The following is a 144179-nucleotide window of genomic DNA, read 5'->3' on the forward strand; positions in this document are numbered from 1 at the left end:
GGGTTAGCGTTAATTGCATTCAATTTGTAACCGGGTGTGAGCCAGGTGCCCCGTTCTGGCTGACGGTAAAGTCGGCTCAAAACAAAAGAGACGTAGGTTAGTCAGTTGGAGTAATGAGTAGGATTATGTGTTTTGTGTGTGTGTGTCAGTCACCAGATCTCAAACTAATTGAACACTTATGAGAGATTATGGAGCAGTGCCTGATAGAGCATTTCCCATCCCCATCAACAAAACACCAAATGATCGAATTTCTCATGGAAGAATGGTGTCGCTCCAATAGAATTCCAGACACTTGTAGAATCTATGTCAAGGTGCATTGAAGCTGTTCTGGCTCGTGTTGGCCGAAAGCCCTATTAAGACACTTCATGTTGGCGGTGTTTCCTTTATTTTGGCAGTTACCTGCATGTACACAACAAAAGGGCGAGGTTTAATGGAATTTACATTTACTGATGTGTGTGCAGTGCCAATATTGACAGTTCCCCTGTGTCTTCTCAGATGTGGCTCCATCAAAGCCCCCATACCTGCATCACTACAGAACTATTTATATTCTCCTCACTACTGTCAGTCTGAGCTCCATCACTGCCCCTACACCAGAGAGACAGAGATAGAAAAGGAGAAGCTCAGTGGAGAAACATCATCATCGCTCACCTGGTAGTGGAGAAACAAGGAATAACTTAGTTGAGAGGGTGGAAGGCTGAACATTTGGCTAGTGTGTAACTATGTACACTATATGAATCGTATGTATTAATGTACATATGGATTCTAAATGTATCCATATGCAAAGCTTTATATGAGGGTTGCCAGAATATACCAACCCTACCGTTATGTTTGTTTACACTGAGCTGCACTGAAGTCGGAACACAATCATGGTTGCATTAAGACACCGTGGAGCTGGCGCGAGATATGGGTCGTAAAACATACCTCAATGCAGGGATAGAATATGCCAATGTACTCCAAATTTGACCTTTATCCACACTGCTCCATCGAGAAGATTAAAATACTGCTTTAGTTTTCCCAGAAAAGTAGTAGCCACCTCAGCCATTTTGGAATAGCACTTCATGTTGAACAACAAAGGAGCTGATTGGCTGACACTGCCATTCCAAAATGTCTGCGGTGGCTACTGATAGCTAGCATGAGGACGAAAGGGCAGTTTTCCAGGAAAACTAGCAATATTTAAATCTTCAATGGAACAGTGTTTTAATGTAACCATGATTGTGTTCCGACCTCAGTGCAGCTCAGTGTAAACAAGCGTAACGATAGGGTTGGTATCTTCTGGCAATATATGAGGGGTGCATCTCAAAGTGGGGTTGCATGCACAGTGTAGTGTATATTGTGTGTAGTGTATGTGTACACTCTTAGAAAAAGGAAAACCTTTTTGGTTCCATGTAGAATCCTTTTGTGTTTCATGTAGAGCCCTCTGTGGAAAGGGTTCTACATGGAACCGAAAAGGTTCTCCCTGGAACCAAAATGGGTTCTCCTATGTAGATAGCTGAAGAACACTTTTAGGTTCTAGATAATGTATTTTTTTCTAAGTGCTTATGTGGGCATGCTTGCATGTGTGCATGCTTGGGACAGTGCATGTCTGGCTATTCTCTAAAACCCCAAGCTTCCTCTTCTCAGAATAGGGAACCAGCCTCTGTTTATCGGAAGCATACAGAGCAGACACAAACACAGCTCTGGACTGGCTTTACTACAGGTTGCAAGGGCACTTGTACATCTATTTATGATGTTGAAAACAGTGACCCCAACACATACACAGACTGTCCAGTGCAGCAGATAGCCTAGTAGTTAAGAGCGTTGGACCAGTAACTAAAAGATTGCTGGTTCAAATCCCCGAGCCGGCAAGGTGGAAAAATCTGCTCCCGGGTGACATGGATGTTGATTGAGGCACCACCTCTTTGATTCAGTGGTTGGGTTAAATGCAGAAGACACATTTCAGTTTAATGTGTGCAGTTGTGCAACTGACTAGGTATCCCCTTTCCCAGTCTCGACACATGCCAACATTCCTCTGGTTCTATGCAGTAAACATTCTCTTCCATATAGAGAACCAGCCACACTATTCTGAGAAGAGAAAGCTTGGGGTTTTAGAGAATAGCCAGACATGCACTGACCCAGGCATGCATACATAAGCCTAACAGTTGGCTGTAATCAATGCAATGTAAGTCACAGAGAAGGTTTATTTTCAGGGGCCAAGAGAAAAGTATAGGCACACTGTCACCCTCTCTTGACAACTTCATGTCATGCTTGATTCTTGAAACTTAATCCTCCATGATTGTTTTGGATTGATTTTGAATTGTGCGTGTCTAATTTGGACTACAGTTGTCTGCCTATTAAATAATCAGCCCTCTGTGGCTCCTCAAAAACCCAGGTAAGGCCCATGACTTAACCTCAAGTCTACAGTGCCTGATTTTGGGCACAAAATGACTGACAATATGTTTACATTACTTATGTTATTAATTTCACACCGTTTTATAAGTCAGAACACAAAAAACGGGACGTTCTCGGACACTCAGGATTCTCTGTCGAATGAATGTGTCTCTGGCTTCATCTAGTGGTCGGCTAAATCTTTACAATGTATTTTGTCAGCTATTTTTCACGTCACGTCAAAGGGGCGGTCCTGAGAAAAGCTGCTCTCCTGGTCGACACGCTAGCAAACTCGTGGCAGATCATCATTCGCGTACATAGTACATGAATGTGTATGAGCCGCATCGTGTTTGTCCTCCAGATCTGCTGACCACAGCAGTTCATTTACCCGCTGCTTCCTTCCTCTACTTAACACCCCATAGTATAAAGTAGAGCGCTGAGGCCCACCACTGCACTGTGACGATTTAACAAATTAATCTACCCAATATCACTCTGCTGAGTTTGGGAGAGGACTCGATAACCATGGATTTTCCTTTTTTGTTTCCCTCAAGATAAATCCTTCACTAAACAGTAATCCTTCACTAGACAAGTCACCTGACAAAGTTCACCAACTACATGCATACAGTATCAATGGAGTGTGTGTGTGTGTGCCAATGAGGGGATTATATTAATGCCCCAGGAAAACCCCGGGTGAACAGGATTAGCATTGATTGCATTCGATTTGGAACCGGGCTGCCTCCCGGGTTTGAGCTGAATCAAATCAAATGTTATTTGTCACATGCTCCGAATACAACTGGTGTAGACTTTACCGTGAAATGCATGCGCACGAGCCCTTCCCAACGATACAGAGTTTAAAAAATCATAATAAAAAGAAAAATAGTAACACAAGAGGAATAAAATACACAAGAATGGAGCTATATACAGGGAGTCCCAGTACCAGATCAATGTGCAGGGGTACAGGGTATTTGATGCAGATATGTAAGTCAAGGGTAAAGTGACTAGACATAGATAATAATATAAGAGTAAAATAAAGAACTGAGTAGCCTCGCTCTGTCGGCTCAAAACAGAAGTGATGTAGGTTCAGCACGTGGAGTAATGAGTAGGATTCTGTGTTTTCACATGCAAAAAATGATTGTTTTTTATAGAAACGCTTTATCTGCATTCCCAATGAAAACTGGTTTTAAAAATTCAAACATATATTTTATAGAAATTGTTGCATTGTTTACAATATGACTGAGTGGCGCAGATTCCCATTTGATTTGAGCAGGGCTCGCCTCCCTCACCGGCTTTGCCCGGTCACATGATGGGCCATAGCCCAGTTCAATCTAGGGCACCTTAATGGAATCCCCTCATTGACATGGCGAGTACTCACACATCCTATACAACAGAGAATGAGTCTCAGCACTCAGTGGCATCCTACTGCTTCCATGTAGTATATGGTTGTAAATGCACTTTTCCATTTGAATCAACAAGCTCCGGAACATGCAATGAAGCACAAACGTGTCTATTGCCATCTACTGGCCCCATTTAGCAATGGTATGCCTATGCATGAACAAATAGAAAGAATCAAATCTAGATTCACCATGGCTCAAACTACATGTTCAAAGGACTAATAAACACTTTTCTATCTTGTCAGGTTGTATTGTTTTTTTCTAAAATAATAGAGTATTTATTATCCCCCGGGGCATTCATTAATGATAGGCCACCATCTCTCATACTAAAACTAACTGAAGTGAAGAGACAGAATTCAACAACTCTTGGAGGACAGTGGAAGTTGATAAAGTGATGATTTATTGTTAACAGTAAAACCAATGGGTTTATGCCCTTCGTCGGGGTTTACAGAAAGATACTGTAAATGGTAAAGGTAGGGTTTTATATATACTGCTCAAAAAAATAAAGGGAACACTAAAATAACACATCCTAGATCTGAATGAATGAAATAATCTTATTAAATACTTTTTTCTTTACATAGTTGAATGTGCTGACAACAAAATCACACAAAAATAATCAATGGAAATCCAATTTATCAACCCATGGAGGTCTGGATTTGGAGTCACACTCAAAATTCAAGTGGAAAACCACACTACAGGCTGATCCAACTTTGATGTAATGTCCTTAAAACAAGTCAAAATGAGGCTCAGTAGTGTGTGTGACCTCCACGTGACTGTATGATCTCCCTACCATGCCTGGGCATGCTCCTGATGAGGTGGCAGATGGTCTCCTGAGGGATCTCCTCCCAGACCTGGACTAAAGCATCTGCCAACTCCTGGACAGTCTGTGGTGCAACGTGGCATTGGTGGATGGAGTGAGACATGATGTCCCAGATGTGCTCAATTGGATTCAGGTCTGGGGAACGGGCGGGCCAGTCCATAGCATCAATGCCTTCCTCTTGCAGGAACTGCTGACACACTCCAGCCACATGAGGTCTAGCATTGTCTTGCATTAGGAGGAACCCAGGGCCAACCTCACCAGCATATGGTCTCACAAGGGGTCTGAGGATCTCATCTCGGTACCTAATGGCAGTCAGGCTACCTCTGGCGAGCACATGAAGGGTTGTGCGGCCCCCAAAATAAATGCCACCCCACACCATGACTGACCCACCGCCAAACCGGTCATGCTGGAGGATGTTGCAGGCAGCAGAACGTTCTCCACGGCATCTCCAGACTCTATCACGTCTGTCACGTGCTCAGTGTGAACCTGCTTTCATCTGTGAAGAGCACAGGGCGCCAGTGGCGAATTTGCCAATCTTGGTGTTCTCTGGCAAATGCCAAACGTCCTGCACGGTGTTGGGCTGTAAGCACAACCCCCACCTGTGGACGTCGGGCCCTCATACCACCCTCATGGAGTCTGTTTCTGACCGTTTGAGCAGACACATGCACATTTGTGGCCTGCTGGAGGTCATTTTGCAGGGCTCTGGCAGTGCTCCTCCTGCTCCTCCTTGCACAAAGGCGGAGGTAGCGGTCCTGCTGCTGGGTTGTTGCCCTCCTACGGCCTCCTCCACGTCTCCTGATGTACTGGCCTGTCTCCTGGTAGCGCCTCCATGCTCTGGACACTACGCTGACAGACACAGCAAACCTTCTTGCCACAGCTCGCATTGATGTGCCATCCTGGATGAGCTGCACTACCTGAGCCACTTGTGTGGGTTGTAGACTCCGTCTCATGCTACCACTAGAGTGAAAGCACCGCCAGCATTCAAAAGTGACCAAAACATCAGCCAGGAAGCATAGGAACTGAGAAGTGGTCTGTGGTCACCACCTGCAGAACCACTCCTTTATTGGGGGTGTCTTGCTAATTGCCTATAATTTCCACCTGTTGTCTATTCCATTTGCACAACAGCATGTGAAATGTATTGTCAATCAGTGTTGCTTCCTAAGTGGACAGTTTGATTTCACAGAAGTATGATTGACTTGGAGTTACATTGTGTTGTTTAAGTGTTCCCTTTATTTTTTTGAGCAGTGTGTTTCATACTGACCCCTATGGGTTCAGTGACCAACCACAATGGGATTATAAAACAAACATGATGTGATTGGTAAATGAGTTGCAGAAAGCTGACATATTGTATTTAGGCATAGACTAACCAACAGATTGCGCAATCATTTTTTGTAATTGGACCAACGTGATTATAATGAGGATGACTAATGATCTAAAGCCGGGAATTTGATACAGTGTAGCCAGGATAAAATTAAAGACTGAACATAGTACTCTACGACAATAGACTTATTTAAAGTTCTACAAACAAACGTTTGAACCAGTCAATACTGTAGCCTGCTCCTTTTTACAGAGAATAGTTTGCTCTTTTGTCAGTAGGGTTCAGTCCATTTGCACATGTACTGTAGTCCTACATACCTCACCCATAGAGCTCAAATAAACTTCATGCTTTAATCTACTGAATTGAAGTAGGCTTGTGGAGGGGAGGGGTCTGAAAATAAAAGTATTCCTGCTTTGTGGCATACATTTTTATGCTGTCGATATGGTTGTCCTTGTTCGATAGAGCCATTGGCTGTCTTTCAGCCATGTTCCTATCAGCGGATTAATTGCTAAATATACAAGCTGACACATTTTTTCCAGTCTCTGAAAGACGACAACTCATTTGGGGCGGTGGTTCGTGCTCTGGCCCCGTCCCTCCACCAAGGCAGATTTATTTGAAAGGGAGGCGGACACTAACAAACAAAAATATTCTTCAATATGTAGCAATTTGTTTGCTACATGGTGACATTCAACCACACGTTTCATACTAAAAGTAGAAGAGGTTTTACAATCAGAGATCTATTGTATCTCGATTGTTAAACCTCTTCTCTTTAAAGTATTTGCCCAAGCATGCTGTTAGACATGGCTGTAGCTAGATACTGTCAGCCTAACTACCTATGTACATTTGTACAGTCTGGTCACTCTGCAAATGTTGAGGGTTATGCCATATTTATTTCTCTTATGTTAGATATTGTTCTAAATGTAATCTCTGTGCCTATGCACATGTACGCATGTTCAGCTAGTCTGTCCTAATGGCGTTATGCTGGCACAGTTCAACTGTCGTTCAAACTGTGGAGTATAATCTTTTATCTTTTTTTTGTCTTACAGATAATACTGTGTGGTGCCTGGGCTTCTTTCTGGATTGGATTCTTGGAGAGAAACAGAATTCCTTTGCCTGCGTGTGTCATTGTAGCAGAACTGTATCCCGTGAACTGTTTCCCTCTCGATAGATTGAACATTGTACTGGATTTCAAGCAGAAGATGACTCAAGAGGAGATGAATAGCAGTTTGATCATGACAACACTCCCACAGCTTTACAAGTGTTCCCTGAACTTAGTGTGTTTCTTTGGAATGACAATTTCATCATGACCACCTCTCCCATCATCTGCTGATCACCAGTTCTCTTAGCTACAGATTGTTACACCAAATAATGTGATTTATCCAAAGATCTTTGGTATCCATTACTGGGAGTTACAGGAAAGGTACTGTTTGGTGTAGCACCGAATCTTCCACCAACCTTAGCGATGCTGTCATCCTCAATTTGTGGAAAAAGGAGTCTCATAAAATGTCTGTGTCCAGTTGCAAGGGGGTCTGTTTGAATTTAGAAAACGCACAGTTAAGTAATCCAACAATTTGTACGCTGCCATCTTGTCTATTTCAAGTCTTCTCTCATTGATCAAGACAGGTGTCTGTCATCATGACATGCGGCATGGACACCTTTCAATGGTCTGACAAACACAGCTGTAGCTCGGCCACCTTCCACCACAGATGCAGAAGGCAGACATAGGCGAATGCGGTGGATTGAGACGCAGCCCATGCAAAAATAAACATATCTCTAGCTTAAATGTATTAATTCTGATGTTTAAAAAAAATATATATATTACTTTGATGCACGAGTCAAGACTCTTAAAGTATTAAAAACAAAGTAGTCACACACAGGTTCATTTAGAATGTGCTCCAAAAAAGTTACTAACTTGTGTTAACACAATACAGCTCTGATCATGTACTGTCAGTCCAAACCTTCAAAAGCCAACATTACATGGAACCCAATTACATCGTGAATACATGGCATTCAATTACATCAGGTTCAGCAGCGGGATGATTTTTGTTGTTGAGTGGATGGTCAGGGGGCTGGAACATAATTACAAATAATTTGTAGTCTGCAAATTGACAGTAAACAGATACTATTTCACATAAACAATCATTTCAAACCTTGCTTACATTTGTATATGATCATAAACACTGAGTGTAGCCTACAAAACATTAGGAACACCTTCCTAATATTAAGTTGCACCCCCCTTTGCTGTCAGAACAGCCTCAATTCGTTGGGGCATGGACTATACAAGATGTCGAAAGCCTTCCACAGGGATGATGGCCTATGTTGACTCCATTGCGTCCCACAGTTGTGTCAAGTTGGCTGGATGTCTTTTGGGTGGTGGACCATTGTTGATACACACGGGAAACTGTTGAGCATGAAAAACTAGTGATGTTACGTTTAATGCCAGAGCTTCCGAGGCATGCATCGAAATTGCTAAGCAGTGTACTTCGAAGTAGTGTGCCGATGCCTGTTTCGCTTTGTCCGAATTGCGTGATCAATGACGTCCAAAGCTTTGTTTTCATTTAACAACCAGTGTACAAAAGGGAGGGGGGGTCAATGTAAATTGTCCGGTTCCAATTATATTAATTGTTCAGCAGTCTTATGGCTTGGGGGTAGAAGCTGTTGAGGAGCCTTTTGGTTCTTGTCACGCCCTGACCTGAGAGAGCCTTTTTATGTCTCTATTTAGGTTTGGTCAGGGTGTAATTTGGGTGTCTGTATTTCTATGTCTGTATTTCTATGTTGGGGATTGCATTGTTTCGGCCGGGTATGGCTCCCAATCAGGAACAGCTGTACATCGTTGTTGCTGATTTGGAGTCATACTTAGGCAGCATGTTTTTCCTTTGGGTTTTGTGGGTAGATGTTTTCTGTTTAGTGTGTTAGGATACCTGACAGGACTGTTTCGCTGTCGTCTGTTTTTTCTTTGTGAAGTGCCTTTTTTCATCTAAAATAAAAGATGAACAAATTCCACGCTGCACCTTGGTCCCCTCTTTCAGATGATCGTTACAGTCCTAGACTTGGCGCTCCGGTACCGCTTGCCTTGCGGTAGCAGAGAAAACAGTCTATAACTTGGGTGACTGGAGTCTCTGACAATTTTATGGGCTTTCCTCGGACAAGGCCTATTACAGTTGAAGTCGGAAGTTTACATACACCTTAGCCAAATACATTTAAAGTCAGTTTTTCACAATTCCTGACATTTAATCCTAGTAAAAATTCCGTGTCTTAGGACAGTTAGGATCACCACTTAATTTTAAGAATGTGAAATGTCAGAATAATAGTAGAGAGAATGATTTATTTAATCTTTTATTTATTATCACATTCCCAGTGAGTCAGAAGTTTACATACACACAATTAGTATTTGGCAGCATTGCCTTTCAATTGTTTAACTTGGATCAAACATTTCGGGTAGCCTTCCACAAGCTTCCCACAATAAGTTGGGTGAATTTAGGCCCATTCCTCCTGACAGAGCTGGAGTAACTGAGTCAGGTTTGTAGGCCTCCTTGCTCGCACACTCTTTTTCATTTCTGCCCACAAATTTTCTATAGGATTGAGGTCAGGGCTTTGTGATGGCCACTCCAATACCTTGACTTTGTTGTCCTTAAGCCATTTTGCCACAACTTTGGAAATATGCTTGGGGTCATTGTCCATTTGGAAGACCCATTTGCGACCAAGCTTTACATTTCTGACTGACGTCTTGAGATGTTGCTTCATTATATCCAAATTAATTTCCTCCTCATGATGCTATCTATTTTGTGAAGTGCACCAGTCCCTCCTGCAGCAAAGCACACCCACAACATGATGCTGCTACCCCCGTGCTTCACGCTTGGGATGGTGTTCTTCGGCTTACAAGCCTCCCCCTTTTTCCTCCAAACATAACGATGGTCATTATGGCCAAACAGTTCTGTTTTTGTTTCATCAGACCAGAGGACATTTGTCCAGAAAGTACGATCTTTGTCCCCATGTGCAGTTGCAAACCGTAGTCTGGCTTTTTTATGACGGTTTTGGAGCAGGGGCTTCTTCCTTGCTGAGCGGCCTTTCAGGTTATGTCAATATAGGACTCGTTTTACTGTGGATATAGATACTTTTGTACCTGTTTCCTCCAGCATCTTCACAAGGTCCTTTGCTGTTGTTCTGGGATTGATTTGCACTTTTCGCACCAAAGTACGTTCATCTCTAAGAGACAGAACGCGTCTCCTTCCTGAGCGGTATGACGGCTGCTTGGTCCCATGGTGTTTATACTTGTGTACTATTGTTTGTACAGCTGAATGTGGTACCTTCAGGCATTTGGAAATTGCTCCCAAGAATGGGCCAGCCTTGCGGAGGTCTAGAATTTCTTTTTTTTAGGTTTTGGCTGATTTCTTTTGATTTTCCCATGATGTCAAGCAAAGAGGCACTGAGTTTTCAGGTAGGCCTTGAAATACATCCACAGGTACACCTCCAATTGACTGAAATGATGTCAATTAGCCTATCAGAAGCTTTTAACCTGTTGGGGCTAGGGGGCAGTATTGAGAATTTTGGAAAAAATATGTGCCCATTTTTAACTGCCTCCTACACCAACTCAGAAGCTAGAATATGCATATTATTGTTCAGGTTTGGATAGAAAACACCCTAAAGTTTCTAAAACTGTTTGAATGGTGTCTGTGAGTATAACAGAACTCCTATGGCAGGCAAAAACCTGACAAGGTTTCATGCAGGAAGTGGCCTGTCTGACAAGGAGTCGTTCTTTTTGCCTCTGTTTATTGAAGAGTAAGGATCTTAGCTGTAACGTGACAATTCCTAGGGCTCCAATAGGCTCTCAGAACCCGGGAAAAACCTGAACGATGACGAGGCAGCCTCAGGCTGAAACACATTATTGCCTCTTCCAAGTGTCCCATTAGGTGACAATAGAACTAGGCGCGTGCGCGATTCGCCCCCGTGGAGTATTTTCATTCGGCTGTTTAGCTTATTGCAGATTCCCGGTCGGAATATTATCGCTTTTCTACGAGATAAATTGCATAAAAATTGATTTTAAACAGCGGTTGACATGCTTCGAAGTACGGTAATGGAATATTTAGAATTTTTTTGTCACGTTCTGCGCCATGCTCGTGACCGTGATTTACCATTGGGATAGTGTCTAGAACGCACGAACAAAACGTCGCTGATGGAACATAACGATGGATTATTTGGGACCAAACCTACATTTGTTATTGAAGTAGAAGTCCTGGGAGTGCATTCTGACGAAGAACAGGAAAGGTAAGACCATTTTTCTTATAGGAAATATGATTTTGGTGAAGGCTAATTTTGCCGGGTGTCTAAATAGCTAGCCCGTGATGGCTGGGCTATGTACTTAGAATATTGCAAAATGTGCTTCATCCGAAAAGCTATTTTAAAATCAGACATATCGAGTGCATAGAGGAGTAATGTATCTATAATTCTTAAAATAATTGTTATGCTTTTTGTGAACGTTTATCGTGAGGAATTTAGCAAACTGTTAGTAAATTCCCCGGAAGTTTGCGGGGGGTATGCTTTTTCTGAACGTCACATGCTAATGTAAAAAGCTGGTTTTTGATATAAATATGAACTTGATTGAACAGACATGCATGTATTGTATAACATAATGTCCTAGGTGTGTCATCTGATGAAGATCATAAAAGGTTAGTGCTGCATTTAGCTGTGGTTTGGGTTTTTGTGACATTATATGCTAGCTTGAAAAATGGGTGTCTGATTATTTCTGGCTGGGCACTCTCCTGACATAATCTATTGTTTTGCTTTCGTTGTAAAGCCTTTTTGAAATCGGACAGTGTGGTTAGATTAACGAGAGTCTTGTCTTTAAATAGCTGTAAAATAGTCATATGTTTGAGAAATTGAAGTAATAGTATTTCAAACCTTTCAAATATCGCGCCACTGGATTCAAGTGGCTGTTACGTAGGTGGGACGAATTCGTCCCACCTGCGCCAGAGAGGTTAAAGTCATGACATAATTTTCTGGAATTTTCCAAGCTGTTTAAAGGCACAGTCAACTTAGTGTATGAAACCTCTGACCCACTGGAATTGTGATATATTGAATTATAAGTGAAATAATCTGTCTCTAAACAATTGTTGGAAAAATGACTTGTGTCATGCACAAAGCAGATGTCCTAACCGACTTGCCAAAACTATAGTTTGTTAACAAGAAATTTGTGGAGTGGTTGAAAAACGAGTTTTAATGACTCCAACCTAAGTGTATGTAAACTTCCGAAGGAAGCTTGGCCGTGATGTACTGGGCCGTTCGCATTACCCTTTGTAGCGCCTTACAGTCAGATGCCGAGCAGTTGCCATACCAGGCGGTGATGCAACCGGTCCGGATGCTCTTGATGGTGCAGCTGTAGAAACTTTTGAGGATCTGGGGACCTATGCCAAATCTTTTCAGTCTCCTGAGGGGTAAAGGTTTTGTCGTGCCCTCTTCACGACTGTCTTGACATGTTTGGACAATTAACACTGTCAATGTTAATAGGGGCCTGTTCGGCCCACCTTTCCTGTAGTCCACGATCAGCTCCTTATTCTTGCTCACATTGAGGGAGAGGTTTTTCTCCTGTCACCACACTGCCAGTTCTCTGACCTTCTCCCTATAGGCCGTCTCATCGTTGTTGGTGATCAGGCCTACCACTGTTGTGTCGTCAGCAAACTTAATGATGGTGTTGGAGTCGTGTTTGGAGGATGCTGTTGATGTGAGCCATTACCAGCCTTTCAAAGCACTTCATGGCTACCGACGTGAGTGCCACGGGGTGGTAATCATTTAGGCAGGTTACCTTCGCTTTCTTGAGTACAGGGATGATGGTGGTCTGCTTGAAACATGTAGGTATTACAGACTTGGTCAGGGACAGGTTGAAAATGTCAGACACTTTACAGTTGGTCCGCGCATGCTTTGAGTACATGTCCTGGAAATCCGTCTGGCCCAGCAGCTTTGTGAATGTTGACCTGTTTAAAGGTTTTGTTCACATCAGCTACCGAGAGCGTTATCACAGTCATCCAGAACAGTTGGTGCTCTCGTGCATGCTTCAGTGTTGCTTGCCTCGAAGCGAGCATAAAAGGCATTTAACTCGTCTGGTAGGCTCGCGTCACTGAGCAGCTCGTGTTTGGGCTTCCCTTTGTAGTCCGTAATAGTTTTCAAGCCCTGCCACATCCGACGAGCATCAAAGCCGGTGTAGTAGGATTCAATCTTAAACCCTTTCTCACATACGATCACACCCGTGTGATTTTAACGCTCATTTTGAAGCTTATTTAGAACGGCCAGTTTCGAATGACGCAACAATCTGCATTTGAGCTGGCCACACTTTTTTTAGAAAGTATTTACACAAACACAGTCCTTACAAAGTTATGTCCAGAATGTGAGCAGTTAATTTTTGGATGCTATGTTCAGATATTCACAGAAGTATCTATAGCATAACACAATCATCCTAACCGGGAAAATGTAGGCTACATTTATCCTAGCGCTAACTGAGGTAAGATTGACACAACACAAGCGGTCATATTTTCTAACTCTCGGCTGACATAAACTACAATATGAGTTAGCTAATAGCAATTACTATGTATAATTAATCACATCACAGGTGAGCTCACCGTTGATCAAAATAATTGAGTAAAACACTTCCCAGAAATCGAAAGTAATCCGACAATTAGCTTCAGCGCGCAGCCATGCTTTTTTTCCTCACAGAAACAAGATAATAAGAGAAGACAAGATGAGTTTGGTCTGTTTATAGTATGCATGTTGAAGCGGTGTGTCGTCTACCATCGTTCACATCCCACCATTCACTTCCTGAAGTACTCAAAACATTTGTGAACCCTTACTCACCTCATTTAGTTATAGCATCTTTGGTCTGACAGACGATCACGTGAAACCCAGAATGCATCGTATGTCAACAAACATGGTTCTACAAACATAGCTGGAATTAGCTTAGCTCATCATAATCAGTACAATCTTCAAAAAGTATTTTACACACATACTATTTGCCCATTACAATCTATGCAAAAATCGGAATGCATGATTTATTACCGGTAATTGAAAAACGTGAATAAAATAGTAAATATTTCAATAATACCACAAAAACATTTTCTGATAGTGATTTATTGACACAAATGACGCGTTCAGCCTGTCAATCAAGTAACATCTCACTCCCACTCTGAGCCATTCAGTGTTGTTGTTTATGTATGTAGCTAATGAGCTAAGCTGTAGCATTAGCAATGTCTTTCAAAAGGAGACAACTCACAAATGCGGAAATTCTGGACATTTAAAAAAATTCTGACAATGAGTCTGAAAGTCTGGAATCAGATTCTGACAGTTACAGTGAGGAGCTGCCCCCCAGCCATTGAGAACCTTGAATCTGAGGACCCCTTGTCCACTGACAAAGTCCGAGTTCCATTTGAAGATGCTGGTGGTGATGGAGGCAGACCGATAGTGGATGAAGTGCAGGAGTTATGTGGTAGCTGGAAGGCTGCCAGCCATTTCACCCTTCCTGGCCCTGCTGTTTGCGTTGATGAGTCCCAGTCTGGAGTGCAACGGCCCTTGCCATTTCCATCTGAGGCAGTGCTTCAAGTTGTTTTTGACAGAGGAGCTGGTGGGAGACATAGCAGAGACCAATCGCTATGCCTTGGAGCTACAGGAGAAGAGAGAGCCAGGAGTGGGGGGGGGACAACCACAATTAGTGAAATGTACAGTCGTGGCCAAAAGTTTTGAGAATGACACAAATATTAATTTCCAGAAAGTTTGCTGCTTCAGTGTCTTTAGATATTTTTGTCAGATGTTACTATGGAATACTGAAGTATAAGTGTCAAACAATGGCTTTTATTGACAATTACATGAAGTTGATGCAAAGAGTCAATATTTGCAGTGTTGACCCTTCTTTTTCAAGACCTCTGCAATCCGCCCTGGCATGCTGTCAATTAACTTCTGGGCCACATCCTGACTGATGGCAGCCCATTCTTGCATAATCAATGCTTGGAGTATGTCATAATTTGTGGGTTTTTGTTTGTCCACCCGCCTCTTGAGGACTGAACACAACTTCACAATGGGATTAAGGTCTGGGGAGTTTCCTGGCCATGGACCCAAAATATCAATGTTTTGTTCCCCGAGTCACTTAGTTATCACTTTTGCCTTATGGCAAGGTGCTCCATCATGCTGGAAAAGGCATTGTTCGTCACCAAACAGTTCCTGGATGGTTGGGAGAAGTTGCTCTCAGAGGATGTGTTGGTACCATTCTTTATTCATGGCTGTGTTCTTAGGCAGAATGTGAGTGAGCCCTCCCTTGGCTGAGAAGCAACCCCACACATGAATGGTCTCAGGATGCTTTACTGTTGGCATGACACAGGACTGATGGTAGCGCTCACCTTGTCTTCTCCGGACAAGCTTTTTTCCAGATGCCCCAAACGATCGGAAAGGGGATTCATCAGAGAAAATGACTTTACCCCAGTCCTCAGCAGTCCAATCCCTGTACCTTTTGCAGAATATCAGTCTGTCCCTGATGTTTTTCCTGGAGAGAAGTGGCTTCTTTGCTGCCCTTGACACCAGGCCATCCTCTAAAAGTCTTCGCCTCACTGTGCATGCAGGTGCACTCACACCTGCCTGCTGCCATTCCTGAGCAAGCTCTGTACTGGTGGTTCCCCGATCCCACAGTTGAATCAACTTTAGGAGACGGTCCTGGCGCTTGCTGGACTTTCTTGGGCACCCTGAAGCCTTCTTCACAACAATTGAACCGCTCTCCTTGAAGTTCTTGATGATCCGATAAATGGTTGATTAAGGTGCAATCTTACTGGCAGCAATATCCTTGCCTGTGAAGCCCTTTTTGTGCAAAGCAATGATGACGGCACGTGTTTGACAGAGGAAGAACAATGATTCCAAGCACCACCCTCCTTTTGAAGATTCCAGTCTGTTATTCAAGCTCAATCAGCATGACAGAGTGATCTCCAGCCTTGTCCTCGTCAACACTTACACCTGTGTTAACGAGAGAATCACTGACATGATGTCAGCTGGTCCTTTTGTGGCAGGGCTGAAATGCAGTGGAAATGTTTTTTGGGGGATTCAGTTCATTTGCATGGCAAAGAGGGACTTTGCAATTAATTGCAATTCATCTGATCACTCTTCATAACATTCTGGAGTATATGCAAATTGCCATCATACAAACTGAGGCAGCAGACTTTGTGAAAATTAATATTTGTGTCATTCTCAAAGCTTTTGCCCACGGCTGTATACCTTCCTGGTGACAGTCCTTCTCATGGGGATAGTAAAGAAGAACTCCCTAAGAGAATACTGGAGCAGAGATCCTATGTTTGCAACTCCCTTCTTTGCCACCCTCTTTTCCCAAGACTGCTTCCTAGTTCTGCTGCTATGACTGCATTTCATCAACAACGATACTGCCATCCAAAACGACCCGTTATACAAAATAAGAAATGTCAAAAGCTGACAGTAAAGTGTCATGACAAACGAGATGTCCATGTCCTCACCACTGTCCATACAACAACCATGTTGGCCACAGGGAAGGTGGAACACCTGACGGGAGAGAGAAACATCAAACCAGACAAAGAGAAACATCAAACCAGACTGCGTGCTTGACTATAACCTCAAAATGGGGGCAGTGGATAAGGCGGACACGATAAACAGCTTTGTGGAATGCACTCAGAAAACGACCAAGTGGTATAAGATATTTTTCAATTTTTCCAGGGTAGCTTCAAAATACAATAAGCCAATACTTCTGACGCAACTAGCATTGTTTTGCAGAGCTAATAGAAGAATGTAACTAGCTATATAAGCACGATTGAATATAACACCATAAAGGTTATGACATGAGTAATGTTACCTCGCGTGTCCGCGGTTATAAGGAATATACACAAATATATAATGCTCCATACACACAGTGAGCTACAGTAGAAACAGTATAACATGACACACAGAAACTATTATAACGTAATAAGGCACTTACTTTGATAGAAACGCAGTCTAGATTTGAACATGGGTGTCTGTAGTGACGCCTCTAGCACTGAGATGCTGTGCCACTTGGGAGTCATAAGGCCAGGGTAGCTTCAAAATACAACACATGCTAATACTTCTCTGACACAATTAGCATTGTTTTCCAGAGCTAATAGAAGAATGTAACTAGCTACCTAAGCATTGAGTATAACACCATAAATGTTATGAAATGAGTAACGTTACATCACGTGTCCACGGTTATAAGGAATATACACACAAACATTATGCTACAGTAGAAACGACATAACACGACATGCAGAAACTATTATAACATAATAAGGCACTTGAAACTGATTTAAGTTTGCCTGTATTAAAGTCCCCGGCCACTAGGAGCGCCGCTTCTGGGTGAGCATTTTCTTCTTTGCTTATGGCCTTATAGAGTTGGTTGAGAGCGGTCATCGTGCCAGCTTCGCTTTTTGGTGGTAAATAGACGGCTACGAATGATACAGATGAGAACTCTCTTGGTAGATGGTGTGGTCTACAGCTTTTCCGGTTCACTTCGCTCCACAGGTAATATTACACTTCATTACATTACAACGGTTTGATTTGTTTGATCTGAGCAATTTTTCTTAGCTAGCTACATAGCCGTCTTTGTATCAAAGATAATTGTGTAGTTTAGAGTAATTAGAGTATTATCGAGGTTAGCTATTTTCGTCCTAACGTAGTCAACACTGCTAGCTAGCTAGTCAACACTGCTAGCTAGCCAACTAGCTAACTTCTACCGACTAGCAGCACTGTAGAAACTATTACATTACAACGGAACGACTTGATTAGTTTAGTGTTAGTGTTATTGTTAGTTAGCTAGCTACATAGTTGTCTTTGCTGTCTTTGTATCTAAGATAATTGTGTAGTTTAGAGTAATTATCGAGGTTAGCTAGCCAGCCGCGACGCGACGCCGTTGTCCAGACTCCAGACTTAGTCATCATCAAACCCACTGCTAGCTAGCCAACCGCTACCGACTAGCAGCGCTGTAGATACTAATACATTACAACGGAACGATTTGACTAGTGCAGTGTTAGCCAGCTAGCTACATAGTTCTCTTTGTCATAGCTTGATAATTGTGTAGTTTAGTAATTATCGAGGTCAGCTAGCCAGCTATTTCCGTCCCCCGCGACGCCATTTTTTCCAAACCTAGCCAACTATTACCGACGAGCAGCATTGTAGAAACTAAATACATTACAAAGGAACGTCTTGATTAGTGTTATGTTAGCTAGCTACAAAGTTGCTTTTGTATCATGACAAGGTGTAGTACTGAAACTATCGAGGTTACCTTGCCAGCTACACGTTCAAACAGAGTCAACAACGCAGCCACTGCTAGCTAGCCTACTCCACCAGCCAGCAGTACTGTATCATTTTCGTCATTTTAGTCAATAAGATTTTTGCAACGTAAGCTAGGTCCCTTCCGTCTTCAAGAGAGCGAGAGTTGCACCCCTTCTGAAAAAACCTACACTCGATCCCTCCGATGTCAACAACTACAGACCAGTATCCCTTCTTTCTTTTCTCTCCAAAACTCTTGAACGTGCCGTCCTTGGCCAGCTCTCCTGCTATCTCTCTCAGAATGACCTTCTTGATCCTAATCAGTCAGGTTTCAAGACTGGGCATGCAACTGAGACTGCTCTTCTCTGTGTCACGGAGGCTCTCCGTACTGCTAAAGCTAACTCTCTCTCCTCTGCTCTCATCCTTCTAGACCTATCTGCTGTCTTTGATACTGTGAACCATCAGATCCTCCTCTCCACCCTCTCCGAGTTGGGCATCTCCGGCGCGGCCCAAGCTTTGATTGCGTCCTACCTGACAGGTCGCTCCTACCAGGTGGCGTGGCGAGAATCTGTCTCCGCACCACGTGCTCTCACCACTGGTGTCCCCCAGGGCTCTGTTCTAGGCCCTCTCCTATTCTCGCTATACACCAAGTCACTTGGCTCTGTCATATCCTCACATGGTCTCTCCTATCATTGCTATGCAGACGACACACAATTAATCTTCTCCTTTCCCCTTTCTGATAACCAGGTGGCGAATCGCATCTCTGCATGTCTGGCAGACATATCAGTGTGGATGACGGATCACCACCTCAAGCTGAACCTCGGCAAGACGGAGCTGCTCTTCCTCCCGGGGAAGGACTGCCCGTTCCATGATCTCGCCATCACGGTTGACAACTCCCTTGTGTCCTCCTCCCAGAGTGCTAAGAACCTTGGCGTGATCCTGGACAACACCCTGTCCTTCTCCACTAACATCAAGGCGGTGACCCGATCCTGTAGGTTCATGCTCTACAACATTCGCAGAGTACGACCCTGCCTCACACAGGAAGCGGCGCAGGTCCTAATCCAGGCACTTGTCATCTCCCGTCTGGATTACTGCAACTCGCTGTTGGCTGGGCTCCCTGCCTGTGCCATTAAACCCCTACAACTCATCCAGAACGCCGCAGCCCGTCTGGTGTTCAAACTTCCCAAGTTCTCTCACGTCACCCCGCTCCTCCGCTCTCTCCACTGGCTTCCAGTTGAAGCTCGCATCCGCTACAAGACCATGGTGCTTGCCTACGGAGCTGTGAGGGGAACGGCACCTCCGTACCTTCAGGCTCTGATCAGGCCCTACACCCAAACAAGGGCACTGCGTTCATCCACCTCTGGCCTGCTCGCCTCCCTACCTCTGAGGAAGCACAGTTCCCGCTCAGCCCAGTCAAAACTGTTCGCTGCTCTGGCACCCCAATGGTGGAACAAGCTCCCTCACGACGCCAGGACAGCGGAGTCAATCACCACCTTCCGGAGACACCTGAAACCCCACCTCTTTAAGGAATACATGGGATAGGATAAAGTAATCCTTCTAACCCCCCCCCTAAAAGATTTAGATGCACTATTGTAAAGTGGTTGTTCCACTGGATATCAGGTGAATGCACCAATTTGTAAGTCGCTCTGGATAAGAGCGTCTGCTAAATGACTTAAATGTAAATGTAAATGTAATAAGGTACTCTACCTCAAGCGAGCAATACCTTGAGACTTCTTTAATATTAGACATCGTGCACCAGCTGTTATTGACATACACCCCCACCCCTCGTCTTACCAGAGGTAGCATCTCTGTTCTGCCGGTGCACGGAAAATCCCGCTAGCTCTATATTGTCCGCATCTTCGTTCAGCCACGTCTCGGTGAAACATAAGATGTTACCGTTTTTAATGTCCCGTTGGTAGGATATTTATCCAGCGGTCATTTATCAGTGATACAGTTGTAAACGTGTATTATTAGTATTAATTATTATTATCCATATTTTGTCTCATTCACTTATTTTTTTTACCTGCACTCTTGGATCCCGGAGCATAACATTTTCGCTGTACCCTGCATTTACATCTGCTTCCTTATACGTGTGACTAAACACAATCTAATCTAATCAAGAAGCTTTGTTTCCCTATCACTATGAAAACCCCAGCAGCATTGCAGTTCTTGACACACTCAAACCGGTGCGCCTGGCACCTACCCTGTTCAAAGGCACTTAAATATTTTGTCTTTCCCATTCGCCATCTGAATGGCACACATACAGGATCCATGTCTCAATTGTCTCAAGGCTTAACAATCTCTTGTCTCAAGGCTTAAAATCCTTATTTAACCCATCTCCTCCCCTAAATCTACACTAAGAGGTGACATCAGTAAGGAATCATTGCTTTCACCTGGTCAGTCTATGTAATGGAAAGAGCAGGTGTTCCTAATGTTTTGAACAATCAGTGTATATCACTCTAATATGGGTGGGAATACTTTAGAACAGATTTCCAAAATTAAAATCACTAGGACCTGATTTGCTGGTGTTTTTAGTCTTTTATGTCCAACAACTAAAACAAATAAAAGTGTATTCTTTGTTTTTGTTCAGAAAACTTGGGGGGGCAAATAAAATCACCCGTGGGCCAAATTCATGCCACCAGTTGGGGAACGCTGAATTACATCATGAATATAAGTGCCAATCTTACAGAATGGCATACATATTCAGAGATATGGAAACCAATAATCTTAGAATCATAAAGTGAAATACAGTATAAGAAATGTTGACAAACACAGAAAAGGTTTTGAGAAACTTTATTTGGAGCACAGAGACAATGAAACTGGACAGCTCAGTAAAAGTGCAGGCATTTCTGAGATGTCCTGTTGCTTGAATCACTCAGTTTTTTCATGTTTGCAGGATTTTCACATAGCATTGTACAAGCCATATATATTTAACACTTCCTCTTTAGTTTACAATTACCTTTAACGCTATTCATCTCAAAGAGACAACTAAGCAACCTCTGAGAATTCAGTTTTGGCAGATTTGTAATATACATTAGATTTAAATCTGGGTTCAAATTACCTATCTGCAAGCGCTGGATGAAAGGGGTATGTCAATGCTCTGGCAGATGAAAGCGCCTCGAGTTATTTATAGCACCGTGTTTGAATTTCTTTTCACCTTTTTTCAGAATGTTGCATAACCAACTTGGTTCAATCATAGTGGAAAGTATTAATATATCAAACACTTATTTGCATGATAGTCCTTCTAAACATCTAAATTGAGCTACTATAGTGTCATACACTGATATTTAAAAAACATATTTTGGAAATGCCTATTAATCCGTGATTCATCTGCAAGTTTTAAACAGTCAAGAAACCTGGTATGGTTTAGAATGTATACTAAACAAAAATATAAATGCAACATGCAAAGTGTTGGTCCCATGATTTCATGAGCTAAAATAAAAGATCGCAGAAATTTTGTGCACAAATTTGTTTACATCCCCTTTAGTGAGCATTTTTTCCTTTGCCAAGATAATCCATCCACCTGACAGGTGTGGCATATCAAGGAGCTGATTAAACAGCTTGATCATTACACAGGTGCAGCTTGTGCTGCTGACAATAAAAGGCCAGTCTAAAATGTGCAGTTGTCACATAACACAATGCCACAGATGTTTTGAAGGAATGGGCAATTTGCATGCTGACTGCAGGAATGTCCACCAGAGCGATTGCCAGAGAACTGCATGTTCATTTTTCTACCATAAGCCATTGTTTTAGAGAATTTGACAGTATGTTCAACCGGCCTCAGAACCGCAGACCACGTGTAACTATGCTAGTCCAGGACCTACACATCTGGCTTCTTCACCTGTGGGATCGTCTGATACCAGCCACCCAGACAGCTGATGAAACTGAGGAGTATTTCGGTCTGTAATAAAACCCTTTTGTGGGGAAAAACCCATTCTGATTGGCTGGGCCTTGCTCCCCAGTGTGTGTGCCAGTCTCCCAAGTGGGTGGTCCTATGCCCTCCCAGGCCCACCAATGTCTGCACCCCTGCCCAGTCATGTGAAATCCATAGATTAGGTCCTAATGAATTTATTTAATTTGACTGATTTCCTTACATGAACTGTAACTCAGTAAAATTAGTTGAAATCTTTGCGCTTATATTTTTGTTCAGTATATTTTATATTCAATTGACAAGTGCACACAGCCTTGCCTGACGATTCAAACTGAATTCTTCTGCTGCTCTATCGTTGGTAACATACTTCAGTCTGAGAGTGCGATCATTGAAGTCATTTGTGGCGTCGTCAAAATGAGGGGTGTTGTACAAAACAAGGCATCAGCGGTTGATCATCTCTAACCCATCAGCATATCAAAGCCAATGACGAATTTTCAAAATGCCGATTTACCCACGTGCTCTGGCTCAACCCATTGGTTTCTGGGACCAATCAGACGGTCTAGAATGGATTTCCATTCTAGAAATCATCGGGGAGGTACTCAGATCCAGACTCATTGCAGAGGAGAAATTAACGTCCTTTGGCGTGGCGTTTGGCCGGAACAAGGAATTTGGGTAGTTAGGCAACACAGCCATGGAGGCCCACCTAATCATCAAGAGCATTATAGGAGACAAATAGAAAACAATGTAAAAAGAACAAATAAAAAAAATAATCTAAGTATTAACACTGAAATGCAACACAGAACCATTTACAACACACACATTATTATCACCATCATTAAAACATTGACAGTCTGAGTTCTTAAATGTTTGTTAGTGTCCCCTCTACAGCAACTGACTGTAGCGTATGTGGAGTGCTATCCAGCCAGTCAGGGCAGCCCCTCCTTTCGCACGCACAGCCTCAATCAGTATCGCCATGACGGCGGGCTGATACCCTGGGGAACATAGTGATCCGGGTGAGAACATTCCCATCCACTTCTCAGGTGGCAGGCCGTCTCCTGTGACCTCATTCCCTTTTAAGGCTCATAGGTTGTCTCTCCCTGTTGGGAAACGTCAGTCATCTCTCTCATTAAAACAAATAGGTGACTGGTTTTGCTCAGAGAAGAGACAATAGGAAACAACTATTACGTGTCTGTATATTGGCGTGTGACTGAGGGAGAGAGCATCACAGTCACTGCTGATCTGACTCCAATGTGACTCCTTTCCACAAAGTAAAGCACCTCAGGGAAGTCTTGGAGGAATGTTGAGTGTTCAATGGTGGAAATCATGTAGAGTTCGCTCCACCAATAAATAAAGGACATTCTGTTCAATGGGTTTCAAAATGTAGCCCCAAATCTGTTGTCTTCAGACGTATATACACACAACACGTGTATTTTACATGAAGTTCCATCATACTATCATCTTCCACCTGTTCCTCTCATGGCACCCACTTGACAACAAACCAAACAGGGGTCTGTCCATCATGGAACATTTAAACATGATTTATGTCATAAAAGAAAGTTATTAAAAACAAAACCACAACCAGCTAAATGTCTGTACAAAATCCTTTGAACTCAGTCCTGGTTTGCAGTTACTCATCATTGCCATAGAACGGTGTCTACTTTGAATAACGTCCAAGGCTGGAAGTAGCGCACAGAGGTTTCTTTTGACCCTTTGGACACTGGCGCAGAACAAAGTCAAAGTTCGCCGACGTGCACATGGCGTAGAAGACGTTAGCTTTGTCCGGAATGAGTAACTCGGAAGATGATGGGGTTGGTATGAGAAAGGAGAATATTACATACAGTATGCATACACTATCAAAAAGTCCTCTTCAATCATTCCAGGACAACAATATCTTCAGTAATATTTCTACTATAGGTAGGTGTAGTTACTGCCAAACTATAGCAACTCCTTGCTTGACCAACACTTATCTGCACAGTGATGTGGCATCTTTGAGTGGGCATATGTACTGTGTAAGAGCATTGATTGTTTTAGCTCACCTCTTTCCTGGGAGATCAACTGTGTGAGAGTGAAGTCTTGACAGGTCAGGTGCTCCAGGTTGTGTTTTTCCAGGGCCCTCTGGATCACCTGGGCAGTTTTGTCCTGACTAGTCAGCTGAGAAGGACAAGTCAAACAAGCAGTTAATATGCTGTAATGAGGAAGCGAAGGGTTTGGCTGCAAAACCTCCCTTCAACCAACCAGAGTATCTTAAATAACACAACCCCCCCTGACTTCGCTGATAACTTCTTTGAGGAAAAATGTACATACTACGACTGTGATATGTGGTTGTCTCACCTAGCTATCTTAAGATTAACGCAATAACTAAGTCGCTCTGGATGAGAGCGTCTGCCAAATAACTAAAATGTAAATGTAACCAACACAGCAGTTCTTATCTTAGATTTCATCATAACCAAATGTACAGAGCTAGAGTACTACACACATGATCCCTTTTACGTTTCCATAACAGGACACCAAGATAATCCCTACCACCAGATCCCAACCCAAGCTCACCAGGATGCTCTTGTACATGTTGCCGTTGCCAGCCTCCACACTGACCCTCACTATACAGCAGTCAGCCACCTGTCTGTTGTAGAGGGGGAGGAAGGTCATGGACACAGAGCGCTTGTGATGAGAAGGCAGCATGGGTTTAGGGTGGGCAGCCATTGGAGCAGAGAGGTCAGGCTGAGAACTGGAGGAACAACTGGAGGGAGTGGAGCCATCCGGGGAGGAGGGTAAGGCCTCCGCCACATTTTGACAGGAGCTGGACAGAGACTGGGACAAGGTAGAGAGACAGAACATGCATGAGTGCCTTTGGAAATAATGAATTAGTCTTTCAGTTTGTCTGTCTGAGATATTGACCTCAGCACATTTGTGGACAACTGAAGTATTGAGCCATGCTTCACCAGAGAGGTATGTGCTAAGCAAACACCACTCCTGATTGGCTTCAAGGACCTGGTCAATTGACATTCCAGTTCTCAAGGACATCAGTTTCGATGAGATGTCAATGGGGATCACTGTTATGAATGGGAGGTTATATAAAAAGCCACATAATGGCAATTACTTTTGAATTGCTCCATGGTGTAACTACTGGTATTAGTAAAGTGTAACTAGAGGATGTTTTGTAGTACAGTGTGTTCTATTAAAATATTTGAAACAGCTATAACCAGGGTGCGCAATGACTGACAGAAAGAGAGAGACAGTCAGAAGCATGTCTAAAGGGGATAGGAGAGAGCTGTACCGGCAGTCTGAGTGTGGAGGGAGGGGTGGAGAGATCCTCCATCTCAGAGCCACTGGACCCTGAAGACGACACACTGATCTGGTCTGCATGGGTTTTCCTGCTGGATCCCTCACTCACTTTCAGGAGTCTGCAAATACACAAACATAGTTAAAACTTTGCACTAAATTAACAAATGTGGTCAACGTACACTAGTAAAACCTTAAATACTGCATTTTGTCATTGTTCTTTTACAGTTCTTGTTTATTTACAACAATGTTACAATAGTTGTATATATTAGAGATGGGGTGAATACTACTGTCTTGAGTTAACAAGATGGCAACTGCTGTTAAGAGAAGTGTTCAGTACTCACGAGGACAGTTTCTTGCTGAGCAAACGGTGGCTCCAGGCGCCTGGGGAGCAGAGGTCTATTGGAGGCTCCAGGTTTCTGGACAGTTCATAGCTGTGGCAGAACACAGAGAAAACACTTATGAGCCCTGAAGTCAGGGTGGACTTGTCTAAATGTATACAGCCTTTTGTTCCAGCCCTGCACTAACACATCTGATTCTAAAAGCCTGAACACACTGCAGCCCTGTGTCAACCCCAGCTCTAGATGGGTTTTCTATTCATTTTCCTTAACAGGCAAAACCAGGGTAGGGATTATGGGAATTGTGTTTTACATGTCATTTGAGTATACAGTATACTAGAAAGAGACAATTCAGGTTGTATAAAGGGATTATTGGCCTATAAGGAGCATCATTTTAAGACATTATTAGGCCCCATCAATCCTTACAAAGCTCACCAGCTCTTTATCTCCTAATTGATCTACAATAAAACCAGTGGGAGACAGGTTCTCACCTCTCCTGGTCAGTGAGCAGCTTCTGGCCCTGCAACCAGGCAGTGATCCTGGTGTGATGGGGCAGGTTGTACTGAGAGCAGGAGGCTTGGAGCTGCCGGATCTGAGAGAGAATCTCAAACTCCTGCAGAGAGAGAGGGAGATCATGAGCCCATGTCAGCTGTGTGGTTGTTATGTAACTTGTCCTGAACTAGTAACACCTGACAACAATTTTAACAGTCATGGGGCTCCAATAAAGGCTGAGAGATAGTAATTTAGAGCAGTAGGCAAACATCCCTAAGCATAAAGGTGTGCACTTTTCCCTTCGGCATGTCAAAGTACCACTAAAATGTGGTGGTGAGTGTACCACCTATTCAATGCGTCATGTCCTATAACAAGGGTGAAATATTTATGAGACATGTTTGTACTGCATATTTTGTTTTCTTTACGTAAAATCCTATTCCCTACAGGCTTAGAGATCGAAGACAAAAACAACATCAACTTACCCTCCTCCTCTTTTCAAAGTTTGAGGTCCCCCTATCAAAAATAGCACAACATGCTATTATACTTGACAATATGGAAGATTTATTATCAATATTAAACATTAAGATAGCAATCCGCTAAGGTAAATATAGAATTAATTTAAAGTAGCTGCCATAACTGAGCCGTCTGTTTCAATGGCTGATTGCTTACCTCCACAGTATCTGGTAGAGCAGTGTCCAGCATTGTGAGGATAGTCAGGTACGTGCCCAGGTAGGGAACCACCCCACTGGAGGTGCTCTGAGGAGACAGCAGTACAGAGACAGCATGTCAGCAGAGGATTCTAGTAACACAGCTTTAGAGAATGTGCATATGATGCTAGAAAAGGTCTTGGTCTATGATTACTGTCCTTTCATATCCTAGTAATCTGTGGCCATTTGAAACATCAGTGGCTAAGGATAGGATGGCTTCATCTTGCCACACATGACTCTCTCGGTCTTTGAATAGATTTTTCCTCTAGGGGAATCACTGTAACCTCTTGTGAGTTAAGAGCTGATGGGGAAAGGGGGCTACATGTGACTTAATGAAGCAGAAACTGCCACCGCAAAATACTGAGTAGACAATACTAGGATCCTTCCTCCCCTTTCCACCCCCCCCCCGTAACAGCTTATAATAAACGTATATATATATATATATATTTCTTACTTTCAGATACACAGAATTCTGCTATAATTTCTATTTTATACCCCCCTTTTTCGTGATATCCAATTGCGATCTTGTCTCATCGCTGCAACTCCCCAACGGGCTTGGGAGAGGCGAAGGTCGACTCACGCGTCCTCCGAAACATAACCCCCCCCAAGCCGAGCTTCTTAACACCCGCTCAACCCGGAAGCCAGCTGCACCAATGTGTCGGCGAAAACACCGTTCAACTGACGATCAGGGTCAGCTTGCAGTTGCCCGGCCCGCCACAAGGAGTTGCTAGAGTGCGATGAGCCAAGTAAATCCCCCCCCCAGCCAAAACCTCCCATAACCCGGACGATGCTGGGCCAATTGTGCACCGCCCTATGGGACTCCCTGTCACGGCCGGGTGTGACACAGCCTGGGATCAAACCCCAGGCTGTAGTGAAGCTGCAACATTGTGATGCAGTGCCTTAGACCGCTACGCCACTCGGGAGGCCTCTGCTATCATTTCTGTCCATTTAATGTTGCATGGAAAGAAGTGAAAGCTAAACTCAAACTTAATGACCCCCACTATATATAGATATATATCTATCTCATGTCTACATATCATGTCTGCAATGTCTCTTACTCAATCGCTCTCTGAAGTATTGCTTACCATCTGTCTGGCAATAGGACATCGCTTGGATATCTTGGGAGAAATGTTATCCATGGCTGTTTGGCTTGCATCCTGAAAAGGGGTCAGATAGAGGCTAAATTCAGTCTGCATTTATGGCCTTCCATTGTCAACCTGTCCACTCATCTGCAATGACCTACAGCATATGCAAAGAGTCAGTCAAATATGGTCTAGGTCAGAACTTCCTTTACCAGCTTATGGGGTCAACACCACATTGGTTATTCTTAGAATAGACACACACACACACACACACACACACACACACACACACACACACAATGTAACCAATATATTGAGCTTTTAGAATCCATGTGAACAAAAGCAGTTTTGTGCTAAGGAACATTTTGATAAGAACATGTGTCAAAAGCACAAATACTGTGAGGCTGTTAATGCAGACACAGGGAGCAACTGAAACTATTTTTATGGAACAGTTAAATTGAACAAGGGGTGGATCAGTAAAATGAAATAAAGACGTGAGGCAAATGAAGGTGTTTCTCAAGGAACTGCTGGGGAAATTGTCATTAGTGTAGTGTTTGTTGACAATGATGCTAATATTAGCATGTTATTTGGAAATTCTGAGCAATATGTAGAATTTTACTTTAGAGCCCTCTCACTGTAACCAGACCTAATGAAGATTTGACACAAACACCCAGAGCCGACAGAAAAATAGAACACCCTCTCTTTTGCTTTGAGACAATAGCTTACTATTAACACATTGTAAGGCAATTTCACTAAACATTAACTTGACAGAAAGATGGGTTTTAATAAGTTGTAAAAGTAGAATATCAAGGTGCTTGAAGATGTAAGTAAACTGCTCTCAAAACAATAAAACACTCCATATTGTAAGTATTTCAACAGTGTCATATCATCTGCATTACATTTGTGCAGAGACTCAAGTAAAACAAAATTAAGTCAAATAATTTTCCTTAATGTACTTGATTCTTACCGCCACAATGATCTCTCTGTTGCTCAACACACAGTTCTCATCAGGGAAGGTTTCACAGAGGTTATCAAAGATGGCGACGCTGTCCCTGAAGAAGAACAAACCAATTAAATCAATACAAAAATAACACTCAGACAAGACACCACTAGCAACTTCATTACAAAATATATCCTTGAAGCTTCAAAGGGATTTACAGTTGGTAAGGCATGGCATGTTGACCTAAAATGAATGTTCAACTATTCTTGACTGACACAATAAAAATGGTTTATTGCATAGTTATGGCATGAAGTACAAACTATGGTTAGTTGAATAATGTAGGTCAATTACTAGTAAATCATTTCCTTACTAAGCCTTACATTCTCAGAGGATAAGGACACTCTTGTTCATTTTTTTTCTTCTCCATATTCAGTCAATGTTATTGGCCCTCTAGCTTCATGACTCAGCTAACCCTTCCAGTGTGACCCGACAGTCCGTACCTACACACAGCAGCCCACGTCTTCCTCACCCTGTAGACAGCATTGGACTGAAGGGCGGACAGGATGGCCCTCAAAGAGGAGAAATTCTTCAGCTGCCGACACTCCCGTTTCAGAAAAAAGTCACAAGTTAGAGACTGACTTAGAACTTACAACTAAATGCACTGAGAACCAGGAGGCAGGTTAACGTTGTGTAAGAATGTGTAAGAAGCCTGCACTTGGATTTGAAAGTGTATCCCTCAAATGGTCCAAGTCCCTAGATGTGTCTGACCTGTCCGACTCTGATCCACTTCTCAATGACGCAGGCCCTCTGAGCTGGGCTGGAGACCCTGCGGACAGAAGTGGGGCTGGAGGTGGGCCGGCAGAGCAGGGAGGTGATGACTCGGTTGGTGACTGCATTAAACTGAGCAATGGTGGCACTGACGGTAGCAGACAGGTTCTCCTTCTTGTCTCTCTGGGACCACACACAGCCCAGACACTGGTAGGGAACCACCTTCCTAAACAGCCCCTGAGAGACGGACAGATAAGGAAGGTAAAATGGAAAAAGAGTGTTAGTGATCCAGTCCTGAGGACGCATATTAAGAGTCAGAAATGATCTGCCATGATTGCCACTTACAGCGTCCAGTCGGGTGAGCTGTTCTGCGATGCCTGTGACTGAGAAGTTCATGATGTCACCCTGATCCAGTGGGCTGTCCCATTCTAGGCCTTCCTCCCCTGAGCTCTCGTCTTCCTGATTAACCTCAGCCTGGGCAGAATGGCCACCAGTATCCATTTCTATTAAAGGAGAGAGGAATGACAGAAGGGGGTCAACAATGGTATAATAAATCAAAGGCAATTCACAGAAAAGGTTAGGAAAAACAAGTAAATTGAGAATCCTGTACCTTCTCTCTGGAACTTCTTAAGCAGAGTTTCAGAGCGCTGGGCCAGTGAACAGAAGGAGGATAGGCAGTGTAGGTGGTCCAACAGCAGCCTTAGTGAGGGGTGCTGAGGAGGATCCCGGAAGTCCTCACTGTACACCTCCAACCAAGTCTGGATCAGGGGAAACAGACACCTGAGGAGACAACGTGATGAAACAATGTCTTCCCTGTTTCAGAGTCAAGGAAGTAAATGTGATCAAGGGAAAAGCAGCCAGCTCACCTCCTGTGACATTCACTGTTGTACACGTCTGAAGCCCCATTGTCCCTGTGAGAACAATTAGGAAGAGTGTCAGACTCATCTAAAACGTGACTGTCCTGTTGGTCACATTCTTCTTCAGACTGTTTTTCTTTGGTCTGTCTCTATGCTCCGTTGTTATCCTGACACTGACCTCACTCCAAACTCAGTGAATAAATGTTGTTGTTGTAAAAACCTGTAATGGCTAACTACCTGCTCGGTGCTTATTATCATTACATCAAAGATGCTGAGATAGTCATTTTGTGAGGGAAGCAAGAAAGAAAAAACTATCTGACGAAACTAAGTGACTTTGCATACACAGCGAGAGGTGTTGTTCAAAAACAGCCACTCTCGACATACCCTCTCATCTGTGTCCAACATAACATTCTGAATCCAATTTGGCTAATCTTATTTGTTACTGTGATAACTCGGAATGTGTCAAAAGAGTTGTGGTTGCAAAAAAGTGGGTGAAGACGAGAAGGCAAAAGAAGAGGGAGAGACATTTTTAGGTCATTTCACCAAACATTCATTTCATAGAAGATGGTAAAACTAGACGGTCAAGGTGTTTTCAAACTACAGAGGTCAAACAACTTGTTCACATTTTTTTATACGGTCTAATTTTAATAGCTTCTGCATTATGGTCTGAGACAATGGTCAGGTGAAACATGACAGCAGTTATGAGTACTGTAACTTAATGACATGGCCCACCTCTGGAAGAGCAGCTCAATGAGTGCACTGGTAGTGGTGAAGGTCTGGTAGGTGGACAGAAAGATCCGTCTGTAGTCGGGCTCCTGGCAGCAGGGGTCCAGGAGGTGGCTCACTAGCCGGTTCAGGGTGGCTGCCTTCAGCCTGCGCACCTTGCAGGTCCGGTACTGGACGAAGGCAATGCATGGCCGGGCCTCGGTGGGGCTGGCTGGTATCTGGACGGGCTCCCGACGCAGGGTGATTCCATACAACGCCCCCTCCTCAAACTCCTCACCCCACTCCTGCACTGGGTTCTGGGTGGGAAGGAGGAACTCACACAATGAGATGGGGAGACATGTAGACCACTGACAGGACAGATCCTACAGACCATAATGACCAACTGTGAGACCAGATTGATGTTTATGGTCCATTACAGTAAGCCTATACAGAGGCATGCCCGCCTTGTGAGCAAAATGTAGACACTTCACCTGGAAGGTCTGTGATACAGGGAGTGTTTTGGATTTATCAGTTATTCAGCTGACAGGTGAAAAGACAAACTCATGTTTGCATCTGTACACACACCATCACAGATTTTTCTCAGGATATTCACACGTTGGTTTAGCAAAGCTAGATTTAGATGAGATTTCTTCACTTGAAAGGTTTAATTCAAATCTCTTAGAAACACTGTACTGTTTACGTTAGAGAAAACACTGAGCAGAAATGGAGATATGAATTCAATCACTTTGATGGCATCATTTCCCCTCCCCCCATACGTTTGCTGATGGAAGAAGTGTTCAGCAAGTGACTTTTTGAAACAGCTCAGTTGGTAGAGCATGGTGTTTGCAACGCCAGGGTTGTGGGTTCGATTCCCACCGGGGACCAGTACGGAGATGAAAAAAATAAATAAAATGAAATGTATGCATTCACTACTGTAAGTCGCTCTGGATAAGAGCGTCTGCTAAATGACTAAAATGTTTTTGGACATGAATGACAAAACATTCAGGAGATAGAGGTGCTCAAAGTTTCCCCATTTTCCATACCCCACCATACCATCAGACATCCAAGTCTTAATCACTGGAAAAGATACATGGTTAAACAGGGTTGTCAAACTCATTTATAATTTCTTGAATACAAGTTATGATTATTTTGAACCTTTAACGTAAATGATCACCCACCCTGTATTCAAGAGCATGTTGTCTCACTGATGGCGGGCACAACACCACTTCAGATTATGTAAAATAGGGTCGGCGCTACAAAGTGTGCCAATTTGAACAAATATATAATTTATGTTTAAGGTTAAATATTTTCCTGTGATGAAGACATGGATGTCTCATGGTATGCAAAATATGCCAACTTTAAAGCACCTTTCTCTGTTTTGGCATTCAGATCCAAAAAGTAACTTTCTGAGCACTTCTACAATGGGCAAATATGTATGGAAGGTTTTGTTCAAATCAAAAGGGGTGCTGTCAAAAAGTGACTGAATTCAAATGGATTTACCAAATTACAACATTTCATACAATAGTCTGCATATTTAGCAGGACAAGGAACTTGACTCTAATGTATGCCAAAGAACAACATGAAAAGGTACACAGCTTGCCTATTGAGGACAATAGCAATGTGGTACAAAGAGACGGCACCGGTGTCAAATAATTGAAACGACATGATCAAAGAAATCGTAAATAAATCAGCATAATCCCCTTTAAAATATGTAACCTATTAAATCTACAGTGGCAAGAAAAAGTATGTGAACCCTTTGGAATTACCTGGATTACCTAAATTGGTTAACCAGACTGTTTGTCTATTGTTGTGACCTAGATGAAGATCAGATCAAATTTTATGACCAATTTATGCAGAAATCCAGGTATTTCCAAATAGTTCACATACTTTTTCTTGCCACTGTATCCCTCCACCCACGCCCCCAACTCAGTCCTCCATACCAGTCCGTAACTAGCCCCCAATCAATCGCTCTGTTCTAATACACGCCCCTCATATCTGTCCACTGCTTTCTGATATCATTTAGGCTTTCCCCCCTATGTCCCTGTCAGAACTAAACGGTCTGGTTTTAACATTGGCACTTATACTATCCATGTATGATCAAAGCAAATCGGAGCATTTTAAGTCATATGCCATCTGACAGACATGCAGATGCGTATGGTGGGCAGAGCACTCAAGGCACATTATAATCATTACCCAGCTCCTAAATTACAGAGGGTTACTGAGGTACAAGGCAGGCAGACGTGCGTCACAATCTAATTATACACACTTGAAAAAAGACCAGGCCAAGAAAGAGAGGCACTATTATCGGTGTCGTGAGGGGACCAATATCACACCATTGTCCTTTATGGAATACTGCATTACATTATCTGTAGGCCTACATGAGGCCAAGGCACAGAGATCCTAATTATATGGGCAAGGATACAATACAGTAACATCTTTATCTTAGTCTTAGGTGCACCAAACTTAATACAAAAACAGACAAGATTTGTCCAATATTGAGACTAAACATAATGATATCAGGATAGCTCTCGAAAACCCTTCTTCCCCGTATGTGAACTACATTTTTTATGCTTTGTTTTAATGTTTAGAAACATAAATCATAGCTTTCAAACCGGTTTTCGAAACACATTCCGATATGCACCTTATCTTTCATATCAGTGAGAAAAATGCTCAAATAAGATCACTTACTGTAGTAGCTTTGCACAAACTGTGTGCCTCCAGTGACAAACTACACTTCCTCCCCATTTTATTTTTTTGAGAGTGATCAAATCTTTTTATTAACAACAAATCAACAGGAAGTACATGTGTGAACACAAGTGTATATATAAATATGCAAAGGACATTTAGGCTAGGGGGTACAATATCACATTACACAAGGACCTTAAGGGACATACAGACACTTATTATTCTAACAGCTTTTTTTGTTAGCAGAGAATTTAATTGTCTTAAAATACAGTTCAATTTATTTTTGTAAGGTAAGAAAATGTGGTGTTTTGTATGTAAATTTACATTTGTGAATATGAAATTTGGCCAAAAGAATAATGAAATTAATTACATATAAATGTTTCAGCTTATTTCTATCGTAGGTAAAGAATCTGTCGTCACAGGACAATGATGCAAATAATAGTCTCACTGACAGATATTCATACACTAAATGCAAGGATATACTGTACATCCATGCAAGATGCATGCATTAGCAATATGTTGCAGTGTTGCTGCCTTATTCATTATCATAGACCCCTTCTGGCCAGGGAAGTTTTGTTAAGAACCCAGACGTTTGCTCTAAATGTTAACAGAGGAAACATACGGACAAGTGGAGGCTGGTGGGAAGAGCTATAGGAGGACAGGCTCATTGTAATGGCACGGATTCAATAGTGTGGTTTCCATATGTTTGATCCAATTCAATGAATTCCATTCCAGCCTTTACAATGAGCCAGTCCTCTTATTGCTCCTCCCACCAGCCTCCTCTGATAAGGACCGTTGTCTTCTCAGGTATTTGTTTCATATCAGCAAGAAATACGTTATATATATATATATATATATATATTAATTACACTACTACCCACCTTTATGGGGTTAGGGTTCCCACACAAACATATTTCCATGTTACAGCGAACAGACAGAAGACAAAGTCCACTGCCTATGCTAATTAACTGCTTCTCCAAACACCTGTGAGTAAACAGAAGACTGATGCCACAAAGTGTTGTCACTGAAAAATACTGTCTGCTGCACCTGTGTTAAAACCGGTTAAAACCGTGTACACTAAGTGTAGCCTATATTTTGCACTTGTGGAATGATTTTGGATGTGACATGAAAGTGGAGGGCTTTATATTCCTAAAAAGCGTACGATTCACGTTTAGATGGAGTATTTGGCTGCCATAACCAATTCACCTCAAAACAGAACATCAAAGGTCCTTAGATTATACGGAGTAACGTTAGGCTCATTTAGTCCATTATTGGGCAATAGGTACACATGACTATAATGCTCTGACAAGACAGCACTGTCTGATTTATGACCAACAGGTCTAAGAAGAGAAATTAGGCTATTAACCGCATTTGACTCTGTTCAAACAGTGCATAACCTATAATTCAAATAGCCTACATTACATTATAGTTCTGAAAATACAGTAAAACTAATGAGAAAGTTATCATTTCTAAATGAAACCCATGTCATACAACCACAAAAATCATATGCATATCATTGGAAATTACCATTGATATCTCCCATTTTCCCATCTCGTCAGTCACCGCAGAACGTTTATGGTGTGATAACTTCCATCTTGTTCAAACTAAGTGTTGAAGCTGAAAATACACATCCACTTCGAAGGAGTTGATGTTTACGGCTGCATGGTGAAATGAATAAGTCTTTTTACAGAAACGCCTTTCTTTAAACTACATATTTAAAAAATATATATCATGTACTTTTTTATCTGCGTACTATTCGTCACCGTAACACGCTATCACTTGTCAAGAGCTTCCCATAACTGATCAACAGGCAGATCAATGAACTACACTAGCTCCGCACCAAATGCCACTATCGCTAAATTCTCCAAAGCGAAGCTTGGCGTTCTTGCTTGAAACTCCCAGCTTTTATGCAGTGGGTGGCGGCTATGGGAAGAATAGGCTACTCATTTGAGGGCGGTCTTGATGAAAGGGGTGTGCTCTCTGGTCTACTCTTCTGTAAGTATTTGCATATTTCCTACAAAAACTACATAGGGGATAATCATCTGATCGAAACTCGAGCTCATTGCTTCTGCAAGTTTTTTGTGATGATAAAGAAAAAACCTGGACGCTGAAAGTAAAATCTGTTGTAGGCGTGTTGGCAGCTCCACAACCTATATATTCTATGGAAAACAAGGGTGGCAGAATGAGCACAATGATAATTAGGGGTGAGTGGGGTAAATTGAGCTGCCCTTGTTTCTAGGAAACCATAGACAAAATTGATAATTTGACCAAATATTTAGGAAGAGGCCATTTCATGGTCTGTGAAGGAAGAAACCACATGGAAAAATGGTAAGCAAGTTAGGTCCAAAAGATTTTCAGCAAGTCAAAGTTTCATGACGCTTGTATCGTAACCAAAGTAGGTCATTTTAAGAGTGTTCTATACAGCAGTTGGGGTCTCTATAAGCTTCAATATGAGGTCCTAAACCTAGCATGAAAGTGCATCTTTGTAGCTTTGTGGGCTAATATAGTTAAAATGTTTGCCTTGGGGTAAGTTGAGCCAGTGGTCATGGGGTAAGTTGAACCAATGGCAAGTTGAGCAAATGTGTTTTCTTCCCAGGCGTTATGCAAGGCATTGTTGTTGGGATATGAGGTAAGAACAGGGCCTGGCCTACAATAAAGGTGTTTTAAAAAAGTACAACGTCTTTGTTAGATGTTAAGCCTATGTTAAAGGATGCTTAAAATGATTATAATACAAAAGTGATTGTGTTGAATTGTGTTTGGGAAATAGATAGACATGGTTTTTAAAAGATAGTGTACTTCATTCAGTACATACATTTGTAGGTGGCTTAACTTACCCATACCCGGGGTAAGTTGTGCCAAGAGATATATTTTTTGTTGGACAAGCTGTGTTTTCAAACTAATGTTTACATGAATTCTGATTATTTCCAGGGATACACATCATCCTGAAATATATGTAGATATAATTATTAGAAAGAATACTATATTTCCCTTGACGGAATGACGCTGAATGTAAAAAATGGCTAAACTTACCCCACTATCCCCTATTGCAAATAAGGACAGAACACAAAAATGTTTTATTTCTCTCCCTGAACACACCCACACGGCCCAGAGTCTGCTTCCTCCATTGGCTAGTGCCCCTTTTTCATTCTTCACAGCGAGTTGACAGTCTGGAAGACAGATGGACAGACAGAGAGCATTGATTTGGTTGATTTGATAAAGCATATGTGGGAAACAAATCCTGATTTCAAATTTCCTGAAAGAAAGGTCTATTTTTGGTAAATCTCAAATTAGTGAATTCAACTATCTATGATGCATCTTCTTAAACTCGTTTTTGATTTATACTGAACAAAAATGTAAATGCAACATGTAAAGTCTTGGTCCCATGTTTCATGAGCTGAAATAAAAAATCCTAAACATTTTCCAAACATACAAAAAGTTTATTTCTCTCAAATGTTGTGCACAAATTTGTTTACATCCCTGTTAGTGAGCATTTCTCTTTTGCCAAGATAATACATCCACCTGACAGGTGTGGCATATCAAGAAGTTGATTAAACAGCATGATCCTTACACAGGTGAACCTTGTGCTGGGAACAATAAAAGGCCACTCTAAAATGTGCAGTTTTGTTACACAACACAATGCCACAGATGTCTCAAGTTTTGAGGGAGGGTGCAATTGTCATGCTGACTACAGGAATGTCCACCAGAGCTGTTGCCAGAGAATTTATTAATTTCTCTACCATGTGTGGGCGTGAGCGGTTTGCCCCATAGTGGCGGTGCGGTTATGGTATGGGCAGGCGTAAGCTACGGACAACAAACACAATTGCATTTTATCAATGGCAATTTGACTACACAGAGATACCGTGACGTGATCCTAAGGCCCATTGTCGTGCCATTCATCCGCCGCCATCACCTCATGTTTCAGCATGATAATGCAAGGATCTGTACACAATTCCTGGAAGCTGAAAATGTCTCAGTTCTTCCATGGCCTGCAAACTCACAAGACATGTCATCCATTGAACATGTTTGGGATGCTCTGGTTCAACATGTACGATAGCATGTTCCAGTTCCCGCCAATATCCAGCAACTTCGCACAGCCATTAAAGAGGAATAGGACAACATTCCACAGGACACTATCAACTCCCTGATCAACTTTATGCGAAGATGTGTCAGGCTGCATGAGGTAAATGGTGCTCACACCAGATACTGACTGGTTTTCTGATCCACACCAGTACTTTTTTTCAAAAAGTATCTGTGATCAACAGATGCATATCTGTATTCCAAGTCATGTGAAATTCATAGATTAGGGCCTAATGAATGTATTTCAGTTGACTGATTTCCTTATATGAACTGTAACTCAGTAAAATCTTTCAAATTGTTGCATGTTGCATTCATATTTTTGTTCAGTATAGTTACTGTATGTGTAGCCAATCTGGGTCATTTGGCAAAATTATGACCTAAATTTAGTAACATCTTTGTTAAAGGTCCTGTGCAGTCAAAAATGTGTTTTCCTGTGTTTTATATATATTTCCACACTATGAGGTTGGAATAGTACTGTGATATTATGATAATGCCCTTTTAGTGTAAGAGCTGTTTGAAATGACCGCCTGAAATTTCAACCTGTTTTGGTAGAATGGGGTTTTGGCCTGTCTGGTGACGTCACTATGTGGTAAATTAGTTTGACCAATAAGAAAGCGTGCTCCAAACCTCTCTGCCAATAACAGCTAGTTTTCTGTTTTCCCCTCCCCACTCAGACCACTCCCAGACAATCCTAGCAAAATTCTTGCTTGAGAAATTGCTTTTTGCTAAGAAGCTATTTTTGTGTCTTCTTTTTAACCATTTTAGTTGCAAACAATCACGGTAAGGTAGTTGTTATCCACTCATTGTGGATTTATTCCTCGTATTATTTTTCTATTATGTCAATTTTTTTCTCTCTGCATTTTTGGAAATGGCCCGTAAGTAGGCATTTCACTGTTAGTCTACATCTTTTGTTTACGAAGCATGTGACAAGTACCATTTTATTTGAAGTAGTTTTTTTGCGATTTCTTCCTCAGTCTGGGTGATATCAGTTCAGTACTTTATCAGAATGTTTTCTTTACACTGTGCTTTTGTTAATTTGAGAAGGTTACAGAGACTACCTTGAATTGTTGTTTATCTCCCTAATACAAATTTATTTGACCTCATCTGTGTAATTTGAACTGTATTTACACCAGGGTAGCCCATTCGTCTTTCTTGATATGTACCCTCCTGTAGGTCTGCTAATTTGTTGTGAAATCCGTCAGGAGCATAGATATCCAGGAAAAGAGAACAGTTTAGTAAATCACTCTAAAACCACTTCAAAATTACAATAATAATGCCTATATGCTAGACAAAGATTGCACAAATATTGTTTCTCACACAAGTTTTTTTGCCCACACAGACTTCCCTTATTTACATATGATTTATGTTTGGTTGTACACCACCCTCTTTCAACAACATTTCTGAGTACTCTGTAGGTTTTCACACTTTCCCGGGAGCCACCAAGTCTGACATAAGGGAAAGCTCCTTCTCCACTCAAAGGTGTGCTAACTGCATCCTGTGTTGCGTGGTGACATCACCTCAAAGTTGTAGCAGCTCAGCCGTTGTTGGTGGTGGCACTTCAGGGAGTCTTGGTTCATCTGATCTCAGAATCGTTCTCCTTAGTAGCACCAATTGAGAGTCCAGTCTTCTCAACACTGCTCTCTGAAGTTCTGGGATGTAGGTGCAGTTTTCTAAGCGTAGAGACTCCACTTTAGAGACTTGTTATTAGAGTCTCCTGTAGCTGAAAGATATAATAATATTTGGTGAGTATTTTGTCTACATCATTTAATTATTATCAGTGCAGAACTGTAGTGTTGACATCTGCTGGAAATATAACAGTAAATGTATTATATTTGTAGTTCTAATAATGGATTTGTTTTGGTTTTACATCATACAAATATTTTTCACAACTGGGAGGATGACTAACACTTAGATCTTGTTGCCTTCTACATTCTCCAAGGCTGGACGATGGTTATAATGGTTACAAGTGCTGCCAGTGGGGTTCCCACCTCATAGACTGGAGTAGGGAAGCAAACCATGTACATGAGTATGTGGTTGTGGAAGGACACCAGCTCACATGTAGACCTAGACCAGGGATGACCAACTCCCGTCCTCTGGGTTCTGATTGGTGTCACACTTTCCCCCAGCACTTTAGCTATCACACTTGATTAAACTAATTGCAAGACCATGATTAGTTGATAATTGAAGTCAGGTGTGTCACCTGGGGATGGGGCAAAAGTGTGTCCCCAATCAAGCCCGAAGACTGGAGTTTCCCATCCCTGATCTAGATAGACAACAAATCAAACATGCTCAATCAATCCCAATCTGGAATTCAATTTTACAATTTGACAGCGATGACAGAATTGCCTTTGATGACCATCAGTCTTATATTTCCAAGGTAGATACTTTCTTTTTTTATTTAACTAGGCAAGTCAGTTAAGAACAAATTCTTATTTACAATGACAGCCTACCCCAGCCAAACGCTAACCCGGATGACACTGGGCCAATTGTGCACTCCCAATCATGGCCGGTTGTGATACAGCCTGGAATCAAACCAGGGTCTGTAGTGATGCCTTTAGCACTGAGATGCAGTGCCTTAGACCGCTGCACCACTCGGGAGTCCAAGACTGTACATTCAGTTTAGGATGAAGGGAGTTAGTCTTTTTTCTATAATTGTAGGAAACTATTAGAAAGAATGAATTCTTTCAGTCATTCAATATAATGTCATGTTACAATCTTATATTCAGTACATGTGTACCTTTTGGGATGGGACTGTTTACATCTCAGCCAGACAGCTCAAATGGGGAATAACACAGTAATATACTGAGTGTACAAAACATTATGAACAACTGTTCTTTCCATGACATAGACTGACCAAGTGAATCCAGATGAAAGCTATGATCCCTTGTTGATGTAACCTGTTAATGTCATAGTCTGTGTATGTAGGTGGCAGGGAAGTCAGGTGCAGGAGAAAACAGAGTGGTTAAAAATGGAGTATTTATTTCCAAAACCAACGTAGAAAAATAATCTGGGTAAAACAATAACCCGTCGCACACCGATACAGAAACAACACGTACATAACAAACAAACAATCACCGACAGAGAAATGAGGGGAAGCAGAGGGTTAAATACACAACATATAATTACTGGGATATGAAACAGGTGTGTAAAGAGACCAGACAAAGCCAATGGAAAATGAAAAACTGATCAATGGTGGCTAGAAGGCCGGTGACGCCGATCGCCGAACACCACCTGAACAAGGAAGGGCATCAACTTCAGTAGAAGTCGTGACAGTTAAATCTACTTCAGTTAGTGTAGGTGGACGGGAGGAGACAGGTTAAAGTATTTTTAACCCTTGAGACAATTGAGACATGGATTGTGTATGTGTGCCATTCAGAGAGCGAATGAGAGAGGCAAAAGGTTTACCGTAAATTCCGGACTATAAGCCGCAACATTTTTCGCATATATGGAGCACCACCCAAAGGGCATCCAGCCAACTTGACCCAACTGTGGAAAGCATTGGAGTCAACATGGGCCAAAATCCCTGTGGAACATTTTCGACACCTTGTAGAGTCCATGCCTCAGATAATTGAGGCTGTTCTGAGGGAAAAAGGGGGTGAAACTCAATATTAGAAAGGTGTTCCTAATGTTTTGTGCACTCAGTGAATAACAGCAAAAACAGGTTCAGTGGACAACATTTCTTCTCCACTAAATGTTCAAGTAAATCTGTTGGGTCTCTTTTACCAAGGCTGTAGTGTATGTGAAGACCAGAAGAGGCTTGTGGGAAGAGCAATGGGAGGACGGGCTCATTGTAATGGCTGGAATGGGACCAATGGAATGATACCAAACACATGGAAACAATGTGTTTGACTCCGTTCCAGCTATTCCTTTCACACACAAGATCAGACACTCATCTCAGGAGTGAAAGATGAATAAAATTGACCCAACTAGTTCCTTCAACGGGCCTTTTGAAGTCTGACTTTTAGTCTGAGTCTCCCTCCATGGATAGAATTGCGATTACACTGCATAGACATGCCACATCAAATTGACACATTTTCTTTCAATGCCCATAAGCTAAAGAGCTGGTCACCCCAGAAAGACTATGCCAACAAAGCCTACAATGTAGGGCTACTTGTGTAACGTGTGTCATGGAATGGAAAGAGAGTATTTCTCAGTGAGTTGCAATAACAGATATTTGCACAGATGCTCACCTTTCCAGAGAACTTTCACAAAAAAACGTGTCACCCAATCAATCCATGTCTGCCAAATTTATTGGAGGGGTATTACATCCATACTGTGATTAAATATTTAATATGTCACCATATATCAGCCTAGGGCTCTAAACCTGTACCTGTTGGTGTCAGGACCTTCCATTTATCTGTTATTAATGTGTCATCTACAAATTAGGTTATAGGAAGTTAAAGAAATTACAACATTGTTCTTGGTAGGTATGGTTCTGTAACCTATCAAATAACTGTTCTTACCAGAACAGACATCTAATAGTTTGTTTTGATGGAAAATTAAGACATTATTCCGACTGATTGTATGGTTATTACACAGTAATAATTATTACTGATTGTATAGTTATTACACAGCAATTATTACTGATTGGATGTTATTACACAGTAATTGTTATTACTGATTGTATAGGTCATTACACAGTATGATACTTTAGATGTTGTAGCTTGTACTATTGCTGCTGCTAATGTTGATCATTAGTATTGTTTATATTGATGGCTGTCAGCCCATGACTGATGAACTAGCATTGTATGTACTACCTCTGGGACAAATAAAGTTGAAACTTGAACTTGATTCATCTCCTATTAATATACGCGTGCCTCACTAAGCATGTTGTGTAAGGGTTGGGTAGGTTACTTTCTAAATGTAATCCGTTACAGTTACTAGTTACCTGTCCTAAATTGTAATCAGTAACGTAACTTTTGGATTACCCAAACTCAGTAACGTAATCTGATTACTCTGATTACTTACTTTTGGATGACTTTCCCTTTAAAGGTCAACTGCCCCTTAGGCCATTTAAAACCAGAGAAGGTGGTTCTATGTGACATCGATATGAGTCAGAAACAGTAATTCTAGTGTCAAAATTGACTATAGTGTAAATAGGATAATTTGGTCATAAAGTCAGTCTTGTTCAAAACTGAGTTTGGTAAGTGACTGTGTCATGACTTACTTGAGGTTTTGGTTTGGATTACAATTATGTCAACAATTCATGCTCCCTTTTGCCTATTAACACGTGGTGGCACCATGTTCTCTGGGAAAAGACTGGAGGAGTTCACTTGCATGACCCTGTGCCCCGGGCTGCAGGAGACCTCTCCTAAGGAGGACCAATGGAATGGTCAAAAATCACCAAACCCCACCCACCCAGGGCACCGGGTCACACAAAATTAACTCGCCCACTGGAACCCCTTCCCCAGACAAGACGTGTGGTTACTACTTGCCCTTGCTTGGGAAATAGCTACTCTAGTGAAAATGGGCTTCCATAAAGTTGTTAATGGAATGGCCTGGATATTGATTACATCCAACTAGTTTCTACTTGGGCTGTTAACCATTAAACCTGAGTCTGGTTTATTGCTGCTAAGTAGCTAAGTTTTGTCATTATTTGATAGCCTAGTATCATAGTGGCATAGCCCATGATACTGTGATGTGACTAGCTAAACATATACAGCCTCTTCCTAACGTGTAATGTGAGAGGAAGATTTGCATAGCTAACGTTGCATCTGAAGACAGGTTTGATCCCTCCTTGCTAACATTAGCTAGCTAGCTCATAATCAAGCAAACCTGATGACATGTTTGATGCAAGTATGTTGCCAGCTAGCTTTCAATAATGTTTCAACTCGAACTGGCTAACTAATGTCCTTGTTTCTTGTGATTGAATGGCAAAGACACACCCACATCAAACCACACCCCCAAGACAACTCTCATTTGCCTTTAGTCATGACCGCTAGCATTTCTTAATAACAAGACCAAATCAGGAAGTGCAGTAGCCCTTTAAGAGGCATTAGAAGAAAACAAAAATGATCCATCAAACGTGTGTCATCATAGTGGTTGGTCTCTGATTTGTGGTCAGACTCACTCAGGTGGAATAAACTTAAACTTGTCAGGGGGGCATTTGATTAATTGTTCATCAGTCTTATGGCTTGGGGTAGAAGCTGTTAAGGAGCCTTTTTGGGCCTTTCTCTGACACCACCTAGTATATAGGTCCTGGATGGTAGGAAGCTTGGTCCCAGTGATGTACTGGGCCGTACGAACTACCCTCTGTAGCACCTTATGGTCAGATGCCGAGCAGTTGCCCTACCAGGCGGTTATGCAACCCGTTGTTGGTGCTGCTGTATAACTTTTTGAGGATCTGGGGACCCATGCCATATCTTTTCAGTCTCCCGAGGGGGGAAGGGTGTTATGCCCTCTTCACGACTGTCGGGGCTCCATTACAATGTCTTCCTCTAAACATTATTTGCAGTTTTAGCAGTCAGCCTCCAGTATTTATGCTGCAGTAGTTTGTGTCGGGGGGCTAGGGTCAGTCTGTTATATCTGGAGTATTTCTCCTGTCTTATCCTGTGACCTGTGTGAATTTAAGTATGCTCTCTCTTTCTTTCTCTCTCTCAGAGAACCTGAGCCCTAGGACCATGCCTCAGGACTACCTGGCATGATGACTCCTTGCTGTCCCCAGTCCACCTGGCCGTGCTGCTGCTCCAGTTTCAACTGTTCTGCCTGTGGCTACGGAACCCTGACCTGTTCACCGGACGTGCTACCTGTCCCAGACCTGCTGTTTTCAACTCTCCAGAGACAGCAGGAGCGGTAGAGAAACTCTCAATGATCGGCTATGAAAAGCCAACTGACATTTACTCTTGAGGTGCTGACTTGTTGCACCCTCGACAACTACTGTGATTATTATTATTTGACCATGCTGGTCATTTATGAACATTTGAACATCTTGGCCATGTTCTGTTATAATCTCCACCCGGCACAGCCAGAAGAGGACTGGCCACCCCTCATAGCCTGGTTCCTCTAGGTTTCTTCCTAGGTTTTGGCCTTTCTAGGGAGTTTTTCCTAGCCACCGTGCTTCTACACCTGCATTACTTGCTGTTTGGGGTTTTAGGCTGGGTTTCTGTACAGCACTTTGAGATATCAGCTGATGTAAGAAGGGCTATATAAATACATTTGATTTGATGTTCGATGGGCATCTGACATCAGATGACGTCAATGCATTTTCTTAGAATGTAGGATGGTGTTTGTAGAGGGCTAGACATAATTTTGACATTTGAAGTTAAGTGGAATGTGGTTGAGCATTAGGTGGAGTTTACAGTCAACACATTCCTACCTGTGGAGAAAAAGTGCTGCCACAGCTGAGGCTCATGAGTCGTGACTGAGGGTTGACCATTGTGGTTGACCTGTGTGGCTGAGAACACATGGCCCCTACATACAGGGCGGCAGGTAGCCTAGTGGTTAGAGCATTGGACTTGTAACCGAAAGGTTGCAAGATCAAATCCCCAAGTTGATAAGGTAAAAATCTGTCGTTCTGCCCCTGAACAAGGCAGTTGTTGTTCCTAAGCTGCACACCAGCATCCATTCGCCATTGTTACCCTGTTTGATTCCAAACAAGATACACAGTTGTTACATAAAAGCCACTGTGATATTATCATGTGGTCCAGCCAGCCAATATAAACTTGATTATGTTTTCGCTAAAGGGTTTGAGAAAAAGAATAGCACCACTTATATTACAATGGAGTTGTGTCCCTATTAAGCTGAGTTGCCTCTGGGGGAAGTGTCCTCCTCTTACGCACTAAACACCCCATTATTGTGCTGTAGGACTGGCGTGACGTACCAGAGCGAAACAAAGTCTTGTGATTGTCACTTGAGACATACTCTATTGAAAAGGCTTTGTTTCTATGGTAAAAGAGCACAATGCATTTTGTTGAACTGATATGCTTTTATTGGCCTTTGTGTATGTAAAGACTCAATGTGGGACTGAAAAAGGATTACCTTTCATAGAAGGTTACAAAATATCGTTACACAAAGACCTTTCATGAAAAGACTTCAGTAGATGGCACAGTAAATGGCCGACCTATTAGATTCAATTTTGCATTATTCAGGCATTTATGAATGCATATTTTAGGCTACACGCTTAGGGGGAAAAAAAGTGCTATCCAGAACCTAAAAGGTTCTAGGTATAACCATTTTGGGTTCCATGTAGAACCCTTACTACAGATGGTTCTACATGGAACCAAAGAGGGTTCTACCTGGAACCAGAAAGGGTTATCCTATGAAGACAGCAGAAGAACCCTTTTGGAACCCTTTTTTCTAGAGTGGATAGGATCAAGTTATTTCCAGAATTGAGTGAGCTGAGAAGGTGCATTGGCTCTGTCATCACCGCTAAGAAACATATTTGACACAGGATACATCCACAGTTCAATCATAGAGTCCCATGGAGGAACCACAGATGTCCATAGGTTATGACCTAAATAATCACAAGCCTATGTGAGGTCACTGAACATATGCCCGAAAGCCTGATCTAGTCATCTCTAATATGACTCAATTGTAGTGACTGTGAAAAATGTAGTCTATGGTGCTGCCAGTATACATTTTATGTACAGTGGGGGGGGGAAGTATTTGATCCCCTGCTGATTTTGTACATTTGCCCACTTACAAAGAAATTATCAGTCTATAATTTTAATGGTAGGTTTATTTGAACAGTGAGAGACAGAATAAGAACAGAAAAATCCAGAAAAACGCATGTCAAAAATGTTACAAAAGGATTTGCATTTTAATGAGGGAAATAAGTATTTGACCCCCCTGCAAAACATGACTTAGTTGGCAATCACAGAGGTCAGACGTTTCTTGTAGTTGGCCACCAGGTTTGCACACATCTCAGGAGGGATTTTGTCCTACTCCTCTTTGCAGATCTTCTTCAAGTCATTAAGGTTTCGAAGCTGATGTTTGGCAACTCGAACCTTCAGCTCCCTCCACAGATTTTCTATGGGATTAAGGTCTGGAGACTGGCTAGGCCACTCCAAGACCTGTGCTTCTTCTTGAGCCACTCCTTTGTTGCCTTGGCCGTGTGTTTGGGTCATTGTCATGCTGGAATGCCCATCCACGACCCATTTTCAATGCCCTGGCTGAGGGAAGGAGGTTCTCACCCAAGATTTGACAGTACATGGCCCCGTCAAATGATGCGGTGAAGTTGGCCTGTCCCCTTAGCAGAAAAACACCCCCAAAGCATAATGTTTCCACCTCCATGTTTGACGGTGGAGATGGTGTTGTTGGGGTCATAGGCAGCATTCCTCCTCCTCCAAGCACGGCGAGTTGATGCCAAAGAGCTCCATTTTGGTATCATCTGACCACAACACTTTCACCCAGTTGTCCTCTGAATCATTCAGATGTTCATTGGCAAACTTCAGACGGACATGTATATGTATTCTTGAGCAGGGGGACCTTGCGGGCACTGCAGGATTTAAGTCCTTCACGGCGTAGTGTTACCAATTGTTTTCTTGGTGACTATGGTCCCAGCTGCCTTGAGATCATTGACAAGATCCTCCCGTGTAGTTCTGGGCTGATTCCTCACCGTTCTCATGATCATTGCAACTCCACGAGGTGAGATCTTGCATGGAGCCCCAGGCCGAGGGATATTGACAGTTCTTGTGTGTTTCTTCCATTTGCGAATAATCGCACCAAATGTTGTCACCTTCTCACCAAGCTGATTGGCGATGGTCTTGTAGCCCATTCCAGCCTTGTGTAGGTCTACAATCTAGTCCCTGATATCCTTGGAGAGCTCTTTGGTCTTGGCCATGGTGGAGAGTTTGGAATCTGATTGATTGATTGCTTCTGTGGACAGGTGTCTTTTTTTTTTTTTACAGGTAACAAGCTGCAGTTAGGAGCACTCCCTTTAAGAGTGTGCTCCTAATCTCAGCTCGTTACCTGTATAAAAAGACACCTGGGAGCCAGAAATCTTTCTGATTGTGAGGGGGTCAAATACTTATTTCCCTCATGAAAATGCAAATAAATTTATAACATTTTTGACGTGTCTTTCTGGATATTTTTGTTGTTATTCGGTCTCTCTCTGTTCAAATAAACCTACCATTAAAATTATAGACTGATCATTTCTTTATCAGTGGGCAAATGTACAAAATCAGCAGGGGATCAAATACTTTTTTACCCCCACTGTAAAGTCCTGTTGGGACAATGCCAAGACAAAGTCAGTCATGCTGATGCCAAGGACGATGGATGCTTCTTGGATCATAATGGTTCCTAGCCAGATGAGTAGGTGAATAAGCACCTGATGCAGAGACAGCATTGAGACTGGGAGAGTTATGGAGATGCCTTAGAACTCCGTCACCTTCTGCAGAATGAGCTATGCTGAGCTGTTCTTTCAATGATATACAGTTGAAGTCGGAAGTTTACTTACACTTAGGTTGGAGTCATTAAAACTCATTTTTCAACCACTCCACAAATTTCTTGTTAACAAACTATAGTTTTGGCAAGTCAGTTAGGACATCTACTTTGTGCATAACACAAGTAATATTTCCAACAATTGTTTACAAACAGATTATTTCACTTATAATTCACTGAATCACAATTCCAGTGGGTCCGAAGTTTCATACACTAAGTTGACTGTGCCTTTAAACAGCTTGGAAAATTCCAGAAATTAGGTTATGGTTTTAGAAGCTTCTGATAGGCTAATTGACAATTTGAGTCAATTGGAGGTGTACCTGTATTTCAAGGCCAACCTTCAAACTCAATACCTCTTCATTTGACATCATGGGAAAAATCAAAAGAAATCAGCCAAGACCTCAGAAAAAAATTGTAGACCACAAGTCTGGTTCGTCCTTGGGAGCAATTTCCAAACGCCTAAAGGTACCACGTTCATCTGTACAAACAATAGTATACAAGTATAAACACCATGGGACCACGCAGCCATCATACAGCTCAGGAAGGAGACAAGTTCTGTCTCCTAGAGATGAACGTACTTTGGTGCGAAAAGTGCAAATCAATCCCAGAACAACAGCAAAGGACCTTGTGAAGATGCTGGAGGAAACAGGTACAAAAGTATCTATATCCACAGTAAAACGAGTCCTATATCGACATAACCTGAAAGGCCGCTCAGCAAGGAAGAAGCCACTGCTCTAAAACCGCCATAAAAAAGCCAGACTACAGTTTGCAACTGCACATGGGGACAAGGATCCTACTGTTTGGATTAATGTCCTCTGATCTGATGAAACAAAAATAGAACTGTTTGGCCATCGTTATGTTTGGAGGAAAAAGGGAGGCTTGCAAGCCGAAGAACACCATCCCAACCGTGAAGCACGGGGGTGACAGCATCATGTTGTGGGGGTGCTTTGCTGCAGGAGGGACTGGTGCACTTCACAAAATAGATGGCATCATGAGGGAGGAAAATTATGTGGATATATTGAAGCAACATCTCAAGATATCAGTCAGGAAGTTAAAGCTTGGTCGCAAATGGTTCTTCCAAATGAATAATGACCCCAAGCATACTTCCAAAGTTGTGGCAAAATGGCTTAAGGACAACAAAGCCAAGGTATTGGAGTGGCCATCACAAATATGAAAACATAGAAAATGTGTGGGCAGAACTGAAAAAGCGTGTGCGAGCAAGGAGGCCTACAAACCTGACTCAGTTACACCAGCTCTGTCAGGAGGAATGGGACAAAATTCACCCAACTTATTGTGGGAAGCTTGTGGAAGGCTACCCTAAGCATTTGACCCAAGTTAAACAATTTAAAGGCAACGCTACCAAATACTAATTGAGTGTATGTATGTTTACATATGTTTATTTTAGTTTCAGAACTCCACAGGCACTTAAACAGATCCACATACACAACCCATATTTTCCCCTGCTTTCAGCTTCACACCATCTTAATACATTTCTTTACCGCTCATTCCCTGGCAATTACAACAGAGAGCAAGCATTGACATTTAACAGCAGGTTAAAAAAGGGGCTACAGTACTGTATTAATGGATTTGGTAATGACAAAGTGGAGAAAATATTGCAACAAATATAAAGTAAAATGTATGTCTTAGTACTGCATGTATTAAAATAATTGCATAGGTTACATACAAAAGTGCTGCTTTATGTAGATGTATAAAATACTTTACTAAATAGATCAGTTCTGTGCTCACCTTCATGTAACACACTCCAAATAATATTTATAACAAAGCATGCTCATAACATACTGGCGTACAGCTGGTCTGATTACAGTAACGTACAACTATATTCAATAAGAACCACATTTGGTTGCTGGTTTTTGAAAATGAGGTCATCAAAATATACTTAAACAAAAACTATGATTTCATCCTAACCAAATAGCTGAATGAAAATGGGAAAAAAACATCCTTGTAAGAAGTTCTCTGCATGCAGCATTAAAATTCCATTTAGGATTTATACGCCTCACTCGACCACAGAGGACGGCAGCGATTGTTTGGACTTCTGACAACAGATTGCCACATAGGTACTGGATGAGTAACATCATGAGGTCCTTGGCCAACGCGGTCTTTAAGGCATACTCCACTATATACAATTACACACCAGAGCTTTTGCCCTCCTCCACACCACATGGGAGAGCTCTACTCTGCTGGTTCAGGCTTGTTCTTCTTATTCAGGACTCTGAGGAGGCGGTCAGACATCAGGTAGGGTCTCTCCGCACTGCCATCGTTCCTCTCCAGGTCCTCCACTGAAGAATCAAGGAAAACATCATGAGACAAAAATATGAAATGATTTCAAAAGGAAAAACTTGAACATCGTTGCAGGGGCCAGATAAGAACCAATTTGTGATGGATTTGCAAAGATTAAAAGATTACGCCAAGTTAAATGACTATAAGCACTTCTGTTTAACATGTCATCCTACAAAACATATAATTGGCCTGCTTTTGACCGAAATTGGTAAAGCTTGCCTAGTCAAACCCAAAAGGAAGTTAGTTACCTTAGCTTGTTCCCCATCAACACAATGCAGAAAGAGAATGAGGAGGAAAGACAAATAACAGAAAGACTGGCAGCTTTAATCACTAGCAGACATACTACCAACATGCACAATAGCACAAGAAAGAGAGAGAAAAGAGATACTGCATTCAGTTAATGCTCATAGATCCTAGGAGTCCGTCTCCAGGGCAGTGCATCAAACAGACCTTGCTGACAGGCAAATATTTCAAGGCAGAGGGATCTGATTGCATTGCTTTACAGAACAAAAATGGAGCCACTTCCCTCACAAGCAGAACTAAGAAATACATTTCAGTATATACAAAACTACATATGGCTTTTATAGATCATTGAAAATATCAACATTTTAATAACGCACTGATAGCAGTAATACTAACGATGGTAGCATTGCAGAGATCTTTGAATGCTTTAACTGTAAACAATGTGATATCTGTAGGAGGTTCAATACATCAGACCAAAACGGATAGTTAGTCAATTAGGCACATTATTTCCTATGGCCGAGAGTGTTTCCCTTCTAGCAACAATGTCAGAACTGCAACATGTTCACTAAAACATCAGCGGAATTCATAGCATTGTTTATGGTTCGGTCTCTTTTTTCCAAGTCAATGAAACAACTATCATTTGCCAACTCCAACCATTAAGAGCACAATACACACACACACACACACACACACACACACGTTTCTATAGGGAGAAGGAAAGACACTGGTCAAGCAGTTGACTTGTCCAAATTCAGGCTTTGATGTCGATCTACCAATCATGAACAGTAGCATGCCCATTTCTACAAGACAGATCTGCAGGTGGAGATTTCGTCCACAGTGTCTTTGCTATGACTACTAGTAAACGTCCTCGTCTTTCTCCTGCATCGGAGGCTGCTATTGTTTCAGCTGGACATCTTGGTCGTCTGGCTGATGTAGCGAGGACTGGGTTGGCTCCTCTGTCACCTCCACAGCCTTGTTCTCTGACAGAATGTCATGGAGCGAAGCTGACATGTAATACGGTCTTGCCAGAGAGCCATCATTTCTCTCCAGGTCTTCGCCTATGTGGGTGTGTGTGGGTGGGTGTGTGTGGGTGGGTGGGTGTGTTAAATGGGGTCAAGGGATGGTTGATTGGAAAACAGGATGATGAAGGTGAAGGGTGGCATTAGTAAGGGAGATAGAGGAAAACAATATGAATTGAGAAGGGAGAGAAAGAGAAAGTCAGTCAAAATTCCCAGCAAAAGCACGCATTTGCATTTTAAATGAATAGATCAACACCTAAACTTCCCCATTGTCTGCAACCAGCAAGTTAACACTAGTCCTAGATAGCTGGGTTAGGATCAATAACTTAGCAATAAAGCATTATGAAGAATACCAGAATATCATCATGCAATTCATAATTAGTGGCAGCCCAACACCATTAGCAGTGACAGAGGTCATGAAGAAAGGGAGAGGAGGTCACCGTTTCAGGACAACATGAACTTTAGACACATTGGGACATCTTGACTTCAAAACTTGCCATTTAGTAAAGCTTTGAGATGTAAAAAAAGTTGCCAACACAAGGCAGCCATTTCCTGAGTATACTGTGTACACCATAATCCTTTACCTTCTCACCTACTGGTACCTTGTGTTTGTGGGGGAATGACAATGCAAGAGGGGGATGGTTCTACTGTTACTCACAGAAGCAGAGGAAGAGTGTGTCCACACACATGGCATACACGCTGAAGAAGCCGTGGGCAATAAGGTAGGAACCAACCACCACCGTCTGAGGAGAGAAACACACTCCAACCATTACTTTACACAACACCGTAGGTTACACTCAGCTACATTTAAAGCATAGATTAAACTACATGTCTTTGTACATAACCCACCAGACCCGGAGCATGGCTATGCTACTCACCAGGATGGGAACCCAGTAGTAGTGGAGGTTGGGGGCTGTGTTCTCAAAGGCCTTCACCCTCCCAGAGAAGAAGAAGAACGCAAAGATTCCTGGGAAACAGGACGGAAGAGTTCTCATCCAATAGCACAACTGGTGGTCAACAGTGAAACGTAATAAAACTAAATACAATCATTAGAAGACTGGCCCTACTGAGTCTTATTGTTCATCATGTTTCCTGTAGAAACAGCCTCACTTACCCACAAGCCCCACGATGAGGAGTTTGCCCAGGAACAACAGGAAGTCTGTCACCTTGTCCAAGACGGCTACCCTGCAAGGTCAAACAGTGATACGTTGTGATGGATCATAGTCCATTTTGTAAAGTTCATTAAGTCAACACAAACATTAAGAGACAGCACACTCACTCACCTGATCATGTTCCTCATAAGGAGGAAGAAGGCATCTTTGGCAGACGTGCAGAAGTTCTTGCCATATATCGCCACCTAGAGGCAGCAGACTCAAATTCATAATCAAGCATAAACCAAACATTTTCCCACAGTTAACATTTACAGATGATCAAGGTGACAAAGCTCCTCTGCAATGAATTATATCCAATATGACATGCATTTAACTGGGTGACATTGGGCATAGCAGGTGCACACAAACAGGTAGTACACGCACCATAATATAGGCATTTCTGTTGATGAACTTGATGAATTTCTCCAAGCACCAGAAGCAGCACTTGAGACAGCACAGTAGGAACTTCGTGCACTTATTTTGGGTTCCTTCATGGGAGAATAACACACAGTAGGGCAGAACCAATCAGAGCCAACACAAGTACTAAAAAACCCAACATTCATACACAGCTAGTGTGAAGTAGGATGAGAGCATACAATGACAGCTGTGTTAATATCAACATACCGTAGTACTGCTAATACAGGATCTATGGCTCACCTTGGAGCTTGTGGTCGATGTACTCCAACAGAACCCTGATGATCTGGATGATGGAGAGGATGAGAGAGCCAAACGCCAGGGAACCTGTGTGATACCTGAGCAGGGGAGTGAGGAGATGTCACTAACCAACCTTATTAAAATGTCGTCAAGATACCAACATATGTTCATGATGCTCCGTTGCATATCTGAACACCCAACTTGGCAAGGAACAGGAATGTAAACAGTCACACACACCTGAGTGATCTGCCAAGGGATGAGAAGATGGGGAAGGCAGGCATGTCGTCAGGCTTGACCAAGGCCCAGTAGTAGGAGGCAAAGGCCCCAGCCAGGGTCATCTGACCCAGCGCTGTCACAAAGTTGGCACACCAGAAGAACAGGAAGACGTTGTAGAACTGCAGGCCAATCAGGTACTTGTGGTAGACCGTCTCTCCACCGTAGAAGGCAAACAGACACTTAGAGTCTGGGCACTCCGCCTTCATACTGGAGGTGCTGAAGTTCTGGAGGAGACAGGTAGAGAAGAATCAACAGTTGACATTCTATCCATTGTATACACTTTTATCATGGAGGTGATCCGATGGTTCAATGTCTCTCCAATTAAGATCAGGCTGTTCGATGGTGATATACTGCATGGGCTAACAGAAAAGCAGGACTCACAGCTGGCTCGCAGATTTTCCTTGAGTGATCGCAGGCTGTCTCATTGAACACCTTATAGATGGGCTGATTGGAGGTGGACAGGAACCTGGCCAGAGGCTGTCAAGAACTACAGTATGACCCAGAGAACTACAAATCCCAGCAAGTACACATCAATCATTCAGAAGAGCATGTTGAGTTACTCAAGCTTATGAGTCATTTTTCTCCAAACATGAAGGATACACAGCGGTGACGGCCCAGTAGGCGATGACAATGGATAAGAGGGCAAAGGTGAACAAGGGGTAAAACAGGGCTGACATCACATACCCAATGGCCCTGTAAACAAAACATCACAGTTTAGCACTAGAAAGGTCTTATCCACCATCTATGTATTACGTCCCCATTTAAACCACAATGATCTAGCATTCAATGATCCATTTCCCATCCAATCCCATTAGAAAAGGCTGTAAGTGCAGAGAGCACTCCCGTTTCCTGACCTGCTGGCTTCTTTGATGAGAGCGATAGCGATGAGGATTCTATTCCTGAGGAAGATGAGCAGCAAAATGATGATGACCTCCACAATGGCCAGAATAATAACTAAAGAGAACGGGAGAGAGAAAAGGCATACAAACAAATGGAGAATTCAGTCACGGCCATTTATACAGGAATCCTAGTAGTCCTTAGTATCAGTTTATGCTTGCAATAACACTGCAATGCATTATATCTAAGGGTTTATAAAAGTTACCTGGCTAACATTGATCCTGCTTCATGATATACAGTATAACTCTAATGTATTGGCCCAGGTGTAGACCTCCTGAGCCACACTACCTGTAAGGTTGAAAGAAGGTTAGTGGGGAGACTTACTGAAGGCCAGCCAGGTCTGTCTGATATGCAGGTACACAGAGAAGTCTGTCTGGAAGCCCAGGTCCTTTAGAGTGACATTAGAGCCTGCCTCTGATTTCAGGCTAACATACTCCATGGAGCAGTGGAAGATGCCTGTGGTGCAATACAGAGCATGGCCACAATAGGAAAGTACAGCATTTAGATAGAGAGATGGGAAAGGGACACAGGAGATGGCTTTGTTGATTATAGAGTTCATAGAGACATGAACATTAAGAAACAACTAAAAATGGGACTTCTGTTGAACTGGTCTTTACCGTATCCAATGACCAGAATCACCATGACGATCATGACCCACACCATGATCCCGGCCAGGAAGCGCAGGAGGACGATGAAGAGGAGACTGATGAGCATGGCAATCACCAACCCTCTGAACCCCGACACAAAGACAGACTTTAGTGGCTACGTAACTGACTCTGTGCTGATCAAGTGCTTTGTAATTCAGTGTGAATGCATTACTGCACAATAGTGTCAAAGGGAAGATGCTGACTTACATTATGATCCAGTACCAGGACTGGGTGTAATCCTCAAAGATCTTCATGGCCACTTGTCGAGCTTCAATGACCACTGTGGCATTCCTATAGAAGAAAATACAGTGACCAATGCTGATTGTAGATGTAGCACTAGCACTCATCACAGGAAAACACCATGCAAATTCTATGGACTCACTTGACCCCCGCCACCAGATCTTTGGCATCTCTAATGTTCCCCTCCCCGTCATCAAACTTGGAGTTATTTCCCACAGTGATCTCCCCTCCCTTCTTCTGGCCCAGGGCAGGGAAGCACCTACGGGTGACTGGAGGAAGAGGAAGGGGGGTGAAGGAGAAGACACAGGACAATGAGGGAGTGCAGTAAAACAATGTCTTTCACTTTTTTCAAATTCCGGAAATGTGGAGGATGGGCTGGCCAGATGGAGGGTTGGGGAGTTCGACTCAGAGGAACGGAAGAAGGGCAGGTAGACAGGATAGGGGAGCAAAATAGACTAGAGTCGTACTTACAGGGTTTACTTGGCGTCAGCATGGCAGGACACAGGCCAGAACTCAGGATCTGTGTTACAGTCTAAAACACACATGAACATCCAGCACTTAGTATCTCAACCATTGGTGCGGCAACGTATATTCAAAGTTTGAATTGTTCACACTAAACTGCCACTGGGAACACTATTGTTGTAGAACAAAACACAGTCACATTCTTGACATTTAATTGGCATTGTCATCCATGTTGATTTTGGAAAACTACTACGCCACCTATCTATTCCTTTCCACATGCTACTCACCAGCCCCTCTAGACCCTCCTTGCAGAAGTTCTTATAATACTTAAAGTCCTCTTTATTGGCGTAGGCCTTCAGGAGCGTCATGAACTTATCAGGGCATTTCTCCACACACATCTGATGGCAAAAGAAATGTAAGGCATGAGACAAGATAATACAAGTGCATAGGCATACATAAATAACATGGCGTTCAAGAATGTATCAACTGAAAACAAAGGTTCAGGTCACCTGTGTGGTTGGGCATTGGAACTCCAGCAGCACCATGGGACTGGCACACTTCATGATGTTGAAGTAGAACAGCAGGGGCTTCGTCCTACAAAACACACACAACCAGTTGTTCAGAGAACAAGAGCAGGTTTAAAGAGAGTGAATGCCCAGGGGGAGAATGATGGAGACAATCAACACATGTGAGTGTTAGTGATTGTTATGTATTCCACTGTGCATGTATGGTGAGGGCAGAACTTACTCCAGAGGAGTGCCTGCCTGCCCACAGAACTGTCCTCTGCTGTCTGTGGGGTAGATCACCTTCCTGGGGTCTCCCTGGGACCAGGCTAGGGGAGAAGGGAACCATCAACAACAAAGAAACAATCAAATACCAGACATCTTTAACACACAGACATGCTTTAGGTGAGCAGCACTCAGAGACAAAGCCAAGAGCATGACTCAGGGTATACCCAATATGGGGTCAGTTAAGCTTGTTTGTGCCTACAGGACACATTTACTTACCAAGAATTCCCACTGCAACATAGCCCAGTATGCAAATAATGAAGAGGATGCAGCATACAATGTCAGTGCAGCCCCTAGAGTAAAGAGAGGGGGAGACATGGAAACATTATGGGAACAATAGGTTTTAGATGTGAATTATGTGCCGCCCTGACTACAGTGTGGATGAACTGGCAATCCTCTCACCTGTTATAGATGGGGCCTTTGAAGGTGGGGTCATACTTTTTTGGTTCACCTAGATGGAAAGAAAGCAAATATTGAAACATACAGTAGGAATGCCATGTCAGATGGTAAATGGCTTGCAGCGTAGAAGTTGAATGAAAGCGTACACACTGCAGGGCTGTCAAAAGACATTTAATAACCAAGATGCACTTTGACACTGTTCCATGTGGGGGTGTCTGCCTCCTAGTTATACATTTCATGGGGTAAACAGAGTGGATTGGCCACGAGTCAACATTCTGCTCCCTTTACTGTTGGTCAGATTACTTTTCCCTCAGGGCAGGCACACCTGGCAACCCAACAAATTCTTCTGTAGTGACTAAGCAGCCCTTCTGCAACATGAGAACCTGCAGTACCACAACACAGTCACCAGAGGTCAGCGACTCTGTGTGGGCACAACCTACTCATCAAATCACATTTTTATTGTAACATGCTTCATAAACAACAGGTGTACACTAACAGTCAAATGCTTACTTGGGGGTCCTTTTCCAACAATGCAGAGTTAAGATAAAATATAAAAATAGAAATGGTGGCACAAGGAATAATACACAGTGAATACCGAATAACAATAACGAGTAAAAAGTAACATTGTTATATACAGGGAGTACCACTACCGAGTTGATGTGCAGGGGTACTTGAGGTAGCTATCTACATCTTAATTGGGGAGGATGGGCTGGAGCGGAATGGTATCAAATACATCAAACAAGGTTTCCATGTGTTTGATGTCATTCCATTTGATCCATTACAGCCATTATTATGAAACATCCTCCCCTCAGCAGCCTCCTGTGATCTACATATAGGTAGAGGTAAAGTGACCAGGCAACAGGATACATAAGACAGTAGCAGCAGCGTATGTGGGGAATGAACGTGTGTAATGTCTCCTTCAGCCGATGCTACATTTGATTGAAGGACATAAGACACACAAAATGACAGATTACCCTTTTCATCAGTATTGATTTCTTCTTAAAGGTAAATGTTGATTAATGCCATGAAAAAGGCTTTAAAAAATGATGTTCTTGTTAATGTTTCTTGATAACATCCCCCAAATTAAACTAGCCTATAAACCAGTGCACAATATCCTCTCCCTTTCATACCCAATATAATGTGTAACCTGGATCTGAACCCTGGGGTTCCAACAGGGTGAGGAGGAGCACAGAGAGTAGACTCTCCACATCTGGATCTGAACCCTGGAGTTCCAACAGGGTGAGGAGGAGCACAGAGAGTAGACTCCCCACATCTGGATCTGAACCCTGGAGTTCCAACAGGGTGAGGAGGAGCACAGAGAGTAGACTCCCCACATCTGGATCTGAACCCTGGAGTTCCAACAGGGTGAGGAGGAGCACAGAGAGTAGACTCTCCACATCTGCCATCATCCCACATAAATCAAAGTTAACTACAGTTACTGCACAAGGAGGGAATGGATATGTCATGAGCAAACTACATTCACTCATTGCCAGTTCTAAAGCCTCAGACGACCAAAAGAAGGCATTAATGTCAACTACATTTAGGTCTAGATGAGAAAAGGTACGATTATAACAATCAGTCAGAAGTGCTCAAGTTGAGCCATAGTGAATCGCAACTTCACAGAACATCAATAATCCCAGTCTTAAGGTGGTTGAACCACTGGGTCTAGACTAGATACTATAGAGTATGATGTTCAGCATGGCGGCCATTAATAATGCAGAGCAGTGGTCAGGGTGCTATTGCAGCATGCATTTTAGTGGGCCTGCTCCCAGAAAACATCAATCCACTGGACACAGCAGGTCCACAAGCACAGAGATACAGAGTCTGGATGTTAAAGTGTTAAATGGGCATAATCAGCCTGAGATGCCCATCAAAGACATGGTGGAAACAGCCTGCAGAGGGAGTGTAGGCTGGAGCAACATGAAGAAACATTTGCCCAAAACAACAGTGGCTGATGCATTTATATTTTATCAGGGCTGAAAGCAAACAATGTTTCCTGCCAATTTTTCAGTCCAGTCCTTATATACAGCAGCAGCATTTGATAAAGGAGAGAAAACATTGTTACACTGTTCACTTGCATTTCTCCACACACCTGTATAAATAGCAGGCTTAACCCACACCCATTCTCAGCCATGTTGTCATAATGCCGATACTAGAGGTCTAGTTTCACCCAGTGCCGCTCTTCTCTAGAGACAAATTACACCACCCATTAACAAGTTCCAACGGACAGATTCGTTAAAACATTAAAGCAGTGAGAAAAGCTCTCTCACTTCAAGAACAAAACTTAAGCTACAACCAAACCAGCCATCATAAAAGACACAAACAGCTTTTCACAAGGTTGAAAAAGGTAAAACCACAAGCTCTAATGAAACTAAAATCAAGTAGGAACAATTAGTAGTTACCATTCTTTCCGTAATAGGGTTGCTCAGGCATCTTTAAATTCCTTTCTGGTAGTCAACTTATAAATGACCGGAAAACTCTCCCACTTTTTCTTCAGCCCTTTTTTGCTTCACTTCCTTTTCCTGCCAACTGGTGTGTTTAAGAAAGTGAGAGCGACAGGTATTGTGGGGAGAAACTTGTCCGACCTGTCTGCAACAGCTCTGAGCACACCCCTGTTCCTCAGAGTCCACCCACTGTTTTTCCCCCAAACAGCTGCTAGCTCAAATCTCTGGTCCACCTGTTCCTTTCTCTTCCCCTTTCCCTCCACACAGAGCTCTTTTTGTCTGTGTTTCTCTCACTCTCTGCCTTTGTTCATGGCTTTCTCTACCTCTTTCACACTCCCCAGAGTTTGGTCAGGTAGCTCACCTACAGGGAGCACAACTGAGGCAAAATGGGTGGAGACAATTCCTTGTTTTTCACAACACTGACTCTCCCCTCCCCCTATGTGAAAGAGCTGCTGGATATCTTTGTGGATCCCAAAAAAACTACAAAGGAGTGATCAAAAGCATGTGTTTGGGGGAAAAACCAAAAAGCTGTTGTGTGCACTGGAGACTGATGAGACTTAGATGTGCTGGTTATAATACTGGATAGATGAGCGCATTAATCAAGATCTCCAGCCCTGAAGCTAATTTGACTGTCAAATGAACACAAAGCTATATATTTGATACCATATTTAACTTTTAGAGCTATCTTAAACAGCAATTCTGATATTTTTCCACTAATTGGCCTTTTGACAAATCAGATCAGCTCTGAAAAGATCTGGGCCCATTGTTGGTTCTAACAATAAACTCAGCCTTAAGATGCTTTTGGGAAACTGGGCCCTGATGTGAAAGATCTGATGTGGTTGGTCAAAAGACCAATTTGTGGAAAAAATATCAGAATTGGACTGCCTGTGTAAACACAGCCTTATTTAATTATTTCTAACGGTCACTTCTTCTACGTTTGAAAAATTCTTGTCACACCAGGGCTGCGTTCAGTATGTTTTTATGTTCTGGAACATTCAACTGAACGGCCAGGTGAAAAAGGGGGTTGGATTGTCGGTTGGGGAACGCTGTATCATGGCCTCTGCCCTTTAAATACGTCACTCATTGCATCAAGGCACAACTCGCCACACCCACCAAACGGGAGCAAATGTACCTCAAAGTCTGTTCAAAAACGTACAAAGCGTTTCTGCAACGTAGCAAACGTTCAAGCAAACTGAGCGCACCTCTGCCCAATGGATTATTCACAGGGTGCATTCAATTCAAAGCTGCTCATTAGGAAGTTCATTATAGCCAAAGATTGTCTATTATATTGACAAGATAGACATGTGACCGCTCTAACAATGGAAATGCGTATCCTCAAAGATGGAAGGCAGGCAGGAGGATGGACCATTCTAGCCAATGAGAGGTCCCGTGTGGCTCAGTTGGTAGAGCATGGTGTTTGCAACGCCAGGGTTGTGGGTTTGATTTCCAAGGGGGACCAGTACGGAAAAAAAATAAAAATATGAAATGTATGCACTGGATAAGAGCGTCTGCTAAATGACTAAAATGTAAATGTAATGTGAACAACTGGCCATAGAGATAGATAGAGGACTCATTTTTGTATCTGTGCCATTATAGTGTCTGTGACAGCATGGCATCTCCATTTTAAGGTACTACATTTTCTTATTCTTTATTGGCTGATTACTTCCAACTCATAGGAATCCCCACCCAGTTGACTACTTTAAAATGGTGGAAGTCCTCAATGGCTAAATCAATCAGGGCTTGACATTCACTTTTTTAGCCAAGTAGGACAGATCTTTTTCATTGTCCGAAAGCTCAAGTCACTTGTACCCCCCCCCCCCCCCCCCCCCCCAAAAAAAATGCCAAAAATATGACTGAAAATGTTTTGTATTATGCAAGTAACCACTTCACAAAATAACATTCATTATTATCACTGGTATTGGCAATGGAAGGCTGCTGGTCTGATCCCATGTATTATACAGCATCTCCTGCCTTTGTGGCCTTGAGCAAGGCACTTCACCCCCACAAAGTAAAATACGCACCAGAGTCAGCTTATCAAGGTCCTGTTGAGCAGCTGATTTTTTGCAATGTGCTATGTTCAAGCAAGGCTGGAGCAAAAGCCTGCACACCCAATAGCACTCCTGAAATCTCCTGGAGCATGATTGGCCTCCCTGCAACAATACAATTACAACCAAATACGTTTTATGTCTTTATAAAATAATTCCCTCATTCAATGAACCAGGGATCAAATGGCTAAGGTGGGTGAGGTAGCTAACTAAGATGTTTATCTATTTATAAGGTTAAAATTTTCAGTGTTCAGGGGAGATCTTGACAGCATAAGAGTTACTTGTGAATAAGCCTAGTCTATTAATATTTTTGTAACTTTGTCAGAATTACATGGGCAGTATTGACATTTTGAGCGCTTGAGAGACGGTTTTACAACCAGAGTTTGCAGCATTGGTTTCAGCAACTGTGCAACCGTATCAACTGCATGTCGGCCATTTGCGATTATACACGAGTGCCGGTGGAAAGTTATTTTAGGACATCGGACATGACAATGACACTAATACATGCTAAAAGCTAGACAGTTAATGAGTTAATGATTGATATGATTTATTTAAGTGTTATACACCTACCGGTGCCCAGCCCAACTAGCGAGTTAGCCAATTCAAAACATATTGTGTAGTTTGGCTGGTTATCTAGTTAATCTGTTGTATATCATTATTTTACCTGCTGCGCAAATGTCTTTCTCTCTCTCCTCTGGTAATGGCCCACTGGAACGCAGGTGATACACACCATGACTTTTACAGGATTTTCATTGCTGACCAGAATTTGCTATAACTGGGCAAATAACTCACTAACTAGCAATGAATATCAACAAATGTGCACATGCGGCTTGCTTCGATTTCAAAAACGCATCTTGCGACCGCAAGATGTAAAGGCCTTTCAATGCAGGCCTACAATATTATACTCAGATGCGCTCTGCTGAGATTGGGAGGACAGTGTGCAACACATTGCATCCAGAGGACACTGATCCAATTCTGATCAGAGTAACCTAATGTTTGATATTGTGATCTTTATGTGATTGTTTTTTACTTGTCCATTTGGACAACTTAAATCTATATTCTTCTTGTCCGACAATTGTTTTACTTGTCCCGGGCAAGAGGACAAGTGTTAATGTCGAGCCTTGTCAATGATGAGTCCTCTATCTATCTCTATGAGAACAGGCACAATGCCGATATAAAGTCCTTTTTGTTTTCAAAAGTTGCCGAAATGCCATGGGCGTCCACTTATATCAGTGCATTCGTAACAACCCAACCATTATGAAACTTCTATTCGATCAAATAAGCCTCACGTAGCAAATTAGCAATTACATTTGGCCACACTTTCTTTGGATAGTCCGTCTGTAGATGCTCTATCAAAATAAAGTCTAACCTTACATTTTTTTGGTGACCAAATTCGACACTTTCATTGACCTCCATACGAAAATACCTCACTTCGTGGGCTTATTTCCATGGACATATTTTGGGCTGAGTAAAACCTCTCGCTTCGCCTATTCCTCTCTGTTATATCCAGGTGTGTCCTCTCAGAGCCATTGCATGTCATATTCATAGGTGTTTTCTACCCTCTTGTGGGAACATGACTGTATTACATTGGGTGGTTTCACCCAGCCTGGCTGGATATTCACATATCCATAACCACATCCTGTTGTGCCATTTCCTCTGCTTACACTGGGTTTGCACGCAAGCGGGATATTAGACTGCTTTTTATTAAAAAACATTTAGCAGTGAGCAATGAAAAGCAATCTCTATAACAATTCAAATTAGATTGCCTTTGTCTGAACCCAACGGGATGCAGTGTATGCTGATGATAAAGACAGATTATGGGGAAATTGAGTATATTTCATGATGAGCTGTGTTTGGAAAATGGGTATTGATGAAAAGCTTCTGTTGGAATCTCTCCATACTCTTTCCAGGCAGTGTAGTCACTTGTTTTGGCCAATGGGATAGTCTATGTCATTCTGGGAATGGCCAATTTTCCATTCATTACAAGTTAGTGAGAGAAAGCAAAGGCTCCCTCTGTCCTCATTTTCTGTAAAACCCTACTGGCCCCATTATTACAAGCATAGTAGCAGACTGTTTACAAGCTACCAGCACAAAATAGCAAATCAGCAACAGTCTCAACATCTCGATGGGCTATGCACAGGGAGGATATTTCACCCTGCAAGAGTTGGATCTCCACTGAATACATAATACGGGTATGACATAAATTCCCACATTTCAGTGTCACATTTTCTCTACAACTTCTCTATGGCTTGAGAAAAGATATTAAAAAAGCTCCAGCACATTAGGAACAAGAGCACAACATGGTATTCTGTTGTGGAAGCATGGTGAGTGGGAGTGTGCTGTCAGGCCCTGCCAGCTTTAATCCATTAATGCATCCTTTCTTAAAGGGGTGCCTATGGCCTCAGCTTCACGACATTCACTATCAGGACAAATGTTATTTGCTACATCGGTTGTTGTAATAACTTTATTAGGGTACACTACCGTACCTAGATGTTTCCCAAGAATCTGCACAAATAAATATATATACCACTGTTTCTCTTGTGGACAGAGAGCTCATTGTATAGTGTACTACACAAGGTCCAAGGCAGTTTTACTTCTGGTTTTCTTGAGCTTCAGGTATTTGCTTTGGAACTTTTCTAATGTTTCCTGAGTCGAGTTTCCCCTCAATATTATCCTTCCTCCCTAGCCTCTCCTCCTCTCACAGTGAAAACGACCATAAATAAGGTCAACCTTCCATTAAATGTTTTATCTGTCCACCATGCCTGTATTTATACCCATACCGATGTCTACAGTGCTCTATGTACAGAATATAGAGTACTGTTGCTCATTTATGCACTAGATTATGACTGTCATTCTGAATGTGTGTATGCACATATCTTGAGAACAGAAATAATGTATTTTGTTTGGGACTGGTGAACAGCACTGCACTTACAGTATACATTCATCCAATGTGCACTTCTGAGTCAACTATTATACAGAGCATTTGGAAAGTATTCAGACCTTGATTTTTCAACATTTTGTAACGTTACAGCCTTATTCTAAAATGTATTAAAATGTTTTTTCCCCTCATCAATCTACACACAATACCCCATAATGACAAAGCAAAAACAGGTTTTTCAAAATTTTAGCAAAAAAACTGAAATATAACATTTACATAAGTATTCAGACTGCTCTAGGAAGAGCCTTGGTGGTTCCAAACTTCTTCCATTTAAGAATGATGGAGGAAACTGTGTTCTTGGGGACCTTCAATGCTGCAGAAATGTTTTGGTACCCTTCCCCAGATCTGTGCCTCGACACAATCCTGTCTCAGCGCTCTACAGACAATTCCTTCGACCTCATGGCTTGGTTTTTGCTCTGACATGCACTGTCAACTGTGGGACCTTATATAGACAGGTGTGTGCCTTTCCAAATCATGTCCAATCAATTCATTTTACCACAGGTGGACTCCAATGAAGTTGTAGAAACATCTCAAGGATGATCAATGGAAACAGGATGCACCTGAGCTCAATTTCGAGTCTCATAGCAAAGGGTCTGAATACTTATGTAAATAAGGTATTTCTGTTTTAAGTTTTAGTACATTTGCCAAACATTCTACAAACCTGTTTTCGCTTTGTTATTATGGGGTATTGTATGTATTGATGTAGAACTTTTTTTTATTTAATCAATTTTAAAATAAGGCTGTAACATAACAAAATGTGGAAAAAGGGAAGGGGTCTGAATACTTTCCCAAAGGCACTGAATACCCCTGAGAAAAGAGAAGCATGATGTCATATCAACACAGTAGGCTATAATAGCAGCTTCCCCTCCTCAGTCTGTCTCTCATTACAGTAAGTGCAGTAGTAGAGTGTTGACTGCGTGCAGTATGTATGACCGTTTCCCTCATAGGGAGTTTTCAACATCAAAATAAGATTGACTTGACCAAGAGTGCTGACTGCAGCAGATAACATAACTACTTCAGAGATATCGAAACTAGATATGGAGCCTTGTTGGTGGTTAGGGTAGGGAAGTGTGCCCTCTCTCCAAATATCTCTGCTGGTAAAAACAGCATCCTCTTTACGGTCTGGACTAGATATCTGTACACTTTGGATCAGGGTTCGAATTACAGAGCTACCAGGACACCCCCATAAATGTTACAAATATCAATGTTGGTCCAGTCCACTATTTTTAGAGTATCCCAAGAGACCATATGTAATTCCCTCCCTGCTCTGGACTATAATCCTAAACAAAACTCTGCTGTAACAATGAATATCTCTGAATATAAGATGTTCCTGAGTCCTAACCATCTCTTCTTCAGTTTCCACTTTCTGAAGCCTGCTGGATAAACAAGCCTATCTTCCTGAGGAGAGAGTGTCACCTCTACTGTCTGTCTCCATAATTTACTCCAGTGAGAGACTCTCTCAGAGACAACAGACAGCACTGCACTTCACTGAAACAGACGCCCATTCTTGTCTTGTCTTTGTTGTTTTCTCCATTGTGCTCATAGCAGAGATAGATAGGCCAGAGCCTCAGCACCAACCCATTAGACAACATCAATTAGCCAAGTAATCTATGTTTTGATAACATTGACAAAGAAACACAATTACATTCTCTAAAAGTCTGCTAAATGAACCTCATTTCCAAAATAGTGCTCTATTTTCGTACCCCTTACTCATGGCTCTGATTCAGCTATGAAAATCTACAAAACAATGCAGAATTCCAAAGAGTATAGGGGTTTTTCACCTTCCAAACATCCAGATGTGACAGACCAGACAGGCTGTGGGAGGGCAGCCAAGTCCAACAGTGATGACTACCAGTCAGGAAGAGGAAGGGCATGGCATACCACACAAATAGACAGGGGTCCCTAATAACTCAACATCACTATTACAGGAATTGATCTCTGCCACTTCTCTTCTCTTCAGGCCCCATGACCCTAATAACTTTCCCTAATAACTTAATCTAACACAGGCTGTCTTCTGTCTGAATGGAAACAAAACGTAACTGCTGTTGGGTTAATAAGTCACATGAGTCTGTTTGGGCCAGACTGTGATCAAGCAGATTAAACAATAATAATTGGGGCTGACAGGGAACACTATTATCCTTCCCTAGGGGCATGCCACTGGGCACAGACGTCAATTCAACATCCATTCCACGTTGATTCAACGTAATTTCATTTAAACGTTGTGGAAACAACATTGATTCAACCAGTGTGCCCAGTGGGATGCCTGTTTATTCAATACTGTTGTTGAGTAAAGCGACAATGTGGGAAGTGATAACACGATGACAGCTGTTGTAATAGAAAACAGCTGGACTGGACTTCAAATGTAAATGTTCATGAATAGCGACACTATTGCTACACTCTTAGAAAGAAAGGTGCTATCTAGAACCTAAAAGGGTTATTTGGCCGTCCCCATAAAGGAACCCTTTGAAGAATCATTTTTGGTCCTAGGTAGAACCCTTTTGGTTCCAGCCAGAACCTATTTGAGTTCCATGTAGAAACCTTTACACAGAGGGTTCTACATGGAACCAAAAATAGTTCTACCTGGAAACAGAAAGGGTTCTACCTGGAAACAGAAAGGGTTCTCCTACAGGGACAGCCAAAGAACCCTTTTGGAACCCTTTTTTCTAAGAGTGTAGCTAGACCTTGCCAGAGCTTGAAATAAAGATCAGAGAGACTCTGGATCAAGTTTCAAACCATTCTCCTAAATATGTCTTATAATTACACATAATCTAAGACTGCACAGGGCTGTAGGCTGTCTGATCCTGTCAGTTCCCCTGTTATTGAGGTTCCTGATATGTGTTGGCCTGAAATTACTCCATGATGTGAAATGGGGATGACTATGTTAGATCACAGCCTAAACCCCACTGTATTTCTGAGGCAGTCCTATTATACCATGAAAACCTAAATTACAACCGTATGAACGCATCAACAACATTAGCACATAGGAGAGTCAGGGTCCAAGGAATGTTGAGCAATGCTGGGGGAGATATTGAAAACAATTTCTTCATAAAAACAGATACAATCTAAAACCAAGTGAGGGCTGTTCATTTCTGCATGGTGGTAGCCTGTGTCAAACTCCCCATAGTTATGTTTTTGTACTTCGCCTTCTTATGTGAAACCCTGACAGATTTCCATGAAATGCAGAAAGACTTCATACGACTGCAAAACAAACGCATAAGGAACAAACAATGAAGAAGAAAAACGAAGGGCCTCTGTCTACCAATCATCACACTATTTATAACCACACAAACACATAATACCTGATTATCACTAAATATGCTTCCTACTGGTCAGATTCCAATACATCTGCACCTCCATCATTGTTTTCATTTAAGAGTACTACACCGAATTTGACAGTCCTTGGGGAGAGTAATTTGTGTCACAATATAGTGCTAGAAGCCTTTAGCCCCACAACTTTTCACAGAATGTCTTCAACTTTATTTTCTGCCAAGTCACAGCTTACTATTCCCACAATGCTGCTCAACTGTCTTTTCTTCCCATCAAAATCTTGCTCTGGTGTTGACCTGACTGCTTGTTTGTATGAGGGTTATAACACATTCCTAAATCCTGTATAGAGGGAAGAGGCAAACAGTGCTGTACACAAAATAGTAGCCTATACGGAGGTTGTAAAATGTATTGTGCCAGGAAGAGAGGAAAAAGTATTGGATAATGAAAGAGAGGGTTTTAAATAATAAATGAAACATCATAAGACAGGCAGAGGGAGGAAAAGGATGTGTGTGGAGGAAAGAAGAAAAACAGCATTCATATGGCTGGAGAGGGGAGACAGCTAACAAGTCAACCCTAAATCTCGCCTTATCCCTCTTCCATGTTGTTCACAGGGCCCTGCAAACCCCACATAAAACCAAAACACAAACAGTGAAAATGAGAAAATATGTCAGTGTGTCTACATCTTGTGGACAGTGTTGACCCTGAAAACAATATTTTAGCTCACAACAAAGGGTTCCAGATGTTCGTGATGCTGCGAGAAAGTCTACATTTTGAGCGAATCTCATCATTTCTTTCTTCTACTGGTTTTCACCATGCTTTGCTGTACTAGAATTCCAATGTTATAACTGCAGGCAGCAGTAGCATACCCGCCAAATGACTGGGTGTGCCACTACTTACACATTTTGGGGGTATACAGTACCAGTCAAAAGATTGGACACACCTACTCATTGAAGGGTTTTTCTTTATTTTTACTATTTTCTACATTGTAGAATAATAGTGAAGACATCAAAACTATGAAATAACACATATGGAATCATGTAGTAACCAAAAAAGTGTTAAACAAATCAAAATATATTTTATAGTTTAGATTCTTCAAAGTAGCCACCCTTTGCTTGGATGACAGCTTTGCACACTCTTGGCGTTCTCTCAACCAGCTTCACATGCTTTTCCAACAGTCTTGAAGGAATTCCCACATAAGCTGAGCACTTGTTGGCTGCTTTTCCTTCACTCTGCCATCCAACTCATCCCAAACAATCTCAATTGGGTTGAGGTTGAGTGATTGTGGAGGCCAGGTCATCTGATGCAGCACTCCATCACTCTCCTTCTTGGTAAAATAGCCCTTACACAGCCTGGAGGTGTGTTGGGTCATTGTCCTGTTGAAAAACGAATGATAGTCCCACTAAGCGCAAACCAGATGGGATGGCATATCGCTGCAGAATGCTGTGGTAGCCATGCTGGTTAAGTGTGCCTTGAATTCTAAATAAATCACTGACAGTGTCACCAGCAAAGCACCATCACACCTCCTTCATGCTTCACGGTCTTGTCCGAAGCAAGACTTATTTTTATTGCTGTCCTTCAGTAGTGGTTTCTTTGCAGCAATTCACCATGAAGGCCTGATTCACGCAGTCTCCTCTGAACAGTTGATGTTGAGATGTGTCTGTTACTTGAACTCTGTGAAGCATTTATTTGGGCTGCAATTTCTGAGGCTGGTAACTCAAATTAACTTATCCTCTGCAGCAGAAGTAACTCTGGTCTTCCTTTCCTGTGGCGGTCGTCATGAGAGATAGTTTCATCATAGCGCTTGATGGTTTTTGTGACTGCACTTAAAGAAACTTTCAACGTTTTAGAAATTTTCCAGATTGACTGAAGTAATGATGGACTGTCATTTCTCTTTGCTTATTTGAGCTGTTGTTGCCATAATATGGACTTGGTATTTTACCAAATAGGGCTATCTTCTGTATACCACCCCTACCTTGTCATATCACAACTGATTGGCTCAAACACATTAAGAAGGAAAGAAATTACATAAATTAACTTTTAACAAGGCACACCTGTTAATTGAAATGCATTTCAGGTGACTACCTCATGAAGCTGGTTGAGAGAATGCCAAGAGTGTGCAAAGCTGTCATACTTTGAAGAATCTTATATTCTGATTTGTTTAACACTTTTTTGGTTACAACATGATTCCATATGTGTTATTTCATAGTTTTGATGTCTTCACTATTATTCTACAATGTAGAAAATAGTAAAAAATAAAGAAAATCCCTGGAATGAGTAGGCGTGCCCAAACTTTTGACTGGTACTGTATATTTAAAGTCCAAATTACAACCGTGGAGTCAGACTCTATCATTTTGGCAGAGGTTTGTCTACTCCAGCAGAGATTCTTGCTCTTTTTAGGCAGCATAAATGAATTAATGTATTATGAGAACATATCTTCAAGGAAAACCATTTCCCTTACATGAACAACAATTGTTTGGATCCATTAACCTACCAACACCTTTATATTGCAGGGAATAGCAGGTTTTTGCTGACAATTGCTGAAACAATACAAACAGTATCTTCTCTAAATTCAAATTCAGACCTACCATGAGGCATTTTTTTTATTAACTAATCTATATTTGGATGGTGGTCAAATTTCTGTCAGCACAAAGCTGGTGAGTTGTTCTCTAGTGTGCCATACCAGGCTGAGGAATGTAGCAACTGGACATGCAAAGGCTGAGTAGGGACACCACAGCTTAACCCTAACAATAGTAAACTACATGTTAACTACTGATTAACTGAAAATGTTAGAGAATTGAAAGAAACTTCAAAGCCCACAGCCTATTTGAGAATCATATTGTATGATCATTTCAGATAGGCTACAGTATTTGCATACAACTGTGCATTTATTGTATGGAATGTTGTAGGCCCTTATACCACTAATTTCTCAGCAGTCTCATTGTTTGGCACAGGGATAAGACCTGGGCGTGGGAATGTGAGAGAGGCAACAACAACATAGGCTAATCAAATGCAATCTGTAGGCTAGCCCAAAACAGAAGCATAGACTATTACGCATGGAAATTATGGCTCGAATTGTGAGAGTCAATTTCCATTCGTCTATTCTCTGAAAAGGAGACAGAGAAAAGTTGATTGAGTTAGGCTACGTCAATGGGGTAAATCAAATATGTAATAGCCAAATGCTGAGTTAAATTATTACACGCATCCAGCACACACCAATAGAATGTTGCATTCCACACTCCAGTCTTCTTGATACATGAAAACGAAACTATATGGGGCTGGTCGGCTAGCTATCCCAGGACAGTGAAAGCGCTGTTAAAGATATATGGTAGCCTATATAAACTAAACAAGCTAACAACTTACCATACTTCGGTTTCTCACCCTCCAGTTCCATCGTGAATTAGTGAGTCCAGTTGTAAACTAAAATTGTAAGACTACAAATATCATCATTTCCAGTCCAAATGGTAGCCTACCGATAAAGTTACTTCGCTGAAATCCACTCCAAATCTGAACCAAACTCATAACATTTAGCGAGGCGTTACTTCTTGAAAAAGTTGACCAGTGAAAGCCAACAAAACTTTGAATGACGGGCAAATATACGAATCACTGGACGTGGGTGTGAGCACGATGACACTGCTATTATAACGGTACGTCAATGTGACCATACCACATGCAGACAGTATAGCCATCTATGTATCTTCATATGCAGAGCACAGGGACATGTTTTTATACAGTATGATACAGTGTGTCAAGAAGAGAAGCTGCAAGATTACCTAAAATACTAAATCATCTATGTCAGGACTGGAGTGGAAGAACCGCTGTGAAAAGGGACTAGGAGTACGATACAGGTTAAACCTACTTTCTCAGTAATTTGTTTTCTAATTTATCAGATTAATTGAGCTACACAATAAATATGTAAGAACTGTGTTGGACGTGCAGTCAAGTTAAAATAGTATTTCCAAAAGAAAGAAGAATGCGGGAATTGGTGCCTATCTATCCAACTCAGATGACTGGCAAACAATTACATTTTCATTACACTGGAAGGCATCATATTGGCACCATATCAACGTGGCTATTGTTCAAAATGTGTGACTGTCCTGGTAAAAAAAAGTTAAGATAATTCAGCATAACACCCGGTGACTATACACCATGTCAGTTTGTTTCTGTCTCAGCATAGCTGGTTCCTTGAAGGTCTTACCTAAATGGGCATCTCACTGCAGGATTCCTTAGGGCCTTTCAACAGCACACTGCTTCTGCCAAGTGTCACACAGGATTGAAGTGCTTTTTTCCCAATTATTAATATATTTCATTCTCATTTAGTTATTGACCTTTTTCTAAATGTGGGATGGGGAGTTGCATGTCTGGAATCAACATCTCTTTGCACATTTAATTAACAACAATCAGAAACAAACCTTCAATGAGCTTTGTAGAGTATTATAGCTCTATTATATTCTATTATATTAGTGCATGTTACATTGAGCTCATTACACAAATGCCAATGTGCTGCACTCTACTGGTAAAGTCGGGCCCAACATCTTAGAATAATATGAAAAGGATCCTCCTTTTATGATCCAGAGAGAAGGGCATAGTCATGAAAGTGGTTGCGAAAGTACTCCGACTCTAGTGACTCAATGTTTAATTGTTATCTACAGGAAAAACATTCCAAGTCATAGTCAAGTTAATGTATGGAATGATAAATTACAATCGTTTTTATCAGCTTGACAGGTCCATATGCAGTGATGTAAAGTACTTTAAAGTACTACTTAAGTAGTATCTGTACTTTACGTTACTATTTATATTTTTGACTACTTTTACTTTTACTTTACATTCTTAAAGAATATAATGTACTTTTTAATCCATACATAGGGCGGCGCACAATTGGCCCAGCGTCGTCCGGGTTTGGCCGGTGTAGGCGGTCATTGTAAATAAGAATTTGTTCTTAACTGGCTTGCCTAGTTAAATAAAGGTTAAATAAAATAAATCAAAAATACATAAGTATATTTAAAACCAAATATTTTTACACTTTTACTCAAGTTGTATTTTACTAGGTGACTCTCCCTTTTACTTCAGTCATTTTCTATTAAGGTATATTTTACTCAAGTATGACAATTGGGTACGTTTCCACCACTACGTTCTGAAAATAGTTCTGAACATGAATGTGGTCAATGCATGAACAGAACCCTCTCATTGCTACGCCTTGAATCGGCACGCCCCCGCCAATAAACCAATCAGAGCTTAGTCAAAAACTACGCAAGAAAGCAGTAATAGGGAGTGGTGAAAAGAGAAGAAAAAAACGAACAATGCTTTTGCACAAAAAAAACATATATTTGTTTTTATAGTAATATAGTAATTTACTTCCCACTATCATTTACATTTGGTTCCAGACATACATACATAGCTCTGATTAATATGTTCTTTTATCATACTAAATGTGGATCAACGTCAATTTGCCACACTCAAAATGGCGACAGAACCTAACCATTCCTGACCTACGTTACGCAGGTGCCTGTGTTAAAGTTTGTCCTCCTCTAACTTGTCAATTTGGAAAGGACTACGGAGGCCTGGGTCACGGATCTCCAGCACTGTCAATTACAGGTCAGTCTATGTATTGAAGTTAGCCAACATATTTGGGGCATTCATGAAACAGTAAGTTTGTGGTTAGGTCAAGTAAATAAACTCGATACTATGCTTTTACATCTTGATAACGTAAACTAACTAATATTATTAATTTATCTGCATGCAGTTTGCTAAATAGCTAGCTCTTTTAGCTATCACAACTAACATTTTAACCTCAACTAACGTGGCCGACACACACAGTTAGGTGTGTTAATAGCTGCCAAGTTTTAGTTGCCTGCAGATCGACATTTATCTAGCTAGCTACTTTACGTTAGCTAGCTAGCAACTGTATAAATAGTTGGGATAGCTACTAGCTAGTGTTAATGTTGTGTAACAACTTGTCTTCCAACCACCATATCTCTTTTTCAACATTCTTGAAACTAATCACGACTTATTTGTCCTCAAACTATCCTATGCAGCTACATGAGTTCAATTTGCTAGTTGCGTTCTCCACCTGCTCTCAAATTACATGATTGTTAAAAGTTATAACCCATTATGTCATTGAAATGACAACTATTTGAGTTTGTTGTATTGTTTTATGGATAATTTTCTTCTAAAACGTTTTTCTCTCATAGAAATCTAGCTACCCATCATGGCACTGAGAAGCGTTGTGTGCCGTCTGCTGGTCAACCCCCAGAGATGTGCCATCATTTCAGCGTCAAGATCTCAGGGATCAGCAGCGCCTGCACAAAAGGGTATAATATTACTTAATAATGACCTTGCCATCATGAGAACACAATGGTAGCAGTTTTACAAAGCCATTCTTACAATCATCATGCCTCTATTTGTCAGGGGAAGTACTCAATCTGTGTCCTTTCCACAGATGCAGAGAAAGCTAGTGAGAAGAAGGCTAAAGCACGTATGTCTATCAACTCCTTTCATATCAATCATACATATATTGCCCTTCTATTATTTTTGGGGTCTGATGACTATTCAGTTGTGCTTCTCTGCTCTACGATCCTTCTCTACTGAACCACCAGCCAAGGTTCAGTTTAACTGGCGGGATGGCCTGGAGCTGGAGGGTCAGCTGACTGAGGAAGAGATCATGATCCGAGACTCATTCCGTGATTACTGTCAGGACAAACTCATGCCCCGCATTCTGATGGCCAACAGAAACGAAGGTGGGTCTGACTTTTGAGACACACCATCACCCATGCAGAGCCCATTGAGCTATTTATGCCAATAACCTCTGAAGGAACCCTTAAGGATCAGTTTTGCCCTTTAAGATGGAATGTCAATATTATGAATTTCGTCAGTTATGCAAACCATGTCAACATAACATGCTGCCTGTTTTGTCTTAGTGTTCCATCGAGACATTGTGTCAGAGATGGGGGAGCTGGGTGTCCTGGGCCCAACCATTAAGGGTGAGTCAATACCTTTGCGATCTGGAGGGTGGCCTTGCCGATATCATGGACAGTAATGGTTTGAGAACATTCCAAGATTTGAAATACAAACACATTACCAGGTAAATCATTTTTTCTATATTTACAATTTAGATCAGCTATGCTGGCCTATGGACTCCCTTGGGAAACCCAACTACCGAACCATCCAATGATGGGATTTATAAATAAATTATCTGGGCTCTCGAACGGACTGATCTCCATTAGAGCTGAGCTCGACCGATTAATCGGCATGGCCGATTTAATTAGGGCCGGTTTCAAGTTTTCATAACAATTGGTAATCTGTCTTTTTGGACGCCGATTAAATTGCAATCATGAGGAAACTGTGTGGCAGGCTGACCACCTGTTATGCGAGTGCAGCGTCAAACGGACCATGTGGCTGCAATGAGCCAAGTTAAGTTGCTAGCTAGCATTAAACTTATCTTTTAAAAAAACAATCTTCACATAATCACTAGTTAACTACACATGGTTGATATTACTAGGTTAACTAGCTTGTCCTGCGTTGCATATAATCAATGTGGTGCCTGTTAATTTATCATTGAATCACAGCCTAATTCAACTTCGCTAAACGGGTGATGATTTAACAAAAGCGCATTTGTGAAAAAAGCACATTCGTTGCACAAATGTACCTAACCATAAACATCAATGCCTTTCTTAAAATAAATACACAGAAGTATATTTTTTTTAAACCTGCATATTTAGTTGAAATAAATGCATGTTAGCAGGCAATATTAACTAGGGAAATTGTGTCACTTCTCTTGCGTTCATTGCAAGCAGAGTCAGGGTATATGCAACAGTTTGGGCCGCCTGGCTCGTTGCAAACTGTGTTTCTTCCTAACAAAGACCGTAATTAATTTGCCAGAATTTTACATAATTATGACATAACATTGAAGGTTGTGCAATGTAACAGCAATATTTAGACTTGGGGTTGCCACCAGTTCGGCAAAATACGGAATAGTTCTGAAATAATAAGTTTTATTTTTGAAATTATAGTTCCCGGATTTGACCATATTAATGACCAAAGGCTCGTATTTCTGTGTGTTTATTATAATTAAGTCTATGATTTGATAGAGCAGTCTGACTGAGTGGTGGTAGGCAGCAGCAGGCTCGTAAGCATTCATTCAAACAGCACTTTACTGCGTTTGCGAGCAGCTCTTAGCAATGCTTGAAACACAGCGCCGTTTATGACTTCAAGCCTATCAACTCCCAGGATTAGGCTGGCAATACTAAAGTGCCTATAAGAACATCCAATAGTCAAAAAGGTATATGAAATACAAATGGTATAGAGAGAAATAGTTGACGTGTCATAATTCCTATAATGACTACAACCTTAAACTTAACTGGGAATATTGAAGAACTGGGAATATTGAACCACCAGCTTTCATATTTTCTGAGCAAGGAACTTAAGTGTTGAGGATCAGCGGGGTGGAGATGTTGTTACCTACCCCCAGGTGGTGAGGGCCGGTAACAACATCTCCACCCCGCTGATCCTCAACACTGGGGCCCCACAAGGGTGCGTTCTCAGCTCTCTCCTGTACTCCCTGTTCACCCATGACTGCGTGGCCATGTACGTCTCCAACTCAATCAAGTTTGCAGACGACACTACAGTGGTAGGCTTGATTACCAACAACGACGAGACGGCCTACAGGGAGGAGGTGAGGGCCCTCAGAGTGTGGTGTCAGGAAAATAACCTCACACTCAATGTCAACAAAACAAAGGAGATGATCGTGGACTTCAGGAAACAGCAGAGGGAGCACCCCCCTATCCACATCAACGGGACAGTAGTGCAAGTGTAACGTTTTAAGTTCCTCGGCGTACACATCACGGACAAACTGAAATGGTCCACCCACACAGACAGCGTGGTGAAGAAGGCGCAGCAGCGCCTCTTCAACTTCAGGAGGCTGAAGAAATTTGGCTTGTCACCAAAAACACTCACAAACTTTTACAGATGCACAATCGAGAGCATCCTGTCGGGCTGTATCACTGCCTGGTACGGCAACTGCTCCACCCACAACCGTAAGGCTCTCCAGAGGGTAGTGAGGTCTGCACAATGCATCACCGGGGGCAAACTACCTGCCCTCCAGGACACCTACACCACCCGATGTCACAGGAAGGCCAAAAAGATCATCAAGGACAACAACCACCCGAGCCACTGCCTGTTCACCCCGCTATCATCCAGAAGGCGAGGTCAGTACAGGTGCATCAAAGCGGGGACCGAGAGACTGAAAAACAGCTATCTCAAGGCCATCAGACTGTTAAACAGCCATCACTAACATTGAGTGGCTGCTGCCAACATACTGACTCATCTCTACTCTTTTAATAATGAAGAAATGTATCACTAGCCACTTTAAACAATGCCACTTTATATAATGTTTACATACCCAACATTACTCATCTCATATGTATATACTATACTCTATACCATCTACTGCATCTTGCCCATGCTGTTCGGCCATCGCTCATTCATATGTTTTTATGTACATATTCTTATTCATTCCTTTACACTTGTGTGTATAAGGTAATTGTTGTGAAATTGTTAGATTACTTGTTAGATATTACTGCATGATCGGAACTAGAAGCACAAGCATTTCGCTACACTCGCATTAACATCTGCTACCCTTGTGTATGTGACAAATAAATTTGATTTGAAACGTTAGCTTTTTTACATGGCATATATTGCACTTTTACTTTATTCTCTAACGCTGTGTTTTTGCATTATTTAAACCAAATTGAACATGTTTCATTATTTAAAATAAAAGGGTTCATTCAGTATTGTTGTAATTGCCATTATTGCAAATATATCGTCCGATTTAATCAGTATCGGCTTTTTTTGGTCCTCCAATAATCGGTATCGGCATTGAAAAATCATAATCGGTCGACCTGTAATCTCTATAATATATAAACAAAAAAACAAAGCTCATTCTGAGCTAGCTATTAAAATGTTTGGTTCACAGATCTTGTTGAATCTGAACAACCCTTTAACTGGAACAGAATATGGAAAAATAAGTCATCCTGTAATCCAAGCCATCAATTTATACATTTTAAGTTTGTTCACAGACTGTATTTAACACCAAGAAAATGTTTTATGATGAAATTGGCCCCAACTCCATATGCTGGGGGAGTGCCCTGCAGTTAAATGCTTCTGGGGCAAAGGTACAAGTACGATGTGCATGAATGTAAATATTCAATGTTTGGCATATATTATGTTCCCTAATGATGATCGCTCCCTGACTCTCTCAATCAATCAGAGATGATTGCTGGCTCTTAGATGGCAATCACCTCACTCTCTCCAAGTTCGCCAGTGGATACAGTTACTGTTAGAAGTTATAATTATCGACAGCGAGAATGAATGGTGCTACTCAAGGAACAATTGAGGCTTGGACAAATATACTTGACTCTGTAAACTGGTGAGCGGGATGGGAATGGGTGGGAAACATGGTTGGCTGTTTTTTTTTTTTTTATCACTTAAACTCTATTTCTTACAGTTTTCTTATTTTAATTTGAGTGACAGCCTACTGGTACATGTTTTATAAACTTAGAATTTGAAATGGTTAATGTACCTGTAAGCCCCCTGGGGGTTATATCATTCTCTGTAAGCATTCAAAGAGGAATTTTGTTTTCTGTGAAATGAACTTTGGTCATTTTGATCACAAAATGTTAAAGGCTATTTGTTTTTCAGAATCAACTATATGTGTCATGCCAGAAGCATTCAAATATAGATAATGTAAATTAGATAATTGATTGTAGATTCACTTAATTCCCTTTTAATGTAGGCCTACTGCTTGTTTTGGAGGTTATTGCTTATAATGTGACCTCTCTCCCTCCACACTTTGACCAGGCTATGGCTGTGCTGGGACGAGTTATGTGGCCTACGGTTTGATCGCGAGGGAAGTGGAGAGGGTGGACAGCGGCTACCGCTCTGTCATGAGTGTGCAGTCCTCCTTGGTCATGCACCCTATCTATGCGTACGGTACCGAAGAGCAGAAGGAGAAGTGGCTGCCCAGGCTGGGTAAGGAGGAGGGGACATCCACATCCCTTAAGCCTCATCTTAAATGATGCACAATCCTGTTTGTATCTGGGTGTGTTTGTCCTGTAATGTGTCCTCTACCTCCCAGCTCGTGGAGAGATCCTGGGCTGTTTTGGGTTGACTGAGCCCAACCACGGCAGTGACCCCAGTGGCATGGAGACCCGGGCTAAGTTCAACCCCTCCAGCCGCACCTTCACTCTAACTGGCTCCAAGACCTGGTGAGTAGGACTGGGAGACTGTACTTCACTACATAGTAGTGCTAGGGGAAAAAATCGATACAGTTACATGTCGCAATATTATTTTTGATGATTATTTTTATATATATATATATATATATATATATATATATATATATATATATATATATATATATATTAATTTTCATCTTATTTTCTCCACTGTTCTCCATCTTTTTAAATAGTAAGCCAACATGTCTTCAGCACTTTTATTACCTGACTGATCAAAATGAATTCTCTCATGCTTTCTCTTCTCTCTACAGCAGACATATAGTGAGCAATATGTTTGGAACATAACATTGCAATAAAATCGCAGTATTGAATCACAATACATGAGAATTGCAATACATATAGTATCGTCACCTAAGTATCGTGATAATAGCGTAGTGGGAGGTCCCTTGCAATTCTCAGCCCTACTACATAGTGACGGAAACAGTTCATCACCCCATGAGCATGAGGACTTCAGGACTGACTGGACAGAGATGTGTGTAGCTGGATAGCAGGCATTAGGAGAACCTTGATGTTTAGATGTGATGTACTCACTGTTTTGTGATGTACTCAGTGCAAAGAACTTTGGAATTGCTTCCTATAAATAGCCAATGGATCATATAACAGAACAAACACCTACAGACCACAAACATTGAAAGCTTCCTTTGTCTCAACACCTTGGAATGCATTCCTCTACTGATTGAAAAGGCTATCTATTCATGAAGCATCAAGAATAGGCTACTTCCAAAAATTCTGAAGAATAGGAATATGTGCTTTCTATTATACAGAAATTGTCATTAGAGTTTTTGTATTCATTACAGATTTTTTATTTCAAATTAATAAACCCAAGATCAAGTTGTTTGGCTCTTATCTAAATTGTAAACAACATTTCACTCTGTATACTAGTCCACAGGGTGGTGCTGTTCACAAATATATTAATGCTAGGTGCATGAATATTAGGTTCCCCCTCAGTTCCTCTTTACTCAGGTTTCACAGTGTGTTATGATTCTGAACTGAGAGACGTCAGCAGTGACTGAACTGGACTTTGTGGTTGTATACTTAACCATTGAGTGCATTGGCCCTCACATTGTGTAAACTTAACACTGAATAAATACATGTTAATTGGTAACCTGGGCCTGTAGTTCATGTTTTATATATTTGATGTAATGCTGTTTCCTCTGGGGAAATGCAGCTTCAACAACTTCAACCAAATGCTTAGTTTGACATTGAGTACATGGTTCTGTTCAATTCTACCATCACGTCTTGTAAAACTGTCCTCATATAGCCCTAGAAACCAGGCTCACTCTGTAGCATACTGATAAAATAGCTCCTCCCTAAATTACAATGCCTTTCCTCATCTCCTTCACCTTCGTCAGGATCACCAACTCCCCTGTGGCGGACATTGCTGTGGTCTGGGCCAAGTGTGACGATGGGAAGGTGTGTGGCTTCATCCTGGAGCGCGGTATGAAGGGCTTCACCACACCCAAGATCGAGGGCAAGTTCTCCCTTAGGGCGTCTGCCACTGGCATGATCATCATGGACGAGGTGGAGGTTCCTGAGGAGAACCTGCTGCCCAAAGTCTCTGGCCTGGGGGTGAGTAGAGGCCAGGATACCACTGTCATGTACTGACTTTTATGTGGATGGCCAGACTTTCTTATAATGTTGTTTAATCTTGTTGGTATAAATGTTTTGTCTGTTCTCTTTGGCTCTAGGGTCCCTTTGGTTGCCTGAACAATGCCCGGTATGGCATCGCCTGGGGTTCACTAGGTGCTGCAGAGTTCTGCTTCCACGCGGCTCGTCAGTACACACTAGACAGGTGAGGATTCTGCGGCTACTATTGGTATGAGATGTTGTATTGGATGAGCAGGACTGAGCAAAAGTCTGTAGCTCTTGAATCTTATTTTGTTTTCTCAGCTTTTCTGAGTGAACTGAAGATGTTCTGCTACTCATGATATTTGTTAATCTCAGAATCCAGTTTGGAGTACCCCTGGCCAGAAACCAGCTGATGCAGAAAAAGATGGCTGACATGTTGACAGAAATCACCATTGGTCTGCAGGCCTGTCTACAGCTGGGGAGACTCATCGACGCCAAAAAGTAAGAGGGAACTGGAAATGTGACATAATCGTCTTGTAGTGTGACACCACATTTTAACAAATAACTACACACTATAGGGGAAGTACAATTTCTGGTTGTTTCAGAGTGAATAGAACCTGAGGAGACTTATCTCATATGTCTTCTTCTCCTCCCTCAGGGCAGCCCCTGAGATGATCTCTATGCTAAAGAGGAACAGCTGTGGGAAGTCCCTGGACATCGCCCGGCAGGCCAGAGACATGCTGGGAGGAAACGGCATCTCTGACGAGTACCACATCATCCGCCATGTTATGAACCTGGAGGCCGTCAACACATACGAAGGTGAGGAGAAAGAAGGCCATAACCAGGTCTAAGAGGATATGGATGTGGAAGCAAAACTTTTTTTTATAATGGTATATTTCCTCACCAGTAGAGGTCAGTAATATGTCATTTATGATATTTTCAAAGGAGAGAAAAAAACTGTGTCTCCTTATATATTTGCTCAACTTCAGCATCAGCACTGTTTAACTGTTCCACATGGTTCCTTATATTGTTTTCTTTGTCTTCCAGGTACCCATGACATCCATGCCCTGATTCTGGGCAAAGCCATCACTGGACTGCAGTCTTTCACTGTTAATAACTAACTGCCTGCTGCTAGTGCTCAAACAGACCACTAACAGAAACCTCAAGTCAATCTGTTCCTTAAACGAAGGACAAGTAGTTATACACCGCTTTGATGGCTTGTCTTCTACAGTAACACCAATGCTAATGTTTCCTCTCTTGAGTTTGTAGAATATGGTCTGGTTTTCTGGACACAGATTAAGCTTGGTCCTGGACTAAAAAGCATGCTCAATGGAGAATCTCGATTGAAATAGCTTTTTAGACCAGGACTAGGCTTAGTCTTTGTCCGGGAAACCAGGTTGGGTTTTAAAGGCAAGTCTATCGTCGATTTCTTGGACAATTCATGAGTGTAATTATTTAAACTTGAAAAACAAAGCTATTTTTCTACTCTGTCATAAAACCCTAGTACTTACTGGTTTGTTTGGACAATTTCTGTCTACAATGTGTTTGAAATAGTTTACTATACGGTGGAAGTTAAAATGGTTCCGAATGAATCACTTGTTTCCTCACAACATTTGTAGTAAAATGGTTGTTGGACAAACATTTTAAAATGAGGTCACGATCCATACGCATGTCCTGAGTTTTTAGAACTGTGATGGTACTAATGACCAGTTATTGGTAATTGAGTGCCAAATAATTGATACTGCATTTACTGTTAGAGTTGAAAAAAACAAAGTTAAATCAATTGAAGTTAAATTAAGTAAATAAATCAAAGCAGTTTAAGTAATCATGCCATTGCTTTTTTTTGTAATTGAATAGTTGTATTTGTGACTTACCATTTAGGCAGATCTGAGATTTGTATTTGGGGGTACAGGACAATGAATGCTGTTTGCACTTTAAGTTTGCCCTCCTCAGAACTCAACAGGTGTAAATGTTATGCATGGTTTGAATTGCAATGTCAAAGGTTAATTCAAGCTTTTCACAAATAACTCTTATTGCAGTCCTTTCATGGTCGGTGCAATTTCCTTTTGCTGGCAAATTAATAGTGTTGTAGTAATGCTCACTATCTAATGCTAAATTAGTCTCTTGTTTATAAATGTAATTGTCATCAACAGGTGGTCCATTTAATCCAGGGTGGTTGGGATTTTTGGATTACTTATCCATTTCATGGTAGTGTTTTGAATGTTCCTATTTGAAGCAACATGGAGTGTTTTATAAAGTGAATCAAAAAAGATGGGGGGGTATTCCATGAAGTGTATTTTGATATAGAAATTGTGCACCACTATTGAATTTTAAAAGCATGTTACATTAAATGAAGTGCCCTTTAATATAGACCACATGGAGTATTCAATAAATCAGATTTCTATTATGAATAAAGACTTGCTAAATTGCCTACATTTTGTATGTTGACATGCCCCTCTGTGCACTCTGACTTCTGGAAGATTTTAATGCACTTAACCTCAAAAGTTTTCACCATCGTTGTGAAGCTGTCGTTATTTTGTTGCTTTGACAAGGTCAATCGCAAATATTTATTTTATGTGATTAATTTATATCTGTACGTCATTTTAAGGTCAACACTTATGTGAACTGAACTCGTTTTATATATATTTTTTTCTAAACATTGAACATCTAATCGTCAAATCATAGTGTAAAAGCAGGTTCTACTCTTTTTGGCCATTTTTCTGGTGTTTTGTGATGGGAAAACTGAGTGGGTCGAGAATAACACGTCAACCCAGTTACCCATGGATAGATAGGCTAGAAATGTTTTAACAATTTAATTTGTTGGGTGAAGCTTCCATTCCCCCGTCACAAGGGATTTTATGGCTGCTTTAAAAAGTAATCAATCCTGTTACTTTATTTGGCGCTTAATATGCACTTACTATAGTAATTATTTTTATTTAACGTCTTTTGATAGAAAAACTTTTTATGAAGTTCTCTGCTCTTTATGACAGCATGTTAAATGTATATTCTGGCCCATTAAATATGATCTCTAATGCTATTTGGTCATAGGTATGAACAAAAATATCCACACTAGTTATGTAATAAATCATTTTATAAACAAAAGCTTCTTCCAACACCTTAGTTTACAACCACTGTTTTATGTTCTATTTGACATATACCACAGTCAAACAAACAAGGCATTGCTTTAATTATTCCAGACCTTCCAGAAATCAGTTAAGGCAGTTAAAATAAATTAATGGCTGAGTAGATGTCAGTTCTCAGCTGTCTGCTGCAGGCTGTTGTTGATGGCTGATAAGGTCTGACTGGCTCCCTGTAGCTCCATACTGAGCTGACTACTCCTCTCCAGTACCTCAGACAGCTCCTGCAGATTGGCCTCCATCCCACGGCCATGCTCCTCATAGCTGCTGAACATCTGCTCCTTCACCTGCTGGCACACCTCACTCACCTGGGGAGGAACCCACACGCGCACTAGTCACAGTCACTCCTTCACATTTACATTAGGCTAGACTCGTAATCTCAATGCATTCTTTTTAACTACAAAAAAATGTCACCATGTGCTTTTCACTCAACAGTAGGACAGTGATACCTTATTCATTAACTTGTTCTCGAAGGTGGTCATGATTTCCTGGTCCATGGCTCGGCTCTGGTTGATTCGCTCTATCAGATCCTGGGCCTTCTTCCCTATCTCCTCTATCGTTGAACTGAGAACAGTCGTACTCTCCTCACCTGGGAGCTCGCTGGAAGTACTGTTGTGTACATCATGTCTATTGGAGATGTTTGAAATGTCGATGCCGGAGTCCTCACTTTCATAAAAAAAACGTTAAATACTTAACAGAACACATAATGAATAATACTTTAAACCCAGTAAATCCATACCTTTGCTGTCCATGGCTTTCGTCCAGTGTCACAAACGAAAATGTCTCATCAGGGATGTCCTGGTCTGGCCCATGTCCTTGTTCAGGGTCCTAAGGATACAGGGAGAAATGTCAATCAAACCATAACATTTTCTGATCCCTCTAAAATACATTGACAACGTGTACAGTTGTCAAACATAAGTAGCAAAGGATTCAAAGGTGCAAGATCTCAGTCATTCAGAGTTGAGCTGGACAGTCTCATATTTTCCTTCATTTACCTTGGGTGATGAGGGATGATGATGACAAGGTTTTGGTGTAGACTGAAAGGTAGGTGCTGGCTTTCCAAAGAAGAGCTGGGACATTTTCTATGAGCAAAATGTTGCATAGGAAAAATAAATGCAACCTGTATGGAAGTTTGATAATTCTGTAACAACTCAGCCAAACCACTTTCTCTAACCTTCTCTGACTCAACTACTTTAACGTTACATTGGGCTATGCTGGCCAGCTAGCCTAGCTAGGCATAAAGCTAACCCCTCAGACTGATCTGATCATGACAAAACCAAATAGGTATCCAGTCTCGAGTTTTGTCAAGGGTAAATCATGTGGTGGTAACCAAAATATTAAGAACATTTAGCGAAACTCCATTGGAAACAACAAAATACTGTTGCTGGCTACTTACCAAAAAAATATATTATTCAGTTGCACTGTGTCATAAAAGTTTTCGTCAGAACTGTCTGGCCACCTCGAAAATTGCGCGCGAAAAACGGGTTCTGGAGGACACGTGCTGTGAACTAGTTAGTTGTTCAACTAGTGTCAACGTAGACTCGGAACAATACTGTATCATCGACCGACACGCATTCTGAATGATTTAATGCATATTCTTTAAAATAATTATCAAAGAAACACATTTTATCAAACATATGACATATTCAAATGAATTGTAAACTGTGAGGCTGGGGTCCGGTCAAGACAGTGGGAGAAAAACATCTACAGTCGAAGTCAGAAGTTTACATACTCCTTAGCCAAATACAATTAAACTCCGTTTTTCACAATTCCTGACATTTCATCCTTGTAAAAATTCCCTGTCTTAGGTCAGTTAGGATCAACACTTTATTTTAAGAATGTGAAATGTCAGAATAATAGTAGAGAGAATTATTTATTTCAGCTTTTATTTCTTTCATCACATTCCCAGTGGGTCAGAAGTTTACATACACTCAATTAGTATTTGGTAGCATTGCCTTTAAATTGTTTAACTTGGGTCAAATGTTTAGGGTAGCCTTCCACAAGCTTCCCACAATAAGTTGGGTGAATTTTGTCCCATTCCTCCTGACAGAGCTGGAGTAAGAGAGTCAGGTTTGTTGGCCTCCTTGCTCACACACGATTTTTCAGTTCTGCCCACATATTTTCTATGGGATTGAGGTCAGGGCTTTGTGATGGCCACTCCAATACCTTGACTTTGTTGTCCTTAAGCCATTTTACCACAACTTTGGAAGTATGCTTGGGGTCATTGTTCATTTGGAAGACCCATTTGCGACCAAGCTTTAACTTCCTGGCTGATGTCTTGAGATGTTGCTTCAATATATCCACATCATTTTCCTCCCTCATGATGCCATTGTAGGAGAGTTAAAAAGGTTATTCCATCAAACTTCAAATTATTAGAATAGTACACAACGCAGAACAGAACAACCAGGTTGAGGGTCAGTGGCCAAAGTTCAGACAGAAGTGGGGAGTCAGATCGATATGATCGCCAGGAACTTTACTTTTGGTGTCTATTTTTAATTGTTGCGCTACTGGTGCTGCCTGTTGATGTTAGGTAGGCAGCTACAGTAGCTGAATGATGTTAACATCTTCGCGTTGTGTTTCATTAAATGTATTTTATTTCATCTGGGTGCTTGCGTCACCTACTAACACCCTGGTACCACCCATAGCTCCCGTTCTCCTCAGTCCGAGAAAACACTGAGAGAGAAAGAACAACTTGTCAGGTGGTGCATTGGAGACTGATGTGTTCCTGTCCTGTCTTTTCACAATACTATTGCAGATCAACATAAAAGCCAAAAAGACAGCCGTGGTGTCGCTCTTCATTTCTTGGTTCTCCTGTGGTTATGTACCACAGGAGAACCAAGAAATGAAGAGCGACACCATCTATTTTGTGAAGTGCACAAGTCCCTCCTGCAGCAAAGCACCCCCACAACATGATGCTGCCACCCCTGTGCTTCACAGTTGGGATGGTGTTCTTCCGCTTGCAAGCCTCCCCCTTTTTCCTCCAAACATAACGTTGGTCATTATGGCCAAACAGTTATTTTTTTGTTTCATCAGACCAGACGACATTTCTCCAAAAAGTAAGATCTTTGTCCCCTTGTGCAGTTGCAAACCGTAGTCTGGCTTTTTAATGGCGGTTTTGGAGCAGTGGCTTCTTTCTTGCTGAGCGGTCTTTCAGGTTATGTCGATATAGGACTCGTTTTACTGTGGATATAGATACTTTTGTACCTGTTTCCTCCAGCATCTTCATAAGGTCCTTTGCTGTTGTTCTGGGATTGATTTGCACTTTTCGCACCAAAGTACATTCATCTCTAGGAGACAGAACGCGTCTCCTTCCTGAGTGGTATGACGGCTGCGTGGTCCCATGGTATTTATGCTTGCGTACTATTGTTTGTACAGATGAATGTGGTACCTTCAGGGAAATTGGTCCCAAGGATGAACCAGACTGGTGGAGGTCTACCATTTTTTTTGAGGTCTTGGCTGATTTCTTTTGATTTTCCCATGATGTCAAGCAAAGAGGCACTGAGTTTGAAGGTAGGCCTTGAAATACATCCACAGGTACACCTCCAATTGACTCAAATTATGTCAATTAGCCTATCAGAAGCTGCTAAAGCCATGACATCATTTTCTGGAATTTTCCAAGCTGTTTAAAGACACAGTCAACTTAGTGTATGTAAACTTCTGACCCACTGGAATTATGATACAGTGAATTTTAAGTGAACTAATCTGTCTGTAAACAATTGTTGGAAAAATGTATTGTGTCATGCACAAAGTAGATGTCCTCACCGACTTGCCAAAACTATAGTTTGTTGACAAGAAATTTGTGGAGTGGTTGAAAAATGAGTTTTAATGACTCCAACCTAAGTGTATGTAAACTTCCGACTTCAACTGTAGATAGAGCACCAGAGACGAGGTATTTTCAGGATAAACTTTGTGTGATCAAACAAACTTTAAAGTACATCCATCTGAGCTCAGCCATTGTGGAAATGTTTTGATATCTGGGGATTAGGCCTACTGAGGTAATGCCTTGTGGGATTTAAACAGAAGTGATCAGCAAACTGAAAAAAGACAGAAAAAGAGAGGGGGAGACAGGAAGAAGTTAAAACAAAGTCAAACTAGCATCAGAAGGGTGAACAGGAAGATGCAGAGGAGATGGTGTGACAGACAGAGGAAGATATAGGCTCAACAGAACTATCATGCTGCACATGTGCAGTAGCTTAATCTGCTTTGGTGACTTTGACGCAGTGTCTGGGTCAAACTGATAGATGAGCGGTGTTGTATTGCAAGAATTCCATAGCAAACACTGGAAAATGTGTCTTTGGCTGGGTCATCTATACAGTAATTTGTCCTGGCAGGGGCTCAGCGGTAATTTAACCCATGCAGAGTCCTTTCAGTTCCATTCTGAGTAAAGCAGATTCAATCCGGACCTTGGAAGATCCGTGTTATAGCGCGCTTGACATTTAAAGGTAATTTCCAGTTGAGCCGAAATATGCAGCGTTTACCTTGAATGTAGTCTCTGCAAACGCAGAAACATTTCCTTTCAAAGGTGCATAGCCGAAAGGATTGAAGGATTGATCGGATTGAATCTCGGCCTAACATCCTTTATATCCCAAAATACCATAGCCTACTAGGTGTGTCTGATGTGCATTCTCTTTCATTTATTTAGAGGCTTCCATGTGAAAGAAGTGATTCGCAAACTGGAATTCCATCCCCAACATCTCTCAAACATCTCTGCACAGATAGTCTACAGGCACGCAGAAAGGGGGGGGGCTATATCGGTCTGCTAATACATGACTAGTAAAGGCCCAGTGCACTACTTTTGTGAAAAATAACGAAAGCAGGTGGCATGTGCATTCACATACACAGACGTACATGAAGCATACACAATTTGAGAAGAGGTCCGCGTTCTGTTGCAATATGTAGATATATTGAACAAACAGAACAAAATGTTCTCAAAGTCCAGGAGATAATCTCTGGAGGTATTCCAGTGGCTCTAGCAGTTTAAATCCATCAGGAAATGAGGGACATGGGGTGGGCAGATAATGGCTTGTCTCATAAAGGGAATAAACCTCTAATCTCTTCAGATTCTGCTTCTTTGCATGTCTACTGCTGCTTTGAAATGGGGAATTATGAAACAGATAAATCCCATACATGCCCAAGCCTGCTCTCTACATAAGGAAATAAAAGTCAGTCACTGAACATGAACCAATGTAGCTCCTATTTTGGTAGAAATGATTTGTTTTAACACGTAGCCTAATAATAATGTATTTATTTGATAGGGACAGTCTATTTTGACACATTGAGGCCATGAACTGTATGCCTATATCCAGTAAGGATTTGGCTCATGAGGATGAGTTTCAAAATCTGCTAACAATTAGCGCTGCTAGTGAAACTAGCAGTTAATCCAGTCTATGGTGGGAAAGCGTTGAAGGGCAAAGGGCAGGGCTGTGCCCTGAATTATTCCCAGTGGAGAAGTATATTCCCTCTAAAATAATCTAGTGGAGATGAACAACTACATGTTTCAAAGATGAAAGTAGGCTTATATTGAATATGAAGATGTCTACAATATTTCATAAACAACATGGATTAAACAAGTTCACCCACTACATGCGATGTGTCGATTAACTATCTCCTGGAAAGGTTGTAATTGGCATGAGGATCTTCACGCCATGCGTCCTTAGTACATTTAAGGAGACAACATTTCTTGGTAATGTAAATCCATCAACTATAGAATTAAGGGAACATTTCAACTACATCTAGCTGATACAGGTTGGCTGTTTAAGTAGAGGCGGGATAAAGTTTATCCCTTGAGTGATGAACAGTGGGCGGTCTAGGAATACTACTTATTACTACAGCGTGAAAATTGGTTGGGTTCATTTCAGAACCAAGGACAGAGACAGAGGGATGACAAAGAAGCGCGTCAAAGGAAAACTCCAGGGGGACTGACTTATGAACATGGAAATTAATTTCAGATAGACATCCAAACGTTTTTTCTCCCATTTAGGGACCTTTTTTTTTATATAAACAAAGCCAGTTTCATCAAAACAGCAGTCGTCCAAAATCGTCCAAAATCAAGGTAAGCAGCTAACGCTTGTACTGTCAAAATGGTATTGAAATCGTTTGGAAGTAATATCTCCATAAATTAAAACTGTATTTGGAGGAGTTGTGTTCACCTCCAACTCCACTGAGATATTAACATATATACATGTTTCATGCTTTTCAATCCCCTTTAGGATCATTCGAACTGAGACATCAAAGAAGTTGAGACTTGAGTGTTGCACGGATACAAGAATCACCACCAATCAAGTCCTTGTCTTGGTGTTGGGGGAGGGAGGGGGGGGTTGCCTCATCTCCGGACATCAGCGCGTTTATCATCATTAGAGCTATATCGCTTAGGCTACTTTTCCATAATGAATGCCCTCAATTTCACCAGTTTTCATTTCAATGATGAGGCACATGCTTCCCCACTAGTCTACAAATTCGACGTTCAAGTCGGGACGGAAGACCCGCTGTACAAGGAGTATAAGCCGGCAGTCCGGGACCTCATTCCGTTGCCAAAGGCAGTAGTCTACCTGCTGATTGCAGCACTGGTAGTGGTAGGAGTCGCCTATGCTATAGTTGGACATCTGATCAAGGACCTGGCTCTTGATATAACAGGTATGAACTTAAAATGTTCGAAAATCAGGTGGAAATGTAACTAATCTATGTAGTTGTTAGGCTGATCCATCTCAATGTATCAGTGTACCAAATAACGTGTGTCGAATAGGCATAAGCCTAAGCTTTTCTATGCAAAATGGCAACATGACTAGCTAACACAGAGATGATCAGGCGCACCAGACCTGAAGCAAATGTACTTATCTCCAGTGTCTCCTCTGTTTACCCCTTTCATCAGAATGTCTTCTTGGCCCCACTGAGGAGGACCTAGAGAAGAACAGAAATCCGGAGTGCTTCATTGCCAGACACCCCCCCATAGTCCTGACCCACAATGCTTTCCACGTGTGGGACACAGATGATGTGGGCTTCCCCATGCCCCTGAATGAGAGCCCCCCGGGCAGCCCTTTGCTGTTTCCTGCAATACCCTACATCCCCTTCTTCCCCACCCATGGCACCGGCAACAACAACAGCCCTGCTTCCCTGGCCAGAGACAGCAGCCCCTGGCCTGGGCACTGTAACTCCATCCCCAGCGAGATCTGAAAGGAGCCAGCACCAACTCCCTCCAGCCCTGTGGTCACCGGTTGATTCTGATTACACCAAGCACGTCACAGGACTCAACAGACCTACTTAAGGTTATTAACAAGACAACTACATGGGTTGAAATGTTAACACCACACAGCAACCAAAGCTTGACAAAGGAGAGTTTGAAGATAACTTTCGTGCTGGTGCAATACAGTATCATCCTGTACTGACACTGAGATTTGTCTACTGCAGGGTTTCTTAATTAAACTATGGGTTGGGACCTTGAGTGGGCCCTGGGTATGTGAAAGGTGGGTCGCGAGTTATGAGAATACATCTACAATCACACACTATTTATTCTTAATTTGGGTCATTGGAGGACAATTTGGGTCATGGGAGGACGGTCAATTTCTCATTTGCGTCTCGAGCTGAAAAAGTTTAAGAACCCCTGGTCGACTGAATGGACCCTGTGCAGGACAGGGGTTAAGCAATGGCTATTGCCATGAGAAGATGATTTAAAGATATGCAACACATTCAAAATGATCCAGACTGATCCCACGGAAAAGGATTTACCATGTTTCATCCCAAACCTTACGCCAGCCCTCTTTCTTAAATAACATTTAAATACTGCTTCAGTATCCATCAAAACATGGAGGGATTTGGGGGCCTCTAAAAACTGCTATTCCTCTGTAATATAAATGTTGAGCTGCTTCATTTCAAGATCAAAGTCAAATGATCAAAGGGAAATAATGAGAACTATAGGCTAAAGGCTAAACAAGGGAACTGATTATTGCTAAATCTTAACTAAGCTACTTTAAATAAAGCTTTCAGCAAGTCTCTCAGGACTTGGTAGATTATGTTTTGATGAACTCCTAAATGTATTAATCATTGACTTGACGAAATGTCAGATTTTATGATCAATGCAAAACATTGCATGCATGGTGATATATGTGGAAATGTGTGCAAAATGACTCCCAGATGTGGCTTTGTAGTTGAATTGAGAGTATGAGGGTGAACACGATCAAGGACCAGCTAATAGGTTTGTCCACTGGTTGTGCCAACTGGGGAATTTGACTTTACTGTCTGTATCTACATAATATGAAAAGGGACTACAAATATACAGTACCACATCAAAGCTGAGATGTTCAATGAAGTAGTAAATATTTGTACCAAGTTCAAACTAAATGACTATTACATCGGTTGTTATTATTGATTGGGTATGTAGTGTAACTTCTGCAAGTTAGAAACTGCAAACATGATATGATGCAGCGGAACACACAGGATCAGATTGCACAGGATAAAAAAAAATATATATATATATATACATTGAAATTTGCATATAAAACTGGATACAAATACCTATGAAGCATTTTTCTATCCCAGTGCTTGTGAAGATAGTTAGGATAGTTAGTACCTGGTAGGATAAAACTGCATTCAAAAGTATGTTCCAACTAGAATTAGAGGTTCTACAGAGAAACTTGGTTGATCTGTTCTGTCTATATATTGTTTTGTTCTGGGGAACCCTTAGCTGGACTCCCAGACTCTGGTTTAAAATGTTATTTCCAGACGTTGAAGGATTAGCTGAACAGAAAGACTTATGGAGTTCCTGCAATTGATTAAGTAAACAACCTTTAATCCTGTCTGTCCATTATTGCAGCAGACACAGGATTTCCCAGTCTTGGCAGAGCACGCAACATCATTCTCTTTGTCACAAACTTTCAACAGCATCTATTCTGGGCTCTCAAGTCAGCTTCAATAGCATTCAAGGTTTTTTAAAGACTCCCGAATTCAGAAATTCGGCTCCATGTAAGCATCTAAAGACAGCACAGGATGCTCAGGCAGACTTGCATGTACCACGACGTCGCTGTGCCAGGTTCATTCAGGAGAAGCAATTCCAGTGAAGTGATTACATATGGCTGAAGTACAACTTCATATTGCTCCTCAGCAGGATACTGATTTGCATTACAACGTACAGTCTCAGTGATTCAGACTACGGAAGACTTAACTAATACATAACAGTAAAGTGTAGAACATCTCTTCACAACAGCAAATTTATTCAGAATCTTGCAGGGATCGGGGATGAACTAGGCTACCAGCAAAAAACATCCAATGTGCCGTTGCCTAAAACAAACTAACAGGAATAGACTTGACTCTTTATTTAGTACCACAGCAAATTATTTTAGGTTACACTTACAACCAAAGTGCTCTAATGTGTTAACCCAATTATCTCCTGCGCGCACACAGAGCTAAAAATCTACCCTCTGTACGATGACATGAGACTTAGAGGCGATGAAGGTGATTTGTAATTCCACCTTCACTGGAATGACACAAATAACTCCTAAATCCTCTGGGTTAAACCTTGGCAAACATCATTCAACACACCAATCCACGTTACGCACCAGCCACAACAAGATTGAGGAAAACAAGAATGTTCTTCTGACAGGTTTAAAACCGGACCTGGCACAGCCAGAATAGAATAACAAAAACTCAGCATCACCAATGGTGATTACATTAGACTGACGACGTATATCGTGCTACTTTCAAACATCTTTATTTGACTATTTCTAATTTGTCTCACTGAGTGGACCCAGCACAGAGTTGGTTGGTTTTGTATGGAAGGCTAAAGGGCTTCAAGTTAGCATCTTTACTGTACAAGCATTTCATTACATAGGAGCTCAAAGGTAACCGCTGTGCAGTTTTCTAACGTTTAAATGAAAAAACAGACTCACTGGTGAAGTTCCTTATGCTCTGATGTAGTGCACACATCAGCAGAGAACACAGTACTAGCACTACCCCTCAGCACATGCATAAATGCTGATTAGGACCAATGATGAGTTATAACTGTTTCATGAATTAGGTTTAAAGTATAATATGTGTATCACGTGGCTAAACAGCAGCAATAATCCAGCTAGAATCCCAGACAAGCTATAAGGAGAAAAGTAAGTCCTCATTCCCTCCCTCTCAAACAGACAGATCTGTCTCTCTGGCAGTCTCTGGCCAGGGTAGATTAAGGGTTCGTGGAATTGTTCAATGTTCATATGGTTACTAATGAGCAAAGGGGTCCTGATGACAAGGGCCTTGGATGGGATGTGTATGGTAATGTGAGCCTGTCCAAGTGGAAGCCTGAACAGAATTTAAGAGTCCAGTCGACACACAGGGCTGTCGTAGACCATCTGTAGGTTGACCTTGTGTCCCACCAGCTCACGGATGTTGTTGATGCCATACTTGATCATGGTGGGCCTGAAGGAGACAGAGAAGGGCAGAGGAAAGAGTGTCAGGAAGATGACATAGTACATTATAAGGAGAGGTGGAAGACAGCAAAGAGAAAGAGGGGACAAACAGGTGATAGAGACAAAGGTCTGTATGGACAGAGGGGATGGAGGAGAGGGATTACAGAGTAGATGATATGGTCCTTCCCAGCTCACTAACTATAGCCATTAGCAGTGATTGTTCTCATAGATACAAGTCCTCAGTGTCACCAGGGTTCAAGCACCCGCAGTAGAGCACAAATATATCTAAATGGTCAGTTCTGACCTGCATCTGAGGAAACCCTTATTCTAGGCTCATTAGGCGATATGGTGTTTTATGCTCATTGCTCAGATATAACAATCCAGAAGTAAACATGTCAACATGTGGGCTAACAGACTGGTGGTGTGTGCTGGAAGCATGACTGCACATCTGGGGACATGACCACACTATTGTCCACCTTTAACCCCTCCATGGGAAATCACACTGGGATTACAGGCATAACGTTGTATATTTTCACATTATGGACACATTTTCCTATTGAAATCCCATGTCCCATTCAAGTACACTAACAGTTGAGACTGTGCATCTGGTTATGAGAGAGTTAAGGTCAGGGTAAGGGATATGGAGCTGATGTGGGTCAATTCCAGTGAGATAGCTGGCTTAAGAGTGGGTAGTGATGGGGGGGATAGATACAGTTACATATTGCGATACTATTTTTGGATGACATTATATCGATATCTAAGTTTATTTGTAATTAATAATAAATAAATGGTTTTGCTACTCTAGGTAGCATTAGCTAGCACTAGTTGGCTGTACCTGCCTAGTTCTCCATCTTCTTTTTAAATAGTGAGCAAACATTTGTTCAGCACTTATTTCCCTGACTGATCAAAACTTGTTTTCTCATGCTCTCGCTTGTCTCTCTGCAGCAGACAAACACTGAATATAACAAACATTAAGAACACCTTCCTAATATTGAGTTGCACCCCCTTTTGCCCTCAGAACAGCATCAATTCTAGGTGTCGAAAGCGTTCCACAGGGATGCTGGCCCATGTTGACTCCAATGCTTTCCACAGTTGGGTCAAGATGGCTGGATGTCCTTTGGGTGGTGGACCATTCTTGATACACACAGGAAACTGTTGACCATGAAAAAAACAGCAACGTTGCTGTTCTTGACACACTCAAACCGGTGCGCCTGGCACCTACTACCATACCCCGTTTAAGGCACTTAAATCTTTTGTCTTGCCCATTCACCCTCTGAATGGTACACATACACAATCCATGTTGCAATTGTCTCAAGGCTTCAAAATCCTTTAACTTGTCTCCTTGAAATGGATTTAACAAGTGACATCAATAAGGGATCATAGCGTTCACCTGGATTCACACGGTTTGTCTATGTCATGGAAAGAGCAGGTGTTCCCAATGTTTTAGCCAACATACTGTATCGGCACCTAAGTATGGTGATATCGTATCGTGAGGTCCCTGGCAATTCCCGGCCCTAGAGACAGGGGTCAGAGAGTGTTGAAGTGGGGTAGGCCAGGCAGAAGGGGTTGTGTATTGTAGGTCTTGTATTAGATAAATGTCGGTCAGTCAATTCCATTACATCACCAGGATCAGTTCTAGTTGAAGAGGATAATGTGTTTCTTTGTCATTGACTCACCTCTCCAGAGACAGCCCCCAGGCGATGACCGTCACCCCCTCAGGGAGCCCCATAGGCAGCAGCATCTCTGGCCTGAACATCCCAGAGTTCCCCACCTCCACCCACTTCTTCAGCCCTGGAGAGAGCAGGAATGGACAAATTAAGATGTGGATAGGACTGCGTTCTCTATGGGCTTTTGGGTTTGAGTGAGACAAAAGCCCAAGGCTGAAACACACATATCACACAAACATGAGAAATGCCAGGGTTTGAGGATATTCACAAGAACTGTACCTTCATGATAGCTGAACACTTCCATGCTCGGCTCGGTGTATGGATTGTAGGCCGGTTTAAAGCGTAATTTTGTGATTCCTGGAGAAAATTGAAAATATATTTACTTTCTCAGAAATACTATATCTGACAGATAGAGAAACAAGCTCATGTTGTACTACAGGCATTAAGATGCATTAGAAGCCATTTCCGTACGGACAACTGAACCCACTGTAAAAGAAAAAAGAAAGAGGTACTGGAAGCAGGGTGGGGGTCAATTCCTATTTCATTTGAAATTCCAATTCAATTCTTGAATTCCCTCATTCATGAGAATGTACGTTGAATTACATTCACATTTTTTAAGTTATGGAATTGTAAAAACATTTAATCTTTGGAATTCAATTGGAATTCAATATTTTTACATTTCCCAGTTAATGGAATTAATGCATATAGTATAAAACATTTACTGTAGGATTTGTTTTTAATCATTTCAACCTGTATTCCGATATTTCCAGTATAGCTAGGCTGTCTGAACAGTGACATGATCAGCCTGAAAGCCTGAAGAAATGTAATTTCTAATTGGAATGTGTGGAATTGTTGGGGATAATATTGAATTATCTCTGAATTCAAAACTGACCTCGAATTTGAATTGAATTACATTTCCTGGGAGAGAATTGAATGAGTGGAATTGACCCCAACCCTGACTGGTAGAGCCCTCACCTAGTTTATTGAAAAACTGATGAAGGATGCCCATGAGGTCACCCAGGGTAAGGCCATAGTCAGCCACCACTCCCTCAATCTGGTGAAACTCTGCCAAGTGGGTGGCATCCAGAGTTTCATTACGGAATACTCTGTCGATGGAGAAGTACTTGACAGGGGTGAAATTTTCCTGGTAGAAAGAAAGGAACATTTGAAATGGTTACAGAGGAGTTGCTCAATTGCTGCACAGTTAGAATGTAACATCACCCTCATGCAATTGATTTCTAATTCATTTTAGTAAATACTAAGACAGCATGAACAAATGTAGATAGTGGGTTACCTGCTGAGCAAGTTTATACAGCATGCGAGCGCTGACTGCTGTGGTGTGAGTACGGAGGATGTTCTTCTGAGCCTCCTCAATCTTCCAGTCATACTTGTACCTGTCAAACACAGACATCATTAAAAATAGAACATGTTGGGCCTCCCGAGTGGCGCAGCGGTCTAAGGCACTAGAGATCCTGGTTCGAGTCCAGGCTCTGTCGCAGCCGGCCACGACCGGGAGACCCATGGGGCAGCGCACAATTGGACAGGCTCAGAAAAAGGGGTTCATATTTTATTTTTTATTAAAAAAATAAAACATGTTGTGGTCATGGTGAGTGTGTGTGTTAAGTCAATGCGTATGCATTTGTGTGGAAGATCTCTCACCCCTGTGATCCAAAGCCTCCCTCTGAATGGACCTTCCTCACTCTCTCCAGGTAGTCCTGGGGAAACTCATGGGCCTGAGCCGGGTCTGAGAAATATAATAATAGGAGGGGCCACAGTTACCGGTAAATTAAATGGAAATAATACTGATGGTACATGAGGAAAACAGATGAGTTCTATCTAATGGAAATCTAGAGTCTGTTTTAGCTAGGGAAACCAGATATCCCTTTCAGCGTATCATCAATAATGCACCATTTTATCTTATCTGGGCATCAAGTCCAGACACACAGAGACACCCAGTCGCTCACCAGACAGGAAGAAGGTGTCGTGTTGGTCTCTGGCAGGGTGCTGCTGGGGCTGAAACAGGGAGTCAAAGTTCCAGAAGGAGCTCTCAATGAAGTTGTTGGTGGGCATCTCAGTGAAGCTGAAGGAGACAGGAGGAGTGAGTACACACAGGTCTTAGACCTTAGTCTTACCATACATTAGTTACATAGGGTATACTGATGGTCTCCTGCAAGGGCAGAATAGAGGATAGGCGACTGACCCCATCTCCAGGAAGATCTGTCTGAACTGCGTGCGGACCTTCATGAGCGGATGCAGGTGGCCACAGTCTGGGGCCACACCCATGGCCTCAAAGTTATAAGGCTTGAACTTCTTCTCCTTCCAGCTCCCACTGTCTCAGACCAGAGATAGGTCAATTTGGAGGAGAACATATAATATGTTCTAGAGAACATCAAATGAATGAGTGTATATGGCCAAACACAAGCAAAGTCTGTGTGCAGATAAAACGTGGAGGCAAATAAACAAAAACACTCATTTAATTTTTGGGACACTTGAAAACAGTTCTGTGCCAAATCCCCTCATGTGATATTGCAGACCAGGTGCATTTTCATTCATCTATTTTGGAGTACGAGAACTAACAAATTGTTTCAGACAATCACATGAAAACCAGGCTAGGTCAAGAGATCACCTGCATTTTGAGAGAGACTGCAGTTTCCAGGTAAAAACAAAACTAATTGGATAATGTGCGGTACCTAATGAAAACACTGCCAATTTGACTAGAACATGCAGTGATATGAATATAAATGACACAGACATCACTGTGAGAGAATGAACCACTTCATACATTTGCCTTAGTACAGGGTACTCAGCAGCAGCATGCAGGTTAGATACAGAATGAGGAATCCCTCATCCATCATAGCAATCATAGAGCGACCATGACAAAGTTGACATGAAAAGCAGAGCAGGATTCACCTAGCGATCATCTCTGGGGTGAGCTCTGTCTCCTGCTTGGTGATGGTGGTGCTGAAACAGCTGCCCTTTGTGATCCAATAGAACTTGACCGTCCTAAAATTCACAGAAATAAATACAATCATTCTCATTCAAACTGCATAAATATGGTAATTTGAAAGTGTTATATCACATGAGTCACAAAGGCCACAAGAGGTGTTATCTTGGGGAACATTGGAGATTAAGAACATGTGGTGGTGGTGAGGGCCTGGGTCACTATTTAGCAAATAGGAAGTAGACAATTAACAATCTGTTGCTCAATGCGTCTAAACTCTGGACGCGTGGAACGTCGCAGGGTTGAGTTCTCATACTGCTGTTCATTTATGATATTAAAATCGAACAAAGCCTGGTGCTGGAAGCATGCCATTTAGGGCAGACAGACAGACAGAGACAAATGAGAAACAGAGAGAGCTACCTCGGGAAACAATGGCCTGAGCTAGCAACGGAGCCAACAGTCTCACCAGGTACAGTATTAACCTCACCACTGGGATCCTGACTGACTGGACCCAGAAAAGTACTTGTGGTCCTTTAGCTGGTGCATTCATTTAGTAATAATGTATACTGCTCAAAAAATAAAGGGAACACTTAAACAACACATCCTAGATCTGAATGAAAGAAATAATCTTATTAAATACTTTTTTCTTTACATAGTTGAATGAGCTGACAACAAAATCACACAAAAATAATAAATGGAAATCCAGTTTATCAACCCATGGAGGTCTGGATTTGGAGTCACACTCAAAATTCAAGTGGAAAACCACACTACAGGCTGATCCAACTTTGATGTAATGTCCTTAAAACAAGTCAAAATGAGGCTTAGTAGTGTGTGTGGCCTCCACGTGCCTGTATGACCTCCCTACAACGCCTGGGCATGTTCCTGATGATGTGGCGGATGGTCTCCTGAGGGATCTCCTCCCAGATCTGGACTAAAGCATCCGCCAACTCCTGGACAGTCTGTGGTGCAACGTGGCGTTGGTGGATGGAGCGAGACATGATGTCCCAGATGTGCTCAATTGGATTCAGGTCTGGGGAACGGGCGGGCCAGTCCATAGCATCAATGCCTTCCTCTTGCAGGAACTGCTGACACACTCCAGCCACATGAGGTCTAGCATTGTCTTGCATTAGGAGGAACCCAGGGCCAACCGCACCAGCATATGGTCTCACAAGGAGTCTGAGGATCTCATCTCGGTACCTTATGGCAGTCAGGCTACCTCTGGCGAGCACATGGAGGGCTGTGCGGCCCCCCAAAGAAATGCCACCCCACACCATGACTGACCCACCACCAAACCGGTCATGCTGGAGGATGTTGCAGGCAGCAGAACGTTCTCCACGGCGTCTCCAGACTCTGTCACGTGCTCAGTGTGAACCTGCTTTCATCTGTGAAGAGCACAGGGCGCCAGTGGCGAATTTGCCAATCTTGGTGTTCTCTGGCAAATGCCAAACGTCCTCCACGGTGTTGGGCTGTAAGCACAACCCCCACCTGTGGACATCGGGCCCTCATACCACCCTCATGGAGTCTGTTTCTGACCGTTTGAGCAGACACATGCACATTTGTGGCCTGCTAGAGGTCATTTTGCAGGGCTCTGGCAGTGCTTCTCCTGCTCCTCCTTGCACAAAGGCGGAGGTAGCGGTCCTGCTGCTGGGTTGTTGCCCTCCTACGGCCTCCTCCACGTCTCCTGATGTACTGGCCTGTCTCCTGGTAGCGCCTCCATGCTCTGGACACTACGGTGACAGACACAGCAAACCTTCTTGCCACAGCTCGCATGGATGTGCCATCCTGGATGAGCTGCACTACCTGAGCCACTTGTGTGGGTTGTAGACTCCGTCTCATGCTACCACTAGAGTGAAAGCACCGCCAGCATTCAAAAGTGACCAAAACATCAGCCAGGAAGCATAGGAACTGAGAAGTGGTCTGTGGTCCCCACCTGCAGAGCCACTCCTTTATTGGGGGTGTCTTGCTAATTGCCTATAATTTCCACCTGTTGTCTACTCCATTTGCACAACAGCATGTGAAATTTATTGTCAATCAGTGTTGCTTCCTCAGTGGACAGTTTGATTTCACAGAAGTGTGATTGACTTGGAGTTACATTGTGTTGTTTAAGTGTTCCCTTTATTTTTTTGAGCAGTGTATATAAACACAATGTTAGGGTATTCATATCATTGGGTGAACTAGACATCTTGACTCAGACAAGGCGACAACATTGACTCACATCTGATCTGTGAATATTCTTTAAGTAGGATGTAACTATGATATAAGACATCATTTATATTCTAATCCAAACCTGCATTTCTCAGCTGTTATTCAACTAAAGACTTAGGGGTCAACAAGTCAGAGAACATCATCAGCATGAGACTATGCTGAGGCTAGTTGTAACTGGGGCATCCTGAACATGCCTGGATTCCAGATGACTGAACACTGCTGTACTGCTGAATGGCATCTATTGCCATCTACTGGTAGATATCAGTTAGGAATATACTTAACATTTCACAGACGTTTTCACAGTTTTGTCAAATATTATCAACCGGTCTGGTTCTTACACTTCAGAGAGCAGTTTGCGTTTCTTCAGCTCATTCTTCTCCTTCTCCTCCAGTTGAGATGCCTGGCCTTTCTGTACCAGGAGCAACTTGTCCCTCACCAAGTCTTCTAAGCTCTCCACCTGGGGGGGGGGGGGGCGCGCGCGCACACACACACACGAAATTGATGTTTGTGTGTCATACTTATTTTCTCCATTATAAAGCAACACTCACACTCAATCACAAAGCACACCAAGTCATATGTGAAGATAAACTCACAGTCTTGAAGATCCTGGGGCCGCCCTCGTGGCCCTTGTCCAGACGGATCCACTTGTTGGACATGGCCTTGCTGAAACCCACCTTTCCAAAGGCTAGTTTCTACACATAAATAGAGACAAAACAATCTGTAAACACTGCCCCAATGCTCCAAGTAGAGAGCATATATTGCTATGACCCAAAATCACAATGTAAAGATCAACTTTAATTAAATTCTTTATTTTTCAGCCAGATGTTTTTCGTCCAAATAAACATAACATCATGGTACATATTATTTGTCCAGGCACCCTGCAGGTCCTCTCACCATGAGCTGGCTCTGAGGCATCCCTTCCTCTGGGATGGAGCTGATGACTCTGGCCTCATGGCTGCCCTGCTCGGCTATCTCACAGCCTTCCCCAGTCAGCTCCCAGTGCTTTGCGGAGCGCTGCTCAGCTGAGATCACCTGCGCAGGAAAACAAACAACCATGATCAGAATCCTAATGGAGCCTTGAGGCAGAGGACCACACATTGGTCATCTTTTCAAGGTCTGATTGGTGTACACATCATGAATTAGCTATCACTGCACATTATACGTTTACCATGGGCTCATTTTTAGATCCAGTGACAATAACAGCTCCCAATTTATTGACTCGGTCTAATTTCTCAAAGTTCACATTTTGGTATTTCGTATTTTATTAGGATCCCCATTAGCTGTTGCAAAAGCAGCAGCTACTCTTCCTGGGGTCCACACAAAACAGAATGACATAATACAGAACATCAATAGACAAGAAAATAACTACATACATTTTTTTTAAAGGCACACGTAGCCTACATATCAATGCATACACACAAACTATCTAGGTCAAATAGGGGAGAAGCGTTGTGCCGCGAGGTGTTGCTTTATCTGTTTTTTGAAACCAGGTTTGCTGTTTATTTGAGCAATATGAGATGGAAGGAAGTTCCATGCAATAAGGGCTCTATATAATACTATACGCTTTCTTGAATTTGTTCTGGATTTGGGGACTATGAAATTACCCCTGGTGGCTTGTCTGGTGGGATAAGTGTGTGTGTCAGAGCTGTGTGTAAGTTGACTTTGCAAACAATTTTGGATTTTCAACACATTCATGTTTGTTATAAAAAGAAGTGATGCAGTCAGTCTCTCCTTAACTCTTAGCCAAGAGAGACTGGCATGCATAGTATTTATATCAGCCCTCTGATTACAATTAAGAGCAAAAAGTGCTGCTATGTTCTGGGCCAAATGCAGCATAACTTGTATTTTCCTTGCTGCACTGGACCACACGACTGGACAATAATCAAGATTAGACAAAACTAAAGCCTGCAGAACTTGCTTTTTGGAGTGTGGTGTCAAAAAAGCAGAGCATCTCTTTATTACATCTAGACCTCTCCCCATCTTTACAACCATTGAATCTATATGTTTTGACCATGCCAGTTTACAATCTAAGGTAACGCCAAATAATTGAGTCTCCTCAACTTGTTCAACAGCCACACCATTCATTACCAGATTCAGCTGAGGTCTAGCACTTAAGGAATGATTTGTACCAAATACAATGCACTTAGTTTTAGAGATGTTCAGGACCAGTTTATTACTGGCCACCCATGCCAAAACAGCCTGCAACTCTTCATTAAGGGCTTCAGCAACTTCATTAGCTGCGGTTTCTGATGTGTATATGATTGAATCATCAGCATACATGGACACACATGCTTTGTTTAATGCCAGTGGCAGGTCATTGGTAAAAATAGAAAAGAGTAGCGGGTCTAGAGAGCTGCCCTGCGGTACACCACACTTTACATGTTTGACATTAGAGATGCTTCCATTAATTACCATCTTATACAAGTAGTAGCCAGCTAGGTATATCCGACGTTGGTAGATTGCCTTAATGACGATTCAATAAAAGCTAATATTGAAAATGTCTAACAGTTTTTGTTTTTAGTTAAGTTTGCTGACTAGCAGTGCAGTTGAACAATCAGACACCATTGCCTTGGATTGTAGTCACCATTGCATTGTTGTATTGTTCTGTGTGTCTTGACAGGGATGCAAGTCTGTGTAATAGCATTGTCAATATATTCAATAAGAGAAGCTAAATGATGTATTTATTCATGGTCTACATTATTTATTCTTCACAATAGAAGGTTACTAACTAGCTGGCTAACATAATCCCGTTTACGTCCCTATTGCATCACTTTCCTATCCAATTGCCCATCATCATAGGATGAACAGAAAAATGCTATAAGTACACACTTGACGCCCAAACCGATATTTAATTACAGAATTTATTAAAATTAGGTTAGGGTAATGGTCAGTTTTAGGTTTTTGCTAGTCGGTTTAAGCATCTGTGTCCTTAAGGTCTCCGCCGAATGAACATAATGGACGGTCGCTTGACTTCCGCTTCAACATGAGCAGGTAAACTCACATCACCAAGTGCCTGTAGGCTCTTCACAGCCCCGACGATAGCTTGGTGGTCCACCCCAAGACTGGTCGCAACATCCTGACTGTCGAGACCACCGTCCACCTTTTCCACCCGCCGAAGAAGCGTTTCTACAAGACCAGTATCAGCCATGCTTGTCACAGCGAAGCCGAAAAGAGACCGGTAGTGAGCTCAGTACTGGATATGTCGAAAGTACTGGAATACAAGAGCCAGTATTTTTGAAATACCGTAAACTCATCAGAAAAATCGAAAATTAATACCTGAATTGACATCTTGAAGAATTAAAAAAAATCCACTACACATTTGATTTATCCCATGCATTGCATGCAATGTACTGACAGTGACTGAATTGCGACTGAGGATGAGAATGATTAGCACTTCACATGAATGGATATAGTTGAATGACTGAACTGATATATCTTGGAAATATTGTGCTTGCTATAGGTAGGTGAAGTTTAAATGGATGTAAGATCATACAGTTGCAATTCTGTTTTTCTGAATGGCTCTCAACACCAGAATTGTCCCACGAAAGGGGGCTACGTGTTTGCCTATAACTGGAACGAATATTTCAATAGAAATATAATACCATTTTACTTTAAACAAAAGCAAATTACTACACATCTTCCTTGTTGGGAGATTCAAAAAGGACTAATGGAAACAGACACGGAAATCCAGATGGATAGCAGTACCAAATATAAAATAATGTAAATGTCAAGTGTTGGTCCCATGTGTCATGAGCTGAAATTAAAGTTCCCAGAAATGTTCCATAGAGAGAAAAAGCTTATTTCTCTCACATTTTGTACACAAACTTGTTTACATCCCTGTTAGTGAGCATTTCTCCTTTGCCAAGATAATCCATTTACCTGACAGGTGTGGCATATCAAGAAGCTGATTAAAACGCATGATCATTACACAGGTGCACCTTGTGCTGGGGACAATAATAGGCCACTGTAAAATGTGCAGTTTTGTCACACAACATAATGCCACAGATGTCTCAAGTTTTGAGGGAGCGTGCAATTGGCTTGCTGAGTGCAGGAATGTCCACCAGAGCTGTTAACAGGATGTTAATTTCTCTACCATAAGCCGCCTCCAACGTCATTTTCGAAAATTTGGCAGTACATACAAACGGCCACACAACTGCAGCCCAACACCTCCACATCCGGCTTCTTCACCTGCGGGATTGTCTGAGACCAGCCACCCGGACAGCTGATGAAACTGTGGGTTTGCACGACTGATAAGGTAAGCTCATCAGGTAAGCTCATCTGCATGCTCATCGTCCTCAACAGGGTCTTGACCTGACTCCAGTTTGGTGTCGTAACTGACTTCAGTGGGCAAATGCTGACCTTTGATGGCCACTGGCACGCTGGAGAAGTGTGCTTTTCACGGATGAATCCCAGGTTCAACTGTACCGAGCAGATGGCAGATAGCGTTATGTGGGCGGGCAGTTTGCTTATGTCAACGTTGTGAATAGAGTGCCCCATGGTGGCGGTGGGGCTATAATATGGGCAGGCATAAGCTATGTACAATGAACACAATTGATGGCAATTTGAATGCAGAGACATCGTGGTGAGATCCTGAGGCCCATTTTTGTGCCATTCATCCGCCGCCATCACCTCATGTTTCAGCATGATATGCACAGCTCCATGTTGCAAGGATCTGTACATAATTCCTGGAAGCTGAAAATGTCTCAGTTCTTCCATGGCCTGCACACTCACCAGACACTTTTTCCCATTGAACATGTTTTGGATACTCTGGATCGACGTGTAAGAAAGCATGTTCCAGTTCCCACAAATATCCAGCAATTTCACACAGCCATTCAAAAGGAGTGGGACAACATTCCACAGGCCTGATCAACTCTATGCGAAGGAGATGTGTCATGCTGCATGAGGCAAATGTTGGTCACAGCAGATACTGAATAGTTTTCTAATCCAAGCCCCTACTTTTTCTTTTGTTGGCATCTGTGACCAACAGATCAGTCATGTGAAATCCATAGATTTAGGGCCTAATGAATTTATTTCAATTGTCTGATTTCCTTATATGAACTGTAATTCAGTAAAATCTTTTAAATGGTTGCATGTTGCGTTTATATTTTTGTTCAGTGTATACTTGGCTCAATTGATTGTAATACGTCTATGCAGAAAGAAAGCTGTGCGTTCATCACTAAAAGCAGTATATACAGTGCATTCGGAAAGTATTCAGACCCCTTAACTTTTTCCACATTTAGTTACGTTACAGCCTTATTCTAAAAAGGATTAGATAGTTATTTTTTCCTCATCAATCTACACACAATACCCCATAATGACAAAGTAAAAACAGGTTTGGACATTTTTGCAAATGTATTAAAATCTAAAACTTAAATATTACCTTTACATAAGTGTTCAGACCCTTTACTCAGTACTTTATTGAAACACCTTTGGCAGCAATTACAGCCTCCAGTCTTCTTGGGTATGACGTTTCTCCTATTCTTCTGTGCAGATCCTCTCAAGCTCTGTCAGGTTGGATGGGGAGCGTCGCTGCACAGCTATTTTCAGGTCTCTCCAGAGATGTTCAATCGGGCTCCAGTCCAGGCTCTGGCTGGGCCACTCAAGGACGTTCAGAGATGTGTCCCAAAGACACTCCTGCGTTGTCTTGGTTGTGTGCTTAGGGTTGTTGTCCTGCTGGAAGGTGAGCCTTCGTTCCAGTCTGAGGTCCTGAGCACTCTGGAGCAGGTTTTCATCAAAGCTCTCTCTGTACTTTGCTCCGTTCATCTTTGCCTCGTTTCTGACTAGTCTCCCAGTCCCTGCCGTTGAAAACATCCCCACAGCATGATTCTGCCACCACCATGCTTCACCGTAGGGATGGTGCCAGGTTTCCTCCAGACGTTACGCTTGGCATTCAGGCCAAAGAGTTCATTCTTAGTTTCATCAGAACAGAGAATCTTGTTTCTCATGGTCAGAGGACTATAGGTGCCTTTTGGCAAACTGTCATGGTTCCTTACTGTAAGGCGAACGTCTAGCAACCCAAAAGTTCCAAATTAGAATCTCATCACGGAATAACTTTAGCATTTTAGCTAATTAGCAACTTTTCAACTACTTTTTAGCTACTTTGCAACTATTTAGCATGTTAGCTAACCCTTCAACAATAGAAAACATTAGCGAACGCTGTTAGCTTGATGTTGACCATGAACGTTTGCTAACGTTAGCTAACAGTTTGAAAAGGTATTCTCCCGGACTCATCTCCAATCCCATCAAAAGCAACTGCTAGTAGGGGAAGCAGTGCTTCAATAAGATGGGGACCAAAATACATTTTAAAAATCCACAATTGCTCTAGCTGCAGCAAGCACAGCTGCTCTTCTTGCCGCATCCATATCAGTTTTTCCAATAACTAACAGAAATGGAACATTCAACAAGCTCTGTTGAAAACAAACATAGTTAGCTGTGAGGGTTTGCAAATGAAAGCCTTGTTGAATGCACCTCTAGTTGTCCATACCTACAGCTGAGAAGATCGTCCAAAACATGCTCAGGAAGCTAGAGCACCTGTTTGGCACTACTAAACTCCTGACTGACAAACTAAGCACAGGTGACACACACCTGCTCAACACCATTACTGCTGAGATCACAGCTAAAGTTAAGAATGTGTTTAAGGGTCCCAGCAGTCTCAATGTAACAGTCAGCACTACCCTCAGACTCTTATCGGAGGCTACTAGGAATAGGACTCCAACAGAAGAGGACTGCTGGTTCACTCAGACACTGTGAGGTGCAATGTCTCTCTCTTGCACATTCAGATATACGATGACACCCAAAAAAACTAAATCATAGACTTGCATGACTGGCAGCTCATTGATTGTGTTGTGAGCAAGGTAGATTTATTTTAAGGAGTCACAGTGTTGAAAACGATGGCCAACCTCTGTCTTGAACCAAGGCAGGTTTGATAATTTGTAACTTCTGTCAATAAGAGACTGTTGGTACACCGGGGAAACAAACTAGTCCTTCAAGATATGGTTTTAGTGATACCAGATATTGGTATTAACTATGAGTTTGTCCTCAAATACATATTCTGCAGATTTGTAGGGAGGATCTACCCTGAAGCACAGATCATAGACCAATAGCTCTTCACTCTGTAACAAGCTGTAGTTGAACACCTGCTTACCTTGGTTCTGGGCTTCGTGTCAAGAGCTCATATGAGCAGAGCATTTGTGAGATCTGACAAAACTCTATCACCAGATTCATTGCACAAATGACAAGAAGCCTGGCGTGCTGTACGACGATTATACAAAGTTGTTCCCCCCAGAAAATAGCCCGAAAATCGAGACCTTTATAGCAGACATAGAACGGTGTTTGGTGGTGGCAGACATGATCACCCTGACAGTCCAGCGTTTTTCCAAGCTTCCTCCGACTCCATCGAAAGACATCAAGACGGAGCAGGTAATTCCTGATGTGGTGATGGTACCAGAGCCGTCTCCACTCCACCATCTGAAGGTACGAACACTTAGCTGGCATCCCACCATGGCTCCTCGAGACTGACAGTCAGTGCTGAAGCAGAAAGAGAGGGGCAGAGAGACATCCAGATCAGCTCAAATTGGGGTAAGCAGAGTATGCTGACCACAAATGGAAAGGCCTTCTGGTTAGGCTGTAAATGGTATTAATCAAATCAAACATTTTGACATGTAATGCCATTGCTTTTCTGCTTTCAGTGGGCTGTGGCACAAACAATTTCCACAGACAACTCTAATGAGGAATCAGTTGATAAACTGTGTCTTTCCTTTTTGTATCGATACACATTTTAACACTTCATCAAGAACCCGATACGTAGATTCATCCAATCTGTTTGACACTTGTAATGTAATGTCATTTGTAGGAGTTGGTCGCAAACCAAAGAGCTGGATCATATGCTGCTGTCACAGCTTTGTAAGGGCAATGAGCTGTTGTTATCCTGGTTTCTGATGAAATTGTCAGAGCATGACACTTCATCACAATCCACCACATGTTCACCTCATTCAGGCTACATCTGAACAGGGTTGGGGAGTAACGGATTATATGTAATCCTTTATATGTAAGAGATTACAAAAAACGGTAACTGTAATCCGTTACGTTACCAGCAAAAATATTAGAATCAGATTACAGATACTTTTTAAAAACTAGATGATTACTTCGAGGATTACTTTTAACTTCAGAAAGGATGTTTGCGAAAAAAATCTTTGACACTTCTCTGTTTTCTCAATGACATTCAAATCAAATTTAAGTTTGTTCAACCTAAGCGAGTCTGACCACAAGTCAGAGAGGACTATGATGACACACCAAATGTGTTTAATGGATCGTGGGAAAAGAGCAGGAATTGGCTTTTGTAGGCTACAGTCCAAGCTATGTCTTCCAATGGTGTGACTGCTGTCGGCATCCAATGATTATCCAATTTGAATAAACACTTGGAGGTAAGGATGACAGCAGTGGTGTAGTCTAAGGGGATACGGATATCTACATAGCTCATTGATGTGAATCATACTGCTGCTCTCTCATTTATCTATTAGCGCCTTACTGATTTTGGTTGCTGTGGATGGGTGTTCACAAATTTAAATGTGTATTTGAACCCAATAATGGTTGAATTCAAATGGTCAAGCTGCCTATCAATCATTGTTTTTGAAACCAGTGGACAGCCAGTGAAAAATGTGCTCTTGCAACAGCTGCATAGTGCGGATCCCAGCCTATGGAATAAATCTCAACCTCAAGGTCAATCTAATTCATGCAGATACAATTTCTTTTAATAATCCATAGGCCTAATGGACACAAGCTCAAACTCGCACACTTTTGATAGGCTTAAAGGGGCTGTCTGTAGTTGCAACATATATATATATATATATATATATATATATATATATATATATATATATATATATAATTTGGTTCACTCCAGACCTGACTGCCCTTGACCAGCACAAAAACATCCTGTGGCGTACTGCATTAGCATCAAATAGCCCCCGTGATATGCAACTTTTCAGGGAAGTTAGGAACCAATATACACAAGCAGTTAGGAAAGCTAAGGCTAGCTTTTTCAAACAGAAATTTGCATCCTGGAGCACAAACTCAAAAAAGGTCTGGGACACTGTGAAGTCCATGGAGAATAAGAGCACCTCCTCCCAGCTGCCCACTGCACTGAGTCTAGGAAACACTGCCTTTCTAAGGTCTTCGAAAACAAAGTTAACAAACAGATCACCATCCATTTCGAATCCCACCGTACATTCTCCGCTATGCAATCTGGTTTCCGAGCTGGTCATGGGTGCACCTCAGCCACGCTCAAAGTCCTAAACGATATCATAACTGCCATTGATAAGAGACAATACTGTGCAGCCGTATTCATCGACCTGGCCAAGGCTTTCGACTCTGTCAATCACCACATTCTTATCAACAGACTCAACAGCCTTGGTTTCTCAAATGACTGCCTCGCTTGGTTCACCAACTACTTCTCTGATAAAGTTCAGTGTGTCAAATCGGAGGGCCTGTTGTTGGGACCTCTGGCAGTCTCTATGGGGGGTGCCACAGGGTTCAATTCTCGGGCCGACTCTTTTCTTTGTATATATCAATGATGCCGCTCTTGCTGCTGGTGATTCTCTGCTCCACCTCTACACAGACGACTCCATTCTGTATACTTCTGGCCCTTCTTTGGACGCTGTGTTAACAAATCTCCAGACAAGCTTCAATGCCATACAATACTCCTTCCGTGGCCTCCAACTGCTCTTAAATCCAAGTAAAACTAAATGCATGCTCTTCAACTGATCGCTGCCCGCACCTGCCCGCCCGTCCAGCATCACTACTCTGGATGGTTCTGACCTAGAATATGTGGACAACTACAAATACCTAGGTGTCTGGTTAAACTGTAAACTCTCCTTCCAGACCCAGATTAAGCATCTCCAATCCAAAGTTAAATCTAGAATCGGCTTCCTATTTCGCAACAAAGCATCCTTCACTCATGCTGCCAAACATACCCTCGTAAAACTGACTATCCTACCGATCCTTGACTTCGGCGATGTAATTTACAAAATAGCCTCCAACACTTTACTCAATAAATTGGATGCAGTCTATCACAGTGCCATCCGTTTTGTCACCAAAGCCCCATATACTACCCACCACTGCGACCTATACGCTCTCGTTGGCTGGCCCTCGCTTCATACTCATCGCCAAACCCACTCGCTCCAGGTGATCTACAAATCTTTGCTGGGTAAAGCCCCGCCTTATCTCTGTTCACTGGTCACCACAGCATCACCCACCCGCAGCAAACGCTCCAGCAGGTATATTTCACTGGTCACCCCCAAAGCCAATTCCTACTTTGGCCGCCTTTCCTTCCAGTTCTCTGCTGCCAATGACTGGAATGAACTGCAAAAATCACTGAAGCTGGAGACTCATATCTCCCTCACTAGCTTTAAGCACCAGCTGTCAGAGCAGCTCACAGATCATTTTACTTCCGACCACTACCTTGTATCCTTTTCCCTCTCGCTCTCATCCAACACTTCTCACTCTGCCCCTACTCGGATGGTATTGCGCCGTCCCAACCTTCGCTCTCTCTCTCCCGCTACTCTCTCCTCTTCCATCCTATCATCTCTTCCCTCTGCTCAAACCTTCTCCAACCTATCTCCTGATTCTGCCTCCTCAACCCTCCTCTCCTCCCTTTCTGCATCCTTTGATTTTCTCTGTCCCCTATCCTCCAGGCCGGCTCGGTCCCTCCCCCTCCTGCTCCGTGGCTTGACGACTCACTGCGAGCTCACAGAACAGGGCTCCGGGCAGCCGAGCGGAAATGGAGGAAACTCGCCTCCCCTGCGGACCTTGCATCCTTTCACTCCCTCCTCTCTACATTCTCCTCTTCTGTCTCTGCTGCTAAAGCCACTTTCTACACTCTAAATTCCAAGCATCTGCCTCTAACCCTAGGAAGCTCTTTGCTACCTTCTCCTCCCTCCTGAATCCTCCTCCCCTCCTCCCCCCCCCCCCCCCCCTCCTCCCTCTCTGCGGATGACTTCGTCAACCATTTTGAAAAGAAGGTTGACGATATCCGATCCTTGTTTGCTAAGTCAAACGACACCGCTGGTCCTGCTCACACTGCCCTACCCTGTGCTTTGACCTCTTTCTCCAGATGAAATCTCGCGTCTTGTGACAGCCGGCCGCCCAACAACCTGCCCACTTGACCCTATCCCCTCCTCTCTTCTCCAGACCATTTCCGGAGACCTTCTCCCCTACCTCACCTCGCTCATCAACTCATCCTTGACCGCTGGCTACGTCCCTTCCGTCTTCAAGAGAGCGAGAGTTGCACCCCTTCTGAAAAAACCTACACTCGATCCCTCCCATGTCAACAACTACAGACCAGTATCCCTTCTTTCTTTTCTCTCCAAAACTCTTGAACGTGCCGTCCTTGGCCAACTCTCCTGCTATCTCTCTCAGAATGACCTTCTTGATCCTAATCAGTCAGGTTTCAAGACTGGGCATTCAACTGAGACTGCTCTTCTCTGTGTCACGGAGGCTCTCCGCACTGCTAAAGCTAACTCTCTCTCCTCTGCTCTCATCCTTCTAGACCTATCTGCTGCCTTTGATACTGTGAACCATCAGATCCTCCTCTCCACCCTCTCCGAGTTGGGCATCTCCGGCGTGGCCCACGCTTGGATTGCGTCCTACCTGACAGGTCGCTCCTACCAGGTGGCGTGGCGAGAATTTGTCTCCGCACCACGCGCTCTCACCACTGGTGTCCCCCAGGGCTCTGTTCTAGGCCCTCTCCTATTCTCGCTATACACCAAGTCACTTGGCTCTGTCATATCCTCACATGGTCTCTCCTATCATTGCTATGCAGACGACACACAATTAATCTTCTCCTTTCCCCCTTCTGATAACCAGGCGGCGAATCGCATCTCTGCATGTCTGGCAGACATATCAGTGTGGATGACGGATCACCACCTCAAGCTGAACCTCGGCAAGACGGAGCTGCTCTTCCTCCTGGGGAAGGACTGCCCGTTCCATGATCTCGCCATCACGGTTGACAACTCCCTTGTGTCCTCCTCCCAGAGTGCTAAGAACCTTGGCATGATCCTGGACAACACCCTGTCGTTCTCCACTAACATCAAGGCGGTGACCCGATCCTGTAGGTTCATGCTCTACAACATTCGCAGAGTACGACCCTGCCTCACACAGGAAGCGACGCAGGTCCTAATCCAGGCACTTGTCATCTCCCGTCTGGATTACTGCAACTCGCTGTTGGCTGGGCTCCCTGCCTGTGCCATTAAACCCCTACAACTCATCCAGAACGCCGCAGCCCGTCTGGTGTTCAACCTTCCCAAGTTCTCTCACGTTCACCCCGCTCCTCCGCTCTCTCCACTGGCTTCCAGTTGAAGCTCGCATCCGCTACAAGACCATGGTGCTTGCCTACGGAGCTGTGAGGGGAACGGCACCTCCATACCTTCAGGCTCTGATCAGGCCCTACACCCAAACAAGGGCACTGCGTTCATCCACCTCTGGCCTGCTGGCCCCCCCTATCTCTGAGGAAGCACGGTTCCCGCTCAGCCCAGTCCAAACTGTTCGCTGCTCTGGCACCCCAATGGTGGAACAAGCTCCCTCACGACGCCAGGACAGCGGAGTCAATCACCCCCTTCCGGAGACACCCTGAAACCCCACCTCTTTAAGGAATACCTGGGATAGGATAAAGTAATCCCTCTAACCCCCCCCCCCCCTAAAAGATTTAGATGCACTATTGTAAAGTGGTTGTTCCACTGGATATCATAAGGTGAATGCACCAATTTGTAAGTCGCTCTGGATAAGAGCGTCTGCTAAATGACTTAAATGTAAATGTAATTTTACCTGTAAATAGCCCAGCCCATCCAACTACCTCATCCTCATCTATCACTCCAGTGTTTTAATTGCTATATCGTAATTACCTCGCCACTATGGCCTATTTTATTGCCTTACCTCCCTTATCTTATCTCATTTGCACACACGTATATAGACTTTTTCCTACTGTATTTGTCATTGGTTCTGGAAGGGTATAGCTAATAAATGCCTCATGAGCTTAGTTCAACTGTTATACTCCATGAGAACCCAAAATATGCGCTTGTTTTTCTCCAATGTTTGTAAACATTGTGAATGTGAACAAACACTGTATAGCCTCACATGGTTAAAACAATAATTTTGGTATTATGGATGGTCCGTCCTTGCATCCATAGCTGTCTATTAATCTCAGTGGTTACATTTCTCCAGGCCCATCCCTCAGCTTTTTACCAAAACAGAGGCGGTGTCCGTATTGTTTTATCTGTGGATTTGCCCTTTAAAACAGCTGCATAAAATCAAGATAAAGTGCAACCAACAAAAAGGTAAACAATAGGCATATAGCAAATGCAGCATATGGCCATTCATTTTTCACAAGTAAATAGTATTTTTCAGTAGTGCTCAAAGCATGCCATTTCCATGAGCACAGCATTTATTTTGCAACTCAAATCAATGAGCTCAAACAAAATCATAAACAGAGTAGGGCTGGCTAATAAATCCATAGTTTTGGGTTACACTCAGGTAAAACAATTTGGCTAATCTATACTTCCATATTTCAAAGTTCCTATTCTTGAAGATCAAGGGGTATAACATTTATTGGAACAACTGGAATTCTGACTTTGGTTTTTAATGTACGGAGATAATCCTATTATATGTCGTAGAAGCGATGGGGTTAGGTTAGAAGAAGCCTACATAGCCAAACCATAAAGTACAATTTAACATCCATATATGGCCAGCTATGTAAACTAACATTGATTTATCCTACAATAGATGTGGTTCAATACAAATGTAACATTTCATTGCACAATGTTGACTTCAAAATGTATTTTCTGATATCTGGGAGGGAACGTAAGGTTAGTAGAGAGCATCTTTCATGAAGTGAATGCTTGGTCGACACACCAATTTGCTTTCCTCCAAAATAAAAGTCCTTTATTGATACAAACACCACACTTTCTTATACACAGTTCTGAGAAAAAATAAAATAATCCCAACCACCCAAATCTACTTTGACCAGAAATGTGATTGACATTTAAAATGTCTTCCTAATAATTTCCAAACTTATTTGTTAAATTTAAAACTACAGAAATACATCAACTAAAACATTGAAAATAAATGTCTAAAATTACAAGCAAATACTTCAACAAGCAAGCAGTTCTCCAGACCCATTGTATGGTAAAATGAAAATTTAAACAAATCCTCAGCCAAAAACAACTGGTCAACATAGTTAACTGTGTATGGACAGAAATAAATCATAGCTGGGGGTAAAAAAAAAAGTGATGTCATTCCCTCTTTTTTGGGTGGTAGTGGGGAAATTGGTGGAGTGCACTACAAATAAAATACAAACTTGAACACTGACCAAACTGATGAAATAGACCATTTGATTCAGCCGTGGGGAGCTGCCAACTAATAAGTCCAGTTTATTACTTTAAAGTAAAAAAACAAAAAAAAAACAAATGCACAGACATGGATAAACCATGGTCACAGGACAGCCACCATCGCTTCTTTGGAGAACGTTTGTGACAGGGTTGTGGGGTGGTACTGTGGGGCTATGCCGAGGGCGGATTCAGTCTATCTGTACTGGTAGTTCATGGTGGGGTCTCCCCTGCCGTATCCTACTGGTTGTGGTATGGAGCTGGATTTGCACCATAGCTCTGGTTGGCGCCTGCCTGTGCGTTGTAATTTGACTGATTTCCGTAACCTATGGAAAAGAGGAAGTTGATTAGTGAAAGTCTCAATAAAACTGCTTAGGTTACGGTGTACTTGTGATCCCCTTGCCGAGAATCCATCTTACCTTCGTAACTGTAGTCTTGGCTGGCAACAGCGCTGCCCGTCACCTGGCTGGGGTAGGCAGTGCTGTAAGGATAAACTCCTGCTCCTGTCTGGTTTTGATTGAAGGTCTTATTGCCTTGCCCATAGCCCTGGCCATACTGGTTATAGGCACTCTGGCCAGGGGTGGTCTGGTAGGCCCCTTGGGCCCCCCCACCAACTCCTGGCGGTCCAGGGAAGGTTGACTTGGCTCCTTTTTGACAGGGGCTTTGGGAGCTGGAGAAGGGCTGGAGTAGCCTCCATCATTCTGGTAGTATGAACCGTAGGTTCCTGTAGCTGCCACGCCTGTAGTGCTGGCCGCAGGGACTTCAGTAACGGTGCCAGCAGCCGCAGCTCCACCATTTGCTCCACTATTGTAATAATCTAAAAGAAAGATTAGATTAAGAGAGGGTTTGTAGAGAGTTCTACTGCTGTCACCACCCATGCTTGTGAAGATTAATACATTTCATTTTCAAGAAAGTGAAAGCGTTTCACTAAAATTGTAGTACCACATTGTATGGGATATCACATTTATTTTTTAAAACATACAAGACTATTTTTACTTCCACAATCATAATGCAGAATGTCAAAATAAGTCTTGTGCAAGTATCAACAACGCTGTGGTTCTTTGATGCCTAAAGGTGCCTCACGTGTGAGGTAAATGAGGGGCATTGTGAACATTGTCATTTTTAAAGTAAGACTAGCCATGTAACCTCCATCATGCAATCATAGCCCACAATTGCGCAAGTTCTGTGCTCATTTTAATAAAAAAAACTGCAAATATTCAAAGCAGCCTTATGATCCCATAACAAAATGCTAAATCAATAAAAAACCGTTTGACAATGAAGTGATTGATAATACATGTTCAGGACAAAATGAAATAAGACCGTTCACATCATAAGAAATATAACTTGTGTGTAGACATTCAAGACAGATGGCCACAATGGGATCAGATCTCCCCAGTCTGACCCACTCCCAATATGCATGTCATCACAGTGGGCCATTAGCCATCAGCCAACCATAATTGCTCTGGTCTCAATTCCACTAAGGAAGGCAGTCTATTGGGAAAGTGTGGCCTGTGGCTTTTTGGCATATCCAGGTGTCCAGGTACGTCCCAGGGTTGGCAGAGGGTATGGAAGGTGACCAAAGGCAACATGCACTCACTGGCCCTCCCATCTCTCTAGGCGTTGGGACATGAGTCGTAGCGGGTAAGCAAAAGGGACAGGTTTTTCCCCGGGGGAGTGATTGGAGTTCATGTTGCGGGAACACTATAGTTTGCTCCTCTTTCCTACATTTTGTTTTGATTTAAAAGATTGGGATGATCTATGTAGCAAACTCGTGGTAGCCATAGCAGTCTGAGACAAAGTCACCTAAAGAATGAGACAGAGCAGAGAAGGAAAAATTGAATTAGATTGGTTTGTTTTTTGCCATAAAAAGTGGCATGTGTCAATGACTTGGTCAAATTGTTTTCAAACAGCTTTTTTTTGTTTGTTGGGACTTTTAGATTTCTCTGCTCCTGTCACGCTCAAGAAGGTGTTTCCTCAGAAACAGGCTGCTGGTAGGAGGGGGGGGTCAAAGTGATATAGATTGAGTCCTGTGGCTTAACAAAGCAGAGAAATGTAAAATCATAATCGAACCAGGAATAAGAGCACTCAGGTTCCTTCCTTGGTAGTTTGTTTAGATGACATTCAATGGCACACTCTCCAAAACAAAAAGATACTTTGATTTTAGATTTTTTTTATAACTTTTCCAGGTCTTGTATTGTTGGAAGCCTCCAGATGTATGCCACTAACTCTCCACCAAGATGGCTGAGCATGTTGTGCTCTGATCAAACCACACTGAACTTCTGCTTATCTTACAACAGCGAGTAGTGAGAACCCCTCTTGTAGTGTCCTCATGATAAAGGTGGACCATATCAAATAAAAACCAGGACTAGGAGTCACAAGACTATTCAGGTATTGGAAGATGAGGATAAGGGAAAATCAATACTCACTATAGCCTCCAGAGTTTCCATTGTTCCACTCAGCCCTAATCTTCCATAGCCACCCTGAGGAGTTAAGCAAACCAACCATTACATTTCTCCGCTGACGTGAGTATGTTGCCCTACCATTAATGTTGAAGAACAGTATATACAGCATCAAGTAAATTCAGGGACAGAATACACAATAATGCATGTAGTGCCTTCAGAAAGAACTCATAACCCCATGACTTATTCCACATTTATGTATATTAGAGCCTGAATAAAAATGGATTTGTTTTTTCTGACCCTGACAGTCTACACACAATCACCCATAATGACAAGGAAAACAGTTTCATGGTCACAGTTCACTCTGTATCTGTTTTTTAAGTTACCATTGGCCTCGGCGAAATCTCTGAGCGGTTTCCCTCCTCTCTCGGCAACTTGATTTGGAAGGACGCCTGTATCTTTTGTAGTGACTGGGGTGTATTGATACACATCCAAAGTGTAATTAACAACTTCACCATGCACAAAGAGATATTCAGTGTCCGCTTTAAAAAAAAAATCCATCTACCAATACACCCTCTTTGCAAGCATTGGAAACCCTCCCTGGTCTTTGTGGTTGAATCTGTGTTTGAAATTCACTGCTGACTCAGGAACCCTAAACAAATAATTGCATGTTCGGGGTAAGAGATGGGGTAGCATTGAAAATGTTTTTACATTGGGGTAATGTGTGTGGGCCAGTGACAAAATATACATTTAATCAATTTTAAATTCAGGCTGTAACAAAACGTGGAGAAAAGTAAATGGGTGTGAAATACTTTGTGGGCCACTGTAGGTAGCACATAGCTCTGTTTTACCTTGTCCATAGCTGCCAACCATTATTGAACCCTCGGCCCCTCTCCCCTGCCACGCCCTCTACCTCTGCCCCTGGGAGTGGCTGCCGGGTCACCAGTGGGTCAACCATCATGCCAAACCCATGCTGTTTGGAGGAAAAACACGAGAGGACTAAAACTGACAGACAGGTCAGCAGCAACCATATTACCTCAGTTACTATATTTTTACAAACAATAGCAAAGCAAAGATATACAGTAAGGCAGGGGGAATCTTACCATTGGGAGTTTTCTTCTTCTTGGCTGCCTCAGTCACAGAGCCCTCTGGGAAGAGTTTTTTCCAGGGCTGCCAAGGCTAGCATAGGCCTTGGCCACCCTTTTTTATTGGAGCCAGTCCCTTGGAACTTCTGTTCATCTATCTCCACCCTGGAACAGGGGGAAAAGACAGGTCAATACATAGACTCAGGCAAGAACTAGGATAAAGCATAGGACCAAGAATTTGTGTCAAAGCCAAGGCTCATGTTGTTATTGGCAATGTTTTTAAAAGGACAAGTTCACTTTATTTGAACCAAATCTTGAGATTGTAAATTATGTTGCTATAGAAGTGTCCAGACTCTCGTTTTGAGAAATGTACCTCACCAATATACTTCCTTGTTGCTCGTTCTGCAGTATGGGAGCCACAGATAAACCATGAACAAAGCTCCAAAAACACCCCAAATGTAATGTTAGAAACGACAACGCTCTCAGTACAGTGATGTAGGGGTAAATTCTCAAAACCAAGCCAAATCAACAACAAAAAAGACATCTAAAATGTACATGAAATTGAGACTTGGTAAAAATAAAGTAAACTTCTCCAATCATTGAAGCAGCTGGATATCTACTGTTCGATCCTGAAGGCATCAGTCTGGTTGCAGGGTGGATGGGCACTTCTTCCACTCCTGAGACACTAACCTCCATGACGAAGCGTTTGTCGTGGCTGGCCTCCGGTCTCTGAGATGAGCTCATACTTGAGGCCGCGCCGCTTCTCGTTCAGCTCCATCACAGGGTTCTTTCCCATGTTTGGTCAGGATTGGTCCCTGTTGACGAGCACTCTAAGACAAAGAGACAGACATTTCTATGTAAACAAGACCAATACAAGAAACTGGAGTCAAAACTGAGCCTAGTGTCCAAAAATATTGTTTTGAGTTCTACTCAGAGGACCCATACCTCTGCACCGTCTGTGGGCCTCCACGCTGTCCTCCCCTGTGGCTGCGGTGTCCATCCAATGGGAGTGATGCAGGGTTTCACCTCCTCCACAATGGCCGTTGCCACCTCAGTCGTCACTGGCTCAGCAGTCTTCAGCTCCACACCTGTGGGTAGGCCCATGTCCTGGAGGACCTATGATTTGGCCAGGCAGAAGATTAGAAAGGAAAATGTGAAGCGCAGCAGACAATAGTTACAATCTTCTGATTTCATGACAACACACCAAACACTTAGAACATCTACACCATTTACCCCATACACCCACTCACCTTGACAGCAACGTGAAGCTTGGCAGTGCGTTTGGATGGGCCTGAGGCTTCAAAGCTCTTGCCGTCCACCTCCACAGCCATGGTGAAGACTGGTACGTGCACCGGGCCAGTTTGGGAGAGGAGTTTATACTGCAGGCCAGGCTTCAGCTGGTTCAGCCTCATCAGAGCATTCATGGCCTGTGGAGGCTCCGACTTCTCATCTGGGGCTAGCGAAGATCAGGATTAAAAACATTGCCACTTAAATTGTTTTGATCCAGCCAAGGGAAGGGAAATTAAAAAGAGTAGCTGAATTTGCATGCTAACAATGAAGAACTGTGCTGAACAGGAAGAACTAAGCAATACCTACATTCTTTTGCAGCTTCTTTTTTTTTCTTGTTTGGGACTTTTGTCCTCCCCTCCTTCCCTCCTCCTCGATGGGCTCTCTCATTGGTGGCGCGTAGGTTTGTACTGGGGGGGATTTGGACTGCAACAAAAACACAGGGACTGCTGAGCCTTTCCAAAATATGGATACTAAGTTGTATGCACACGTCTGGCAGCTTGGCTTAACCTGTATAGTCCAATGGGGGTCTCGCTCCTGGGTTTCCGGGGCATTTTGGAGGGAAGGGGGTCCATCCCTAGCACTTTGTGAAGCTGTCCGAAGGCAGACAGCCTTAAGGCATGCTGAAACATAAACAGGTGGTGATTTTTTTCCATTCACTACAGCCACCATAATCACACCCCTGTCGTGGGTTGTAGATTAAAAAAATAAATACTTTTACCCCCTTTTCCTCCCCAATTTCGTAGTATCCAACTGGTAGTTAATCTGTCTCAACTCCCGGACCGGGACTCGTCCTCCGAAACACGACCCAACCAAGCTGCACTGCTTCTTGACACCATGCCTGCTTAACCCCGAAGCCAGCCACACCACATGTGTCGGAGGGAAACACCGTACACCTGGCGATGTGCATGTTCGTGCCCGGCTCGCCACAGGAGTCGCTAAAGCGCGATGGGACAAGGACATCCCTGCCGGCCAAACCCTCCCCTAACAACCGAGCGACGCTGGGCCAATTGTGCGCCTCTGGGTCTCCCGTCGCAGCGGCTGCGACAGAGCCTGGACTCGAACCAGGATCTCTAGGGGCACAGCTAGCAACTGCGATGCAGTGCCTTAGACCACTGCACCACCGGTAGGCCCTGTGGGTGTAGATGAGAATCACCTGGGCACTCTGTGTGAGGTCCTCCCTCTGTTGGAGGTCCAGGTGGCCAATAGCATCTGTCAGCTCCTTCTCACATGGATCACAGATTTCCAGCACATCTAAAACAAAACAGGCAAATTATGACATCTTTGGGCTTGTGATGTGGAATTACCACTATATTAAGCAGAGGTGGGAGGACATTGTTCCTCTCCGCTTTTTGAGACTACTCACCAGCCATGAGGATTCCAGAAGCCAGACACTCCAGAACTCTTCGCAGAGCCTCTCCTGCCCCCATTGGCCGTGTTTACCTGTGCCAATTGCCTTCTCACACAGCAGCTCTATTGGCTAGAAGGGGTGAAGGGAAGAAATGTTAATGTTAGTATTTTGTCCCCATGTTTGGCAAATTGGATAAAAAGCCTGTAAATAAGAATTGTTGCAGTTTGATGTACTAAGCCCCTTAACTTCTTTGAGATCTGGGGCAGTATTAGTAGCTTGGATTGAATAAGGTGCCCAGAGGTAAACTGCCTGCTACTCAGGCCCAGAAGCTAGGATATGCATTTTATTAGTAGATTTGGATAGAAAACACTGAAGTTTCTAACACTGTTTGAATGATGTCTGTGAGTATAACAGAACTCATATGGCAGGCAAAAACCTGAGAAAGATTTCCCACTTCCTGGTTAGATTTGAGGTTCGCAGTTTTTCAAGTGATTGCCTATCCAATATACAGTGTCTGTGGGGTCATATTGCACTTCCTACGGCTTCCGCTAGATTTCAAGTCTTTAGAACGTTGTTTCAGGCTTCTACTGTGAATGGGGAGAGAATAAGAGCTATTGGAATCAGGTGTCTGGAAAAATGGCATGAGCTCAGTCATGCGCCCGGCCGTGAGAGCGAGCTGAGTTCCTTTTCATTTCTGAAGACAAAGGCCTAGCGTCCCACATATCCCCAGAGAGTTAAATAAATTCCCATCTACACATCAAACCTGACCACTGTAATTAGAAAAACATTTCTCAAACCAAATGTTCAGGTGTTCGAAGAACCCAGCTGGCAGAAGTGCTGCTGGTGACTCACCCATCCATGCAGTGGGGCCCAAGTGGGACGCGGGGAGCACAGGTCCCTTAGGATGCGGATGGACGATGACGCAGGACCTCAGCCCATTGGCCCTGGCCTGGAGACACAAGCCAGGGAGGGGGAGGAGGGAGAGGGAGCCTTAGTCAAACAAGAACTCACAAAAACGCAAAGCAGCAGCTACATCAGAAAGCCACACAGACTAACGGCTCTGCTTTGTCATTATTGTGGTACAGCATGGGAATATTTATTTGTTCTGATATTGTTCTGTTTGCAGATGTGGTTATTGAATTTAATAGACAACTCCATTTGTGTGAAGTAAACAGCAGATTTGATCCAGCGGTACTGTAATAGGTATGACCAGAGTGGTGATTGTTGAGCAATTGTGCTTCTTGCTGCTCCGTATCAAATGTATCAACTTGTGATTCTGTTAATGATTTTAGGGCGAAGTGGGTCAATGTAAAGCCAAATGCTGACATGGAAAAATGTAGGACAATGACAGTATTTATAATGTGCTTAGTTAATGAGTGGTGATACCTTACAGTAGCTCTAAAGGTTATTGTATGGGGAATACCAGGGGCCTCATTTATAACCATTGCGTGAATTTAACAGTAAATATGTGACCATTTCTGAAAGACTGCGCACGGACAAAAAGAGATTTATACAAACTTTGCGCATATCAAACATATGCATTTTCCCCACCTGAAAAATGCCCATATTTCCACATTGTATGGTGACAATAATGCCCTTATTTGCTGTATACTAGCATTGGAACTAGGCAAAGACAGTATCTAAATAGCAATAGCGAACTTGACCAAATGTCTTGTGTTGGCAGAATGTTTCTTTTGCAGTGACATTTGCTGTATCTGACTTTCTGAAAGACAAAATCAATTGCAAATTGTTGTGGACCTTGTAAACGATCGTTGAATGCAATAATGTTTTGTATGGACTTCTCCCCACAAACCTAAATATGTAGCAATGGCCACAAGTTCTGAAACAATATCTACAATACCTAAAAAAAATGAACGACCGTAGGCCTACACGCTTCAATAGATCAAACTGTCTGTTTCACCTGTTAAATTCTCCGGTTGGATACATAGACTAAAACATGACATTATAAATAGCCCATCTAATTGGCCCCATTAAATGAGATAACAAATTTACCCATGTCACATGGCTACTTCAGGAATATGAACTCAACATGGCCAGAAATGTTGAGGAATGTATTATGCAACGGTTATGATGTATGTATTATGCTTCTAAATGAAATGTCTACTGGAGAAATTTGACATTACAGTATTCAGACGTAGGCCTAGCCTACAAACGTCAATGAAAAGGTGAACAGTCTATTCTACTGTTAAACAGCGTTTTGGAATGGATCACAGAGCAAAATACTTGAACTTATTTACTACTGTGACTTAAGTCAAACGAAATGAGCGATGGGAAGAACGGTAGCCTATACTAACTTGTTGTAGGCCTATAGACCATTTCGCAAGTAGCCTATGAAATCACGAGTCAGAAAAGGTAAAGAATTTATTCTGCAATGATCATGTAAGTGAAATAGGATTTTATTTTAGAATGCAAAGAAAATAAAAACGTTTTGCTCTTCTCACTAATGGTAGATTTTGGCATTATTTTTAAGCTAGGCCACCTGTTTGTTATGAGTAAGAGTCATATTCCCCATTAGCACAAGGCTACCACTTTCACCTTGCAATGTAATACTTCAACCACTACAACACTGTGCTTATGCATGGTCTGAAGTTCACAGGAGGAGAGTATTTTTAATTAATGCCAACTTTGGTGCACACATGGTTTGGGGCATATTTTGTGTGTAAGCAACGGTTTATAAATGAGGGCCCAAGAAGACGGACTAGTGAATGTACATTTCTAACTAAGTGCAATATTCCTTTTTTGTGGCACACAGAAAGCTGAAACAGCCAGAGCATGGGGGTTTGGAGCCTACACACTCTACAAGAACAGGCTGCAGAAATGGAGCGCTTACAGTTAAGAGCGAGAGATTGACAGTTCACTGATGATGACCTAAGAATTCAACATAGTCCCACAACGAGGAATCAACCTCAACACCATGATGGTACAGAAAAGGGTTTGTCGATTGATAGATTGATAATATTTGAGAAATATTGCACCCGAGTGTAGCAAGTTAGTTCCACATCTCTGATCAAAATTAAGCAGTGGTTTTAAGACAATGGTTGCTTTGAGGGGATTGCTGAACGTCCTTTCTAAAAGCAGCATTGAACATTTCAATGACACTGCAATCAAACCTGTTAAGTCAGCAGAGCATCTCTACAAGGTAATGACAAAGGTTTCCTTGGAAACGCTATAAAAACCACAGTAAGAAGTCTACTACAGGTGATAGATACACTTCGAAAGGACATTTAACAATAAAAACACAGAAAAAAACGACCAAAGAAAGAAACTGCGTCAAATGTAGAAAAAAACTCAACTACTTTAAGACAAATAAAGACAAGATTGCAAACCTGGAACCACTTGGCGTGGCGAAGAGACGCCAAGGCAGTAAGGCATTTCTGCTGTCCAGAACATCCGGGGGATCGTTGACTGATAGCGTTTCCTATTGGCGGGTGGAATAAGAAGACAAGGTACAGTTTGACCAAGGGGGGTTCTGTCACACGGCCAGGGGGAGTAGGCAGCTTTCCCAAACCACAGGCAGGACAGGGAAGGGGAGGGGGACCCCCCCACCTGGAGAACATAATGGTCTGAACCCTCTCAGTGAAACTGCAATTACACTAAAGATATGTAACTTCAACCCACTCAGAAACTGCTGTTAAGTGGGTGATTTCTTAAGATCACTCCCAGTAGGCCTATATGGAGAAAAATGTGTATGATGTAAGATTACAGTGGAAGTGAATTATCAAAAGGGAGGTTGTCCTCCATTATGTTAACTCAATGTCAACTCGTGTGGCCTCAGCCCAGTTATGAAGTCAGAGTGCTTTGCTAAACAATGAGAGGTAGAGCCCCTCCCCTTCACCCCTATACTGGGTGTACTGCTTAGCCCCTTCCGAGACAGAGAGCGTCCAGTTGGTCAAAGGTCCAGCGTCCCTAAAAATTGACAAACTAGAAGGCTTGACAGAGAGAATCAGATGCACAAAATTATCAAAACAAGTCCACACTGCAGCAAAACTGATGGCCTTCAAGAGCCAAACTGGGCTTCAATGTTGACACAGTTATAGATAAGGCTAGGTTGATGCATGGTGGGTACATCCAACTTCCTGTTCAGAACGTCTGAGGGGGAACATGGGCCGCCGCCGACTAGTACCCTTTCCCATAATATACAGTGCCCTCTGTAATTGGGAAAGTGAAGCATTTTGTCTTCTTTTGGCTCTGTATTCCAAACGTTTGGATTGAAATCCAACAATGACTACGAGGTTAAGTGTAGACTGTCAGCTTGTCTTTGAGGGTATCTATACCGGGTGAAACCGTTTAAAATCACAGCACTTTTAGTACAAATTCACTTGTGTATAAAAGTAGTTCAAAGTTTTGTATTTGGTCCCATATTCATAGCACGCAATGACTACATAAAGCTTGTGACTTGACACTGTTGGATGCATTTTCTGTTTGTTTTGATTGTGTTTCAGATTATTTTGTGCTCAATAGAAATGTCTGGTAAATAATGTGTCGTTTCGGAGTAACCTTATTATAAATAAGAATACATTTCTAAACACTTCTACATTAATGTGGATGCTACCATGATTATGGACAATACTGAATGAATAGTGAATCATGAGTGAGAAAGTTAGACGCACAAATATATCCCCAAGACATGCAAACCTCTCCCAATTACAATAACAGGGGAGGTTAGTATTTTTGGGGTGGTATGATATTTGTGCATCCAACTTCTTCAAATAATTAGAGCCCCCCCCCCAAAAATGCTTCACTGTGCCAATAATTACAGAGGGCACTGTAGTATTTCTTGCATTTATTATTGAACTTATGACTCCCTCTGCTTCGGACCAAACCCCCATGGATTGGATTTACAAAGACTGCGATCACAGTTGTCCCCTGATTTTGACTGTGACTGGGAGAAGTGACATTCAGCCATGCAGAGTCAAAGAGCCCCTGGCGTTATCTGTAACCTGTGTCCTCCCTGCTATGAACATCAGTCCAATAGCCCACTGCTGGGTCTTAGTAAACCACAACACTTGACCAACACCTTGCAACTCATTTTTGCTGCAATGCAAACCGTTCATCAGTGTTCAGTATAAAAACATGCAAACAAAGTGGTGTTTGTTTTTTGTTATTCTCAGTAAGCCTTCATATAGTTAATGTCTGGGACTCCATAGGGAATAGAAAAAACCTTTTCAGTCAGTAACTATCCTTTCTATACTGTGTATGGGCCATCAAAAATGTACATTACATTACATGGAACTACGAGAAGTAAAGAGCTATAAACATAGCGTGGTTTCATACATGACAGTTCCCCTCATATCCCCTAGCTCCATTGAAGGCCCAATAAACAATATCTGTCTAGACTGGGCTGCCTGCCTGTTTTAGTCTCCCTGCCTAAGGGGGCGCTAGTGAACTGTCTGCCCCTGTGTGGCAGCCTACCTCCGGCCAGCCTGTTTCTCCACCTCCTCGCGGACCAGGGGGACGTCATTGTTGATAGTCAGGGTCAGGGGAGGCTCCTTGGTGCTCTTGATTACGATGTTGGCTTCACGGATGACCTGAGTGACCTCATACTTGTCCTCTGTGATGGTCTGCCAGGTAGAACAGGAGGAATTGTTAATGCAATAGCCATGTAGTGGCTATCCGCCAAGCAGTCAAGGTCATGTACCCCTAAGCCTAAAAAAAACCTATTTTCTACTGAATTCAGTTGTGACTATTCCTCTCAAATGAATGAATCACCCCACAACTGAAATGATGCAGGAGAGTAGATTCTCGAAAGAACAAATTCACAAAGCCAACTGAATACGAAGACACAGAAAACACCAGAAGGTGAATGGACTCACCTTGAGTTGCACAGCCAGGTTGTCATGCCACGTTCTTCAGCAGGGTGATGTGGGTTTGTCCTTACACAGAAGCACCAGCTCCAGGTCCAGGTCCCCCTTCAGCAGCAAGCCTTGGCCACCAGGCCCACCCTCCATCACCCCACGCAGGGGACCGTGTGGCCTGTTCCGACACCTTGGGCTCACTGACAGAGGAGACATGGGTACCCAGGTCAATTACTTTCGAAACTCAAAGCTGAAAGTGATGCTGCCTTCAACACTCCAGCCTTGACGGTGCCAAAAGTATTTCTATGCACTGACATTTTCTACACCATGCACCATTTGAATACAGTTTCCACTCCCTTACCTTTCTTTATCGGACTCGATTCCGTCTGGCTCAGACTTGGACACCTTTTCCTGCTCGTCCAGCCAGTCGGAAACAGCCTTGAGGGCGCGCTCCGTGTGGGATACCATGTTCTGCACGCCCTCCAGCTCCTCCTGTGTGGGGTACACAGCGGAGTGCTTGGCCATCACGTGGCGGTCGTCGTTCATGAAGATACGCATGGAGCGGTGGCGCAGGGGAGGAGGCTGGACGGGAAAGAGGAGTTATTTAAGGAATGACTTCAGCAGGTCACAATTGTAGTAAGTGGCTTTGATAGGAAGAAACAGTCATATTGTGATAACCTTCACCCCACTGTAATTCTCAAAATACAGTAATTTCACTTAGTCAGCTTTCACTGTCCTTACATAAGCATCCATGGACTACTGCTGAATGAGTCATGCCTAATTAGAGGAGGTGCAATCAAGTGCACGTGTTCCAAATGCCCAGGGCAGTTTGACTGGCCAGCAAACCCTGAATTACCCTTACAATTTGATGGAATGGATTGTTTTTTTTTTGGTCTACTTGTATGCAGCGTCCTTGTTAAACTTACAAATAAACCTTCTCAATCAATTATGTCAGACAATACAGTGATTGTTTGTAGAGGCAAATTATTATAGTGCTGAGGCTAGTAAAATTACAGCGCTCCATGTTCACTACCAAATAGAAATGTTTACCACAAATAGCCTTCCTACAAATTAGTGTATAAGAAAGAGGTACCATAATTGCTTGGAGTCTTCGATCCGGTGTATATGGCAGTGATACAAGAACAGGTCCTTCCTGAGAGAACACCAACACTGCTGCTTGGTTCTGCTGAGAACAAAAGGGACATGCTTAAAATGAGAAAAGCAATAAAAAGGATGCCAGATTCCCCTGGAATAGCAGATGACTTTTTTGCTAATATAAAAACATGGTATTTAGGGTGACAGAACATAGGGATTTCTTTGAACAGACCTAAGGATGCACCTTCCTAAGTGAAGGGTGGCTTTGCATGACAAGGGAAATTCCATTGCTAACGGAATTACAGAGTCCAATTCTCACTTTAAAATGTATACCAAATAAACCATTGATTTAAGTTTAACAAACCAACAACTATGCACATTGACTGCTTTAAACAATTTACACAGGAGTCTCGCATAACTCTGATACCACGGAATTACCCCATAGGCTAAGTGTTGCTGAAACAGCAGTAACAAAGGTGTTCCCAGTGTAGCAAACCTGGGTTGTGTTCAGTAGGCACGGAATGGGGGAGGGGAAAAAAAAAAAATAGGACTCAATGAGCATTGTATTGGACATGGTTACGCCAAAATGTTGATCCTATTTTGAGCCTCACTGTATAAAACCAGCGGCAAAAGTGATCTGACATCACTATTGTTGATAGTTTTTTTTTGTTTTTTTTAAATGGACAGGCTCCATCATTGTAGGCCTACAGATGATGAGCAGGACACGGACGCATTCTTCCCCCCAAAAATAAAAGATGGGAGAAGTTGGACCAGGGCTGAAGCAGTGCCAGGACACAACTGTAGCACTATCCTTGGGGGCACCAACAGCATCTACTTTCAAACACGGATTCAATCAGTTGATTATGAATCAGTTCTGCAGGAGCAGATGCCAGATATGTCAGTGACTAAAACTTAGCTCTACCAAGGAAGATAAATTGAGCTACTGCCCCTATATACCAGTATGACTAACATTTCAGAGTCAGTGTACAGTTCGGAATGAGGCAACGGGTATCAGGTACCAGACAGGACCTGCTGTACATGCACAGTCCTAAAGCCAAAATGTATTTAACACGAGTGCACTGCGGTTTTAAATCTATGAACGGTTCATTGCAGTTGACATCAATTAGAAAGTGGCAGTACCCCACGGCTTGAGTCACTCAGGTCTGACAGTAAAGCTGGCTGAGAAGTCATCCAAGATACACAACCAAACTGATCATTTCTATGATGTGTCAAATCCCTCCATTCAGGAAACTAGCATTGTAACGGCAGCGATATGCGGAATGCTTCCATACAGCCATTACGCCTTAGTGTAAATGTCAGGAGCAATTTTTCAACTAACATTTAGATAACTTGCCCAATTCTCAATTTACCAAAGTCTTCTCCAAACCCATCGCTAGTTGCAGGAGAAACATTTGCATTTAGAAAATGCGCCATTATTAAAACTATATACATTTTTGCTCAGAGGTATAACAATGTATACGGCGCCATCTTAGAGTATTTTTGTCTCATTGTTTCCAGACGGGTGGGTGTCCAAAGTTCCGCACGTCGTGTGAGCGAAGCAGAAATAAAGCGTCACTTTGAATGACACGCGCCTGTTTTGCTCAATGAGAGAAGACAAAGATACTCTAACATGGCAGCGTATACATTGTTGGATTATCATGGCACGCATGGTTCAATATATAGATGCAGTCAATGAAAAATGGACTTTAGTGTTTGAAAAAGTACTTCTATGTATTTTCAATGACCATCGATTTGAAAATAGTTCCTATTATGCAATCCTTCCTCGTCAACCACCAGATAGCGGTGTATCGCCACAACATGAAAAAACCCAGCTTACTATCCATCACTACCTTACAAGTTCTACTGTGTTGTTTCACTACATACATGGTGGTAAGTGAGTACTGATGTAACTTGAGTAGTGATGAGCAGGGTTTGACATGCCTATTGGCATAATTTACTACACAATTCCAGCTTAATGACTATTGTATTTTTATTGGGGCATGTACTTAATAGCTACGAAAAAGTGTCTTGCTTCTGACTGGCAGCTTTAGTGTCGCTATTCGGGATGGCTGTGTGAGGAAAAAGGCATGTGAGCGGCAGGAGCCTGTGAATGAGGCGATCGGCAAAGGTCTGAGGTTGTTGCAGAGGAAAATGTCACAATGTAGAACTGGCGCCAGCGCAGCGTTGTCTTTCCCCCTTCATATAGCTCTTCAGGGCTGATTCACCCATGCTCGCAATGTCAGTCTGATGCATTTGTTGCACTTTACACAGTGCGGGTTGGTTGGGTCCAGTGATGTGGTTATAAAATACAAATGTTAAAAAAATAAAAAAATAAAAAAAGTGGGTAATATATAATGACCAAAAACAAAAATGCAACATGTAAATTGGTGGGTCCCATGTTTCATCAGCTGAAATAAAAGACAGCAAAAAATCTGCTATGCACAAAAGGCAGGATTAGATCTAAATTTGCCTGCCATTTGGTTTTTCATAAACATATGAGCATTTTCTGTTCTCTCATTTTAATTCAAGTACTTTTTCAAGTACCAACCTGAGAAAATGTCAGATTTTGAAGGTATTCCAGTAGTTTTTCAGTACCAAATTCAAGTACTTTAAGGCACCTTGTGCAAAACCCTGTTGAGAGCAAAACCGAATAACCCAATACAAAACTACATTTACATTGAGCAGTAGGTATATGGTTTATTCAGCACCAATCTAAAAAGTTGGGTAAACAGTACTTTCCTGTAGATATTTTGTCTCAAATTTCAAGCAGCTGAAGGACAAACCACTGACAAGTCTATATGTAATTATATTCAACATTCTGGCTTGTCAAGAACATTACATGACCATTTGCTACCCAGGGCCTAGCCAGCAGATCTGACCTGCTTGCTTACAGTGGCACTAGGGTCGGACAGGCTTCCTGTCTAGATTAAGACACTGTGGAGCCTGCACAAAATATGGATTGGTTAAACACACCTCAAACCTGGGATGATAACTGGTTGTACACCAAATTGTCCATTATCCCAACTGTTACACCAAGATGACTGAATGGACTGCTTGATTTTTAAGTAAAACGGATGTTTGTCCTCATGCTAGCTAGCAGTAGCCATTATGAAATGGCATGTCACTTGAACAACAAAGGAGCCAATTGGCTGACACTGATATTCCAAAATGGCTGCTGTGGTTTATGCTTCCTGAGGAGGAAAAACTACCAGTTGATCAATGCGACAATTCAGCATATAGAGCAATATTTTGCACGGGCTCTGTGGTGTCTTTATCTACACAGGAAACGCCTTTGTCGGACCCTAGTCAGTGTTGCTGTAAGCAGGTGGGTAGGATGTGCTGGCTAAGAGAATCCTTCCAGCCGCCATTTAATTTCAAGCCTTAATTCAGTGCGCCAGTCTGGAATATGCCACCTGCACTAGTCACACCACGATTAGGACTGCCTACTATGTGGGTATAGCTAGATAGCTAAATATAAAATGCCCTATATGATCGCCATGATATTGTGATAACATTTTATGAGATTAACGTTAGCTAGCGTGGCTAGCCCAAGATGGTCGTGTCCTCGCATTGTAGCCAACGTTGACTAGCCATAGCTATATAGGCAATCATACATAACGATGGACAAAAATCCTACATTTGCTTTCAATTCCTATCCGCGTATCTTATTTTTCTCCATAATATAACGTTAGGTAGCTAGCATGGTGCCTTACGACGTGCTGCCATGCTTGTGGTTCGAGCTGAGGGAGCGTTCTGAACAAAGAGGGCTGCTGCTAGGCTAACGTTAGCTTGCGAGACGTAATTCGTACAACGCCAAATGAGTGTAATCGGTAATATAGTTGCTTAATTCATGTTCATAAAGGACGGTGTAATCATTTCATCAACCCTGAATATAATGTGCATCGTTACAAAAACACACCAAAAAAAATCCTTCTAGGACTACCAATTCAGCGACGCTTCGCTCCAACTCTCCTCGCCGAGGAGCAGAAATGACTACACACCTGAACAGCAAATTCTGAAGGCTAATTGGCGAAGTAGCATGTGACCAAAGAAGTAAGCCATCCCGTTCACCTTTCGACGGTCTAGTCTGAAATGTAAATGACTAGCTAGCTAGTTCACGAGTCAATACCGTACTGTGGGATAATCACCAGCCAATTTTCCCAAATTACATAGCTACTATAAATCATTATTAATTATTAACCCTATACACCATACCCTGTTATTCCAGGATACAAAATAAGTTATAATTTGATATCGGGGGATTCCATTAAGTATGTGACTAAACACACCACATTTCAGACAAGAAAGATGTCGTATATTTAAACAATAAGGCCCGAGGGAGGTGTGGTATATGGCCAATATACCACCGCTATGGGCTGTTCTTACTACGACTCATCGCGGAGTGGCCTGGACACAGCCCTTAGCCATCGTATATTGGCCATATATCACAAACCCCAGAGGTGCCTTATTGCTATTATAAACTGGTTACTAACGTAATTGGAGCAGTAAAAATAAATGTTTTGTCATACCTGTGGTATACGATCTGATATACAACGGCTGTCAACCAATCAGCATTCAGGGCTCGAACACCCAGTTTAAATACCTGTTCAAAATACGAGGCAATGTTTATATAACACCTTTCAAACAGCCCTCTTATTTACCACTTTCTTGCAGGCCCCTTTATCATATCAGTGGGTAATTGGCAAATTTGGAGGGGAAAGGGGGTTTAAAACCATGGGGCTGTTTGCATTTCAAGTAGAGAGGTGTTAAAAAAATCGAAGTGTTAATGAATTTCCCTGCACAAGAGCAGTGAATCATTCACACAGACCCAGGGTCTGTGAAATGCAGGGAATCATGACAAGATTGTTTAGGTGTGTTTTAATTTACCATGTTTTAATCTGCACTCCATTAAGGTGACTTTAAAGTTACCTGACAAAATATGAATGCAACATATTTACTGAGTTACAGTTCATATAAGGAAATCAAGTCAATTTAAATAAATTCATTAAGGCCCTAATCTATGGATTTCACATCTGGGAAAACAGATATGCATTTTTTGGTCACAGACACTTTGAACAAAAGGGTAGGGGCGTGGATCAGAAAACCAGTCAGTATCTGGTGTGACCACCATTTGGCTCATGCATAGAGTTGATCATGCTGTTGATTGTGGCCTGTGGAATGTTGTCCCTCTCCTCTTCAATGGCTGTGAGAAGTTGCTGGGATATGGCGGGAACTGGAATACGCTGTCGTACACGTCGATCCAGAGCATTCTAAAACATGCTCAATGTCTGGTGAGTATGCAGGCCATGGGAAGAACTGGGAAATTTGCAGCTTCCAGGGAATTATGTACAGATCCTCCGACATGGGGCTGTGCATTATCGTGTTGAAACATGAGATGATGGCGGCGGACGAATGGCATGACATACTGCTTTACTCATTTCATATGTATATGCTGTATTCTATTCAATGTCACTTCGACATTGTTAGTTCTAATATTTATATATTTCTTAACTCCATTCTTTTACTTTAGATTTGTGTGTATTGTTGTGAATGGTTATTTACTGCACTGTTGGAGCTAGGAACTTACAAGCATTTCGCTTCACCCGCAATAACATCTGATACATATGTGTACGTGACCAAAGCAATTTGATTTGATGACATTGGACCTCAGGAGCTTGTCACGGTATCTCTGTGGAAATTGCCATCGATAAAATGCAATTGTGTTGGTTGTCCGTAGCTTATGCCTGCCCATACCTTTAACATGGAACCCAACCCGGCTACGCGCGTGCGTGCGCTATCGTGCATACATTATTTTGTCCCCCTACACCAAAACGACACGACAACGCAGGTTAAAATATCAAAGCAAACTCTGAACCAATGACATTAATTTGGGGACAGGTCGAAAAGCATTAACATGTATGGCAATTTAGCTAGTTAGCTTGCACTTGCTAGATAATGTGTCCTATTTAGCTAGCTTGCTGTTGCTAGCTAATTTGTCCTGGGATATAAACATTGAGTTTATTTTACCTGAATGCATAAGGTCTGTTATGGGTGTAAGATGGCACAGTGATTGCCATCTGTTGGTAAATGTTAATTACTGCAACTCCAGTGTTTTTACCGGTGTGCTTGAGATACCCGGATGTATTGTAATGTACATCAACGCCTCTGTCTCGTCATTTAACATTCAAACAAGGTCCTCTACTCCGACAAGTAAATCCACACATAAAAACGGCCAACTGAATCATTTCTAGTCATCTCTCCTCCTTCCAGGCTTTTTCATCTTTGAACTTATATGGTGATTGGCATCTACACTTATAGTATTCCACGACGACCGCAAAACATTAGTATTTCAATCACCCCCATGGGTATAACCAATGAGGAGATGACACGTGTTACCTGCTTCTATAAAACCAATGAGGAAATTGGAGAGGCAGGACTTGCAGCGCAATCTGCGTCAGAAATAGGAAGGACTTTCTATTTTAACCCTTGGTAACGCAGACGGGTCGTTGGCGCGCGCCGAGCAGTGTGGTCGCAATAATTGAATAACATGGATTTAAAAATGTATTTTTGCGACGCTCGCGCACGCGACGTGTCCGGTCTCTGGTCAGCATGTAACGCCACCACTAACATTGGGCACTCTGTTCACAACGTTGACATTAGCAAACCGCTCGTCCACACGACGCCATACACGTGGTCTGCGGGTTGATGAGGCCAGTTGGACATACTGCCAATTCTCTAAAATGAAGTTGGAGGCGGCTGGCTTATGGTAGAGAAATAAACATTACATTTTCTGGCAACAGCTCTGGTGGACAATTCCTGCATTCAGCATGCCCAACTGCATGCTCCCTCAAAACTTGAGATATCTGTGGCATTGTGTTGTGTAACAAAATTGCACGTTTTAGAGAGGCCTTTTATTGTCCCCAGCACCAAGGTGCACATGTGTAATGATCATGCTATTTCATCAACTTTATCTTGACGAAAGAGAACACTAAACAGGGATGTAACAAATTTGTGCCCCAAATTTGAAGAGAAATAAGCCTTTTGTGCACATAGAACATTTCTGTGATCTTTTATTTGCTCTATGAAACATGGGGACCAACACTTTACATGTTGCGTTTATATTTTTGTTCATTATATTTTTGTTTTCTAAAATATTTACTGTTTATGTTTGAATGCAGTGGCTAAGTGTTCTTTCTTTTCTTTCATGAAGAAGCATTGTTTGTAATTGTTTTTTGTCAGTTTTGTGTAACTGTCAGCAACATATCTAATCCTGTGAAAGCACTGTTGCACTTTAAACTGTTGTTTGTAAATTCCTTTGTGTTTCTGCATTTTAAGGAGAAACTCTGTGATGTAGAGCTGTCTTATTTTCACATATCTTTTTGAATCATAGAATTCCATAAACTCCAGAGAAAATGAATTTAATTGTAAGGCGTTGTATGTATTGCAGGAAATTATTTGTGGTAGTTCATCAATATGAGCCCTTACAGACCACTTTACTCAGTAATAATTAACATTCGTTACAACCATTGCAATTGATGGAGTAATGAAAACTTGTATAAATTCATACCTATACTGAGATCATTTCTGTTCTACTTCCCCTGTCAGAGGACATTTTCCACACCTCTGTTCTCTCCTGGGATTAGCACCATGGTGCTATGACCTGACAGGCCATGTTGTGGTTTCTTTTATTTTTATTTAACCTTTATTTAACTATGCAAGTCAGTTAAGAACAAATTATTATTTACAATGATGGCCTATCAAATGGCAAAAGACCTCCTGCGGGGACAGGGGCTGGGATACATTTTTTTAAAGAAAATAAAATCATATATGTTTTTCAGTAAAAAAGGGGAACCGGCAACTTAAACTTTATTAGACAACATTAAATTCTATAGCTTTTGCAACACTTAGCTTCATTTAGGTCCCCAGACAATTGGGGAAACAATATAAGCAATAATACACACACACACACACACACACAATTCACACGTCAATAGCATTACAGGTTTGACACATACTGTATGTCTTTCACATCTTCAAGCACAGGTAAATGCACAGCCTTTACTTTGCTTTGGCATAGTGCCACTGACTTCATGATGTGTCAAAGTGCACTTTGACATTTCCACAAACAAACAAAGTATGAACTCCAAAAAACACTGACAGTAACACACACACGTATATATAATTTGAGATGTTGTTGTTGATATCTTATAGGCAGCTTCATTTCATGTACTGTTATGTACACAGAGAAAGGACTCATGTTGCGTGACCTACCAGACACTTTTACAACAAACCTTTCTCCTTGGGCAGAATTATCTGTGCTATGTCTCCAGTATCCAGGTGAGGCATACTGTCCTTACTTGGTCCTATTTTTTTGTTATAATCCATTTATGACATTTAATTTGTTTGTGTATAGTCTGGCTTGGCTGTTTCCCATAAAATGATGAGACTTCTCCACACAACTGTCAAAAGCAGGTCTTACTGGCCAATCAAATCAATCTGAAAGAGATCCAAGATCTGGAGGATGATGATTTCAATCCCAAACCCCATAGACTTTCACAGTCAGGCAGACCCACACAGTTCTCAATAAAGGAATATAGGTCTTATAGGCAATAGGTATTTCCTTTTGTGTGATACACCCAACACTGCTGTTAGATCCTACTGCTGGATGTTCAGTCTTCTCCTCAATCCAGCATGTTGGGTTGGGTGGTAAATAAAGTACCAAGAACAACAAAGGACCTTGATAAGATGCCAGTCTCTTTCTGTCTGTGTCTTTTCTTCTCCCTCAGATCCTGTTAACAGTGTTTATTTTCTCAGAGTTCTGGAAGGAGCTGATGTCCCAATGGCGGAAGGTGCTGTTCTTGAAGCTGGCCCGGCTCTTGGTGATGCGATAGATCTTCCTCAGCACGGCCCGGCGCAGCAAGATGTAGAACCCAGGGGTCCAGGATCTGGTTCCAGGAAGCCAGCCGGACGCCCATCACCATCAACTTCCTGTATGTGTCCTGGTCACTGCCTATGGAACCGCTATAGGGACCGTGTGACTGACATCAGGCCAAAGATCTGCAAGTAACACAGATACCTGGGTTAGTTTTACAGTGGTTGTGCAGGATATAGAGATGTTCAGCTGGTGTATATATGTTTGCATCAATCTGCATACACTGCTAGTAATTTATCTACATTACCTGACACTGTTGAATGCCACATATTAACAAAACAATTCATAAATGTAGCAGTCAAAATTGCATCGTCACAACGTGTTCCTATGAATAGCTTTACTGATGTTAGAAATCACAGGCTCAAAATTGTAGCTGATAAATCTTATTTACAACTTTTATAACAATTGGTCACAGCTTATTAAGAGATTTTAAGCACAAACAATGCCTCTGTAATGATTCTTATATCTCCCCAACAGTAAAAAATGAATGCTAAGCTGTTCCTATTTAGTTCACACATCAGTAATTATATTTGGGCCCAACTTTTAGGCAGTATTGTGCAAATCAACAGGTCAACTACTGACATTAACGGGCTTAATGTCTTCCAGGTGAGAAATCCATTAATAGACACTTTTAATGCACATAACGTGCTTCTACACCTGCATTGCTTGCTGTTTGGGGTTTTAGGCTGGGTTTCTGTACACGACTTTGAGATATCAGCTGATGTAAGAAGGGCTTTATAAATAATTTGACAATGTTCTAAATAAAAAACAATGCATACTTTTTGGGAGGAGGAACAGGAGGGGGGTAGGGGGTGCTCAAGGCTACTCTAAGTTTTAACAGACCCAGTGATGACAAGTAAACAGGCCGCCATAATTTGAAGCATGGTTTTATAGTCTGTCCTCTTTCACTTCTCACAGTTTATGTGTCAAAATGAATGGTTACGTTTATATTGGACCTGAATAATTGATATGACATATTAACAGTTTATACAAAATTCTTAGTATTAGAATTGTAAAAAAAAATATCCTTGATTAAAAAAAATCATCAAACCATCATCATGTGTTTGTATTAAATTATTTTAGTTGGCTAATATTCCTCTTTCCCAGAAGACTGGAAAAGGAGAGAAGCTGAAACATTTTCAATGTCACCCAATCTGAAATCTGTTATTCAAGCCCTTCATAATGGCATGCCCTTAAATAATTTATAATTTATTCGATCTAGTCAATGCAAGGGCCCACCATAACTATTCATTTATACCCTTGGTGCAGTGCACCATGTCTATCCATCTGTTTTAGGTGCAGTATTCTGAATCATAGTGTTTATGACTGGGAACTGGAATGTGTCTATTTCAGAAGGTGTACAAAAAGAGGATGAAATATTACTGGATTGTTAGCAGAGATTTTCTATATTATTTCAGGCCTTTGAGTTTATGGAGCAGATTATCTTGGAAATTTACTGAGAGGATGAATTACTTTTGTTCGCTGAGCATTTTTACAATATTATTTTATGCTTTTACCACCCTGCATCTCACTAATGGTTTGTCTCTGAAGCTAAACAGGGTGGGCGGTCCTGGTTGGCCCTGGATGGGCGGACCAGATGCTGCTGGAAGCGATGTTGGAGGGCCAGTAAGAGCCACTCTTTCCTCTGGTCCAAAACAAAAAGATCCCAGGGCAGTGATTGGGGACATTTCCCTGTGCAGGGTGCCGTCTTTTGGGTGAGACGTTAAACGGGTGTTCTGACTCTTTGTGGTCACTAAAGATCCCAATGCACTTATCTTAAGAGTAGGGGTGTTAACCCCGGTGCCCTGGCTACATTTCCAATCTGGCCCTCATACCATTACGGCCAGCTAATCATCCCCAGCTTCCAATTGGCTCATTCATCCCCCCTCTTCTCCCCTGTAACTTTTCCCACAGGCTCTATTCAATCTGTATTGCTGAAGCGCAATAGTAATGTAAATGTAACTCACATGAAAATTACTACAGTTTACTATAGAATTCTATTCTACACATGGTAGTATCTCTCAATCATGTGTAGTACTCATTTTTGTAGAATGTTGTAGTATACTGTAGAATACTACAATTAATATTACAGTATGATCCGCAAAAGAAAATTGTAGTAAATACTACAGTAATGTCCGCAAAAACACTACAGTCCGCACAAACACAAACCTTTTTTACTATAGTAAGACGGCAGTATTTAATTTGCATATACCCTGCCCATTCCCCTCCCCCATATCCAATTTGTGGCACCCATAAGTGAGAAACCTACATGCCAAGTATAGAAGATATTATGTAATAGAAAATAGCACAGGTGTTGAATTATTGTTAAGATTTCAGGCTGACTGATTACAGGTTATGGAATTTGTGCTAATTGAGTAGGTTTCATGAAGGAGAAAGCCTCTACTTCTATGTCAAAGATAATAAAACAAAAACACCATAGTAAGTACTACATGAATGTCTTGCAAAGCACTACAGTGAATACTACAGTGAATACTATAGTATTTAAACCAGGGCTCTCCAACCCTGCTCCTGGAGAGCGACACTGCCGTAGGTTTTCACTCCAAACCCCAGTTGTAACTAACCTGATTCAGTTTATCAACCAGATACTTATTAGAATCAGGTGCGCTAGATTGGGATTGGAGCAAAAACCTACAGGAAGGCAGCTTTCCAGGAACAGTGTTGGAGAGCCCCTGATTTATACCATAGTATACTAGTCTTTTTTCATGTGGGATTTCCCGATTGAGCAGACATACGAAGTGTTGAAAAAGAGACCTTAATTCCCGAATGGAACACAATAAAGATAGTTTTGACCCCTACCCTGATTCATGCAGAATTGTGAGTTTCAGTGAACTGAACTTTTACAACTCACCAGCAGGGGGCTCCAGCAGATGCAAGAAGTGATCATAATGCCTACCAGCTGGGCCACCATCTCAATGTCATGGGACTTGGCTGAGCGACGGTAGCAGGTCTTACACTTCTTACGCAGTCTGGCAAGCACCAGCGTGACCCCACTGATGGTATTACACACCAGGGCCAACAGTCAGAGAGGCCAGGCCAGTCCAGAGAACAGCATGACAAAGGCCACTTCCGTCTCCTGAGTCTCTCCAGGACCCTGATGAAGCACCAGGTCCAGGGGTACTGGTAGGTGTAGGCCCCCAGCCTGAAGAAGGGCAGAAAAGGCCACACACAGAGCCAGCAGCCAGATGAGAGCTGTGCCATCTTGGTGCGAGCCGTGTTGACCAGTGAGGCATGGAGCAGGGGCTGTGTGACACCAGGCAGCGTTCAGCAGCCAAGCACAGCCAGGAACAATGGGCACAAGCCGAAGAAACACCATGCTACCCACTAAGAACTGGCAGGGGGCATCGTGGCAGCACGAGCTAAGGGGCCCAGTCGCAGCCCCAGCTGAGTACGCCTCAACACCAGGGCACCGGGGATGACGTGGCCAGCAAAGTCTGTGGCCACCAGGGAACTGGCGAAGAGCAGGAATGTGGCCTTGGAGCGGCGGCGCAGACGGGCATAGGCTTTCGCCAGGATGACCAGGGCCACGATTGTTGGACAGGATGCCCAGGGGTCATGGAGAGGCCAGCTGCAGTGGGGTTACTGGGGGTGAGACATGGGCCTCTCTGTGGTGATGTTGACCCTCCAGGCCATGGCCGGCTCCCCCCTCCACCCCCCAGGTCTGGTTGGGAGGAGATTGGGGGCAGCCAGGCCTGAGGAGTTGTAGTGTTGCATGGCCAACATCACTGGCCTCAGGTAGTCATCGGGGTCCTCAGAGTGAGAGGGCACTGAAAAATAGGAAAGGTGATTAATATACTGCCCAGTTTGACCTGGAAGAACTCCTAACCTCACTAATATATAGTACTACCATAACCAAACTTAACCAATTGCCTATGATACATAGAATAAATACAAATTTTACTGTGAACGAAACTCATACAGTATTCTGTTATTACCTAACAACAATAAATAAAGATTTTTTCTGTCATAAACCGGTTTCCATCCAACCTTATTATGCGAGAAAATTACAGTACATTCGGAAAATATTCAGACCCCTTGACTTTTTCCACATTTGTTACGTTACAGCCTTATTCTAAAATTTATTAAATACATTTTACCACATCAATCTATAAACAATACCTCATAATGACAAAGCGATTTTTGCCAAATTATTAAAAACAAAAAATAGAAAATACTTATTTACGTAAGTATTCAGGACCCTTTGCTATGAGACTCAAAATTGAGCTCAGGTGCACCCTGTTTTCATTGATCGTCCTCGAGATGTTTCTACAACTTCATGGACATGATTTGGAAAGGCACACACCTGGCTATATAAGGTCCCACAGTTGACAGTGCATGTCCAGAGAAAAAAACAAGCCATGAGGTCGAAGAAATTGTCCGTAGAGCTCCGAGACAGGATTGTGTCGAGGCACAGATCTGGGGAAGGGTACCAAAGAATGATGTCTGTATTATTGAAGGTCCCCAAGAATCCGTGTCCTCCATCATTCTAAAATGAAAGAAGCTTGGCACCACCAAGACTATTCCCTAGAGCTGGCCGCCCAGCCAAACTGAGCAATAGAGGGAGAAGATCTTGGTCAGGGAGGTGACCAAGAACTCAATGCTCACCTCTGACAGAGCTCCAGAGTTCCTTTCTGGAGATGGGAGAACCTTCCAGAAGGACAACCATCACTGCAGCACTCCACCAATCTGGCCTTATGGTAAAGTGGCCGACAGAAGTCACTCCTGAGTAAAAGGCACAGACAGCCCGCTTGGAGACCATGAGAAACAAGATTATCTGGTCTGATGTAACCAAGATTGAACTGTTTGGCCTGAATACCAAGCGTCTGGAGGAAACCTGGCACCAAGCCCTACGGTGAAGCATAATGGTAGCAGCATCATGATGTGGGGATGTTTTTCAGTGGGAGGGACTGGGAGACTAGTCAGGATCAAGGTAAAGATGAAGCAGCAAAGTACAGAGAGATCCTTGATGAAAACCTGCTTCAGAGTGCTTAGGACCTCAGACTGGGGCGAAGGTTCACCTTCCAGCAGGACAATGACCCTAAGCACACAGCTAAGACAACGCAGGAGTGGCTTCGGGACAAGTCTCTGAATGTCATTGAGGGTCTTAACTTCTTCGGCATAGGGGGCAGTATTCGGAAGTTCGGATGACTGAGGTGCCCAAAGTAAACTGCCTGTTACTCAGGCCCAGAAGCTAGGATATGCATATATTGGTAGTATTGAATAGAAAACACTGAGTTTCTAAAACTGTTACAATAATGTCTGTGAGTATAACAGAACTAATATGCAGGCGAAATCCGAGGAGATTCCATCCGGAATTTTTGTTGTTGTTGAGGTCACAGCCCATTCAAATCCTTGTTTATGGGAGATTCAAAGGATACCTCCCAGATTGCAGTTCCTATGCTATCCCTAGATGTCAACAGTCTTTAGAAAGGGTTTCAGGCTTGTTTTTTGAAAAATGAGCTAGAATTTGTAGTTCTTCAGGGTGTCTCTCATTTTGACTGTAGTGTTGTGGCGTGCGCACTTCGTATTTATCTTCGGTATTGAACCACACTATTCTACATCTTAAATTTGATCGTTTACTTACGTATAGGGTACCTGAGGATTGATATAAAACTGGTTTGACTTGTTTGACGAAGTTTATTGGTAACCTTGTATGCCTTTTGAACGAGGGGAACAGGGGGATTCTGAATCAAGTGCATCACTAAACTGACCTTTTTTGGGATATAAAGAAGGACGTTATCGAACAAAACACCATTTGTTAGTTAGCTGGGACCCTTGGGATTGCAAACAGAGGAAGATCTTCAAAGGTAATGATTATTTTATCGCTATTTCTGACTTTCATGACCCCTCTGCTGGTTTGGAAAATGTGTTTAATGCTTTTGTACGCAGGGCAATGTCCTTAGATAATAACATGGTATGCTTTCCGCCGTAAAGCCTTTTTGAAATCTGATAAAGCGGCTGGATTACAAGAAGTTAAGATTTTAATGATGTATGACACTTTTATTTTCATGAATGTTTAATATTACATTTTTTGTATTTTGAATTTCGCGCTCTGCAATTTCACCGGATGTTGTCGAGGTGGGGCGCTACAGGCATGTCTTGCCCAAAGAGGTTTTAATACTTATGTAAATGTAATATTTCCCCTTTTCACTTTTTATTACATTTTTTATAAATTTGCAAACAATTTCTAAAAAACTGTTTTTGCTTTGTCTCTATGGTGTATTGTGTGTAGATTGATGAGGGGGAAATCGATTTAATCCATTTTTAGAATAAGGCTGTAATGAAACAAATGTGAAAAAAGTCAAGGGTCTGAATACTTTCCGAATGCACTGTATATGTTGGATAAAAATGTTCATGACATTTTGGCTTAAAATGGTCAGAAAATGTCCAAATGTGGACAAAACAAAATAAGCTAGATAAATTGGTAACTTTTTGAGTTGGTGAAGTTAATTATGCAAGAAATGGCTGTGGAAACGCTTTTATGCGCAAATATTGATAAAAATAACCATCATATCTAAATAAACTT

At 42.3% G+C, this 144179-nt stretch overlaps 4 protein-coding genes, 1 long non-coding RNA gene and 3 pseudogenes across 9 annotated transcripts in view; 2 read left to right on the top strand and 6 right to left on the bottom strand.

Moving 5' to 3' along the window:
• LOC115170577 (uncharacterized) overlaps positions 1-7655 on the top strand; it is an 8557-nt gene extending 902 nt beyond the window's left edge. The window contains exon 2 of the long non-coding RNA XR_003871056.1: positions 6940-7655. This is a non-coding gene — a long non-coding RNA (uncharacterized LOC115170577). The remainder of the gene's footprint in view (positions 1-6939) is intronic.
• A 14644-nt stretch (positions 7656-22299) lies between these two features.
• Positions 22300-35781, bottom strand: LOC115170683 (ral guanine nucleotide dissociation stimulator-like 1; annotated as a pseudogene).
• Positions 35782-49711: 13930 nt separating this feature from the next.
• LOC115170537 (choline transporter-like protein 2) lies at positions 49712-71633 on the bottom strand. 4 transcript variants are annotated; one of them, XM_029726767.1, is made up of 22 exons: positions 71470-71632; positions 57419-57467; positions 57236-57309; positions 56976-57060; positions 56738-56822; positions 56516-56626; positions 56238-56298; positions 55909-56035; positions 55734-55817; positions 55497-55609; positions 55204-55335; positions 54837-54936; positions 54583-54675; positions 54364-54448; positions 53944-54206; positions 53710-53804; positions 53437-53540; positions 53185-53258; positions 53016-53086; positions 52780-52868; positions 52560-52644; positions 49712-50638 (listed from the first exon to the last, which is right to left on the bottom strand). In XM_029726767.1, exons 1-22 carry the CDS (start codon positions 71498-71500, stop codon positions 50532-50534), a joined length of 2118 nt encoding a protein of 705 aa, XP_029582627.1. In that variant the 5' UTR covers positions 71501-71632; the 3' UTR covers positions 49712-50531. The 4 variants fall into 4 exon arrangements, with proteins under 4 accessions (XP_029582627.1, XP_029582629.1, XP_029582625.1 ...); XM_029726769.1 differs by lacking the exon at positions 71470-71632 and adding an exon at positions 59818-60188; XM_029726765.1 differs by lacking the exon at positions 49712-50638 and adding an exon at positions 50943-51940 and having other exon boundaries at positions 71470-71633.
• Positions 71634-71810: 177 nt separating this feature from the next.
• Positions 71811-83332, top strand: LOC115170550 (glutaryl-CoA dehydrogenase, mitochondrial). Its single transcript, XM_029726796.1, has 13 exons — positions 71811-71954; positions 73609-73701; positions 74298-74417; positions 74546-74581; positions 74703-74843; positions 75024-75086; positions 78961-79131; positions 79238-79367; positions 80750-80966; positions 81086-81189; positions 81342-81467; positions 81625-81785; positions 82014-83332. Exons 3-13 carry the CDS (start codon positions 74315-74317, stop codon positions 82085-82087), a joined length of 1326 nt encoding a protein of 441 aa, XP_029582656.1. The 5' UTR covers positions 71811-71954; positions 73609-73701; positions 74298-74314; the 3' UTR covers positions 82088-83332.
• Positions 83333-84042: 710 nt separating this feature from the next.
• LOC115170570 (synaptonemal complex central element protein 2) lies at positions 84043-85847 on the bottom strand. 2 transcript variants are annotated; one of them, XM_029726836.1, is made up of 5 exons: positions 85500-85847; positions 85099-85185; positions 84843-84931; positions 84553-84730; positions 84043-84411 (listed from the first exon to the last, which is right to left on the bottom strand). In XM_029726836.1, exons 2-5 carry the CDS (start codon positions 85180-85182, stop codon positions 84217-84219), a joined length of 546 nt encoding a protein of 181 aa, XP_029582696.1. In that variant the 5' UTR covers positions 85183-85185; positions 85500-85847; the 3' UTR covers positions 84043-84216. The 2 variants fall into 2 exon arrangements, with proteins under 2 accessions (XP_029582696.1, XP_029582695.1); XM_029726835.1 differs by having other exon boundaries at positions 84553-84769; positions 85500-85846.
• Positions 85848-93287: 7440 nt separating this feature from the next.
• Positions 93288-104482, bottom strand: LOC115170546 (phenylalanine--tRNA ligase alpha subunit). The gene is made up of 13 exons (XM_029726794.1): positions 104297-104482; positions 102190-102327; positions 101889-101987; positions 101634-101752; positions 99060-99152; positions 98350-98478; positions 98114-98229; positions 97809-97893; positions 97444-97543; positions 97125-97293; positions 96429-96506; positions 96159-96273; positions 93288-94492 (listed from the first exon to the last, which is right to left on the bottom strand). Exons 1-13 carry the CDS (start codon positions 104441-104443, stop codon positions 94387-94389), a joined length of 1494 nt encoding a protein of 497 aa, XP_029582654.1. The 5' UTR covers positions 104444-104482; the 3' UTR covers positions 93288-94386.
• Positions 104483-115200: 10718 nt separating this feature from the next.
• LOC115170576 (interleukin enhancer-binding factor 3 homolog) lies at positions 115201-132710 on the bottom strand (annotated as a pseudogene).
• Positions 132711-137334: 4624 nt separating this feature from the next.
• Positions 137335-141366, bottom strand: LOC115170574 (prostaglandin E2 receptor EP1 subtype-like; annotated as a pseudogene).
• Positions 141367-144179: the final 2813 nt, after the last annotated feature.

This window comes from Salmo trutta, chromosome 32 (genome assembly GCF_901001165.1).
Source record: "Salmo trutta chromosome 32, fSalTru1.1, whole genome shotgun sequence".
Classification (NCBI taxonomy): Eukaryota; Metazoa; Chordata; class Actinopteri; order Salmoniformes; family Salmonidae; genus Salmo; species Salmo trutta.

Excerpts from the sequence above, each read along its gene's own strand:
- LOC115170537 (XM_029726765.1), bottom strand. The coding sequence starts at position 71,500 with ATGGAACTGGAGGGTGAGAAACCGAAGTATG. Across the intron at positions 56,036-56,237 it reads GCTGACGCCAAGTAAACCCT|TCACCCGTAGGTGCTTCCCT; the intron begins GTAAGTACGACT and ends CTCTTCCTCCAG. Across the intron at positions 53,805-53,943 it reads TCCCTTGGCAGATCACTCAG|GTATCACACAGGTTCCCTGG; the intron begins GTGTGTGTGACT and ends TCCCCTGCTCAG.
- LOC115170550 (XM_029726796.1), top strand. The coding sequence starts at position 74,315 with ATGGCACTGAGAAGCGTTGTGTGCCGTCTGCTGGTCAACCCCCAGAGA. Across the intron at positions 74,844-75,023 it reads GATGGCCAACAGAAACGAAG|TGTTCCATCGAGACATTGTG; the intron begins GTGGGTCTGACT and ends GTTTTGTCTTAG. Across the intron at positions 81,468-81,624 it reads AGACTCATCGACGCCAAAAA|GGCAGCCCCTGAGATGATCT; the intron begins GTAAGAGGGAAC and ends CTCCTCCCTCAG.
- LOC115170570 (XM_029726835.1), bottom strand. The coding sequence starts at position 85,182 with ATGTCCCAGCTCTTCTTTGGAAAGCCAGCACCTACCTTTCAGTCTACA. Across the intron at positions 84,932-85,098 it reads ATCATCCCTCATCACCCAAG|GACCCTGAACAAGGACATGG; the intron begins GTAAATGAAGGA and ends CTGTATCCTTAG. Across the intron at positions 84,770-84,842 it reads GAAAGCCATGGACAGCAAAG|TGAGGACTCCGGCATCGACA; the intron begins GTATGGATTTAC and ends TTTTTATGAAAG.
- LOC115170546 (XM_029726794.1), bottom strand. The coding sequence starts at position 104,443 with ATGGCTGATACTGGTCTTGTAGAAACGCTTCTTCGGCGGGTGGAAAAG. Across the intron at positions 102,328-104,296 it reads GCCTACAGGCACTTGGTGAT|GTGATCTCAGCTGAGCAGCG; the intron begins GTGAGTTTACCT and ends TTTCCTGCGCAG. Across the intron at positions 96,507-97,124 it reads TCAGTTTTTCAATAAACTAG|GAATCACAAAATTACGCTTT; the intron begins GTGAGGGCTCTA and ends AATTTTCTCCAG.